The sequence below is a fragment of the Notamacropus eugenii genome, chromosome 6, assembly GCF_028372415.1.
Source record: "Notamacropus eugenii isolate mMacEug1 chromosome 6, mMacEug1.pri_v2, whole genome shotgun sequence".
NCBI lineage: Eukaryota > Metazoa > Chordata > Mammalia > Diprotodontia > Macropodidae > Notamacropus > Notamacropus eugenii.
In genome coordinates, this window is record NC_092877.1 from 182,522,520 (window position 1) to 182,666,698 (window position 144,179).

Sequence of the window (144,179 nt, forward strand, 5' to 3'; positions counted from 1 at the left end):
AAGGCCCAATTCAGAATCACTAAACACCACAGTCTCTCCACAAGGAAGACAGAACCAAAACATTTATTCAGACCTAAATTCATCACAGCAACAAAAATGTATACACAATAACAATGCAGAAGACCACATTATCTCCAGGCCTTCCCCCTGTTAGACTTCCCACAAACCAGATCTGTTGCTCTCATCATGAGCAGGGTTTCTTAAACAAAATCACAAAGAATCGCAAAATCACTCCTGTTACCCAGGAGCCTGCGTTCTTCCTAGCTCTGAACCCTCTCAAGACTAATTTCCTCTCAGCTCTGCTCTAGCTCTGCCTCTTCCTGTTCCATCCATTTAGCAAATTCCTCCAACCACAGGCTTCAAGTGACTTAATGGACCTATAAATGAACAGGAAAGATTTTACAATTCTAATTACCATTACAGACACCAGCTGTGTGAACCTATGAAAGTCACTTAACCCTGTTTGCCTCAGTTATCCATCCGTAAAATGAACTGGAGAAGTAAAGGGCAAACCACTACAATATCTTTGCCAAGAAAACCACAAATGAGGTCATAAAAGGTCAGTCACAACTGAAAAATTACTGAACAACAAACATTCTTGTCTCCAAGCCCAGTATTATATCAGTTATAATGTAATGTTTTTTATACAGACATACATGATTAAATCTGAGAAAGCTGCTAAGGAATATCATCTTACTTGGAGTTGTACTAGTCCTTGATGAAGAGGTTCCACTTTTGCTCAGCAGAATAATCTCTGAAAACACAAAAGATAAAACATTACAAAAACCAGCCCAGACACTCTAGATTCTTTTCTCTAATGCCTTTAGTCTACTTCAAAGTTGGGGAGAAGAACTGATAGAACCATTCACGGGTACTGTAACATCCTATTTGCACAGTTCAACTGCCCTGCCTTCATAAAAGTTTGTAATGAATCATTAAGTGTTGTCTTGTGACCATTTAGAAAGGAAAGTAACAATCATGAAAAGATAGAAAGCTTATTTTTTCCCCTCTCTGTCTATATCAAGAACATGCTAGATTAACTTCATTTTCTTTTTGGATAAGATTACTAGATTAATAAATTGTAATGCACCTAATTTTCATTAAAAGTTCAGCAATTTCATTTATCCTTGTGGAACCAATAAAGAGATGGGGAATAAGTCAGAGCACAATATGGTGTGTTTAAATCTTGTTGAGTAAATATCAGTAAGTTGATGCCAATTTGTAGTAATCTCTAGTAGGTACCCCAGAAATATGGACTTAGGTCAATGTTGTAAAAGTTTTTATCAGTGACTTAGACAAAGATAGAGATGAAAGTGGAAGCCATTGGAACGAACACAATCTCCAAGGTAGAAAGAACAGGAGAGGACAAAGAGCAGAACTTTGGGGTACACTAATATCAACAAGGAGAGATGATGAAGAAGAACCAGTGAGTATTGCATCAACCAGGAATGTCCCTGTCTCAACATCCTGCACCTCCTTCTCTGATAGTTTTGTGTCCAATGGAGGAAATTATTCCTCATTTCCTCCATCTATCTAGCACTACAACAATATTGCTTTTGTTTCTTTCATATTAATTTTCACCCAAATTCTACTTTACCCTTCAGGTCATCATCATCAGTAGTGAACTGTGTTTAAGGGGAAAATTTGACTTGAAATGCAGAGACACAGCAATATAAAGCATGAATAAAATAACTCAACTGATTGCAAGAATCTCAGAATTCATCCCAACACTGATAAATCTCTCTACATCCTAAATTGTGCTCAGTTAGTTGTTGAGTACTTCTAGTTTGCTCATTTCTCAGCACTTTTTACATGGACCATGTAAAGGAAAAAGTTTACAATTTGTAAAATTTATCAATTACTTTCCTCTCCACTCTCAATGTTAGCATTTTAGATTACAGTCATTCTTCAGGAAAAGGATAGTGACTTAGAACAAAGTGTCAACCAGTAAGTCAGTTTGATGAGCATTTATTAAGTGCCCACTATGTACCAGGCACTGTGCTAAGTGATAGAAATAGATTTCCATGACCACACATGTCTTCTTGGCATACAGTGCTATTCCATAAAATTTCCATAACAGAGCATGAGATTTGTTTCTTTTGAATATATCCTTCTAATATTATATTTCAGTCATGAGTCTTATCAAGCTAAGTTTTGGTGATTTTTATAAGCTTCCCTTAAAAAAAAGCCCTCAAATTTGCTTTATTATCAATACACTATACTGGAGTAAAGAGACATTTGAGGTGATTTTTTTTTATTCCCAATTCTACTGTTAATATTTACTTACAGTTTTCTTACAAAAGCCTTCCATCTTGATGCTTTCTAAAGTCAATTGATTCTTTACTATCAACTAATGAAAGACATAGGTTTTTAAATACTTCTTTCATAGAATTTTACTTTAATAAAATTATCCCTCAACCAACTTTCTTGAATTAATACTATTTTTTTCATGTTTCTCAAATTTTTCAGTCACTTTTTAGGTATATCCTTCTTTGAAGGAATCTTTCTTCTCTTGTTCCCATCTCTTCTCTAGTGAAGACATATGACAAAGTCTCTGTGGCATTTGTTGCTGATTAATTCAAAGAATGATTCTGGAGAAATGACTAAGAATATCTCCTCAAGCTGACTACTTTCTCCCAAGGAATAAGTTTAATTCACAACAAAAAAAAATGTGATAAATAAAGTTAATTCATTATATGTCATAAATTATAGTTAAACTAATTTCTTCATAGCTCCAATGGAAATTGGTTAGGATTGAGACAATATTTAAATGCTAATACTACTACTAATTTTATGTATTACAAATATGTAATGAAATATTAACAATAAAGAGACATATTCTGAATTAAACTAATACTTAAAATACCAACATTAAATATATACTGATTATTTAAATTTTATTCAGAGTTAGAAAAAACTGAATTTGTAAGATTTTAATGTATTACTTGTCTTCGGTTAAAGGAAATGGGAGCAGGAATAAAATTTAATAGATAATTTTGGAGGTCATCAATCTGCCACTCATATAAGCATGGAACAAATACACTATTCCCTTTCTTTGAGACTTAAAGAAAACACGTAGAAGCCCTACTATAATAATAAAATATAATTACAAAATAAAATTATATGGCGACATAGTTGAACTCCTGGGAGGTGTTAAATTTTGTATTACATTGATGATCATTTGCAAACTGAAATTCTTCAGACACATACAACACAATCCCACACAGATTCCTGAGAGGACATTCTTTCTTCTCCTATGTTTATTCAGTTTTTAAAGAGGGTTCCATCCTATAACAATGGCTGTGGTAGCAACAACAACCACACTTACAATAAAATATTCAAAGAGACAAACAATAAAAATAAAAACAAAACACAAACAATTTTGCCCATTGAATTCTTCAATCATCTTAACAGTTTCCTTGAGTTTGTTCTGAAATAAAAAAAAAAGTCAAAGGTGAAAAAAATTTAAAGTGTTAGTAAGTATTAAAGAAGCCTTTTTTTTGCACATTAAAAACAAAGTCTACTGTCACATTCTCTACCAATGATTGCAAAATGGATCATCTTAATAGTGGTGTGTTAGCTTTGCATGAGGAAGCATGGCCATTTAAATAACCTTAAAAAAAAGACGCTGAAAAAAATTTTTTTTCTAAAAGCAAGACTTTGGCATAAGTAAAAAATCATCTTGTTCTTAGTTTGAGAAACAATTGTTAATGCTTGTATTTAGGGCAGTAATTGGAGCCCTGGAAGTGAAGTTTAGGAGGACATAAATTGGAATTCTGTGTCTCACACTTCCTTGCTGTGTGGCCTTGGGCAATTCATTTAACCCCACAGTCTCAATTTCCTCAGCTTTAAAAATCAGGGTTGTCTTGAGAATCAAATGAGATAGCTTGTGTATATTACTTTGCAAATGTTGAATTGCCATATAAATGTTGTCTACTATTATTACTAGCAATAACATATTTAAATAACTTTATTTTAAAATAATTTTTAAATAGAAGAACTTTGCTTAGTGAGGACGACAAATATTGCCTTCTTGATAGGCAGATGGGAAAGGCTTAGAAGACAAGACTATTTGACCAGGCTTACAAAGCTTGTTTTAGATGTGGGAATTGAACACAGGTCTTCTGACCCTATTTGTTTTTTCTACTTAATTTTGTCACAATACTTCTCAGTACTCAATTAAAATAAAGTGAAATGAAACAATGTTCACCATTGGCCTGGTGAAGATTTAGCACAGAGCTCAAGTTCCATTTTTCTATAAATGGCAAGGTTCTCCAGATGTATTAAGCCTCAGAATATTGAAGATAATGAAATCCAATAATAAAATAAAATCCATAATCCTTTAAACATTTTGACTCAATTACCTACATTGGAAAAAATATAAATGGAGGAAGAATGTCTGTTGTACACACTATAATATGCTATTTGATGAACAAATTGTAGGATTCTATCTGTCTATCTATCTATCTATCTATCTATCTATCTATCTATCTATCATCTATCTATCTATCTCTTGAACAGACACTTTTAAATAGACAATAACATGGGTCAAGAACTGAAGAGAAGAAGAAAGAAAGCATTATTTTCCATTGCTTCCCTTTTGTGGCTTTATGCCTCATATGGCCAAAAAAAGTTCAGAAGACTATCCAACCACACTTCCTCTTTTTCAATTCAGGAAACCAAGGACTCATTGAAGTATTAAGTATGAAGTATTAAGAAGAAGATGTTAAGCACTTGTTCTCTGACTCCAAGGTCATCATTCTTTCTGAAATAAAAAGAAAATGCCCTGGGTGTGATGTGGATACCAAAGGTGCTCACAGAGTTAATATTAATAGTGGTTGCTTTTTCAGTACCTTGTGAGGCTCAACCTGAGTCTTACAGAATCCTAACTCTTATTTTGAATACTAGAAAACTTCCCCCTTACCCTGGACCAAAAAATACCTTGTCTCCCTCATCCTGGGTCATAAAATTTCCCCTGTCTTCCTTATCCTGTCCTTATAAAAAGGAGTCCTGTCCCTCTGTAAATTGCTAGTCCTTCTTCCAAGGCTGCTTTTGCATCAGTAATGCTAAGAGAAATGGCTAATGATAATAATGACTAAGAAAAAATCATCTCAGTGAATTCTTCCATACCTGAACGAGCTCTCCCAATTTTAAAACTCAACAGTTGTATAGGGACAATGAGAGATAATTGATGGAAAACCACTTACTCCATTTGTATCCTTTTCTCAGGCAAACTTCTAGTAGACAAATTATACTTATTGTCTCTCATAACTAACCTGTTAGCCTAGTTCAGGTCCTCATAACCTTTGGTCTGGTCATTGCAATCAAAGATCTCATAATTAGGTTACTGAAATAAAGTCTGTGCACTTGAATATATCCTATCCAATAGGTCAGTGAAGATCTATATCACTTCCTTACTCTGGAAACCTGTATTGAAGGGGCTTTCTTCCTTAATTAAATTTTAAAATCTTCTGTTTAATACACACACACACACACAAACACACACACACACACACACACATATTTCTCAGCCTTGGCTATTTTTCTAGATTGATTCCAAGTTACTGTTCCTCCTAAATTCTATAGTCCTGATAAATGAAATTTTCTTCATTCTTTATACATGGTATTTCATCTCTTTTCTCTACGCCTTTTCATTTGCTATTTCCCCTGCTGGAATCTATTCTGTCCTCACCTCCAAGATGCAGAATCCCTGAATTCCTTCAAGACTCAATTCAAGCACCAGCATCTACATTTTCTGATTCCCCTTGCAACTGTGATTGTCCTCCTTCCCTAATCAACTTGTACTTTATTTATTTTGCATACATTTATGTATATGCATATATACATGTTTTATACACAGACAGACATACACATACACATACACACATGTTATCTCTCCACATAGGATGTAAACTCTTTTAGAGCAGGCATTACTTTTTTTTTTGGTATCCCTAGCATCTAGGCCATTGACTAATACATATTTAGAGAATTACTAAAAGTTTGTAAATTAAGGATTGATCCTGTTCATATCAAAAAGACAATTAAAAGGTGCCCAAGATGTTAAGTGGTATTGTTATAGCAAACTTATTAGAGGATATGAGTGAAAATCACACAAAAGGAAGGTATATATAGTTTGCAATCTGCATTATTTTAGGGAATACCTATGATAATGACATCACAAATCGATAGAACATTAGACAAAGGAAAGAATATCCTTTTCTTTCTCTTTCCTTCATTCCCACTAGGTGATAAATTGCTGTGTTAAGACAACATCAGTGACAACAAAACAAACTTAGGTTTTAGTATAATTGAACTTGAAACATGAATGTACTAGGAAATAGCATTTGAAAACAGCCTATGTAGAATTCCGATAGTTTCCACTAATTTTAACAATATACCCAGAAACTCAGCTTAAGAAAGACACACATGTATTTGAATATATCTAGAGCTTGAAATAAGAACAGATGCTTTTATTGTGATGATTAGATATTCAAATAAATGAATGTAGTGAGTTTATTGAATGTCTGATTACATATTCAAACTGTATGAAAACACTTTTGAATATCATATCATATATTAAATATGTATACATTCATTTCAATAAACACAGGACAAAACCATAGATTCTTGTCTTGATGCTATATGCTTCTGATATTTGAATTGCCCCTTCAAAATTAGCAATGTTGGGTATTTCTATGTGTAACTGATTTCCCTTAGAAGTGAGAATATATTCTAATTTTTAGTAGTTCACTGAATCTTTTACTTTTTATTGCAATAGCTCCTGATAAAGATATAGGTGACATATTCACTCCAATAAGCAGGTTCACTCATGGAAGTAATGTTTTTCTTTATTTTAAGTGCAGGATAGAGTCATTGCTAGATTTTATCTTGAAATTTAAGAAAATAAAGAAAGTGCGTTCATCAATGTTATGCCCTATTTTTATGTTCTAGAATACCAAAGAGAGGGATTAAAATATGACTGTTTTTAAAAGAGAATCATGTTTACTATGCAAAAAGAAGTAATGCAAATTAATGAGATCAATTTAGCTTAGGGTACTTTTATGTGAAAGATGAACTGAGAAGAGAAAGAGTTATTTTACAAACCCTGGTGACAAATGATATAGCAATTAGAAGGAGCATGTGTATCAAGGAATATCCTCTCTCCAGATCATGCTAAAATCTGTACTGATTTAAGGAGGCCTGGTAAAATGACTGAAAGAATTAGAAGGGATTAATTTCAAGAGAAAAAAATAGCCAAGGAAGAATTGTGTGTATACGTGAGAGAAAGATTTATTTTTTAGTGGACATTTAAAAAGAAAGATTTTTTCTATTGTAGTCCTACTCTGATTCTTCATTATAGGATGCAGATACATGATTTTCCATAATAGTTTGAAGACTGTACAGAGGATGAATTTTGTCAAGTTCTACCAAATTGGAAATGTTTTAAATATTTGCAGGCTTGTGGATTGTAGGTGTATCATATGAGGATGATCCAAGTTAAAATCAGAATAGCTCATTGCTTGAGAGCTGGCTGCTAAGTAAAAAATGTGTTGGACTCAGCAAAACATTAAATCGCCTACCTTGGTTGGGAGGGGCTATAATCTTCATAACTCCGGTTAATCAATACTTACAGGGATTAAATTATAGATCTTTGAAATAAATACAAAAGAAAGAGAGGAAAGGGGAAAAAAAGAGAGAAAGAACAGGGAAGAACCAGTAAAGAAGAATTAGAAAGCACATCTAAATGGAACACGTGTTTTAATATTTGTTTCTAACATGTGTTTATCTCAGGTGTTCTGAGATTTAATGATATTAAGTTGTGATCATTTAGGATAGAATGTAACAAACTTTTTTACTGATGCTTTTCTACTTTATATTAACCTCCTGTATCCAAATGTGTCTTCTCTTTTTACAAAAGTTAAAACCAAAGTTAAACAAAATGAACAGTTTAGTATAACCAACTATATAAATTGTGCATTGACTGAATAAAACATTCCACGTCTGTAATCACTGACTTCTCTAATTAAAAAGAAAGAAGAGGTCCAGGGGTGTGAACATTGCATTAGATTTTAAAAAATATATTCACAATTTTTACTGAATTTTTGTATTTCTTCTTTTATTTAAAAATATTTTAATAATATGACTCTTTTGGTGGAAAACAAAGAAAATACAGAGAGAAACCTAGGAAATAATAAAAGCAAAATATATCAATAAAATATATTAAAAGCAAATGTGTTTATGTGTGTGTGTATTTTCTAGTAAGCAATGTCAATTCATTTACATTTACAAAGAAAGAATGACAAGTACAAAAATTCTAATTAGAAAACATATACTGATAAGCAGGGTGATACCAGTCATAGGTCAGATGATATGAATAAATCATATCATCTATAGATTAGAAACAACTGATAACATTTTACCAGAAGGCTCTAGATTATTCTTATATTAGCTGCCAACATTGAGCACCATTTAAGTTCATTGTATTGCTTTAATCATAATATTTTATTTTTCCAAAACATTTAATGCCCAATCATTTGTCTACTAGATATAATCCAGACTTCTTCTCCTAACACTCAAAACTCTCCATAGTATTCTCTAACTTAACTTTACTAGACTTAATTAGTAATGCTCCTTTTCATTTTATGTTACCTCATGACTCTTACTGTATAACTTCTGAATCATTAAGCACAGCTATATGTCTAGAATACACAACTTTTTGGCAAACCTTTTCAGTAAAACTTTGAGAAACCTTAATTACTGATTCTCAACATACAAGACTTTTAGCAAATTTCCTGTTTCTAAAATTTGCTTATCTTCTCATATGATTTTACTAGTTTAGAGTTTCACAAGAAAGCTTAACATAGCAAGCCATAAACAGCCTACTGTAAGTAAGCATCACATTAGTAACCCAGATTAGATTCTATTTTTCCACTTTCAATTCCTACCTAACTCAAAATTTTGTTTTTGTCCATTAGTTTGCATAGCATCATGTATTAACTTTCAAATCTTTTGCATTCCTGGATTCCTGCAGTTAGCCATCATAACTTGAGCATCAGAAATTCATTCACTATGGGCATTTGCTGCTGTGCTATACATTGCTTTGTTGTTCAAGTCCTTTCAGTTTTGTCTGGATCTTCATGACCCCATTTGGTGTTTGCTTGGTGAAGATACTGTTTTCTTCTCCAGCTCATTTTTGCAGGTGAGGAACTGAGATAAACAGGACTAAGTGACTTGCCCAAGATCACACAGCTAGTAAGTTTCTAAGACTGGATTTGAACCCAGGTACTAAGGTTTGCTCTCTATTCACTTTGTCACACAGTTGTCCCTTAAATTACTCCTGTTTTATAACCTGACTCAGATGAAATGGATTTCTTGGGTACTCACCAACCAAGTAACACATTTTCATTAGGAAGTATTGTATTGCATTACAAAACAATCATCATCAAAACAATCTTGTACTCACAAAAAAATAGAGGGTTGGATCACTGGAATTGATTAGGTACATAATAAGCAGTACTAAATGACCATAGAAATCAACAAATCCAAGGATTTAAGATTCTAAGAAAAGAAATCACTGACAAAAATTGCTGGGAAAACTGAAAAGCAGTTTCACAGAAACTAATGGTAGATCAACATCTTATAGCAAAATATGGTCAAAATGGGTACATGATTTAGACATAAAGAATGATATCATAAGCAAACTAGGGAAGCAAAGCAAATTTTACCTGTTAAATCTATGGATAAAGGAAGAATTTATGACAAAATAAGAGAGAGATAGCATTATAGGATGTAAAACGGATAATTTTGATTACATCAAATTAAAAGTTTTTGCACAAACAAAACCAATGCTATCAAGATTAGAAAGAAAGCAGGCAATTTGAAATACATTTTTACAGCAAGTCTCTCAGATAAAGGGCTCATTTTCTCAAATATATAGCAAACTGAGTCAAATTTACAAGAATACAAATCATTCTCCATTGATAAAAGGTCAAACATCAAAGTACAGTTTTCAGATGAAGAAACCAAAGCTAACTTCAGTTATATGAAAAAAATGCTCTAAGTAGCTGTTGATTAGAGAAATGCAGATTAAAACAACTCACAGGTAGCACTTCATACTCAAACTGTCTGCTGTTTTGGTCTTCCTTCACTTTTTAATGAGACACATCAATAGTCATGTGGCTAGGGCAATTTTGTTACTTTTATTACAAAAATCTGTGAAAACAATTCTTAACCTTTCTACATTTTCATAGAAATTATTAGTGTTGCAGCTTGTAAATCCTTTTTACCATGTGGCCTATATTCTGATGATGAGCCTGTCAGAATTTAGCTAAACTAACATATACCTATATACAATAAGACGTATGCTTTATTCTTCTCCAGGTTGCTCTCCGAACTTCCTCTACTGTGTCCTAACTCTTCATCTTCAGCTCCATTTCATTTCAGCTCTGGAATTCACACATTGAAAGTACCCTTTTACCCTACTCTCTCTCTCTCTCTCTCTCTCTCTCTCTCTCTCTCTCTCTCTCTCTCTCTCTCTCTCTCTCTCTCTCTCTCTCTTCTTTGATTAGTTGGCTCCTAGAACCTCCATTTAAAAAGGACATCCAGACCATACATATCTCACTGTTATGACTGCTCTCTGAATTTTCTTCTACCGTGTCCCCTGGGCTTGGTTTCCCTCTTTCCTCCCACCTTTAGCTTCCTTTTATGTATTTTCTTCCACCTTTAAGCTCCTTGACTCCAGGGATTATTTTTTATTTCTATTGGTATTCCCAAAATTCAGCACAGTGGCTGTTACAGAGTAAGCATTTAATAAGTTCTTGTTGACTGACTGTGTGAATTCCCATTTCGAGTGTCATATTTACAACATTTTCATCTTGTTGCTGTCAGGGCTTTTCAAAACTTTTGAAACTCAGCATTACCTTCACTATATGATGAAGTACTAGAATTGGACTTAGTCTCCTATTACAAGAATTTAAAATATTTAAGGAACTACAATTAAGTTTTAAAAACAAACAAATGAATAAACCTCTAGCTATCATTCAGCGTAACAAATAAATGAACAAATTCCTTTTTTGGAAAGAGGATAATAAGCCGTTGGCTTCACATTCATCCTAAAAATCCAACCTAAAGCAAAATAATATTAATAAAAACAACCCCTCATTTCCTCAGTGAATATTTTGGATCTATTTTCATTTTTGTCAATTGAAGGATCAGGAGCAAAAGTTTTGTACTTTCTACGTACCTTCTGCAAGATTCAACTTGTACCCTATAGTCATAATGCTTTATTACTTGGTAAGCAAGTTCATACTTATTGTATTTATAGACATTGTTATTTTATAGGAACTAATTATGTCACACTTTTCATTTGCTATTTCAGATTTGAGTTCTCTTTTTGTTTTCAGTTTTTCCTTACATGTTGTTCCTGTCATTCTACTTTGTACTGTGTTGTTTATCATTTGTTTTTGAAGAGGACCAGAGACATCACAGATGACATCTTGACTAGTGCATAAATTGGATTAAAGTGAGGCAGAAGTTCATAGTCATTAGCCTTACATTCACTTCCTGAGTAATGGAAGTTCAGTTGCAGGACAAAAGTGAAGAAGCTATCAATGGCTCAGGATGCAGTCAATAACCTTGGGGTCTTTCATGTCTGACTGACCTTTAAGAACTCCACAGCTCCTGCTTCAGTCACCTTTATGGAACAAATTGTTTTCCTCTGCGCATTCTGCCAGGGAAAGTCTTTACAAATTTGGGCTAGACATCTCTCTAACTTATGAATTGTTTGTGACCTGTCACTTACCCTGAACCTCCTTTAGATCATCTACTGAGACAGTTTACTGGGTTGTGGAGGCAAGGTAGGCTATTGCTTCTTCAAACCACAGGTGAGAGTTGTGTAAATCAGGTAGACACCAATAGTATATGAGCTGCCTTGAAAAGGGCTTGGCAAGCTCTCATGCCAGAAGTGCCAGTTCTCCCTGAATAGCCTGTGCCCTTTTTTGCAATGTTAGTTTCTCCTTAAAGAACTTTTCCAAGCACTACTTTATTTTGGTTATTTGGAGGGAGAGGTTAGGTGTTTTGATTTCATTCTTTTAATAAAATTCTTAAATTTTATTTGGCATTTTATTTTTCCCAGTTGCCTATAAAATAATTTTTAACATTTGTTTTCAAAACTGTGAGTTCGAAATTCTCTCCCTTCCTCTCGCCCCCATCACTGAGAAGGTAAGCAATTGGATATAGGATATAGATGTGTAATCATGCAAAGCATTTCCATATTAGTCATGTTGTGAAAAAACATAGACCAAAAAAAAGCCTCAAGAAAAATAAGTCGTTTAAAAATTATGCTTCTGTGTATATTCAGTCACACTCAATTCTTTCTCTGGGAATGGACAGCATTTTTCATCCTAAATTGTAAACAGCACATTTAACTTTGCATCAGCTCATGAAAGTTTTCCCAGGTTTTTCTGAGAACCTCCTGCTAATCATTTCTTATAGGACATAGTATTCCATCACAATTACAATGATCATGACTTTTAGATGACCCCAATTGATGGATACCCCATCATTTCCTAACTCCTTGCCATCAGAAAAGAGCTGCTATAATATAAGTACATAGAAGCCCTTTTTCTTTTTCATTTATATCTCTTCTCAGATATAGATGTAGTCGTGGTATTGCTAAGTTAAAGAGTATACATGATTTAAAACCCTTTGTGTATAATTCCAAATTTCTCTATAGAATGGTTGAATCAGGTCACAACTCTATCAACTATGCATTAATGTATCATTTTCTCACATCCCCTGCAACATTAATCATTTTCCTTTTCCATCCTATTAGCCAGTCTGATAGATATGAAGTAGTACCCCAGAACTGTTTTAATATGTATTTCTCCCATCAGTGAGTTAGAGCATTTTTTCATATGACTACAGATAACTTTGATAACTTCATCTGAAAATTGTTCCTATATTTTCTTCATTTATCAATTGAGGAATGGTTCTTACTTTTATAATTTTCTCAGTTCTCTATATGTTTGAGAAACAAGGATTTTGTCAGAGTAACTTGTTTCAATTTTTTTCACAGTTACTACTTCTATTTCCCTCCATACTTTCCCCATTAATTCTATTCTATCTTCTCCTTTCACTCTGTCCTTCCTGAAAGACTGACTATCCTCTCCCCTCAATCTGCCCTACCTTCTATCACCCTCTCCCTTCTCTTATCTCCTTCCCCTCCTATTTTGATTTAGGGTAAGTCAGATTTCTATACTAAATTGAATGTGTACGTTGTTCCTTCTTTGAGCCAATTCCAATGAGAGTAAGTTTTACTCACTCTCACTCACATCCCTTCTTTTCCTCTCCACTGTAAAAGTTTTTTGCTTGCCTCTTTCATGTGAGATAATCTACCCCATCCTATCTTTTCCTTTTTCTTTCTCTTAATGATTGAGATACCTTCATATTCGACCAACATTTGTGTCCTTTATCTATACATATTTCTTCTATCTGCCCCAATAATGAGAAAGTTCTTTGAGTTAGAAGGACCATCTTCCCATGTAGGGATGTAAACATTTTACCCTTATTTAGTAACTTAATAAGGCACTTCTCTTTCCTGTTTATCTTTTTATGCTTCTCTTGAGTCTTGTACTTGAAAGTCAAATTTTGTATTCAGCTCTGGTGTTTTAATCAAGAACGCTTGAAACTCCTCTATTTCACTGAATGTCCAGTTTTGCTGGGGGGGAGGGTAAGGGTGATTTTTGGTTGTAATCCTAACTACTTTGCCATCTAGAATATCACATTCCAAGCTCTCCTTTAATGTAGAAACTACTAAATTTTATGTTATCCTGAAGAGGTTCCATAATACTTGAATTGTTTCTGCTTACATTTTCTCCTTGATCTCGGAGCTCTGGCATTTTGCTATAATATTATTAGCTATCCTATTACTATTATTTTCATTGGGGGATCTCTTTCAGAGATTTTTCCCTCTGGTCCTGGAATATCAGGACAGTTTTCCTTGATAATTTCTTGAGAGGTGATGTCTAGGTTCTTTTTTGTTCATGGCTTTCAGGTAGTTCAACAATTTTTAAATGATCTCCCCTTGGATCTATTTTCTAGATCAATTGTTTTTCCAATGAGATATTTTACATTGTCCTTTTTCATACTTTTGGATTTTTTTTAATGTTTCATGATTTTTCATAAAGTCATTATCGTGTATTTGTTCACTTCTAATTTTTAAGACATTGTTTTCTTCAGTGAGATTTTCTGATTTGGTACCTCCTTTTCAATTTGGCCAATTCTACTTTTCAAGACTTTTTTTTTCTTCAGTGAATTTTTGTGCCTCTTTCCCCATTTGGTCAGTTCTACTTTTTAAAGTATTCTTCTACACATTGGCTTTTTATGCCTATTTTTATGATTTTTCCTGCTCTGGTTTTTAAGGTGTTATTTTCTTCAGTATTTTTTTGAATGTCTTCTTTACCAAAGTGCTGACTAATTTGCATCACTCTCATTTCTCTTCCCAATTTTTCCTCTATCTCTATTGCTCAATTTTCAAAATCCTTTTTGATCTCTTCCATAGCTCAAAACCTATTCACATTTTTCTTGGAGGCTATGGATGTAGGAGCATAGACTGTTATCTTCTTCTGCGTGTAGTATATCTTCTTTTTTAGCTTAGCAGCTCTATACTCAGTCTTTTTTCTCCTTGTTTTCTCATTTTTCCAGACTATTATTTGATTTTTAACTCTTTGTTAAAAGTAGGGCTCTGCTTGCAGGGAAAGGAGCACTGTGTTAAGCTTCAGGGATTTTATGTAGCTGTTTTCAGAGATTCTTCTGTGGACTGTAAGTTTTCAGTTGTTCCAAGGTATTGAGCTCCAGTGTAGGCTCCCAAAGTGGGTGATTCTCTCCCTTTGGAGGTGGTACTAGAACAATGAGGGGAGTTAGCATTTTTAAAATGAATCAAATTTCCAAAAAAGTTAAAGGTATAAAGGACCTAGATCTTCAGGGTGTGGTGGGTGCTGAATAAATTTTTAAAAGGTTTGGTAGGTCAAATAAGTTTGGAAAACTTTGAAATTCCAAGGAGAGACATTTACTACTCCCCTGACCTGTGCTTTGGTCTGTGAGTGATTGCAAACACTCTTTTCTGCCCTGGAACTGTGAAGAGGTTCCCTGCTCTAGTTCTTATGTGTTAATGCTCCTTTTTCCCTGGGACTGTCACCTAAGACTGTGGCTCAGATCTAGTTATGGGCAAAGCAACAGAGTCTTGCCTCAGTGCTAGCAAAGAGACCTCTGTCATCTCTTTCTGACAAGTTGTTCAACCACTTGGCATCTGTGAGCTGAGAGATCCATTAACATTCACTGGTACTGCTAGATTCAGTGACTCCCAAATCCTGCTCCTAGTTTCCTGGGACTGGGTCTTTGTTGGCATGACCTATGCTGGACTATGCTCCACTATTACTTAGGTGTTACAGACCTTTACTGCTGATTTTCTAAGTTGTCCTTGGCTGGAAAATTATTTCACTCTGTCCTTTTGTGACTTCTGCTGCTTTAGGAATTATGTTACACCATTATTTTTTAAAGGTATTTGGAATATTTGGGAGAAAAATTCAAGCAAGCTGCTGCCTTTTCTCCCCCATCTTGACTTCACCTCTTCAGCAGTATTCTAGCTTTTATGAGATTAAATTACAGGATTATTGCTCCTTGTCCAGATAACCAAAGCTTTCTATGAGAATAGATTCACATTTTCTGTGTTGTTTCTAATATCCATTTTGGTTATTCAGTTAGTATTCTCAAACCAATTAATATTTAAATGCTAATATATGAAAGTACTTCACTCTCTTCAGGCAACACAAAAACAAAACATATGATGCTCAAGATTTTTAGTTTAGTACATTGTTTTACCATTGTATCTTTCACACTACTATCAGAACAGCTTTTCTATTATACCACTGTGATCATATTGATCTTCAAAAAATTTATATAGCTGACCTAAACTCTTGATTCTTGGACTCAGAATCACTTTACAATAAGTTTCTACCCTTAGCTTGTGTAACTTTTGCTTCCTGTGCTATATATTCCAGCCAACTTGCACTATTCTTTATCCCCTGATCTTTTCCTGTCCTGTCTAATTTCTATTTTTTTCATAACATCTCTCATTCTCAAAATTAGCTTTCCATTTCTTTCAACCCTATTTCCATTTTTTGAAGATCTCCTCTTCCTTTAAGGATTCACAATGTCAATGAAGCTTTTTTTTGAACAAACTCTTTATGATCTCTTTCTTCAAAAGTCTCATGATACTTAACCTGGGCATCTACTTTCCACTTATCTCATTCTCATTTTGTCATATTATTTCATATCACTTTGGCTTCCTATGGTTTCCTCCTATTACACTGTAACTTGTCTAGCACAACATATTTTAGGAGTTGTTTAATAAATGTGTATTGAACAAGTGCTTGACTAGAAGGAAGATCATTTTTGGAATGTTCATTTCTTCACTTAACCTATGCCCTATTCTGCTTCCAATCTATGAGGGTATATTTGTATTCACATTTTTTCTTGTTTTCCATTAAATTTAGTAACAGTATATAAAGGAATTAATAGATACTAACTAAAGGAACCACTAAATACTGTGTAAGTAACCACTAAATACTAATATGCTTTAGCATTTAGTTAGGGTAAGAGCAAATATATGGGATAGGAGTCAGAGAAAAAAGTTTCCATATGCTGGTGTTGGTGCATAAACTATTTTAAAAGGGATTTAATGGAAATGAGATTTCACATGTGGAACTTTGATCTCCAAACCAATTAACTTCAAGGAATCACTTGCAGTGCACAGTTGTTTTTTAAAATATTATTTAATACAAACAGTCTAATCATGTAGTTACTTGATTTCAACATGAGAAAGGCAAAAATCTTAAGTTATGACGTGATGAACTCTTTATCTGAGGTCAAAGACAGTTAGGAGGGGCAGTGGATAGATCACTTGTGCTTAAGTCAGGATGATTTAAATTGAAATACTTCCATAATCACTCACTAGTTGTGTGATGCTGAGCAAGTTACTTAACCTCTATCAGCCTCAGTTTCCTTATCTACAAAAGAGGTATAATAATAGTGTCTAACCTAATTGAGTTTTTGTGAGGTTCAAATGTGAGAATGTATATAAAATACTTCACAAACTTTAAAGTGCTGTATTATTGTTATAAGATCTTCTGAGTTAAGTGAAAGTCAAGTATATATGAGGGGCTTTATGAGTTATAAGATAATTCAAGAATATTAAAAACCAAGAACAGAATATAATACATGATTACAAAAGATCTGAGAAATCATGGAGGTCAGTGTTTTCAAAGGTTGTCAGTTCTGTGGGCTTATTGAACTGGACAATAAGGGTTTAGTTTTGATTTTTGTGAAAATGTACAGACATAATCAGATTTCATATTGCTTCAATTGGAAAACTTTAAAAAATGAAGGAAGATTAGAAATGTGCTAGTAAATTGAAAGGTTTCCACAGGGGACTAAAAGCTGATGAAGGGGAAAGAGCCCACTTTAAAGCAAAAGGTGCAAATTTGGATTAAAAGAAAACTCCAACATTGCTCATTCTGCTAATATGAAACATAACTGATATATTAACATGCATGTGTAGATCCTCTATCAATATTTTATATGTCTATGGAAATTAAAGCATTGTAATGAATTACTTGTCAGATTGTTGTTAATTTATATTAGTGCTTCTTATGAGCTTCTCTGTATATTGTTTTCTTCATTAAAGTTAACCTTGCAAGGAATGGGTTTGTATAAATAATAGGGAGGAAAAAAGAAGTAGCAGCCTGCAGAATATTCCATAGAATTATCATAGTTCATTCAGAATGTTCATTAAACTCAATTGTTAGACAAAACTATGGGATGTCTATTAAGATAACTTAGAAGAGTTAGTCCACATTTTATAAATTCATTCTGCTAGAAGGTAAGCTCTTTTTTCATATAGATTTCATGAAAAAAAAAAGAGATTAAAATGGGTTTAATTAGACCAACCCACTTTCTTTAGAGTAACTCATGAATAAAAATGAACTTTTAAAAAATCTCCATGGCAACTTTCTCCCATAAGGTTTTTAAAAATGAATTTGCAACTCCAAAAGATGTATTAAGTAGGAATGCCCTATACCCATATATTCAGCACAATGAAGTCACTTTTCTTTTCTTTAGGGCCCATATTATTTCAATATCTGCATATTCTAAGGGTGATTTTTAACTTAAATTACAAATGACTAATTTTTTAAAAATTTGTTTTAAAATTGACCTTTAAATGAATTAAACCAAACAAAATAAAAATACATCAGACAAAAGAGGGCTAGGAAATGGATTGGCAAGTAATACAGTAGAATTTCAGTATAACATGATAGTTGTGTATATATAGGGAGGTTTTAAGAGATCAGTGTCTAATGGCAGAAACTTTTATCTGTTTATATGATCCCGTGTGAATTATGGAGCTGTAATCACACCTGAAAAATAGCATCTTCCCTTCATCTGGGCAAGGGTATAAGGGGAAACTACAGTATCACGGGATATAGAGGTGTGGGCAAGTCCAGTGAATTGTTGTGCCTTCCTCATCTCCAAGAAGGTATTCTATTCATGAAGGGATGTCCTGGATGGGTGAGGTCACCTGGTCCCGAAAGGGAAGTTGGTTCCCTTTTCTCATAATCTTATTCTGTATATTCCTACCTTGTACCTCCAGGCAAATTTATATGAAATTTAGGTTTTGAGTCAAATCTAGGATTTCCCCAAATGGGAGTGTAGGAAGGTATTCAATGTATAACTTAGATCTGGTATAGGATAGTAACTCATTTTCTCTACACAAAAGAAATGCTAAACAGAGAAGATTTCCAAGCCTACACTGACAGAAAACAATGAAGGAAACAGCAGCAATAGATTATAACTTATGTCATGTTCTACCGGGAGGGTAAATTTTAGAATATCAAGTCAATAATTTGTGGGGCTGATGAATAGTCATTTAAAACTCCACCTTGGCTCAGTACTGCCCAAATAATTATCTCCAGGTCCACATCTTCTGACAAGCTGAAACAGGACTTGGATTTATTTTTCTACCAGTGTCTATCTTTTTCAACGTCAAAACTTTTGAAGCTCTTACAGAAAGACCTATTATCTTCCAAATTTCTTGAATTGATAAGATTACCTCTACTGGTGGATACATCCATGTTATTTGGTCCCCTATGTTCAAGGAAGACATATGACAACAGAGAAAGCAGTCAAGTGGACCCAGACCCAGACTCAGCTCTCCTATCTGAGTCTCTGCCTTAGATGCCATGTGCTGTCAGATGTCACACTGTCATTATAATAAATAAAATAATTTTTCCCTTATTAGCAGGCTAGTGAGGAAGAATTTCTTATCACATGGGAGAGTTGAAAGAAGATCAAGAAACAAAAGTCATTCCTTTTTTTAAAGGTTCCTTGAGTGGACAACTCTTCTAGGCTTAGTGGTTAAATTTATTTAATCAAGTCTTCATTCCTGCTCCCTTCAGCTATCATAGGGTTTGTGATCAATAGTTCACCAACTTTGTGTCATGCCAAAACGACGGGTTCTTGAGAGATGAGCATGAATTTTCCTAGAAATGATTAGAATGATTCAGTGCATGTTCCATGGGGTTGTTCCTGATACAACTGCTAGATGGAGAATAATCTTAATCTTCAGAACTGTATCATGTTACATTGAGAGATGTTCAAAGACATGATATTAGCTTAGGAGTGATGCCAATTGCTAATGGCCAAGAAGATTCATGAGAGATGTGATGCACCAGAAATAGACAGGATAGTTTTAAAGAAGCAACTCCCCTTCACAGAGAAGGTGGACACTATGAGTGTGACATGTTGTACATATTTTCAGACAGTGCTCAAGATGTTGATTAATTTTATTGATTATATTTTTATCAATATTTTTAATGTTTGTCACAAGGCAAAACACCAAAGGTATAGGAGAGGAAGAGTTATGTTAAGAAATGAATATGATGCAAAAACAACAGACATATAATTATGTTACATGTAATATAATTTTGGGGAAAAAAAAGGGAGGTGAAGGAATGGAAGGTTTCCTATCCCAGTGAAGCATATAGTAAGAGAGGAGTGAAGCTCAAGTTTGTACAATTATTTAGACTGGGTAGACAGGAGTGGCAGCTAAGCAGAGAACAGAAGGTATAAAAAAAGGAAAGGAAAAAAAAGCAAAATCAGAGCAGAGTGTATCACTGATACATATTTTTGGTGGGTTCACTAGCAGAGCATCCTTTTATGTTGGCCATCGTGTCATGAGATGATAGATATGGAGCTCAAAGGGACCAAAGAGATCATCCAGTACAACTCCTTCATTTTACTGAGGAGAAAATGAAAGCCAAGAGAAGACAAGGTCACATAAAGTCACACTTTCCCAAGGTCACACAAGTCATAAGTAGATAGTAGTGCTTGACATACTTGCTTCTACTCCTTAAAAAGTAATGGTACAAATGCATTTTTGAGAGAAATAATTTGAATCCTGGCATACCCAAATTTATCATACTGGTGAAATCTTTATAAAATTTTTAAAATTTATTTTTAATATTTCTTTTAAAAAAACTGAGTTCCAATTTCCCACATAAACTTTGAAATCCTCTGGAAAAAAAATATGAATATATGTTTAAAATACATGATTTATATAAAACATATACATAAGTATCTCACAAATATTCTCATAATAACCTAAGTAGTTAGAGTTCATAGGAAATGTTTTTAAACATTTAGCCCATAACATCTTTCTCTGTCTTCTATTTTGTCTATCTTTACTGAGTTGGTACTAAAAATAAGACTAGAAAACAAACTCAGTGACAGTTAGTTTAGAGATTTTTTTTAATCTGGAAGTCCCCATCATGTTGACACTTTCATAAGCAAAGGTAGAGAAACTCTCCAATCTCCTCCCCTCCTCTCCAATGGAAAATAAGTCAATGGGTATTTATCTGGCTCTTGTCTATCCTACTTATGAGATCTGAGGGAAGGGAACATTCCGGAGATTGGGCAGTTTTTTGGAGGTGCTTAAGAAACAACCAGAACTGGAAATATGGGAAGAAAGTAAAGGAAGCAGGCATATTTAGCACACACTCAACAACCAGAAATAGCTTGGGCAGGGAAAGAAATGTAGAAGTGGAATGAATAATGAGTTTACTAATCACCTTGATTTGCTTGAGCTACCTTATTACTCAGAAGTGGCTGAAATAACCTGAGAATCAAAATCAGCTAATCAGGAAGCAGAATGAGTGCTGCTCAGTTTTGACAGTGATCCTTTGCAGTGTCCACTGAGTGAACCTGGAACATCTGTGCTGTGCCAGCAACCACAGGACCAGCTCAAATTGACTTACATATTGGCACAGAACTTGCACAAACATCCTATTTCTGAGTACTGTGGCTCCTCTCCTGAGTTTCTTTGTTGTAAAACCATATAAAACACTTTCTAAACATCCAATATGTGAAGCAGATTAAGTTCTGCTGTTCCCCCCCCCCCAAAACAAAAACACTTCTGGGTTTTGCACTTGAACTGTGCCTCTGTTTCCTCTATTCAGGTAGATGCAATACCACAGGTAATCAGAGATGTCACCAGAATGGGCTGTACTCATAGGGATAGTGGCTCGCAGAGATTTGGTCATTCAAAATAATTTAAGTGGGAGCTAAAACTGTGTTGAGATGGTCCCCTCTTACCCTAACCTTAACTAAGGTGGTTGAGCATGTTTATAGCCTGCTACCAATTAGCCTTACAGTGACAGGGTTATAAAAGCCTAGGTATTAGGTCCCACTATGCTAATTACCTGCCCTATGGTCTGTAAAAATCCTGATAGTTAAGGGTTTCAGTGGCTAGACAACTAGGTCTGCAGTCAGAAAAACAGGAGTTCAAATCTAGCCTTAAACAGTTACTAGCTATGTGATTCTGGGCAAGTCACTCAAATCTCTGTTTGCCTCAGTTTCCTCAGCAGTAAAACAAGGATGTTAATAGCACCTATCTCCAAGGGTTGTTGTAAGAATCAAGTGGGATAATAGTTACAAAACACTTAGCATAGTGCTGCCATACATTAAGTGATGTATAAATGTTAGCTATATTGTTATTATTATTGATACAAGGGAAGGAACTTTGTTTTAGCTAGCTTTATATATCCCTATTTATATGCAATTATCTAAAGATAGTTGGTAATTAAAAGCATTGGGTGTGACATGACCCTCTTCTTGGTTCTTTTTCAGAAGCACACAATTGATTACTTTTAGGAGAAACATGTTTCTTCATCTTCATTTCTCCTAATCCTTGAACTATGGCATCTATTGCCTGTGTTCTAGTCTAGGGAATACTATAATCCTTCCTAAGTGTGACTTTCTTGTAATGCTCTCAGGAGGAATTTGGAGCCAACTCAACTTCTTCTTTTGTTCAAAACCTCTACTCGATGAGGTTTCTACATTACTTCATGACTGTTTCTTGTTCCCAGTTTATTGGCAAATCTGAGATGGCATATAGTAAACCCAGCTACGTTGCACACTGTCACAACTTTCCCTGCTCTAGCTACCAGCCTCACTTAATTTTTCCTCTGGTTCTTAAGATGACAACAAGTTCTTAAGCATCCTTCCTTCTGGAAGAATGGCTTTCCATAACTCTCTGAAATTAAAATAAAATGCCTTACCATACTAAAAAATACCACTCATACAGTAATTAGTAACAGACAACCTCCCCTCCAGCTAGCACGAGCTTGATACTGGGAAATTATCTAGTTCTCATAATGTTTTCTTTCAAGAGATCATAGGTGTACTTAGCTTAAGAACTATAAGAGCTCTGAGAGTTAATTCAAGTAGCTGCTTGTAGTTGTGTAGAGATTTTATATTTTATTTTTAAGTGTATTGCAAGATCCTAATTCTGACTCCCTGGACAGTTTCTTTCATTATTTATGTTCTTTCCAAATAGTGGACACATTGGGGCTCCAGAAAATTGTTCTTCTTTAATTTTAATTGGATATGAGACTTGGAAAGTTTAAAAGTGTCTTTTTTTTTTATCATGTAATGTGGTAGGAGGAAGAGTGACAGTAGCATTAGCAGCAGAAGAAGTTGATATTTTTTGTCCTTTTTTTTTCTGAATGGAATTAGAGAATGAGATTAGCCAGCATCTGGCTGCTTGCAATATTTTCTCCTTCACCTGGGAACTCTGGAATTTGGCTCCCACATTCTTAGGGGTTTTCCTTTGGGGATTACTTTTAGGAAGTGATTGATGGATTCTTTCAATTTCTATTTTACCTTCTGGTTCTAGAATGTCAAGGCAGATTTCCTTTATAATTTCTTGAAAGATGATGTCCAGGGTCTTTTATTCATCATGGCTTTCAGGTAGTCTAATAATTTTTAAATCCTTCTTCCTGAATCTAATTTCCAGGTCACTTGTTTTTCCAATAAGATATTTCACATTGCCTTCTATTTTTCATTCTTTTGCTTTTGTTTTATAATTTCTTGATTTCTCATAAAGTTATCAACTTCCATTTGCTCCATTTTAATTTTTAAGGAATTGCATTCTTCACTGAGCTTTTGGACCTCCTTTTGCATTTGGCCAATTCTTCTTTTTAAGACATTCTTCTCCTTGTTTTTTGGACCTCTTTTGACATTTGGGTTAGACTATTTTTAAGATGTTATTCTTCAGAATTTTGGGGCATCTCTTAAAGCAAGCTGTTAATTTTCATGATTTTCTTGCATCACTCTCATTTCTCTTCCCAATTCTTCCTCTACTTATCCTACTTGATTTTCAAAATTTTTTTGAAGTTCTTCCATGGCCTATGATCAATTCATATTTTTTTTTTGGAGGCTTTGGATGTAGAAGCTTTGACTTTGTTTTATTTTTCTAATAGTATGTTATGATCTTTCCTGTCACCAAATTAAGATTCTATAGTCTGATTTTTTCCCAGTGTTTGCTCATTTTCTCAGTCAATTACTTTTTAGCTCTTTTCCAAAGTAAGATTCTACTTCCAGTGCGGGGTAGTGGGCTGTACTGTCCCAACTTAAGGGGTGAATCTGTTTTCAGAGATACTTCTAGGGACCTGTAAATTTGCAGCTTTTCCAAGGTGGTATGATCAAAGAAAAGGTGTTTACTACTTTCCTCACTTGTGCTGTGGTCTATGAGTGACCACAATAAGCACTCTTTTCTGCCTTGTAACAATGATGAGGATTCCCTCTCCACTGTTGCCACAAGTCCGCCACACACACCAGTTCTTCTCCTGACCCCAGGACCACCACCCAAGTCTGCAACTTTTAAGTGTAAGCAACATGGGATATTTTGTTTGTTTGTTTTTCTGGAGTTCAGTGTCCTAGGTTCATGCCAAATTGGAAATATCTGAAGGATAACCTTGATAATTCATAGCAATATTGAGTCTTGTGGGCTGTGATGCTTTCTAGCTCTGAGCCTATTAGTGGAAAACTATATATACAGGGAGATTGGTGTTTTGCACTGGGGGCTTGCTCTTGAGAAGGACCTTTTGATTTCCTGGATGGGACTCTGGGTAGCCATTTGTTAAGAGCCTTTCAACTACTCAGATGTTGGTGTTCTCCTGGTCTGGTGATATAAATGTTAAAAAGTGTGTGACAAGATTGTTAGGACAGTTGGAGCACTATCTACTGGATCTCTGTGCTAATTTCTCTGTTTCTCTGCTTGTATTTTTTCCATCTACTGTGTGCTGACTTTACTTAAAACAAGATTATTGACCTCTTTGAAACTGTTTCCTTTAGAAAAGAAGATCAAAGAACCTGTGCTAGGAGCCCACCCTGTGTGCTAGTGTTGTTGTTAAAACAGACCCAGATCAAAGCATGGGCAAACCAAGAGAATCCTGCCTCAGTGGGAGATCTGCAAAGAGATCCCTGCAATCATCCTCTTTTCAGCCACTTGATCCCCACCATCATCTTTGGGCTGAGAGCTCTGGAAGCAGCCATTGCTGCTGCTCCTGTCACTGCTCCAGGGTGAGACTGGACCATGCAACTCTCTCACCCAGGTCAGACAGACTTTTCCTACTGAGCTTCTAAGTTGTCTTTAGAGTTTTGGGGTTGAGAAATCTGGAAATTGCTGTAGCCACCAGTGATTCAGTCCCCTGAGGCATGCTCTAGCTCTGTTTGTCCTGCAGGGCCCACATGGGACTGTACTCCTCTCTCAGACTGGTCCAACAGATTTTCTTGTTGACTTTATAGGTTTCTTGGACTGGAAATTTATTTCACTCTTTCATTTTGTGGGTTCTGTTATTCTTGAATTTGTTTAGAGTCAATTTTTACAGGTTTGAGGGAGAGCTCGAGTCCCTGCTTTTACTCCACCATCTTGTCTCTGTCTGCCTTGTTCTTCTTTTTCAAAGACGACCAGTGAATTCATGGGACAATTTCCTGATCAGTAGGTGAATTGAATTTAAATGAGACAGGGTCGTAAAAAGTCATCAGCCTCACTTTTTTTTTCCTGGAGTCATCAAAGTCCAGTGGTAAGCCATAAGTCAAGATGACTTGAGATGGATGAGAATGCCATGTATGACATTGCTATCTTTAGTGTCTCACTGAGTTAAAATGCTCCAGAGCACCTGCTTCAGCTGCCTTCATTCAGGCTACTGGAACAACCTGATCTCACCAACCCTCCACCAATGGAAGTCTTCACTTGCATGGGGGAAATACCCCCTCCTAAACTCACTGATGGATTTATGAACTGTCTTTTAACCTCAACCTGATTTAACTTGTTTGCTGAGAGAATTTTACTAGGTTATTGCCACTGCATGTGTGAAAACTTTTTGGAGCCACAAGTGAGAATTGGGGAACAGGTGAAGGTAAAAGGTGGATGAGTAGCACTGAAAAGGACTCAACAATCTTTCACCTCAGAATTCTTTCTCAACACCCCATAATGCTTGGGAATAAAAATACAAGCAGAAAGAAAAACAGTCACTATTTTCAAGGGGTTTATATAGGAATGGGAGAAGCTGAAGGGTAAGGGAGATATATTGAATACACATACATGCATATATGTACATAAATGAGTACATAGATAGGTCTCTGATAGATGGATGAGAGATACATATATAGATAGGTTTATAGACAATGGCTGATAGGTAGATGATAGATGAGAGGGGGCAGAGAAGCTTAGGGAAGAAGATGCTAGCTCCAGAAGAAACAGGGAATAGTTCTCTTACAGAAGGTGATGCTTTGGCTGATTCTGTAAGCAACCCAGAAATTCCAAGAGATGGAGAAAAGTGGGGAGAAAATTCTAGGCTGAAGGACATCTAGTACAAAGACTGGAAATGCAGTGCCAGGTATAAGGAACAACAAATAATTCACTAGCAGTTTGGGATTGGGAAAAGGTCACTAGATTTGTGAATCAAGATATCATTGGCAACTTTGGAGGCAGAAGTTTCAGTTGAATTGCAAGTCAAACTGCTGAAGGTTTAGAACAACGTGAGGAAAGAAAATTGGGCCAATAGAGAGAGTTGTTTTAAAGTATCTAACTGAGTTATCTTATCTTTTTCTTCAAGATAGAGACCAATGTATCAAAAAGAGGTTCTATTTAAAACACTAAGGATAACTAATTTTGCAAATAGGCAAATCATATCAGTCATAGATGCATGGACATATTTAATATTTGAGAAGGAAAGAACTTTAGAGATCATTTACTCACTCTTATATTAGAGTAGTAAACTGAATCCTAGAAAAGTAAATGAATTTGCCTAGGATTACACAATGGAATGGTGGTCCAGAGTTTCACCATAAGATGTCTACAGTATCACTTACAAAATGCAGGTTAGGTTTAGTTCATGCAAAGGACTGCCTAGATATTCCTCAGCCTTGGGCTGTTTGATGCAGGTATTCTAAAAAGTCTCCTGTACTGTTTTCTTTTGGTCTGTGAAATTTTTTATAGTTCTCTCTCTGTGAGGATGGAGAAGCCGCGTCTCATGTATTTTTGTATCTTTTATAGTGCCTACCTCTATGCCTTGCATATAATCAATGTTTAACAAGTGAATGTAAGGCTAGTCACCAGTCCTCCAAGAATGAACAGTGTATTCTTTTCTCTGCCTCCAGGAATGTATAATTTAGGACTCCACTTCAGAGCATGTGCAGCTATTTTGTGACTCTCTTGTTGATTATGTGCTAAATAAAATCGTTTAATTGTCTGCTGAGATAGAATAGAAAGCACAAAGAAAAGGTATGAACAGAGAAAATTGTCTTGGCTCTCTCAGGCAGCTTTTGAGTGAGAGAAGAAATATAGCCTCCAGGTATGGGTGCCTCTTCACCATATGATTGCCTTACAGCCTAAAATAGATGACACTCATTTCTTTTTGCTTCTGCTATGTTTATTTCTTCCTTATCCTGGATAAATGAGTGTCAGAAATGAAATTACCTTTTGAGAACCAAAAAGTTGGAAAAGTCACAAGAGTTCCAGTAACTAGTAAAGACTGTCACAGCAGAGTACAATGAGTGAGGGCAGGTCTGAGGAGTCACCTGCTTGACTTAGCCAGAAGGAAGTGATTTACTCATTTCCGAGGTTGCAAGCAACTGTTTTATTTCTTCAGTGAGTTCCTGTAATCATAAGAACAGAGATTTCAAGTCGAAAGGAATCTTGAGGTTATTTGGTTCATCTCCTGTATTTTACAGATGAAAATAACACTCAATGTTACAAAGATAATAAGTGACAGAGCTAGAATTTGAACTCACATCCTTTGACTCTGAATTGGGCACATATTCTCTTGTATCAGATTGACAAGTACTGTAGTATTTTCATTTAGTGTTGTAAATTGTGTGATTTAGTAAAACAACTATAACGAGAAAGAAAATACAATCAAATTTACATCACTGGGGAAACAAAGTATCATACAGAACCAAAATGGGCAGGTGGGATGGGTTATTAAATAAGACTGCCTGACTGTGCTTTTATAAGAAAAGGTCAAGCACAGTAATGATGTAATAAAGCTGTACTGAATTAGGCCTTTCAGTTTTGATCAAATACCTTTAACATTTCTGGATGAGGTGATTGCTCTGCAATGACTTAAGTACACGTAGCATTGATGGAGAATAGTTCTCAGTTAGAGAAACAGTCTATTTACCGTACTTTTCATGGCAGACACACCCATTTTTCTTCCTTCTCCCCTAAGCACAGCTGCAGTGTTTAAGTAGTCAGACAAACCATAATCAGCCACTTAAAGTTGTTGCTGATTCACAGTTGTGCCCAATTTGCTAGTTTAACTTCATTTCTTGCTTGAATGACCTCAGTCTCACCCCCCCCAAAATATTCATGAAATACCATATCTTTCTATTATGCCTCCCAAAAGTGTACATATAAATACACAAACACACACCCTTAAGCACACACACAATCATCCACACTCTGCATCAAAAGAATGATAAAAGTTTCCTAAATTTTAGTGTATTTCAATTGACCAATTGGTAGTTTCAAAGTTAACTTTAGCTTTTTTATATAATTATTAGTATTATTATAACCAGTCACTTTGAATTTAAGTTCTCAATATTAAATTTTTAAAATACAGTTTACTCCTTGATGGTTTTTAAAAAATAAAATCAAAATATTCCTAGCAGGCAATTTATTTTATTTAACTTGTAAGATTTCAAAGTCTTGTAACCCTCCTCTTTTGAAAAGAAAAAAAAAATTCTTCACTACTGGAGTTGTAACTACTTTTTGGGCAGCTGGCAGACATAGACAGATCACTGTTAGTATAAATAGTACCTCTAATCCATTTTCACCTCTCTTCTAATACTTCCAAAGGTGAAAAATGTCCAGTAAATTAACTTAACAATATGTCAGAGCTAAGAAAGGAAAAGAAAAAGAGGACCATGAGAAATATACATACAATGAAACTTCACTGCATTTGTAAAGGATCATGTTTTAATATTACAGATGGGTAGATAACAAATGATAGACAAGAGAGGAAGGGGTCACCACAGATATTTACCATACTGGTCATATGTTTATATTTTTCAAGCAGTGCCACTTTCTTTTCTTTTAATAAAGAAACTATTTCTCCCATCTGGAAAATGTAGCACATTTTTTGATGATATGAGAATGGGATTATATACTAGCTTGCAATATGAACTGATAATACTCAGCTCTAAAACAGTCTGATATTGCAGCTGTATGTAAGGTGAATTTTAGTGTAAGTACGGTGGATTTTAACATGCGTAAAGTGATTTTTTGTTATTATTTCTCAGAGTTAAGTTTCCCAGGATCCATCGCTATAACAATCTTCAGTTCCCAGGTCCTAGACATGACTTCCCACAGTTGTGGTTCAAAACATCACCATGCCTGTGCATAGTTGTATAATGGTAAATAACATAAACATCCACTGAAGCTGCATAGTGAGATACAAGGAAGGGGCAATGTAAACTTGTGAGGCTATTGCTGGCAACATGTCTTCTTTGTTGGCCTATAAAACAGGTGATCACTAGATAGTGAATGGGGAACCCATAGGGTTGAATGCACAAATGTTGTGTGTGCCTCAACTGGCCCCCATTGAGCACTGGGTGGGGGAACCTTAGGGTTGAGTGCATACTCTGGAATGCTCTGCCTGACTTGATTGGCCCCCATCAAGATTTGGGAGGGGGGAAATCTGTGTTTGCCTCAACTGGCCCCCATTGAGGACTGAGGAGATTTAGGGGAAGCACAAGTTGTGCCTGTCTTAACTGACCCCATTGAGACTGGGGTAGTTCCCCCCACTCTCCCCCACCCATCACCGGCCCCTGTGAAAAGGGTGATTAGGGAATGCTACAAGTTTGTGCTCTCACTATCAGCAACCTCTTCTGACAAAACTACACTAGAATGAAGTAAGATTATTAACTCCTTTTTAGTGTCTTTCCTGTCTGACCAAATCAAGAGTGAAGTCCTCAAGTATGCTGTGTTTTATCTGCCTTACAACTGCCCTTTTGGTCATGTGGATATCTTTCATTTCCTGCAGTTGTTGTATGACTTTCCAGTACTTGTGTTCTATTAATATTCCTTAAGTAGACAGAAAATGTATGAGAGATTTTGACAATTTTTAGTAGATATCCAAAAAAATCTGCTTTTTGGGTAAGTCTTGATTTGAATGCTCAAGCCCCAAAAAGACAGTCATATTTTTGAGCACCTAGCATTTCCAGAACACTACAGCAATGTCACTAGCAATTATATCCATTGTCTGGCTCTAGGTACTTAGCTGAATAAAGTGGAAGGATGGTTAGCACTATCCCTTAAAGGATCTTTTAAGCAAGGACTTTGAATGAGGCTAACTGCCACTGAGAATCACTTTATATTGTTTTTCCCACAGTTTTTCCCTTACTTTTCTCCCACTGAATATCCCCTGGCTTTGAACTTTGCCTCCAGCCTTCACTGGGGGCTCTTGCCTAGTCCTCTAGATTCACCTATCTGGTAAACTCTTTGATTTGACCTCCACTTGTGTTCTCTTTATGATATTGACTTGCACAGCAAATTGTCTAAATCATATGTTAGCTTCCTCCCCTCAGGGTTGGTGACTCAATATCTATAAAAAACTACAATAGAGATACAGTGAGTTTTATTTATAATTCCCATTTACCCATCATTGATTTATTTCAGACTCTTTGTCTGTGGATCTCCATTTAACTGTTCTAAGCCTCTTAGTTCTGTAGGTAAAATAGATTGTGGCCAAAATGTATTTTGGAATCATACTTACTTCTTACAATATTTACACACAATGTCCACATTAACCATGAATGCCAGATTCCAGAATTCCAGCTGTTGATAATGCTCTTAATTTAAAATTAATTTCAAAGTCTAAAGAAAGTCATAGAACCAAGTATGTATTCTGATGCTCTGCTGTGTCATTCCTCAACTGAAGGGTAATCCTAATGTATTGCACTATTCAGCATTTCCCCCAGTATTATAAATAGCATTTCTGGTACCCTGGAAAAGAATAAGACATTCCTGGGGCAAGTAACTATAAAATGTATCTGGGCCAAAAGGGATGAACGGATTCCTTGGGGTGGTGAGTAAAACAATAGACCTTTATATATATGGCCTTAGGAAAGGAGACCTCAGGACACTGGATATGTTTAAGGGGCATATGGGAAGGCTATATCTGAGTCAAAGATCAGTGCAACTGGGTGTAGCCACTGTGGGGAGGAACTTATTAATTTCTTATTTAAATTTATTATTGTCATTAACTAAGTTTTAAACTCAGATTGTTTCCCCCTCCTAATTTTTGCAGTCAGCATTCCCTTAATTTCAAGCAAAGAATCTAATTGTAACAGATTTGGAGTGCCAGTTTCATCCTAAGACTCACGTCATGGCAAAGAGAAGCCACATTTGATGTATTTACAAAATATTATGTATTGTTTGGACATTAAGTTTCCTCATAAATTCATGCTAAGGTAAGAAAACAATGGGATAAAGAAGAACGTAATTGGAAAAATACTTAAGGACTATTAGTTGGTACTGTCAAAAGACAGTATACTGAATTTCTCTGCTTTCAAACTTAATACAGAGTTGGGAGATTAAAACTTAAATATGCAGGGAGTTAAATTAAAACTTTAACTCCTGAAAATAATACAAAAGATTTTAATAAATGATTTTGGGTGGTATTGACCAGGAATCTCAAGCTGATCTCACATTTGGGTTCTTTACAGCTCTTTATCCTCAAATCATTTCATGTAGCTCTTTGCTCTTTTGTTTAGATAATTATATAGCCAGATGAAAATGTCTTTGTGAAGACAAATAAATATTTAGTAGGATGGCCAATCTATTAGTGATAGAAACTTAAGCATGTAATTTTTTTATTTGGGATCAGTGGTATAGAAAATAAAAGTTATATGTTTAGGGAATGGAGAGATCATAGGGATATAGAATGGTTTAAGAAGTTTTTTTAAAAGGTAGACCTTGAGCTGGATCTTGAAAAAAAAAATGCATAACCCAGAATTGGGGGCAGAAAGAGTTGCATAAAGAGATAATTATCATAATGGATTGGAAATCATTGGTCCAGGATTCAAACCATAACACAGCCATATATTAACTCTGTAAGTTCAGGTAAACTAGAACCTTTCTTCTGGGTCTTTATTTACTCACCAGTTGCATGGGAGGGTTAGAATAGATAATCTTTAAGGCTCCTTCCTCCTTGCAACCCTATGACCCTGTGGACTTAAGAAATTTTTAGGGACATTCTGCAGCCAGTTTGAACTGGTTTATGAGATCCCATTATTAAGTTTTTGATGTGAGCATTTGTACATCAGATTACAGAAAATGCTACAGATCAGAGCTTCATTTACTGTTTTGTCAAGTGTCCAGATGTTGATAATCCAAGTTAAACTTTTAAGTATTATGTAAACAATTTTCTGCCCAGGGAACCAGTCAAACATTTACCAATCCACTTCTGATTATGAACTTCCCTTTCTAGTACTAGGGTCTTAGTAACAAAAAGTAAGGAACAGAAAGAAATTAGTCCAAGGAGATTTAAGGGAGAATGCATTCATAACTGGGTACATAGTTCAGAATTTGGAAACATTTCCTGTATCAAATGAAAGAACTAAGAACCCAAGGTACGAAGGGACTACTATTAGGCTACTTTCTACCTTGGTTGGGTACCTAGAGATTTTTCCCTTCCTGATAAATTTTTTAAATGCCTTTTTTAAAGTATTTTACTTTTCCACAATTACATGTGAAGCCAATTTTAACATTCATGTTTAAAATTTTGAGTTGCAAATTCTTTCTCTTCCTTCTCTCAACACCCCTCATTGAAAAGGCAAGCAATTTGATATTGATTATACATGTATAGTAATGCAAAGCTTTTTTCCATATTAGTCATGTTGTGAAGTAAAACATAGACAAAAAAAAAACACCTCAAGAAAAATAGAGTAAAAAATGTATGCTTCAATCCATATTCAGACACCATCAGTTCTTTCTCTGGAGATGGATATTATTGTTCATCGTAAGTCCTTCAGTGTTGTCTTGAATCATTGTATTGCTGAGAATAGCTGAGTCATTTACAGGTGATAATTATTTAATATTACTATTACTTTATATGCAGCACATGTCACTTTGTATCAGCCTCTGTAAGTCTTTCCAGGTTTCTCTGAAATCATCATCCTCATCATTTCTTATAGCACAATAGAATTGCATCAAAATCACATACCACAATTTGTTCAGTCATTCCCCAGTTGATGGGCATTATCTCAATTTCCAGTCTTTGCTCCTGGAAAAGAGCTGATATAAATATTTTTGCATATTTAAGTCCTTTTCCTTTTTTAAATATGTCTTTGGAATATAAATCTAGTAGTCAGTCATGTTGCTAGGTCAAAGGGTATGCATAGTATTGTAGGCTTTTGGGCATAGCTGAATTGCTCTATAGAATGGTTGAATCAGTCCATAACTCCACTAATAGGGCACTGATGTCTCATTTTCCCCACATCTCATCCAACATTTGTCATTTGCATTTTCTGTCCTATTAACCAATCTAATAGGTATGAGGTAGTAACTCAGGATTGTTTAAACTTGCATTTTTCCAATTGATAGTGAGTTAGAACATTTTTTCATATAACTTTATATAGCTTTGATTCCTTCTGAAAAAAATTCTTATCTTTTGATCATTTATCAGTTGAGGAATGGCTCTTATTAGGTATAAATTTGACTCAGTTCTCTATATGTTTGAGAAACAAGACCTATTTTAGAGAAACTTGTTTCAAAAAGTTTACGTAGTCACTATTGCTATTTCCCCTCTCTGTTTATTCTATTCTCTCTCTCCTTTCACCCTGTCCCTCCTTAAGTATTTTGTTTCTGACTACCCTCTCTGACTATACATACATACATACATACATATATGTGTGTGTATATATATACTCCTTCTAATTGCCCTAATAATGAAGTTCTTATCGGTTACAAGTATTACCTTCCCATGTTGGAATATAAACAGTTTAAAGTTATTAAGTCTCTTAAGATTTCCCCTTCCTTTTTACCTTTTCATGCTCTGGTCTTTGAATCAAGAATACTTGAAAGTTCTCTATTTCATTGCATGTCATTTTCTTCCCCGGAAATTTATACTCAGTTTTGCTGGATAGGTGATTATTGGTTGTAATTCTAGTTCCTCTAATCCCTGAATATCATATACTGAGCTCTCCAGTTCTTTAAGGTAGGAGCTGCTAAATCTTGTGTTATCTTGACTGTGGCTTTATGATACTTGGATTGTTTTTTTCTGGAGGCTTGCAGCATTTTCTCCATGACCTGAGAGTTCTGGGGAGTTTCATTTGGGGATTTCTTTTAGGAGATGATGGGTATATTCTTTCACTATTTTATTCTCTGTTTCCATAATATTAGGAGAGTTTTTTTTGACAATTTCTTGAAAAATGATGTCTAGGCATTTTTTGCTTGTTTGTTTGTTCATGGCTTTTGGGTAGCATAATAATTTTTCAATGATCTCTCCTAGATCTATTTTCCAGGTCAATTGTTTTTCCAGTGAGATAATTCCTATTGTCTTCTATTTTTCATTCTTTTGGTTTTATTTTATTGGTTTTTTTTGATTTCTCATAAAGTCATTAAACTTTCATTTGCTCAATTCTAATTTTGAAGAAATTATTTTCTTCAGTGAGGTTGTGTACCTCTTTTAAACCAATTGCCTAGTATGTTTTATAAGATGTGACTGTCTTCATTACTTTTTTTTGTTCCCTCACCAATATGCTGACTCATTATTCATGGTTTTCTTGCATCACTCTCATTTCTCTTCCCAATTTTCCTCGACCTCTGTTACTTTATTTTCAAAATCCTTTTTGAGTCCTTCCATGGCCTGCTACCAATTCATATTTTTCTTGGAGGCTTTGGGTATAGGAGTTTTGACTTTTTATCTTTTTATGAGATTCTGTTTGGATCTTCCTTGTCACTACTGTAACTTTCTATGGTCAGAAATGTTTTCTATTGTTTCTTCATTTTCCTAGTCAATTTCTTGACTTTAAGTCTTTAGTAAAGTGTTACTAAACTTCCAGGGTGGAGGGAGCACTGTCTCAAGATTCTGGGGTTTTGTGCAGCTATTTCCAGGGATACTTTCAGGGACCTGCAAGTTTTCAGTTCTTCCAAGGTAGTATAGAGAAGTGTTTACTACTTACCTGGTCTATACTCTGATCTGTGAGGAACCACAAACCTGCATTTTCTGCCGGGGATTTGTGAGGAGGATTCCCATTCCACTGTGTCTGCAAGCTCTGGTATGCTCTCTTTCAGTAGCCACAGTTGCTCCTCCTAACCCTGGGACTGCTATCCAGGACAGTAACCCATATCTTAGCATGGACAAAGCTCCTGCCCCCAATGCCAGCTATGAGACCCCTGTAATCTCCTTCTGAACAGTTGTTTGACACTCTTGTCATCTGTAAATTGAGAATTCTGGAAATAGCCACTTTCATTGCATATTCAGTGGCTCCCTAAGGTACCTCTTGGTCTAGGTCTGGGGCTGTGTTGGTGTGACTCTGCTCCACTGTCACCAGATATTTCCTACTGACTTTCTAAATTGTCTTTGGTTGGAAAATTATTTTGCCCCATGCTTTTCTGGGTTCTGCTGCTCCAGAAATTTTTTATGGCAATATTTAAAGGTATTCAGAGGGATTTGGGGGAGAGCTCAAGTGAGTTGCTACCTTTTCACTCCCATCTTGGCTCTGCCTCTTGAAAATGTTTAAATTCTAAAAAAAACTCACCAGCTCCTTATTCCCTACATTTATTTCTTTTAAATTATGTTTATGTGTGTCATTTTTACATATAAAATTTATAGTTTGACTCCTTCCTGTGAGTGTTCTCACAGGAACAATTAAGCAAAATTAACAATCTAGTGACCTTATGTGAAAGTGCATGCAATATTCCACCTTTATAGTACCCCTACTTCTTTAACAACAATAACAACTAGAAGTTAATTTTTGTTTCCTACTACTTTTGATACTAATAGAAAAAAAAAACAAAAGAAAAACAAGTTGTAGATTTAGGGTATAGAATAGGACTACATCTATTTATAACTATATATCTACATATCTATATCTATCTATATACAATATATATACACACATATATACACTGTATTTGCACATACACAAATCTGTGTTTGTGTGTATATATGTATACACACATACATATGGCACATACACAGGGTGCAGAATAAGACACAAATGTATTTTTGTGTATAATGTGCATGAACATGTATGCTTGTTATACACACACATTAATTTTATTCTGTATCCTAAAGTCGTCATCTCTCTATGAGGATATCAGTTAGTCAGCAAACAATTAACACACACCTGCTTTGTGCCAGACACCGTGCTAAATGCTATGGCTATAAAGAAAGGCAAAAGGTTTGCCAGAAGTTCGTAGTCTAAGAGGAGAAACAACAAGTAAACGATTATGTACGAACAAACTATATACAAGATATAGTGAAAATAGCTAATAGAGGAGAGGTACTAGAATTAAGAGGTATGACAAAAGGTTTCCTTAAAAGGTGAGATTTTTAAGAGGCACTTGAAGAAAGCCAGAGAATTCAGGAGGCAGATATGAGAAGGGAGAGAATTTCAGTTATGGGTGACAGGCAGAGAACATGCTGGAAATCAGATAAAAAGGGAAAATGAAAATTTTGGAAGATATTTTGGAAAATGAAATATTCAATGCACTGTTGATGGAACTGTGAATTCATCTAGCTATTCTGGAGAACAATTTGGAGCTAGGCTCCAGAGGTGATTAAAGTGTACATACCCTTTGATGAGGAATACTGCTACTAGTTCTGTACCCCCAAGACATCAAAGATAAAGGAAAAAGACTCATATGTACAAAAATATTTATTGTACCTCTTCTTGTGGAACCACAAAGTAAAAATTGAGGGAATGGCCATCAATAAGGAAAAGGTCAAACATGATTTATGCATGTGATAGAATATTACTGTACTGTAAGAAATGAAGAAAGTGATGGTTTCAGATCTGGGAAGACATATGAGTTGATACAAAGTGAAATGGTCATAACTAGTAGAAAAATTTACATACTAACATCAATATTACAAAAATACTCACTGTGAAGGACTTAGTAATGCTAATTAACACTATGACAATTTCAAAGCACTCAAAATGAAAACTGCTGTCTTCCTCTGATAGAATAAGACTACAGATTCTAGATGTTTTGGTATTTATTCTTTTCTTTTTCCTGTTATTATTAGACCATGACTAATACAGAAATTGCTTTGAATGACTCCATATTTGTAACTGGTTTTGTGTTTCTTGCGCTCTCAATCAGTGTGGTAGGAATAAGAAAAAATCTGGAACTAAAAATAAAATTATTAAAATGAAAATACCAGTTTAGGGCAAAAGTAATCTATTTCCTCATTTTTTATATCACATAATATTCCATCACAATCAGATATCATATCTTATTCAGTCATTTTCAATCGATGAGCATTTCCTTAGTTTTCAGATTTTTCTTTTGTCTCCCACAAAAACAAAACAAAACAACTGCTACACATATTTTGTACATAGAAGATTTTTTCCAGTTTCTTTGACATTGTCCCTTTTCAATTTTTACCTATCTTTTCATAATAATGTATTAAATGATAATTTCCTGTACATTATTTGAGAAATATTACAAAAAGAAAAAGAATGGCAAAATTTCAAATCTTCATTATTTGGATTGACTAATTCACCATAATAGTGGCATTTTTTCTTTTCTCTTGAAGCATGATAATACTTGAATACTGAAGGCATTTCCCACATCATTCACTTCATTTATAAAATGAAGTGAAATTACACTCGCTACTAAAGATATACTTTTAAAGAAAAAAAAAATACTTCTTTTTGGCATTAACCTATCTGATCTGTTGCTTTTACATGGTCAGAAGTTGCTTAAGCTTACTGAATTCTCTGACTTGTATTTTGCTGATATGGTGAATCAGTCTAGTTCCTGAAGCAACAAGTCTGTAAATCCAGGCTAACAGGTTGGAAAGATCAAACGTAAAGTGTAAATTCTGAGTGAACAGATATTACAAAAGATTAGGTTAAAGAAAAGTTCATAAATAAATAGGTAGATAACTCAAAGATGACCCTATTTAAGACTAAATAGAATGACTATGGGAATAGTTTAATGTTTATATTTTGAAGATGGCATATTGCACATTACTAAATGGAACTCAGACCTTTATTATAAGCAAAATTAAAATTGAATCTAGTGAATTGGACTGATAATAAAAAAAAATCATCATTTATATAAAAGATGAAGATAGAATGTCTCTCTTACCATCAGCCTTTCCACTGTTGTATATTCCCAACTGGACTTGAAAAAACCATGACCTGGAAGAATCTGGAAGTTGCCTCTGCTGTATAACTGTTGATAGCCTACTTTCATCCAGACACACACTCCATCAGTCTTTGTCCCTTAGGCATTAATCCTCTAAATTAGCTTTCTACTTCTTGCTTTGGAAGCAGTGAACAAATCAAAGGATTTGGTGAGAAGTTGCCAATTGACTTACCTATTGCTCCCTGAGGAATTCCTATGACTTTAACATACCAAAATACAATTTCCTGACCACTACTTTTTTCTAACCAGAATGAGATTAGGTCAATTAAAAATGGCAAGAAACTTATATTTTGTCTACCATTAAACAATATTTCAATCAAGCAGGTTCCCATCTTCAGAGTGTGTTTAGGCAACCAATTATTTTATTATTTCTGAAGAGACTGCTCTTCCTACCCATCTTGTTTTGTTCCCTATTTCCCAGGTTATGGTTCCCTAGCCTAGGAAGGCTTTTGTATCCTCAAGTATTTTATAGTTTGAATGATGAACTAAATGCTCTGTAAGAGGACTTCTTCATATGAGAAGCCCTAAGTAGACCCCGTTGTCCCATTACATGTTACCATTACATAATAAAATTAATGACATATGATATGACATGACATGATGACATAACATAATATAATGTAACATATAATAAATATGGTATAATATAATATAATGCAATATAATGTAGTATAAAATGTAATATAACATAATATAATGGAATATAACAGAATATAACATAATATAATGTAATATATACCATAATATAATATAATGTAGTATAACATAATGTAACATAATATAACATAATGTAATGTGACATAATATGCCATATCATAACATAACATAATATCATATCATATTATTATGTGTATTACTATATTATATTACTGTTATATATATTACATCACATCACATCATATCATATCATATTACATCACATTATATTATAATATGTTATGACTTTATATAGTTTTATATGAAGAAAATTGTGAATTCTCCTAACCCACAAGAATGTTACACATGGCATTGAAATGATGTCAAGGAACACAAGTCTTTTCAATTCTCCTAGGAAGTCAGCTGTGTTGCCTATTATGAGGTATGGGTGGTGAAAGGAATGTCATAAAAGGATCAACAACAAAAGAATATTAAGGCTCTAAGAAGTACCTTGAGGCACAGGGAAGGAATACTTACAGTCTGCTGTTAGTATCCAGTAACTCAGAGCCTGCTGATCAGCTGGCCCAGTCACTAGGAGGAGCAGAGAGCACTTGGGACAGAGGGAGAAACAGGATAGACACAAGAGAGAGCCAGACTGGAGAGACAGGAGAGAGCCATTGGAAAGAGATTAGAACAGCACCCCAGATTATAGTCCACTCTCCAAAATTTTACCCACTCCTTCATTTTAATGAAGAGATGAGTGGAAATGTGGAGTGATATAGATATTAGTGGACCAGCTTGCGTTTATCATTTTTATGATAACTTTTAGATAAAATACAAAGTTGAATGAGAAGTAGTAGAAAAGTTTGCTTTAGAGCAAAAACATCTGGAAAAGTTGAAATTATGATGAGATACTTCAAATGACAGGATGGTCTGAAAAAATTACATAGATCCAAGTCATCAACGTAACACAACTGCAAAAAAAAAAAAATAAGAGTAATAAGCATTTTATCAAACAATTAGTATACTAGAAATTAGGAAAGTTAAACATGCTACACTATTTCATATTGAGTTTCTAATGTTCTTAATTCTTAGTGATTAAGGTGGAATCACCAATAAAATTCACTGAACACTAGACTAATTGGTAAAGTGGACCTAGTAGCTCCTTTTAATAGTTGGAGCCATTTAAAACTCATTTGAATTCTTAGTTTGTCCTAGATCCTGGGATCAATAGTTAGAAAACACAAGAATTAGGTCCACAACTTAGTGACAATACACACTCACTAGTTCATATGAAGCTATGAATCCCAGTATTGATGGAATCCTAATAAAGTTACCCCCGGATCCATTCCTCATATTTCGCACAAAAACAATAGGTGTGTCCATACATTCAGCAACAACCACATCTATCTAGTCTCAGACAAGATCACAATACTCAGCCAATCAGAAAACAGTACCACCCATGAGTTTTTCTATATTCATTGTGGATAATCACATTTACAGTTTCACTGTGACTGGGACCCCTCCCCTATTTCCTAATCTTTTAACAAACCCCTCCTGCCTTTTTAATATTCCTCATATCTGTTATGTAATTGCATCTTTACCCTATAAAAATCCATCTTGCTTTCTTTGAAGTTGTTGGTTCCTCTTGCAACTAAGCTTGATCCATGAGAGGTGTCAGTCTCAATAAATGTCTATATTTGGATTAGATAGAGGTAGTCTGACTGAATTCTTTGAGCCAGTTTCACCACAACATATCAAGAAACCACAACAGTATGATGTAGTGGGCAGAATACTAGACTTGGCAATTGGAGCATTTGGGTTCAGATACTACCCCTTACACTTACTGGCTATGTGATTATGGGCAAAGAACAACTTGCCTGAACAGCAGTTTCTATCATGCTTGTTCTTAAGCTTTAGAGTGGTTTTCACCTTTTCTTTTGTTGTTTTTTTTTTTTTGGTATTATGGACCCATTCTGCAGTATAGTACACAAAAAATGTACTTAAATACACAAGATATAGTACATAGGATTAAAAAGGAAACCAATTATATTGAAATTGTTGTCATAATACATACACACATATGCAGATATGTGTATATGTATATATATGTGTGTGTATACACATGCATGTGTGTATATACACATAAATGTATGTGTATAAATGTGTATGTATGTCTGTGTGTACATGTATAAATGTGTGTAGGTGTGTGTGTACTTTTAAGTTTGTCCCTTGCTCTGGGCAGGTAAATGGGTAAATGATGTTCTGTAGTCAACCGGTTCTCAACAAGAAAGATACTACCTTCTTGACATTTTTCAGTTGTTTCACTGTGAAGATGCAATCTATTCCAGGGCATTATTAATGTGACTTTTTCCATTATTTTGCCATTAAAAAAAGAAAATCAATACCTGTTCACAAAGCATTCTCATAGTTGATAGAAATGATAAAGTAGGCATTTAAGTCTATCTTTAATGATGACTTTTCTATCATTTTTGTTTAATCTACTGATTTACTAAAAGTAGAATGACATTGAACCAATCTTAAATTCTAATACTGAAAATAGCTTAATTTACATAAATACTTAAATTATATGGCCTTTTGTACTTACAAAATGCGTTAGACATTTAACTTGAACCTCACAATGATCTTTTGAGATAGTGTGAGTAGCGTTATTATCTTTATTTTATAGATGAAGAAACGGAGAGGCCAAAATTTTTGATAAATATATTATAACATGAAATTGCACATAGATTCTTTCTGCATATTTTTTAACCAGTAGTGTCAACAACTACTCTTCGATTATAGCCTTCAAGAGAGAAATACCTAGGTGTACTATAAAATTAAGTAGCTTTCCCACATCACGTCTGCCTCAGGTGGGATTCAAACTTTAGTTGTACTGGTTCTGATATCAGCTCTGTCCGTTCATCCTAACAAAAGAATCACATCATAGTTGCACATGTCAATGACTCTTCAACATTCTTAAATTGAAAAATTATGTGAGATCATACAACATGAAAAATAGAGAATATAGAGCTACTGGCAGTCTGTGTCCATAAACCATTATTATTATTTTGGATTATTTCAAGAGGCCATGATAAAATGTGGAAGTGCTTCATTTAACTAGATTGTATTTTTTTAAAAGGCTCTATTAAGTAGTTTCAAATATGGTAGTAGCTGAGTTCCATTAGGTTCTGAAGCTATTTAGAAATTCAAATTATTTTTAAAAATTATGTTTCAGCATACTGAGTAATTAGCAAATGCTAGGTTGCAGTTTCAAATTCATACTTAGTAGTGGAGTTGAGTAGACATGTTGGGTGTTACTGAAGTATGAATAAGTAACTAAAAAACACGTCTGAAATCAATTATCCTTTGGTGTCGAAAACAGGAAGTGGGCTGATGTTTTCATACTCATACTTGTTATAAAGTCATTAAAGTAATTATTCTCTAAAAAACCAAAAAACCATCATAGGTAGTTTTCCATACACACACACACACACACACACACATACACACACACGTAAAAACTTAATCATTCTTTTAATACAAAATATCCCTACTGAAAAACAAAATCACAAAATGTAAACAGGATTTCTGACTTGAACTCTTGCAAAGTCATTTCATGTTAATGGGACTTGTTTTGTTGTGAGAAAAAAAGATACTCCAATTTTCCCAGATCCATTATGGTGAACAGAGCAAGACTGGGAATTTAGGATTTATTAATGCTCCTTTTATTCTTTCAGTAGCATTTAGAGGTCTCTCAATAATTTGAAAATAACAGTTCCCATATATTTTTCAAATGCAATTAAACTTAGCTGTAGAGTATCATATCCAAAGGAAAGCTGGGTCATTGTACGGTTTGATTATTTTGTATGTTTTTCAATACCTATTTCTCTTTTTTCTGATGTTTTTGTGCCTAAGAGGTTGACCTGAGTTCCCTAATATCATGATTATGTCCTCAAGATAAGATAGTGCTAACAGAATTTGGGTTTAAGAGTTAGTGTGAGGGATGGAGAAGTTAGGTCACCAATTGCCTTGGTCAGGGATAACCACCTACAGTCCTCATTTATGAAGTCTTCCTGCTTCTACTTGTTTGTGCTTCATTTTCAAAGAAGGTCAAATGGTATCACCAGGTGATGTCTTGACTTGCTCATGAATTGGATTTAAGTGAGGCAGAATTTGCAACACTCTCTCTTCTTGAGTCACCAAAGTCCAGAGTTAAGACAAAAGTCAGAATGATGGACTAGGATGCCATGGATGGTTTTGCTATCTTTGATGTTTGATCAAGCTCTTAAGTGCTCCACAGCACCTGCTTCATGGCCATTGGAAAAAACTCCTCATCCACCCATTTCACTAGGGAAAATCTTCACAAGCTTGGAGCAGACATCTCCCTAATTCACTCATGGATTTGAGGACTATCTCTTTCTTTCAAACTGGTTTAGATCATCTACTGGGATGATTTTACTGGGGTGTGGCCACTGGGCATGCCACACTTTCTTGGAGCCATAGGTGAGCGTTGGGTGAAAGGTACACACTAAAGATGGATGAGCAGCTATGAAAAGGTCTCAGCAAGCCCTGACACCAGAGGTGCTAGTCTTCTCTGAACACCCATATACTCCACTTTTTTCCTGTTTGCCTTGAGGAAGAAGTATGGTGTGCTGTATTTGGAGTTAATGGATCTGATTTTTAGCTCTGCCACTTCTTAGAGAATATGGACAAGTCATTTAATCTCTTTGGGTTTCCTCATCTGTAAAATCACAGCATGGAATTATCTTACCCCTGTCACTATTTGCAACTCACCCCAGGTCAGTTTTCCAGATACCTGAAGTTGTAGAGTTAGTGTCCTCAATCAGTGAGGTCGGCATTCATGAAGCACTTAGTATGTCCCCAGTTCTGTGCTAGTGCTAGGGATACAGAGAAAGGCATAAACATGATTCTCCTATTAAAGGATTCACATTGTAGTAGGGGAACCAAATACTCAAATAATTATTACAAATATGTGTGTATATGGTATAAATTTATGTATATTACATATACACATATATAAATGTATATGTGCATATAATGCATGTTCTAGAGTACATATATAGTAAGTAGAAGATAATCTCAGATGAAGGCCTGAATCAATACATTGCATAATATCAGCATCAGTTCTGAAACTCTATCATCAACCCTTAGAAACATGACTTTAGGTCCAAATGATTTGGCTTTCTGACTTAGTGATTGCCACAGGTGAAGCATATATGAAATATATGAAGCTTGTCTTCAGGTTATGCTGGCATTTATGTGGACATTTATGGGGACATGCACAGGAAAACTAGAAGGAAAAAAAGAAATGGGCACATCTTCGTTCTGCCCAGAGAAACAAAGTTGAAAACATAACTGATTTTCTGAACTCAGGGACTAAATAATTTTATGCTAGTGTAAACAACACTAATAAAGGCTGAGTAGATTTCCTTTGAAGTCATGGTTTGCACTTTATTTAAGTCTGAGGCTTATGTCAAGAAAACAAAACAAAACACTTTTAGACAATTTGAGTGACCCTGGAATGGAGGGGATTGTCTTGAGAGGTAGTGGGTTTCTCCTTCAAATCAGGGCCTGTGTGGATATTTATCAGTTATGTAGCATTGGGAATTCCTCTCAGGTATTGTTGGATATAGATGGAAGCCACAGTAGTTTTCATCTCTGTTTCTGTGGTTATGTCATTCTGTGATCGTTCTTCCCTTTGGTTGAAGGGGCTTGATCTCCCTAGCCTGCAGCAGCAGCATTTTACTCATATTATTTCATTTAACTCTGACAACAATTCTCTAAGGTAGGTGGTGCTATTAGTATCCTCAATGTACAGATAAAAAACCTGAGGTTGAGTGAGATTAAGTGATTTACAAAATGTCACATAGTTAACATTTGAGGCGATGTTTGAAATCTATTTAAGTTCAGTGCATTAACTAAGCAACCTGGCAGCCCAACATTATTTTGAAATCACTTTCCACAATCAACTGCCTATGTTATGTAGGCCCAAGTCTCTGGAAGCAATTTTTTTTTTTTATTTTGGTGTTATATTAGCTTATTCTTCCTTTAAATTACAAACAATATTATCCATTCATAATTTTGTGCTCTGAGCAGCTCTTCAAGAAACAATGATTCTTGCAGATAAATTTTCTTAATATCAACAATGGCTTTTTCATTTGAAATTAAAAAAAAAGATACTTGTGTAAGTGCAAAAAAATAACATTTTCAGTATACTACTCAAACCACAAAATAGTCATTTCTCTTATAATCATATGAAAATTATATCCTCTATGGTATTTAATTTTCTGCACTGCATTTTTGTCATCCTGTATTATTGTCATTCTCCTTTAAACATACCAATATGCCCTCATCTCATCTATTTCCTAATGTTTTAAAATTATGATTCTTATGTCTTCTCTAAGTTAAAAAAGTGTGCAATTGGGTTGTCTCTGTGAAATGAATCTTGTGTTTTCTTGAAGACAATTTTTTATTCTCATACTTTTCATTAATATTTTATATTCCAAACAATTAAGCTAAGGACAGGTAAAAAAATCTGCCTATTTGGTGGATGTCAAAAGTAACAATTTGAGCATTAGTTATTATTTGAAGTTCAGATAATGCTTATGGTGTGTTTCAGTAAAAAAGTATGAATGAAGCAAAGACGAGATGAATACCTCTGTTTTAATTAAGTCAAACAATTTTCTATGAAGTAAAAATAAATGGGAGAGGGATTCCTATAACAAATAACACTTAAAAATAATTAAATGGTTGAGTGACTTGTGTTGGGAAGACTGGTGCATCATTGGAAATTTTTTTTAAAAAGATCTCTTTCTCCTTTTGAAACAACAACCCTAAGGGTTCTGAGGACTCTCCCAGCTTTATGTATTTTTTTTCTTTTCTATTTAAAGGGACCATTCCCTGACTACTTCTTTTTTTTTTAAATTTTATTTTATTATTATTATTTTTTAATGTTTTACCATCACTGCCATAAAATTAAGATTTTATCCCCCCCACACCTACCCCCCACTACCTCCCTCCCTCCCCACGACTGCATACAATTCTGTATAGGTTCTACATATACTTTCCTATTGAGTACATTTTCACTATAGTCATGCTATGTAGTCGAACTAAAATAAATAGAAGAAATCATATAATAATCATATAACAAATCAAAACATGATACACAAAAACACACACACACATAAACATGATCTGCTACAATCTGCGAATGACTTCCATATTTCTTTCTCTGAGTGTGGAAGGCATTTTGCCTTAGAAAACCACCATTGGGATTTTTTTTTAATAAGTTCTTGCGTTATTACGAAATTCCAAGTGTACCAGAAAAAACTCTCGCACACTGTGGTCGTTGCTGTGCACAAAGTTCTCCTGGTTCGGCTCCTTTCACTCAGCATCAGATCATATAAGTCCTTCCAGGCCTCTCTGAAGTCTTCTTGTTCATCATTTCTTATGGCACAATAGTACTCCATTACATTCATATACCATAATTTATTCAGCCATTCCCCAATTGATGGACATCCCCTTGACTTCCAGTGTTTGGCAACTACAAAGAGTGCTGCTGTAAATATTTTTGTACATGTGGGACCCTTTCCCATTTTTATGATCTCTTGGGGATACAGTCCTAGTAGCGCTATTGCTGGGTCAAAGGGTGTGCACATTTTTGTAGCCCTTTTGGCATAGTTCCAAATTGCTCTCCAGAATGGTTGGATGAGCTCGCAGCTCCACCAACAATGAATTAGTGTTCCAACTCTCCCACATCCTTTCCAGCATTTATCATTTTCGTGTTTTGTCATGTTTGCCAATCTTATAGGTGTGATGTGGTACCTCAGAGTTGTTTTGATTTGCATCTCTCTAATCAAAAGTGATTTAGAGCATTTTTTCATATGATTATAGATATCTTTAATTTCTTCTTCTGAAAATTGCCTGTTCATATCCTTTGACCATTTATCAATTGGGGAATGACTTGTATGATTATACATTTGAGTCAGTTCTCTATATGTCCTAGAAATGAGGCCTTTATCCCTGAGTTTAGTCCGTAAAAATTCTTTCCCAATTTACTACATCCCTCCGGATTTTGGTTGCATTGGGTTTGGTTGTGCAAAAACTACTCAGTTTAATGTAATCAAAATTATCCATTCTGCATTTCATAATGCTATCTCCGGATAAGAACTCACTGTTTGACAAAAATTGCTCGGAAAACTGGATAACAGTGTGGCAGAAATTAGGCATAGACCCATGCCTGACACCATACACAAGAATAAAGTCCAAATGGGTACATGATTTAGGCATAAAGATTGATACCATGAATAAACGGGAGAAGCAAGGAATAGTGTATTTATCAGATTTATGGAGAAGGGAAGATTTTTTTCCCCCTGTCTGCTTCTTAAAGAGGTCTCTTCACTGAAAGGGCATTACCTCACTTTAAGTGAAAAGGCTTTTAGCCTAACAGATTAAGGTCTCCCATGGCATTCTGGGTCATCTACAGTCATCCGTATGAATATCTGATTACTGGATACAGGAGGAGAAAGTGAGACTGGTACCCTTGCAGAGCCCTCCCTCACTCAAAACAAAGTCAAGTGCATGTCATGTCATCATTTCTCTGGTGTCATGGTCCTCTTAAAAAATGAAGGATGAACACAACAACTGACTGATTATGTATTTATTAAGTCTTCATAAAGAAGCTGTTCAGGGAAATGGATAGAATGCTCTATTAGGAGTCAGGAACACCTAGATTCAAGTCTCATATAAGATGCTCAGAAGCTGTGCATTCAATTACTATGTGATTCAAACAACTTTTTAAGATTTATCTACTTAATCCTATATAGGATTGTATCTGCAAGTAGAGATACTCTTTTCACAGTTTCCCCACCTCTCTAGGAGTTACATACATACACGTAGGCAAAGTCACAGAAGTTTTCATAATATTATGTTGCTAGAAATTCCTTTTCATTTTATAATTATTTTTCATTCTATAATGTGTGAACCTACTATAGGCACAAAATCATTGGAGGTCCCCAGGGATTTACAGTCAGGAGAATATTCCTTTTAAGAACTGACACAGGTTATTGAGAAGTCATAAGATCTCAATCGGAGAAGAGGTTGAACAATGGACTGCAACAATTGGTTTTCAGACACAGCTATCTCAGTAATTTTTGCTCCAGTTCTATGTAAGTGGAAAAAATAAACCTTAGGAAAAAATACAATAGCTTGAAATCAGTAAAGTAGAACTAGTGTCAGTAAAAAAAGAAAAAAAAAGAAAAAAAACTTAAAGACATGGTGCCCCATAAACTGATACAATACTGGTGAACTCAATCCCTCAACACAGAGATGGGGAAGAAAATTTGTGGAAGTTCAGTGTTGAAGATTAAAATAAACTCTGAAAGACTGAGTCCCATTGAGGCAAGAGAGAAAATGTCAAAACAGTTGGCCAAATCTCACAGTGAAAAAGCAAAACACAGTTCAAAAGCCAACCTCAAAAAAGCAAGGAAATGAAAGGCAATTGAAATGTACTTCTTTGTTAAATAATGTAATGTTTATTAAAATGATATCTGTGTCCCTTCTCCCTCCTCCCCACTCACAAAAACCTTCTTCACCTATGCTTCCACCACATATTCTTTTTTTCTACTATTAGGGGGCACTTTAGAATATAAATCTAATTCTTATTTTTGAACAGAACAAAAACTTGTGAGGCAATGTCAACAAAGATAGCAACAATAATCTCATCTTTTGTGTTCAAAGATAAAACTCCAAACAATATCTTTGGACACAAACTCAAGTTGCTTTTTCTAAATATTAGCTATTCACATGCTCTTACCTAGTCCCCTTTGCTAGCCAATGCAACATGTGTCAGAAATGGCTGGCAAGGTTTGAGACACAGTTCATGGCCAGAAGATAAAGCATCAACTTTCAGAGGGACCAGACCCACAGTCCTGAGCTAACCAACTGAACTAACTAACCAAAAGCAGACAGAAAAATGCTAGATGAAACTATTTTCAGTGATATGCTTCCAGCTGCAGGCTATTATGTTTACTTTGAAAAGAAGGAGGAATTATATATTTCCTATCCTTTTTAAAATGTCCTTACAATTTGCTTCAGTAAGCTGAACTGAACCTAATAAGTGACATTTTCATTCTTTATATGACAGAAATGCAGTGAAACTAGCTTGGCTGCATTTACTGTAAGAAAGGCTGTCTGAAAGCATTTCGGGGTGCCTTGTTTCAATTCAGTTAAAAAGACATTCATGGAGCATCCATTATGCACATGGAAAGCTGTTAGATGATGGGGGATGCAAATATAAACAAGACGTAGTCCTGCCTTCAGTATCTTATATTCTACTTAGGGGGAGGGGCAAGGACAGATAGATACAGCAGGTACATAGATCAGTCATTTGATACAAGACACACAACTAATGGAAAGTAATTTTGCAAGGACTGCTGACAATTGGGGAGGGAGTGCAGGAATCAGGAAATCTTCTAGGAGATGGTCTAGGTTGGCCTTTGAAGCAACATATAAGTCGTAAGAGGTGACAGTGAGGAAATAAGATATGGCTGCCATAGGGGACAAAAAATTGTATGCTGGCTTCGTAGAACAATCAGTAGATCAGTTTGGCTGAAATGTAGTATGAATAATGGGTAGTAACGTATGATTAACTTGGAAGAAGAAAGTCTGTAGCAAGACTGGGAAGGACTTTAAATACCAAACAAATGTGTTTGTATTTTATCCTGAAGATAACAGGGAAACAAGGAAACCACTTGAAAAGGGAAATGTCATGCTCATAGATGTGATTTTGTGATATCACTTTGGCAGCAATGTGAGGGATTGATTGGAGATGGGAAAGAGACTTGATACAGAAAGATCAATTATGAGACAATTACCACAATTCAAGAAGTAACTGATGAAGGTCTTGAATAAGGGTGGTATCTGTATGAGCAAAGAAAAATTTAGGAATATTTAGGGAGAATGGTAAGTTTATTTTTGGACATAAGTTAATAGTTTGTAAGATGATAAATTTAGAACAAGCATCATTTAAAGTCTCTTCACCCTGGAACATCCAACCAGCTATATGACCTTATTAACATAGAATATTTGATCACTATAAGGCCCATACCCCTTTCCCACTGACAAGTTCTTCCTGTAGCCTCCCTCCATTTTGTCGAGTAACCCAAGCCATTATCAATATCTCCTTAGCATTATTCTTGGCTTATGGATTTCAAAATCAAGCCTTTTCATGAAGTACTCTCCTGACTTTTAAGCTCTAGTATGTATGTTTTATTCCCCCATTAGAATGTAAGCTCATTAAGGACATAGATAGTCTTTCTTTGTACTTCAAGTTTAGCACAGCTCCTATCACATAAGACTTTAACAAAAGCTTGTTTCCATCTTTTTCTTCCTTCATTTTGCTTCCTGCATCTCCAACCATTTTTCAGTATCATCCCTGGAAATAATAACTGACATTTAGATAACTCTTTGAGATTTGCAAAGCACTTTACACACAGTATCTTATTTTGTGTCACTATATTCGGTAAGGTGGGTATTACCATCTTCATTTTATAGAAAAGGGAAATGATATTCACAGTGATTGTGACATGCCCACAATCACATATATATTTAATGTCAAAGGGAACATATGAACCTGAATTTTTCTTATTGTAAGACCAGAATACCTCTATTATATTATGTGGTTTCCTTTCTTACCTTCCTCATGAGAAATATTATGCTAATTCTGTATGGTATTCAAATAAAATTTTCCACTTTCAAATTTTTCTTCTCAGCCTAGTCTTATATAACAATCCGCCTACCTGATTCCTTAAAAAGTCCATGTAGGAGAATGGAATGATTGTTCTTCCTTCATGTACATATGAAGGAAAATATACATATATATGTATATATACATATGTGTGTATGTACACACACATATATATACATACAAACATACATATATAGAGATATACACACACATACACACACACTTATGCAAATATATACAGATTTCCCTTTCACATTGCAATTTTCCCTAGCACAGTTTCATTATATTGTGCATCAGCAGAAGAAATTAGATGGGAATTCTGAGGGACTTTTGCAGAAGCCGCGGATGACACATGAAGGTCAATAGACAACAGAGAAAAGTTTAGAAACTCAGAAATGCATAAAACATGTGCATATTATTAAATATAAACCTTTCATCTTCTAATACCACACATACACACATAATTTCTTATTAAAATTTGAAACTAGTAAAAATCTAAAGACTTTGGAAAGAATGTGAAAACCAACAGATGACACACAAAGGCTAGAATTTTACTAAACATTGACTACATATAACTTATGACTAAATGCTTAAATTTTACAATAAAGTAATGTAAACATGTACAACAGAGTAATGAAAAAGAAAAAAATCAGACTTATTTTCTCTTATGAAGAGAGAACTAAAAAATTTTGCTTAAATTTTGCAGATAATTGGGGCACTGCACCCTTAACCCCATTGTATTGAAGTGATAACTTCATGCATATGCATAAGTGTGTGTGTTTTCATAATGTTACCAACAGTACTACTCTCATGTATCTCCTAAATAAGTAAAGATTTTGAGGAAGTATCTTGTTCTTCTCCTCATCAGCATTAGAGATAGGTTCTTTTATCCTGTTAGTTTCTTTTTGTTGATCTTGACAACTCGTTAGGAAATTCGGTTTAATTAATGTGGATTGACAAGTGTTCTGCAATGAATTGATCTGCCTCGTATTTAATACTGATTTTTATTTTACATAAATATATATTATATTTCAACCCTACTGGTAACTAAGCTAAGAAGATGACCATCACAAAGACATCAATGGGAAATTGCATGGTTGGCATGAGCGGGCTGCAACATCACCAACAAAGAACTTCAAAAGAGAATAAGAGGAAAGAGATGTAAATCCTTAAGTCTTTAAAACAAAGTTTCTAATGTCAAGATTTTGTAAGGCATCAAAGACTTGTAAGAAGGAAAGACATGACACATAGCAAAAGTAAGAGATGGCAGGTGGGCAGCCAGAGTGTTCAGTGGTACCCATGCAGTATTAGAGGAAAATTTAGAAAGCTACTAGCAGGTTGAGCAAATCCCCTGGGGCAAATTTTTGGAAAAGCATTAGTGAGAATCATAATAGATAGGTGGGCATGGATGGATTTCAACATGTATCTTTGGAGATAACTCCTGAATCAATGTGGTCATAGATCGTTTTGAGTATTTGAGCATATTATATCTACCCATTCTTCCACATTTCCTTGTCAAAGCAGCAAAACAAATACATATAAGGTAGAAATTTCTATCTTTATAAGTTTAAGATGTTGATTTGGTATCTTGAGGTTAATTATATCTTCCTGTTTCACATCTTCCAAAGGAACACTAAGCTTTGGAAAAAGTATTGTTTTAGATAGTAAATAAAACTGACATAGTAGCATTTATCTTTCATTCTACACAAAACCATAATTCATTACATACTAATTTGCAAATCTTTTCTATAGTGTTACAGCGTGAATTACTTAGGACAATGATTTTTTTTTAATGTTTCAATTTTATGACAGAAATGAGCACGTATGATGATATGTCATTTTCTCTGATACTAGGAGGACTCAGAACACAGGATATTCTCACAAATAAAGTGAGAATAACAGATAAAGTTGAATTTCCCCACTGTAAACTGTATGCTATTATTTTATGCCATACATAAATATTTTATTGCTTTAATTTGTTCTATTTTTAATCTTGTGGTTTTTAAAGAATGGTCATTTTGAAGAACTATAGCTGTTAAAGATCATACTTCAGTGAGTATTAGAGATATTTCAGAGGCTTGTGGAGTGGAATTTTAAAGTTTTTCAAGGATCATTCTAGTCTTTAATGAAACATGATCATTTGCACTGAAGTGCTAGGGCTCATGCAGTAATAAACATAAAATATAAAATAAACATAAACATAAATAAACAAAAATAAACATGAACATAAAATAATAATAATAGTAATGATATTAATGCAAAGTATTGCAAGACTGTTGTAAAATAACTTAATTAATCCTCAGAAAAGAAAGATGTTCAGTGTCTGGGAAATGTGGAACGTTCTTGGAGATGTGTAACAACACATTCTTCTAGAGAATGCCATAGAATTCTTAAAGTTGAAAGAACTGGAAGAACATCTTTTTAAGGCTGCTAACTGTTGCTATTAGAAAACAAAACAAAATGTGTGAAAGTTGAGATAGTACAAAAATTAGAATGCTGGAGATAGGAATAAAAATAATTTTTACTATTGAAATTCACTTTTTCCAAAAAGCTGTAGCAAAAAACATATTAAATATTTTGGGGGTTTTACTTTCAGTACACTTGAACTTGTTCTCTCCATTGAAGGAGAATTGAAGTGTGATTAACAGATTGATATACTGAGAGGCTGAATTGTTCTGGAATTACAGCAATTATCAAATGGAAATGGAATATTACAGTACAACTTCACACTATGCCATGTCAGGAGAAGCTAAGAAATTTTTGCAAGAGATGGAGACAAATATATTTTAGTTGCCTTTAAACTCATGTGATGTAATCCACATTGAAAATCTATGAACTGATTGTAATCATGGCCAGACTCAGGGAAAAAAAAAAGACTCTTTGTCCGAAATATGCTTATTACAAGTACAACCTTATTGCAAGTACAATTTGCTTTTATCCAGTGATTGAACTAGAGTAGAAACTAGAGATACAATTGGATTTGACTGTGGCCTGTGCTTCCCTCTCGACTGCTGTGATACTTTCTTTGTGGGTGAGTCCAGTCCTGAGAAGAGTAAAAACATTTGAAGCCTGATTTGTCTTCTGCAGTGTTTATGACTATTCCAAAGATTACTAGAGTGAGTGAAGTTGTGACTCACTCAATTTCAAAACAGCATTGAAAATAGACTATTCAAACATCTGAAGATCTAAAATAGATGACATGGTTAGACTTAATCATGCTTAAGAATAAGTTATAATCACCTTCCTCTCTAAGGACAAGATACTTAGAAGAGAACATAAAAATCTGCTTCAATTCAATAAGATGATATGATCTTTCACAAAGGAAATCAAATTTTAGTTTCTTAGCAGCAAACCAGGGAGCCATACTAGGCTGCCCCTGACTCTGTGAAACAAACTCAGGCAACCCTCTAAAAGCAGGGTCTTTGTACTCTCCACTGGACAATAGAGTCAGCAATATCAGAAATGAGACCAAAGCCTGTTTTCTTATTTGGTGCCCCCCCCCTTCTTGTAGAAGCGTTGGGACCTATGTATAATCACTCAATTTAACCTTTCTTTTTTTTTCCAAGTAGGTTAGAATTCTGACATCATTTTAAGATGAAAATTTCTAATGTTTCCAGGATCCCAGTATTTTAATAGATACGCATTTATTTGTTGAAATTTGTACCAATCTTGTAGTTTTAAAGATATTATGCAGTTAATCATATTTTCACATTCCTTAGAACTTCTGGACTGCTAAAAGTCTGTAACTAATGGAGGAGAAATGAGGGTTTTTTTAAACCAAGGAAAATTTCTTTGTAAACTTTTAAAATGACTTTAAAATAAAGATGGCATGTAAACCTCTTATATCTCACGATTGGATTAACGTCAAAGAATGCCCAGTAAGAAAAAATCATTTAGTCGTCTTAACTTAATTCATTATGTTTAAGTATACAGAATGAATGAATAACTTTGATCAGACAACTTTGTCTTATAGGTACCACAATGTATTGTTAATTTCTGAATGCAATACCTATTGTAGACAGTAATGGAGAACGTTATGCTTCATCCATCATTAGCTTCATTATATTTTCCATACATACAGCATGAGGTTATATTTCCCCCACTACTCTTCTGTCAATACAGAGACAAATTACTCCCCCACATAAGTTATTGTGGCTAACTCAAAGCTTATCTCGTGATGATAAGAGCTGAAGATCTGTGTGTAATAGCATTATTTGCTTTTTAAAAAATATTCCTATTTTGACAGATTTTTTTCCTTTTATTCCTAAAATATATTGTCCCATCTGTGGTTCAAATAATCTCTTCTAATGTCTTCCTTTTATGTTTTAAGTTGTATAGATCATTCTGGCTTCTTGTAGGCTATGCCAGAAAAGTATTGGTACACATTTAGAGGTTGTAGCTACACAGCTACAAGGCTTTGAGTTTAAGCTCCAGAAATGACTATTAATTGTTCTGAAGATCAGTCTCATTAAATTCAGAGAGAATTCAAACTGATGATTTTTTTAGCTATCATAACTTTTCACTAAGTCATCAGAAAGTTGGCATCTGTGTTGGCGGAAGGAGGACCTAAATTGATGAAATCACCAATTGTTGAAGGATTGAAGTAGGAAGGACAGAAATCCCCACCTGTATTTAACTGGGGAATAAAGAACTCAGAACAATGAAAAAAAGAAGCAGCTATTTTTAAATGTAATTTTCAGGCACTGCTGAATGAGGCAGCATTAATCTCTCAAAGAATAAAGATAAGGCAATCAGATAGATTTTGAATGTCAAGGAGACTTTCAGGCAGAGTTAGAAAACTGACAGACACTTTTATGGTTCCAAAGTAAATTTCTAAAACTTGTCATTCTTTAATACACATCTAAATGGTTTATAATCCCAAAGGGGGAAAGGAAAACTATTTAAAAAATATACTTTGAAGTGTAATAATGAAAGAGAAGTTGCTTCCCAGGGCTTACAAGACTGTTTGTAAACTGAATCAGAGTGAATAAAAATGTGAAATGTAAGGAATCCTATATTCTAATAAGAACTACAGAAGACATTAGATATCAGCTAGTTTGCTCCTATTCTTGTTAATAAATGAGAAAACAGATCAAAAGAGATTAAGGGACTTTTCTAAGGTTACACAGTTGGAGGTAGGAGTAGAACTAGACCTGAGGTTTGCCTTTGGGCACTTTTAGTGTAGAACTGTTGCTTTAAAATCTGAAAGCAAAAATTATGATGGAAGATTTTCAAACATGGAAAGCAAAACAAAACAGGGAGTCCATGTAGAAAATTCTAAGAAAAAGGACAACAAAAGTCACTGAGTAGTGACAATACAATCCTTTATCTGTACAAGATTGAATTTGTCTCCCTATTTGTTAATTGTTGGAGCAATTGTTACACAATATTTTTCACTTCATAGATTTTTACTCTTGACTGATTCCTACCGGACTTTTCATCAAAGGTTAAAGTAACAGGTGTAGAATTTTGTTACCAGAAGAAACATTAGAAATGATCTTCTCAAACATGCTTACTTTATAAGAAAATGAGACCTGTTGCTTTCTTTGCTGTCTTCGTTGAACTCTTAGATTCCTGCAAAGATATTTTTTGATGAATGAATCCAACAGGAGAGATCAGAGTTTCTCATACATTGAAGATATTCTAAAAAATCTCAAGGCTTTCAAGGCTCACCATAACTATTCCTGAAAAAATATGGGAATCAGGGTCTAGGATGATATTACCTTTACAGAACACAAAGGATACAAAGGATTCCTAAAAGAAAGAGATCATCTGGAATAGGTCAGAGAAAGAAGGGAGAAGTTACTGTGGTTGGTGACTCTGCTAAAGGGTACTAAAATAGCTTCATGTCAGTCTCACTGGTACGATAGATTTATGAATTTTTTATAGGAAACATTTTCTTCTACCACAACAAACAATAGATTCTAACATCATAATCTTAGATGGGCTACTAGAGAAGATAGAAATGACCTAGAGAGAGCAAGGATAGGACAAGAATCTAGAATAGACTAAGTACAAAAAAAAGATATATCTTGGAAGCAAGGGTTTGAGGTATTTGAAGGAGAAGAAGATGCCAACAGAATGGGAGGAAAAACGTCAGACATTATTCATACTGAAAATATCGAACATGAACAACTCCCTATCTATATGCCTACATTCTTATTTACATAAAATGGTAATGTTAATTATTTACACATTTATCTAGGTGATTCTCCGTGAAGTTGTTTGTAAAGAACAAGTAGAATTTTGCAAGCAATATTCCACAGTAGACTAAACACAGGCATATTCTATAGGGCCCATCACACAACTGGTCCAAAGATTTAGAAAATACATCATTCCTTTATGCTTATTGTTTATTGATTACAAACAAAAGCCGTTTGATTTAGTACAGCCAATACTTAAATAAAGGATTATTTCTAATAAGTTATCTTCTACTGAAAAAAATTACTCAAGAATCTTTGAAAGACATAACAATATAGATAATTTTCTTTACTGACTCCTTGTCACAAATATCAGGTCAAGCATCAGATGTGAGTATTCCTACTCATACACATTTGTAAATATCTCAATCAATCAAGCATTTATTAAGGGCCTACTATTTACCAAGCATTGTGCTAGTTGCTGGGGATGCAAGTACAAAGAATTAAACCATCCTTTCTCATACTAGGTGAACATTTTAATAGGAAGGACAAAAAGTATATATAAATATATACACTGATGAATAAGCTGTATAGATTGTTCATATAATTTAATTTGATGCAATAGTCTGGATAAATAGGTATTCATCACACACTTAATTTTCCCTGTATGAGTGTTTAAGTTGTACTCTTTTGATTATAAATCAATTTTAGGAGGAGTAATAGTGTTCGATGACTTTATGCAACCAGCACGATGATGTCCTTAAAAAGGTGCATTTGGAGGATCTCAACATCCATAGCAAATACTTCTTCAACTTGGAATCTGCCCTAGATCTTTTCTATTGTGGTAACACACATCTTGTGCCGCTACATATTACTGGAGCAACTAGTTAGCTAAGTGGATAAATTTCCCCTAAAAACCTAGAAGTGTATAAAAAAAGAGTATGCCAGAAATGTCATCACAGGGAAGAAGACAGAATGTTCTTGGTGAGAACAGAGACTGAACAGAGACAGATGAAGCCTGCAATACTCTTTATCCAGAGGAAGAGGTGACAGCTCCCTTGAAGAAAACCTAAAGTAGTTGGAAATTCATGATGGAGACTGCAGAAACAACTGAGAGCAGGGGTGACTAATACAGTTTCAATAACATTCAGGAATACCCCCTGGAAAAGGGCCTTGAAGTTGCAACATTTATTTATTTCTGGGGCACCATAGAGAGCTCTAGAAATCCAGGTCTCTGAAATTCAAATGTGCGAGTGTGTGTGTGTGTGTGTGTGTGTGTGTGTGTGTGTGTGTGTGTGTGTGTGTGTGTGTGTGTTGGCGGGGAGAGGGAAGTCAGGTGAGGGATGTTAAGTATATAATGTTCCCAGACAAAAAGCTCCAACTGAGAAACTGAGGCTGGAGAGGTGAGAAAACTGAAGACAAAAAAATGGAGATCTGAGGATGTCCTCAAAATCTAACCAAGAAGCAGAGTTAAAGTCCTTGACAAAAGCTAGCAGAGACCTAAAGGAGGAAAAAAAAATCCAAAAGCACTATTTAGGATACCAAATACCTAGAATGGAATTTCTCAACTTGTTTGTGTTTGTCATGAACCCCTTTAGAAGTTTGGTGAAATCTACAGGCTCTTTCTCAGAATAATGTTTTTAAGTAATTGAAGTAAATTCCTAAATTTTATTTAAAGGTTGATGAGTTTAAAGATTTACTTTTTTTTCACATAAGTTGACAGACACCCTGAAGTTTACCCATGATCTCCATGGAGTCTTTGTACAAGAACCTTTAAGCTAGAAGAAATGAAGCAAAAGAGGGAATTAAAACTAAAGAAGAATGAATTAACAGGAAAACTAATAACTTTGAAAAGAAAGTGGTAAACTTTAGCCAAGTTAAAAATGTTCAGAAAATAGAATGGACCAAATATAAATCATGAGACAATAAAAATATGAGAGCTTAATCAAAAATTTTAAAAGGTAAAAAGTTTAAGATAATTGATATAAAAAATACAACTGTCTTAGAAAACAGGATTTAATTTTTTGAAAAATATTCTTAAAAATCTGGATACTACATAGTAAGCTCAAGATTCATAAATAAGAACAGGCAGTTTTCAGAGGAAGGAATTAAAGTTAATTATAGTCTTATGAAAAAATGCTCACTGTTGATTAGAGAGCTACAGTACCACATCTCACCTATTAGATTTGCTAACATGACAAAACAGGAAAATGATAAATGCTGGAGAAGATGTGGGAGAGTTGGAACACTAATTCATTGTTGGTGAAGCTGTGAGTCTATCCATTTATTCTGGAGAGCAATTTGGGACTGTGCCTAAAGGGCTACAAAAATGCGCATTCCCTTTGACCCAGCGACATTGCTTCTAGGACTGTATCCCAGGGAGATCATAAGAATGGGAAAAGTACACATGTACAAAAATATTTATAACAACTCTCTTTGTGGAGATCAAGAACTGGAAATTGAGGGGATGCCCATCAATTGGGAAATGGCTGAACAAGTTATGGTATACAAATATAATGGAATATTATTGTGCTATAATAAATGATTCATAAGAGGACTTCAGAGAGGCCTGGAAGGACTTACATGAACTGATGCTGAGTGAAAGGAGCAGAACCAGGAGACATTGTACACAGCAACTGCCACATTGTGGAATGACTGATCTTGATAGACTTAACCCATCTCAGCAATTCAAGGACCTAAAACAATTCCAGGGGACTCATGATGGAAAATGCCATCCACATCCAGAGAAAGAGTTGGAATGCAGAGTGAAGCAGGCTTTTTTTTTCTTTTTTGTTTTGTTTTTTCTTTCTCATGGTTTCTCCCATTCATTATAATTCTTCTGTGCAACATGACTAATGTGAAAATATGTTCAATGGGAATGTATGTGTAGAGCCTATATTAGATGGCATGCCATCTTGGGGAGAGAGGAGAGAGAGAGTGAGAAAATTTAACTTATTACAGTGAATGTTGAAAACTAAAAATAAATAAACTAATAAAAAGATTCATAAATGAAACATACTTAACACAGTTTCTCACTTCTCATAGTGACTGGCATATAGTAAGTGCTTACTGTATACTTATTGAATCTACTTAGAAACTCTCCACTCATATTAGAATCAAAAAGCAAAGCAAAACTACAAAATGAACTGACCACCTCCAAAAAAGGGGAAAGGGGAGAAATACCAGAAATGTCATAGCTTAAATCCAGTGCTCTCACCTGAAAGACAGAATATTACAAATATCTACAAGGAAGCAGAGTACCCATGAACTGTAGTCAAAATCAAACAAAAACTGGTAGCTTCTACTAAAAAGGGAGAAATCTTAGTATTCAATATAACAAAATACAAAGATTATAGGGTTACAACAAAGAATAATTGCCCTGGAAAGCTGAGTATAATTCTACAAGGAAAACTAAAATGAACCTTCAATAGAATAGAATTCTTTAATGGACTTTCAGTGTTTCCTTTTGACAGTAACAGAACTGGGTAACAGAACTTTGAAGTGCAAACGAGAGTCAAAAAGAAGCTAGGGAAATAGATGCATTTAAATAATTGGAAGGGGATGTATGATAACGTGGAGCAAACATTGGAATGAGAGGAGAAATCAATGTATTCTTTCAGAACCTTAATATCTTTTAAGAGATTTGAAGAAGTGAAGTAAGAAAAACAGATGAGGTGGTATTGAAATGGTTCTGTTCTGAGGGGTTTAAGAAGGGAAAAAGAAGAGTGTAAAAGGAATACTGTAGGATAGAAATGAAAAAGAAAGTGGGTGGAACTTTTTATTTCTTATAATTAAGGTGCTTGAGAAAAATATAAAAATAAGCAAGAGGCAATGGAGGAAGAAAATATCAGATGAATCTACCTCTTATATGAATGAAGCAAAGAAGAATTTGGTGAGTGCACACACACACACACACACACACACCTTTATATATAAAATATATTAAAAACCTCAACAGAAGAAGTTCAGAGAGGAAGAGGAAAAGAAGGAAGATGAGAATTAACACATAAAAAATAATACCAGAGAGGGAATTGTTTCAAACAAAACAAATTTCATGATCCTGAAGAGGGTATTAAAAGGATAAGAAAAGAAGGGGACAGGGAAAGGAAAAAATTATATAGTACCTATTATATGCTAGAATCTGTGATAAGAACTTCAGAAATAGACTCATTTGATCAACACAACTCTGTGAAGTAAATGCTGTTATTAAATCCATTTTAAATTAATGCAACTGAAGCATACAGAGTTTAAGGAACTTGACCATGGTCATACATCTACTAAATGTCGAAGGCCACATTTGAACATAGGTCTTTGTGACCTCAGGGCCAGCACTGAAGTGGAGACTAAAGAGGTGCTTATCAGTTGGGGTGTGGTAGATAAATTGTAGTATATAAACATAAAGGTATTATTATTGCATCCTCAAAAAACTATGATGGAGACAATTTCAGAGAAGCCTGGGAAATACAAATTTACACAGAGTGAGGGGAGCAGAATGGAAACAGTAATTTATAAAAGGACAATGATATTGTACAAAAAAAAATCCTAGAAAAGCTCAATATTGCTGACCAAAGGAATGACCAGTAACATCTCCAGGGAACCTATAATAATGCATGATACACATCTCCTGGCAGAAAAATTTATTTTTTTACAAGACTACTGTACAGATTTTCTTTGTTTAGCTGTGCTCATTTGTCACCACACTTTCCTTCCCTTTGTTTTAATTGCTCAGAGCCTTGTAGGATGGTTAGCAATAGTTATAGCAAAAAATAAAAAGGAACAATTCAAATATTTTAAAAAATTTTTAAATAGACAAAAGCGCATAGAAAAAAGTTCAGAAGGAAGGCAGACAAGTAGGATAGTTTTAGAGGTAATGGATACAATTTAACTTATATTTCTAAAAAGCTATGTGAAATGGAGATTCATGATTTGTATACATATCCTCTTGTTATGTGCTCTGTTGCTAACATTAGAAAGCTATTTTTAAAAAGTGTTTAAGTTTATAGAATAAATAGAAACTCACTTTATGTTGGGTTAACAAATATTGACCTCATTTACTTCAATAAGAAACACAATTGATACAACATATAAATATAACAGTGGCTTGAACATACTTTTTTAGTGAGAAACTAATAGTGTTGAAAGAATGGACAGAAAATTTATAAGCAATTACCATGTGCTAGGCACTGTGCTGAAAACACAAATTAAAGCAAAAAAAATAAATAGACCCCTATTCTTAAATACCTTACATTCTACTGAGAGAAGACAATATGTAAAAGGGAACTGGAAAGTAGCAAGAGATATGAATGGGGTTATCCATGTTGGGGTAAGGTGGAGAAGTGCAAACAGTAAGGAGTGAATCTGAGAGAGAAATTAGCATGAATGACTACGTCTCAAACAAGAACTCACCAATCAGATGTGGAGCTATAGAGGTGGAGGAATTTTCAGCATGAGAAGTCTGTTGAACCAGAGACAGAGGAGCAGAGCAGGGAACAAGAATGACTCTGGCACTTAAATTGTGCTCCTGGGCAGAAATTCACAAGGGAATAGTTTAATGGAAACTTTTAAAAGGAATAAATCACTCTCATAAGGAAAATTGTTTTAAGACCTTTGTAAAGGGCACATTTTAAAAAACATTTGAACTCTTTTTATATTCTATTGCTCTTTTCCAACTTCTTATTAATTATTCCCTGAAGAATGCAAGTATATGTGCTTTATATATAAATATTAGGTGATATTTATATATTGTTTTAAAGATTACAGAACTACTTATATTATTTCAGTTAATCGTCATGACAAGCCTGTGAGCTAGATGTTATCATTATTCCTTTCTGATCAGACTGCAACACTTGACACTGTGCACTACCTTTCCCAGATGCTGTCTACTACTATTACCTTAACCACCACTCCATCTCTCATCCAAGTGGATATATCCTAAGTTACTGAACCTAAGACCTGTGGATAAAACAATAACATCATGCAAATGCCCTTACTTTTATTCCTGAGATTGGATTGATCATTCTGAGGAGTAAATGTTTGTATAAGAGACTTGCTAGCCCCTTCATTGCCAATATCACTGACTAGCTGGCACTCATGATAAGGTAACACCAAGACCTTCTTTTTTCCATTAGATATTTCTAACTTATATATGTAGTTTTTAAGAGATAATGGCATGTCCATTAATTCTTTTTCTTGCCAAATTTGTTTTCTAATATCAATGTCTCACTTTTAATATATGAAAAGAAAACTACTGTATTATCTCAATAATACATATATTTTAAACAATTCTTCCAATAAGAGCACTGGGATGTAATTAAATCATTCCTGTAATCTCACCCTTTTATTTGTTATCAATATCATGTATGAAAAACAAGACTGGTCAGGTTTAAAAGAAGAGAAAAAAAATTCAGAAGTAGCGACATCGCTAAGAAAGATCCAAAATTGACCCTCATAATTTACTATTATTTTCCAAAATTAAATAGTATATGGAGTCATTTTATACAAGACTCATTAAGATCTTTTTAGATCTAGTGTTATAATAATTAAATTTCCAATGGGTTAGTTTGAATTAAATAAAATAATACCAACTAGTTATAATAATAAAAATAATACCAACTAGTTGCAATAATAAAATAATGCCCAAAACTAGTTAGCTAGAACTAAATAAAATAATATCAACATCCATTTGGATGGAACAAATGGTCTAAAATGATAATAGTATTTTGAGGCCTCAGAATATATTGTGAAAGAGTAATTAATTAAATTTGGCACTGGTTGACAAAAATAAATTGGTGGAAGAGACTCAATAAATAAAAGTCAGGAAAATTTAAATGAAAATCCTGTTTGATGAAAAAGAGTGATATAAGCAATCAGAGTAAACACATTTTTGACAAAATTCTTGCCAAAATTTTCAGGTCATAAAGTTGAAAAGCATTTTGGGAAACACACACACACACACACACACACACACACACTTAAACCAACACCTTATACTATGTACTACAGAAGATCCTAAATGTGTATAGTACTCAGGCTTAATCTAAAGTCACATTATTTTTTTAAATGGATGAAAGTAGAAACTCCTACCTTTATCAACCATTTGGTCCTTTAAACTGCTAAAATGATCTTCCTAAAACATTAGGTTGAATCTATCATTTCCTTGCTCAAAAACTTCCAGTCATTCCCTATTACCTAAAGACTAAGATTTAAACTAACCTGGCATTTAAAATTTAAACTAGGCTGGCATATACCTACCAACACTAATTCATATTCTCCTCTCCTGCCAAAATGGACCACTAGCTATGCCCTAAATCTGTCACTCTATTTCCAAACTATATTGCAGTCCCTCCAAATCTCTTCCTTACAAAATCTATTGTCTTCCTTCAAGAGTCCTAATACCTGCTATGAAGCCTTTCTGACCTCCCATTTGTAAGTATCCATTTTTTCAAGTGTACTTTCGAATTTTTTCACTATATTTTGTGTGTGGTGGGAGCGTTTTCATTCATGTAACAAAGGTTTTTGTTAAATTTATAGTAGTATTTTCCCCAACTAACAACTTTTAACTTTCGTTTTTAAAACGTTGAATCCCAAATTCTCTTCCTTCCTCCCTGACTGCCCCCACCCCTCCTTGAGAGACAAGCAATTTAATATAGGTTATACATGTGTGGGCATACAAAACATTTCTATAATAGTCATGAAAGAAAACAGAGGACAATTTTTAAAAATCCTCAAGAAAAATAAAAAGCAAAAAAAATATGCTTCCATCTTTAGATACTGTCAGTTTCTGTGGGGATAAACAGCAATTTTCATCCTAAGTCCTTTAGAGCTGTCCTGAATCATTCTTGTGTTCATCTTCCATTGCTAAAGAAGACCATGCAATTGGAGAAATGATGACATGACTTGCACTTGACTTTGTTTTGAATGAAGGAGGGCTGTGGAAGGTCACCAGCCTCACTTCTCCTCCAGAGCCATCTGAATCCAGCGAAAAGATATTCATCAGGATGACTGAAGATGACCCTGGATGCACTGGGAAACCTTGGCCCCTGTAGGGCAAGTTCTATGTAGGTACTCACTTAAGGTGAGGTACTGCCCATTCATTGAATATACCTTTTTAAGTAGAAGGCAGGGCATGGTTTTTTATAGTTTTTTTTTTCATTTTTAACACAGTTCATATCACATAAAACAATTCCAACTTTTGGTCAAGTGATACTTCTTTTAAAGTATTTACAATATAGACCATAAACGAATTTTATTTTTTTAAATATTAATCAACTGAGACACAAATAATAACTATATATGCTAACTTCATAAGCCCTTCACCCAATTGTCTCCATATTATTACTAAGAATTAAAGCACCCTAAGTTATTGTTGTTGCTTTAAAGTCCTAAGCCCAATAGCTTAATTTTAGACTTAACCTTGGTTGTTCTCATACCAACAATCTATAATTTAATAGACCTGGTATTAAGCTTACAAACCTTTTGGCTATAGGAAATTGTCACCAAGAGAAAGGATATTGCAGGGGAACAATATCTCCCCAATTCCATGTCAATTCTAGGAAGGAGTAGATTGTCAACTTGCATTTAGTCAGGCTTAAAGTCTTCCAGGTGTCAGTGGGGAAATTGAGACAGGAGAATCCTACCTCAGACCAGGTTGAACAGCCACTCTCCCACCCTTCCCATGAGATCACCTTTTGCAGTTCATATCAGCATCTCACAGGCTTACTGGCATCATGAATTGGAGGCTCAGACTGCCTTTCTTGCTATCCGTACCTGGAGTTAGACTCAGAGCAGTCACTTAATAGTCCCATAGCATCTAAAAATGGCAAGTTCCAATAACTAGATTTCAGATATTACTGTAATTTCACATTGGCTAAGGAACATCTTCTGAGGCAAGTCTTAAGGGCTTACATGCCTTTCTATACATGTTCTAGTTCCTGATTAAATAATAGTAATAAAGTCAGATTTACCATTAAAACCTTCACTTTTCCATGAATGTGAAATTTTATCCGAAGTTACCTGCCTCTAGGAAACTTAGACTAAAATTCTTTTCCCCAAAATAAAGATGCCTCTAATTTACTCTCAGTAATTAATTCAGTCAATTGTTTTAATACTAATTGCTTTTACATCACTTTGTAACATGTCCTTTTTTCTCCCCATCTCTCCCCTCCCCCACCCCTTAATACCTTGCATTCTGATTACTCTTAACCTTTCCTTCTGTCACAGCCCACCCTTCCTTTATCCCCATCTTCTCTCTTTTCTTGTAGGGCAAGATAAATTTCTATACCCCATTACCTGTGTTTCTTATTTCTTGGTTATATGCAATAATAATTCTCAACATTCATTTCTAATACTTTGAATTCCAACTTCTCTCCCTCCCTCCCCCTACCTACCCATCCCCACTGAGAAGGCAAGCAATACAATACCGACTAAATATGTGTTGTTTTGCAAAAGACTTCCATAATAATCATGCTGTGTAATCCTAACTATATTACCCTCTATCCTAGTCTATCCCCCTTTATTTTTTATTCCCTCATTTGACCTTGTCCCTTCCCAAAAGTGTTTATTTCTAGTTACTTCCTTCTCCCATTTGCCCTCCCTTCTATCATTCCTCTCACCCAAGTTGTCACCTCCTCCCCTACTTTCCTGTCGTGTAAGATGGATTTTCACACCAAATTTAGTGAGCATGTTATTCCCTCCTTAAGCCATATGTGGAGAGAGTTGCTTCACTTTTCCCCTCTCCCCTTCTCCCTTTTCTCCTCCATTGAACAAGATTTTTCTTTATCTCTTTTATGAGTTGGAACCTGCCCCATTCCATTTCTCCCTTTCTCCTCCCAGTATTTTCCTCCCTTACCCCTTAATTTTTATTTTATTTTTATTGTGGATATCATCTCTTCTGATTCAACACAGCCTGTACACTCTATGTGTTAATGTGTATGTGTGTGTGTGTGTATGTGTGTGTACAATCCCTCCACCTACCCAAATAGTGAAAAAAGTCTCAAAAGTTATAAATATTTTCTTTCCAGGTAGGAATATAAACAATTCAGCTTTAGAAAGTCTTCTATGGTTTCTCTTTTCCATTTGCCTTTTGATATTTCTCTTGATTCTTGTGTTTGAAAGTAAAATTTTCTCTTCAGTTCTGGTCTTTTCATCATGAATGGTTGAAAGTCCTCTATATCATTGAATGATCATTTATTCCCTTGAAGTATTACACCAGTTTTGCTGGATAGGTGATTCTCGGTTTTAATCCTAGTTCCTTTGACTTCTAGAATATCCTATTCCAAACCCTTCAATCCCTTAATGTTCAAGCTGCCAGATCCTGTGTTATTCTGATTGTATTTCCACAGTACTTGAATTGTTTCTTTCTAGCTGCTTGCAGTATTTTCTCCTTGCCCTTGGAACTCTGAAATTTGGCCACAATATTCTTAGGAGTTTCTCTGTTCGGGTCTCTTTCAGGAGGTGTTTGGTCAATTCTTTCACTATTTATTTTGCCCTCTGGTTCTAGAATATCAGGACAGTTTTCCTTGATAATTTCATGGAAGATAATGTCTAGGTTCTTTTTTTGATAAAGGCTTTCAGGTAGTCGCATAATTTTTAAATTGTCTCTCCTGGATTTATTTTCCAGGTCAGTTGTTTTTTCAATGAGATGTTTCACATTATCTTCTATTTTTTCAAACTTTTGGTTTTGTTTTTTAACTACTTATAGTCATTCATTTCCCTGAACTCAATTCTCTCTTTTGCAGAACTATTTTGTTCAGTGAGCTTTTGAACCTTCTCCTCCATTTGGTTAATTCTGCTTTTTAATGCCTCCTTCTCCTCATTGGCTTTTTGGATCTCTTTTTCCAATTGAGTTAGCCTCTTTTTAAAGGTGTTATTTTCCTTAGCATTTTTGGTTCTCCTTTAGCAAGCTGCTAACTTGCATTTCAAGATCTTCTATTGCTTGAGCCCAGTTTAAGTTCACTTTGGAGGCCCTGGAGGCAGGGGTCTTAACTTCCTGCGACAGTAAGCCTTGTTCTTCCTCATCTGAAAGTATAGGAGTAGACATCTGCTCACCAAGAAAGTAACCTTCTATGGTCTTATTTTTGTTTTCCTTTTTTGGTCATTTTCCAAGCCAGTTACTTGACTTCTGAATCCTTTGTCAAGAGATTCAACTCATCTGCTTGGTTCCCCTGGGCTTGGGGTGGGGATGGGGCTGTCATTCAGGGCTGAGGTTTAGATCAGCTGCTCCCTACCACCAGAGGCTTTAAGCTGAGCCACCTGGACGATGGACCCAGGTTTCTTCCCAGCCACCTGCAGTCTGCTGAGGTGGTCTCTGCTGTTGCCTGGGCCTATTGCTAGAAGAACCCCTTCCCCTCTCCTTCACCTGGGAAAGCCCTTCCACACTGACCTTTAGATCTTTCTTTGTTACTTGTGGGTTGAGATATCTGGGACCCTTCCTGTTGTGGATTCTGCCCTGGAGGCCTGTTCCAGACCTCTTCCTCCCTGTGCCATGTGTGGCTAGGCTCTGCTCCACAAAGTGTCCCATGAGATAGAACTTTCCTGTCAGATTTCCAGGTAACCTTTGTCTGGAAAACTGTTTCTCTCTGTTGTTCTATGACTTCTGTTGCTCTAGAATTTGCTGAGAGTCATTTTTACAGGTATTTTGTGGGCTGTGGGGGAAGTGCTTGAGTATATGTGTCTTTCTACTCTGCCATCTTGGCTCTGCTCCTCCCACATGGTCTCTTTAACGAGACAATAAAAGAAAGCCCTCTCTCACTTTGGATCATTATATCACTGAGAATAGCTAAGTCATTCAAAACTGATCATCTTACATTATTTCTGTTACTTTGTATACAGTACATTTCAGTTTGCATTGGCTCATACAAGTCTGTCCAGGCTTTCCCAAGAATATCCTGCTAATCATTTCCCATAGCACAGTAGTATTCCATTCCATTCACATACTACAATTTGTTCAGCCATTCCTCAATTGATGGACATCCCCTTCATTTCCAATTGTTTGCCACCAGAAAAGAGCTTTTATAAATATTGTTGTACATATAGACCTAGTACTGATATTGCTAAGCCAAAGACTATGTATGGTTTTATAGCCCTTTGGCATAGTTTAAAATTGCTCTGCAGAATTTTTGAATCAGTTCACAACTCTGCCAACTTGCCCTGGTGCACCATTTTCATCGTATCCCTCCACCATTTGTCATTTTCCTTAGGTATGAGGTAGTACCTCAGAAGTGTTTTTATTTGTGTTTCTCCAATCAATAATGAGTTAGAGCACTTTTTCTATAATATCAGGATAGTTTTCCTTGACAATTTCTTGAAAGATTATGCCTAAACACTCTCATCCTTTTTTTTTTTTTGTGATCATGGCTTTCAGGTAGTCCAATAATTTTAAATCATCTCATTTGGATCTACCTTTCAGCTTAGCTATTTTCCAAATGAGGTATTTCACTTTGATATTTTTTCTTCTTGATTTCTCATAGAGTCATTAGCTTCCATTTACTCCATTCTAATTTTAAAGAAATTATTTTCTTCAGTGAACTCCTTTTCCATTGGGTCAGTTTTGCTTTTAAAGGCATTCTTCTCCTCAATGGCTCTTTTACCATTTGGTCTAGTCTGTTTTTTAAGGTGTGATTTTCTTTAGTATTTTTTGTGTCTCCTTTACCAAATCATTGACTTTTTTTCATTGATTTCTTACATCATTCTCATTTCTTTTCCTAAATTTTCCTCTACCTCTCTTGATTTTCATAATCCTTTATGAACTCTTCCGTGACGTGACTAATTCATATTTATCTTGGAGGCTTTGGATCTAGGAGCTTTGACTTTGTTGTCTTCCTCTGAATATGTGTTTTCATCTTCCATGTCACGATAATAACTTTCTGTGATCAAAATTTTTCTGCTATTTGGTCATTTCCGGTCTATTTCTAGGCTTTGATCTCTATGTTAAACTAGGGCTCTGCTTGCAGAATGGAGGGTGCACTGTCCCAAGTTTCAGGGGGTTTGTGCAGTTATTTTCAGAGATACTTCTAGGGACCTGTAATTTTTCAGTTCCCTCAGGGTGGCATGATCTAAGGAGAGGTGTTTAAGCCTTCTGGCTTGTTCTCGTGTCTGTGTGTCATCACAAGCACTTTTTTTCTGAACAGGAACTGATATACTATGTCTGTAAGTTCTTCTGTGCTCCTCCTTTCCCTGGGACTGCCATCCAGAACTGTAACTTGAATCTGAGTATGGACAAAGCAACAAAGTCCTAACTCAGTGCTAGCAAAAGACCCCTGTAGTCTTTTGACAAGCTGTTCAACCCCCTTAGAGTCTGTGAACTGAGAGCTCCAGAATCAGCTGCTTCTACATTTATTCATTGGCTCCTAAGGCTTGCTTTTAGTTTGCTGGGAAAGAGGTTGTCCTGGTGCAGCCCGCACTGCACTGCGCTCCACTCTCACAAATCTTTATTGCCTATCTTCTAAGATTTCTAGGACTGGAAAATTGTTTCACTCTCTTTTTTTGTAGGTTCTGCCTCTCCAAAGTTTATTTAGAGTCATTATTTAAAGGTATTTGATGGGGTTTGGGTGAGAGCTCAGGTGAAGCCCTACATTTACTCTGCTGTCTTTCTCTGTGTGACTCTTAAGCTCAATTTCCTCATTTGTAAAATGGGAACAATAGTAGTCAAAGCACTTGTCTCACATTTCTGTTATAAGGAAGAAATTTTATTTATATAAAATAGTTGACAAGCTCTCTATAAATATCAGCTGTGGTTGTTACTAAAGTCTTTCTTTTTTTGTTATGAGGTGATATATATATATCCAGGTCATTTGGACAAGTGAGTAGAACCTTAGGTATAGATGGGAGGTAAAGAATTATGTATTTTATTTTTCTGCATTTTTCTTCTTCTATGTAACTGTATAATATTCATAGCTGCAATGTTGGAACTTTTTTCTGAAAGCATGAGAAGAGTTTGTTTTTCATACATACAATTGCTGTCTATATAATAAAATGCTTCATTCTTTCTACATATGTATTATATAACAAAATATCTTAAGAGAATACAGTGGTACCAGCAGAAAGTGACTCAAATGGGCACATGCAGTGCTACAAGCCAAACACTTTTCTCTTTAATTTAAAATTGTTTTCTCATAGAATAGGTAATATTTTACCCTTGAAGGGTTTTCTTTCTTTCATTTGTGGAAAGATCAGATGGGTCTCACCCGTCATTCACAGTTATGAAAGAAACAAAAAAAAAGTCCCTTTTCAGAGGTGAGATATTCTTTATTCTTCACCAGAAAACAAATTATTTGCTTGGATGGAAACCTTTTTTATTCTGGTGTAATTGCTGATATCTGTGGGGTGTCCTGGAAAATGAGATGCTCTGTCTCAAGGAGTTATAACTTATCCCTGTGCATAAAATCTAAATAAATAAATGGGAGCAGACCTCAGAGTATCATGCTGAGAAACGATACACAGAATGCAGCTGAGAAATCAGGGGAACAACTTCAAGTGATAAAAAGTGGACAAAATAAAATTATTTACCAGTAGGTTTAGGCTGATCTTCTTCCCCCATCCACACCCCCTACCTTGTGTATTTTGTTTTAAAGGTTTCTCCCATGGCAATGATTTTTTTTTTTGTAACAAATTTCACTCTTGCCTTGTTCTGGAAATAATTTCTGCTGTATATGGAAAGCTGATAGAATTGGTCCTTTCAAATGTTATACATAACTCAATCCTCTAAATTTAATTAAGGAAATAGTTTAAGTAACCCAACAAAATAATAGCACAATGTCTGAATAACATAAGTTGTAGGATCTATGTCAAATCTATGTCATATAAAAGGGATATGATTTCAGAAAATTTCTTGGAGAATTACAAGCTTTAAATGTGAGGCGAAAGGCAAATTAAGGGTACAGTGGACAGAGTGCAGTTTCTATGGTCATCTTCCTGAGTTCAAATCTGTCCTCAGACAGTTACCACTATGTGACCCTGGGCAAGTAATTTAATCCTTTTTTTCTTAGTTTCTTTGAATGTAAAATGAGGAGGAAAAAGAAATGACCAATTACTCTAGCATATTTGTCAAGAAAATTTCAAATGATGTCACAAAGAGTCATAAAAAACTGGAACAATTGAACAACCAGAGCAAATGGGAGATAAAAATTTTATTGTCTCAAAGTATTCAAAAATTCTATTCCCTGACTAATTCGTTTATCAAACTACTTATTTCTAGTTGAATGTAAAACTAAATGTGTCATTGATACTAGATTAGTTGGTTCTTATCAAGCATGCACAATTATGACTGACTGAAGTTATTAAAACATTTTGGGCTAGGAAGAATATTTAGAATTCATGTAGCTTAATTTTTTAATCAATGACTGAATTCATTTTATAGCATCCCAGACAAATATGGGTAGGAGTGATGAACCTGGAGTTAGGTAGATCTGAGTTTGAATTCTACTTCACACACTAGCTGTGGGCTTCTTGGCAAGTTAATTAATCTGTTTTAGCTTCAGTTTTCTTATCTGCAAAATGAAGGTAAAGATAGCAGTTACCTTTTGATGATTAAATGAGATAACCTAAGGTATGGTGCTTTGCAAACCTTAAATGTTATATAAAAATTATCTACTATCAATCTCTACTCAAATACTGCCAGTGGTCATGCATACACTATCACTATATTTTAGTGGACACAATCATGAAAATAACAGAATGTTAACTTGTCTTTTTAACACTTTAAAATTAATTCAAAAATAGTTTATACCTGCAGATTCTTACCTTTGATTATTGTGAAGGTTGGAAGTTCAATTCCGTGTGGACGGTCTCGGGCGGGTAAAGGTGGGAGCTTCTAAACCTTAGAGTTCTTACGAGGCCCCCCAGGAAAACAGCAGGGAATCGAGAAGGTCAGACCCAGCTAGCTCGGCTAGCTCGGGTATTTCCACCTCTTCCCAGGAGATACGTGATGGGTGGAACCTCCCTGCTCTTGAGGCTGTCCCGGATTGGACACACCTGTTGTCTCCTAACAGGTTAGATATTGATATGTAAACTACGCGACAGAGGGCTTAAGTAGGTCCAGGAAAGCCCTAAAAAGCCTCTTGGGCGGAGGGCCACGTGTGAGCTTACTAAGCTCCCCATTTTCCTCTCTCCTCTCTCCCCTCCCCCTCTCTCCCCCCTTGTACTTCTACTTCCAATCTCTTATTGTAAGATCTTTGCCTCCTTGGGAGATTCTTCTATCCCTCCTAAGGAAGAATTCCCTGCACTTGTAACTAGACCCTGAAATAAAGCTCAACCCTTGTTTGACTCTGGAACGTCCTTTCTCTCATACGAGCATCCGGTTTGGCCAACTGAAGACCTCGGGAGGTGAGGTAAGAAGACTCGGGTAGCCCACAGGCCTCTAGGCCTGGCAGATTATCTCAATGTGTTATGCAAATAAGGCATTGAAAAATTTCTAATCTATCAAATTATTATCACAATTTCTCTAGGATAGCAATAGGATAGATAAACTGTGCACACACATACACATACACACATACATAAATTACTTAAATTATTACTCACCTTAGGCCTAAACATTTCAAGATTCTTTCAGATGGTGTTAATGTACAATAAACTTCTAGAGGAAAGGGCCTCTGACTTATATTCCTTTTATCTTGTACAGCCTCTAGCACAGTGCTTTACATATGGCAGTAGCACAATGAGTATTCATATACAAATATCCCAATTCATGAGATAGTATTTTAATCTAAATACATTTGAAGTACATTAATAATTAACAGCTTCATTCACTTATTCATTCAAGAGGTATTTATGAAACACCTACTGAGTACCAGGGACCATGCTGCACAGAGGTAGCAGCTAGGTAGCACTGTAGATCAGGTACTGGGCCTGGAGTTGGTAAGACCCGAGTTAAAATGTGACCTGAAGCCCTTCTCATCTATGTGGCCCTGGGCAAGTCACTTAACCTCTGTTTTCCTCAATTTTCTTAACTATAAAAATTGTGACAATAAGAGGACCTACCTCATAGAAATTATTGTGAGGATTGATTATTGAAATAGTATTTATAAAGTGTTTAGCACATTGTCCAGCATGTTCTAGGTTTCATATAAATACATGTTCCCTTCTCCTTCTATCCACCTGGTTCTCCATCCCCCATCCCCACATCAAAGTAGAGTTCCTGCCCACAATGAGCTAAAATTCATCAGAGGGAAACAATATGTATATAACAAGTGAATACAAAATGCATACAAAGTGCATATAAATCTTTTCTGTCAGGAATTTCAGGGGGAAGACAATTGTTACCATAGAAATTTGGTAAAAGCTCTCATATAGGAAATAGCACTTGACTTAAGCCTTGAAAGTAGCTAGGGAACCTTTGAGGTGCAAGCGTGTGGAATTATGGGCATAAGAAGTAGAATGTTATAGAAAGGGAAGAAGTAGGTCTATTTGGCTGGAACAGAGTTTATGAAAAGTGATGTATGCAATAAGCCTGGAAAAATAAGATGAAGACAAACTATGAAGAGCTTTAATGACTGAACAGAAGAGCTAGTATTTTATTCTAGATGCAAGAGGGAGCTATTGAAGCTTCCTGAGAGGCATGACGTTTTTGGTCAGGCATGTTTTAGGAATTTCAAAGCAAGGAGAGCAATTAAAAGACTATAATTATAGTTGTGGCAAAATGTGATGAGGACTTGCGTGAGAGTGGTAATTTTTTAGGTAAGGAGAAAAAAGTCAAGGATTCAAGAAGTGTTGTGGAGGTAGAATAAAGGTATAAACTTGGAAACTTATTGGATAGAACTGATGGGAGAGAGGGATGAGTCAAGAATGACTGAGATTTTAGACATGAAAGACTAGAAGGTTAATTGTACCCTTAACAGAAGGAAGGAAATTAGGAGCAGAAAAAGGTTTTGAGGGTGAGATTATGTGCTTTATTATGATTATGTTGACTTTGAGATACTAATAGGATTTCTAGTCAGAAAGGACCAGTAGACAGTTGGTAATGTTGGATTGTTGCTCAAAATAAGGACTAGGGCTAGATATCTGAGAGTCATCTGAGTATACATACATACATATACATACACACCATATATACACACACATATGTGCATGTGTATGACAATTGAATGCATGGGAACTTTTAAAGTCATCAAACATAGTGGGGGCAGTATTCTAACCTTTATCTTGGATGGAAGTTAGGCTTGTTTGCCCTTAAAAGATATTGAAAATATTCTTGGTACTTGGTTGACCTAGAGGACTGAATGGTGGTCAGCCTCTTGATATCACTTTGTGATTATTTGAACACTAAATAATCACATGGGACTCCAGTGTCTTCTGATGTGTGGTTGGTAGAAAATTGTGGTAGCTTTATATGGATGAGTAAATTTGAGATGTTCACAGTGGTCATTCCTGTTGAATATTCTTTTGCTATACCTAAGTAAAATTCATTTTATTGACTGTTGGATAATTTATTTGTGTCTTATATTGTTTCAAAAATTAAATCTAAATTACCATGGGAAAGCCTAAGTCTGTACTGGTGTACTACTCTAAGTAAGAGAAGACAGTCCAGGACAGGTACCTTGCATACAGCCATATTTAGGAGAAGGAGTCAGGATGAGTATCCAATAAAGCAGACTGAAGAAAAACAGCCAGATAAGTGGTACTATCTGATGGTAGTGGTGTACAAAACAAGAATATTATATGGTCCCTCTCCTAGGATCTTATAACCTACAACAATAAAACAAAATCCATCCTTACTACTGGAACTATGGATGGGATAGTTCTATAGCACTGTAGTTGTAATTTTGTGAAATCTTGGAATCAATCAATAAACAAATATTTATTGAACACTTACTATGTACCAGGCACTCTGTTAGGCACTGAAGATATATATTATATTCTCTACTTAAAAGGGTATTCTAATGGAGGATATTCCATTTTAATGGAAGAGACATGTATTTATATGCAAACAGATGTGTATGTACATAGATATATAGTATGCATATAAAATTAATAAATACAAATACATCCCAAGTAGTTAAATGCAAGTTTTGGAGGTAGAATGCCAGCAGTTGGGGGAGATCAGGAAAGGCTGCAGAGAAGATGCTGCTTTAGCTGTGTCCTAAGAAAAGAGAAAGAACCTATGAGGCAAAGGTGAGGAGGAAGTGTAGTTCCAGGAATAAGGACACCTAGTTGGGGGATGCAGGGTCATCTATGAAAAAGAGACAGAAAAGTAGTTTTCCTGGATTGTAGAATGTTAAAGTGCCATAGTGACCACTGAGGTTAGAACGATGTCTCACCTGACCTTCTGTTGGCTATGCTGCTCCCAAATTAGATATGACACAATATTTCTAAGTTGCTTGGAGAGAAATATTAGGAGATTTTGGTTAAAATGCTCCTTCTAATATACCATCTTGGTTCTACCTCCCTAATGAGGTTGGAAAAGCAGTCTGAGGGCAAGTTACATATGACTTCATATTCTAAATAGAAGACTTTACATTTGATGCTGGAGACAAGAGGAAGACACTGGAGTTGATTGAATAGGGAATTAAAATGATTATATACATATTTAAGGAAAAGTACTTTGGCAGCTGTGTGCAGCATAGAATGAAGGGATTGAGAGACCTGAGGCAGAGGGAACAGTTAAGAGACTGTCACAACAATTAGGTGAGAGGTGATAAGGACTTGACCTAGGTCAGTAGCTACTTGAGTGGAATGTACTCTGATATGAGAGATGTTGTGAAGGTAGGAACTGCAAGATTTGACAACTAATTAGAAATATGGTATAAAATAATCTAATTAGATATGTAGGGTAAAAGAGAGTGAGAAGTCAAAGATAATGTTGAGATTACAAACCTTGGAAACTGAAAGGAAGATGGTGCAGAAATAAGGAAGTTAATTTTTCAAAAAAAAAGAGAAGAGTTTTCATGGGAGAGGGAGGTGGAGAGAAATGTATTTATTTCTCTCTCTTCCTGTCTGCTTGTTTACCTATTTCTATTTCTCTCTGTGTGTCTGTCTTGTATATGTTTTCCCGTCCTTCCTCCCTCTACATCTATCTGCTGTATAAAATGATAAAATTTTATAGTGGCAAAGAAACTTCAAAATTGTTTAGCTTTGTTTCTCAAAACTAGCCTGGGGGTCTAGGGAAGTTAAAGTACATTAAATCTTGGACAATTCAAAATTCAAACATAATATAATTAGTTAAAAGGAGCATATAGCATAGAAGACAGCTGAATCTTATAAAATGTGAATTAATTCCCATTGACCTAACTTTTTAACTTTTAACTACTATTCCTTTTTATCATCTTACTTACAAAACAGCCAGGATATCCTGATGTGAAAGTTATAATTATTGTGGTTTTCTCAGTCAATACACATCCTGGAGGTATCCTTATGTACAGCTTAGTGGCTTTTGTTTCTATATTAGTTTAATACCATTGCTCTAGATGAACATTTTAATATTCCCCTTCTCAAAATAGGGGAAACTGCTATGACTTTTAGCATTTGTAATGATCTATTGTTCTGATTTATTTATTTTAAAGAAATGATTTATTATAACATAGTACGGCTATCCCTTCCACATTGAAGGAGTCAAGGGTGTCATGCCTACACGATCTGGAAAATCCATGAAAAAATTTTAGCCCTCCCTTCATACTCGAGAAGAAACCAAATTTTTTTCTTTTTCTTTTATGGGGTGTTTACCATACTAATACACACACACATGCATATATACATACACACACATACACACACATATATAAAATGCGTTTTGAAACTTTTTCTGTGTATCAGCAACTTCTGCAAAATTGCCCCTCAAATTCCCATTTAATTTCTTATACTAATCTGTGATATTTTGAAATTGAGATGGGGAAAGATGCATTGTGGAAGGTACAACTGTAGCAAACAACACTGTAACTTAAATCTGCTTCATAAATATTTACATTTCAATGAGTTTCATCACAAAAATGGTATAACTTTTTAGTCACTTTCTTTATGTTCTCTGATAAGGGAGTTGTTCACTTAAACTTATTCATTTAGTCTTTTTATTGTATACTGCCACTATCTTCTGGTATTGTACATTTCCATTTTCCTTTATTCCATAATGTTGACATAGCTCTTCTTCAAGCCATGCTAGAAAGACTACTAAAAATGCTTTCTTGTTTCTTAATGTTCTTTATATTTTTCACCTTTATTTTTAGAAGGTAATATGACTTAGGAGATAGAGGACTCCACTCAGAGACAAAAAGTCATGGGTTTTAGTCTTCCCTAAGACACTAATCATTCACTTAATCTCTCAGAATTTTGAAATATATCATTATGTGTAGAGTCAGGAAGACTCAGTTCAATTCTTGCCTTTTACATAACATTTTGAGCTCCAGATTTTCTCCCCATCTCTTCCCTCTCCCCACCCCAAGACACCATATATTATCCCTTACCCCAATCTGGCCTCCCTTCTATCCCACCCCACCCCTCCCATCCCTTATCCCCATCTTCTCTCTATTCTTGTAGGGCAAGATAGATTTCTATATCCCATTATCTATATTTCTTATTTCCCAGGTGCATGCAAATAAAAATTCTTAGCATTCCTTCCTAAAACTTTGAGTTCCATCTTCTCTCCCTTTCTTCCTCCTCACCCATTTCCACTGAGAAGACAAGCAATTCAATATAAGCTATGCATGTGTAATTCTGCAAAAGATTTCCAAAATATTCATCTTGTGAAACACTATGTTTCCCTCCATCCAATACTGCCACCTGTTTATTCTGTTCTCTCTTTTGAGAGAAAACTGTTCACTTCTAATTACACCCTCCTCCCATTTGTCCTTCCTTCAATCATTCCCTACCCCTCTGATCCCGTTCTCCCCTACTTTCCTGTAGTGTAAGATAGATTTTCATACCAAATTGAATGTGCATGTTATTCCCTCCTTAACCTAAGTTTGATGAGAGTAAGACTCACTTTTTCCTCCCCGCTTTCTCCCTCGACTGAAAATGCTTTTTCTCACCTCTCATATGAGAAATAATTTGCCCCTTTCCATTTCTCTCTTTCTCCTCCCAATATAGTCCTCTCTTACCCCTTAATTTTATTTTTTAGACATCATCATTTCCTATCCAATATGTAATCAACTTCCTATTCAACTCATTTCAAATCCCCAAATGCTGAGAAAAGTTTCGAGTTGCAAATATCTTTCCATGTAGGAATGTAAAGAGTACAACTTTAGTAAGTCCCTTAGGATTTCTCTTTTCCTGTTTACCTTTTCATGCTTCTCTTGATTCTTTTTTCTGAAAGTCAAATTTTCTATTCAGCTCTGGTCTTTTGATCAAGAATACTTGAAAGTCCTCTATATCATTGAATAACCACTTTTTTTCCCTGAAGTATTATACTCAGTTTTGCTGAGTAAATGATCCTCGGTTTTAACAGTAGTTCCTTTGACTTCTGAAATATCATATTCCAAGCCCTTCAATCCCTTAATGGAGAAGCTGCTAATTCTTGTGTTATCTGATTGTGTTACCACCATACTCGAATTATTCCTTTTTGGCTGCTTGCAATATTTTCTCCTTCAACTGGAATTTAGCTACAATATTCCTAGAAGTTTTTCTTTTTAGATCTCTTTCAGGAGATGATCAGTGGATTCTTTCTTTTTTTTTTAAATCAAATTTACCAAAAGAATATCAATTTTATAGGGTTTTTTTCATAAAACCAACTTTTAGTTTTATTAATTAGTTCACTAGTTTTCTGGATTTCAATCCAATTTAGTATTTACTTGGAGGTTTTGGATTTGCTCTTTTTCTAGCGTTTTCAGCTTCATGCCCAATTCATTGATCTCCTCTTTCTCTATGTCATTCATGTAGGCATCCAAAGACATAAAACTTCCCTTATGACCTGATTTTGCAGTATCCCGTAAGATTTGGTAAGTTGTCCCATTATTGTCATTCTTTTGAAGGAAGCTGTTGATTGTTTGTATAATTTGTTATTTAACTCACTCATTCTTTAGGATTAGATTGTTTAGTTTCCAGTTAATTGTTGGTTTATATTTCCATGGGCTTTGATCACATATAATTTTATTGCATTATGATCTGAGAAGGATGCATGAACTATCTTTGCCATTCTGCACTGGATTGTGAGGTTTTTATGCCCTAGTACATGGTCAATTTTTGTATATGTGCCATATACTACTGAGAAAAAAGGCATATTTCTATGTATTCCCATTCAATTTTCTCCAGGGAGCTATCATATCTACTTTATCCAGATTTTTATTCACCTCCTTAACTTCTTTCTTGTTTATTTTGAGGTTAGACTTATGAAGTTCAGAGAGGGGGAGGTTGAAGTCCCCCACTATTATGGTTTTGATGTCTATTTCTTCCTGTAACTCCCTTAACTTCTTCTCTAAGAATATGGATGTTATACCACTTGAAGCATATATGTTTAGTAATGAAATTTCTTTATTGTCCATGGCACTTTTTAGCACGATATGGATTCCTTCCTTATCTCTTTTGATTAGATCTATTTCTGCTTTTGCTTTGTCTGAAATTAGGATTGTTACCCCTGCTTTGTTTCTATGAGCTGAAGTACAATATATTCTGTTCCAATCTTTTACTTTTACCCTGTGTATATGCCCCTATTTCAAACATGTTTCTTGTAAACAAAATATTGTTTGATTAAGTTTTTTGATCCATTCAGCTATCCATCTCTCTGTTTTATAGGAGAGTTCATTCCATTCATATTCACAGTGATGATTAATATCTGTGTATTTCCCTCCATACTCTTTCGCCCCATTTATGCTTTAGTTCTCCCTTCCCCTCCAAACAGAGTTTTAATTTTTGACCACTGCCTCCCTCCCTTCTTTAAGTCTCCCTTCCCTTTAATCCCCCTTTCCCTTGCTTCTTCTCTAACTTTTAGCCTTCCCTCTCTTTTCTTTTCCCCTTCCCCTCCAACTGCCCATAGAGCTAGGTGTATCTCGACTTAACTGAGTTTGTTGTACCCTCCTTGAACCCAATCAGATGAGAGTAACTCTCAAACAATGCTCATCTTCCTCCCCTCTTTCCCTGTACTGTAATATACTTTTGTGCCTCTCTTCCTGTGATGTCATTTACCTTTCTCTGACTCCTCCTTTTCACATATCTCATTACAATCCCTTCGAACCCTTAAATCACATTTTTATCATAACATCATTTCCTTTATATTGCTACCTCTATCTATGTATGTCCCTTTTATATATCATAATAAATTTGTAATTCTCAAGATTAAGAAGTATCATCTTCCCTTGTAGGGATGTAAACACATTTCCTGTGTTGGATAACAAGTTGTTCCCCTCTATTTACCTTTCTATGCCTCTCCTGAGACAGGTCTCAAGAGAGGCATTTGAACATCATTTGAATTGTTTTTTTTTTTTTTCTGGCTGCCTACAGTATTTTCTCCTTCACTTGATAGTTCTAGAATTTGGCAACTATATTCCTTGGTGTTTTCAGTTTGGGATACCTTTCAGAAGGTAAATGGTGGATTATTTGATGACTATTTTGCCCCCTGGATCTAGGACTTCTGGGTAATTTTCCTTGATGATTTCTTGGAAGATATTGTCCAGGTTCTTTTTTCATCATGGCTTTCTGGTAGATCAGTAATCCTTAGATTTTCTCTCCTGAATCTATTTTCCACATCAATTGTTTTTCCAATTAGATATTTTATATTTTCTTCTATCTTTTCATTCTTCAGATTTTGTTTGACTAATTCTTGATGTCTCATAGGATCATTAGGTTCTTCTTGTCCGATTCTAATTTTTATCAAATTATTTTCTTCAGTTAACTTTTGCATATCCTTTTCCATCCCTCCAATTTTTCATTTTAAGGAGTAATTTTCTCCATTTAGGTTTTGTACTTCCTTTTCTATTTGTCCTATTTTCCTTTTAAATTCTTCTGTGATTCCTTTTTGCATATTTTTAAAATCATTGGTCAGTTTTTCTTCTATTTATCTAATTTGACTTTTTAAATCATTCGTGAGCTCACAGAGAAGGCTCTTTGTGCTTCGGATCAGTTCATATTCCATTCTGAAGTTTCAGATGGGAATACAGTCTCAATGCCAACCTTTCTGATATTCATGTTTTGGTCCTTGTCCCCATAGAAAGATTATATGATCTCTTTTTAATCCTTTGCTTCTTACTCATGATGATCACCATTTTCCTGACTTTTAAAGCAGATTTCTGCATCTGGGGCACAGGGGGCTCTGTCCCACAGTTCTTTTGCCTAAACATAGAGTATTTGTGTCTTGTTGCCTCTCCTTCTTTCAGCTAGAAGACAAAATGCTGCAGCTTACCTGTTGCTGAACTGCTTGGTGTTGGAAAGCAGAGGTCAGGTGAATTCTTTTTGGGTTTCCCCAGAGTTACGCTGGAGCTAGCTCCCTTGAATGTAGCGGAGGAGTTGTCTGGTCACAGGAGGTCTCTTCTGCTGAGCTAGAGCATGGGCAAGGTCAGCTGTTGGTTATCCTGTCTGTGCTAGTGTCTTCCTGATTTTGGTTTTAGAGTATCAGGGCAGCTTTTCCTTGAAAATTTCATGAAGGATGATGTCTAGCCTATTTTTTTTGCTCATGGCTTTCAGGCAGTCCCATAATCTTTAAATTATTTCTCCTGGATCTATTTTCCAATCAGCTGTTCTTCTAATGCGATATTTCACATTGTCTTCTATTTTTTCATTCTTTTTGTTTTGTTTGGTAATTTCTTGGTTTCTCATAAAGTCATTGACTTCCATATGTTCCATTCTAATTTTTAAACAACTCTTCTCCTCAGTAAGCTTTTGAACCTACTTTTCCATTTGCCTAATTCTGCTTTTTAAGTCGTTTTTTTCTTCACTGATTTTTTGGACTCTTTTGCCATTTGGATTAGTCTATTTTTGAAGGTGTTATTTTCCTCAGCATTTTTTTGGGTTTCCTTTAGTAATCTGTTGACTCACTTTTCATGATTTTATTGCATTGCTCTCATTTATCTTTCCAACTTTTCCTCCACCTCTCTTACTTGATTTTCAAAATCCTTTTTGAGCTCTTCCAAGTCCTGAGAGCATTGCATATTTATTTTGGAGGTTTTGGATGCAGCAGCCTTAACTTTTCTGTCTTCCTCTGATTGTATGCATTGTTCTTCCTCATCCGAAAGGGTAGAAGAATATACCTGTTTACCAAGAAAGCAATCTTCTATAATCTTATTTTTCCCCTTTGTGGGGCATTTTCTCAGTTAGTTACTTGACTTTTACATCTTTTGTGAAGTGTAAGGTATACTCTAGGAACCTTTAAGGTCTCAGTTACTCCAAGGTGGCACAAACAGGGGAGGGGGGTTTTGTCCTCTCTTAGCCTACACTGTTGTCAATGAGCAACCACAAGCTTTTCTGCTCAGAATCTGTGAGAAGGGTTTCCTCTCCAGAGTCTCCACCAGCTCCACCACACCAGTACTCCTCCTCGCTCCAGGGCCACCATGCAGAACTGAGACCCATACCAGCTGCTAGATTCCCCCAGGGTCTTTATGTGGAGGGCTCCAAAAATGGATGCTGTACAGCAATGATTTCTACCACCCTGGGCCTGGGGCTAGGGCCAGACCCTGATCCCTTCTCACTCAGGTGAAAATACTTTCTCGCTGACCTTTGAAGCTGTTTTTGGCATTTATGGGTTTAGGAATCTGGGAACCACAGCTTCTAACCTTGACTCCATACCTTGCATCCTGCTCCAGACCTGTATATGCAGTGCCCCACAGCCAAGGTTGGGCTGTACTCTCTGGGCTGCACTGTGCTCCACGTCTGGTGTGATAGACCTTTCCTGTCAGCCTTCCAAGCTGCCTTGGGCTGGAAATCTCTTTCACTCTGTAGTTTTGTAGCTTCTGCTGCTTTTGGATTTGTTTAGAGTAATTTTTACAGGTATTTTATGGACTGTGGGTGGAGAGCTACTACAGGTTTGTCCTTCTACTCCACCATCTTGGCTCGTCCCCCCACCCCGCAAACTCTTAAGATGATAAGTTATAGCCTGTCTACCAAGGGATAGCAAGGAGGTCCTGGGCCCCACCTCTTCCATTAAACAAGTTCCATTTTGTTAAAATATCAAAATGCATTTATGACTCTCTTTTGGGGGGCATTTGGTAACCTCTATTTTTTTATGTAATTACTAATAAAAATCATTTGGCTGGTTTATTTTTTAATTTTGGTTTTATTTTTGGTATTCCATACACAATGTTCTGAGGTCATTTTTCCAACAATGGGAGTATTGGGTGTTCTAACTAATTTCATACACTGATAATGTTAGTGGTATGCTAATATTTTATGTGTACTTCTAAAGCCCACAATATTTTTATTCCAGTTTTGAAATTGCAATGATATGAAGCACTTACTAATCACTGAACATTAAAAAAGGGAGGTTTACTTTCTCCCAACATATGAAGAATATACTCCAAGGAGAAAGTGGTATTTAGTTTCTCTGGATGTGACCTCTCCATCTGGAAATTATATTCTATCTGTAAGTCAGTGGGGTTTGTTGACTTACCAAGTCCTCAGAGACCCCAGTGACCCAAAACTAGATTAGGAAAATGCATCAGGGAAGCTCGGGACTATCAGATTTTAAGGTGAGGGAGAGAGAAGAGTAATTTGTGATAAGAAAGTCAGGGAAGTTGTCCCAGGAAAACACTGGGGCTATCCCAGTTAGGAAAAATAAAATTACGTAGCAATACCTAGCAAATATGCAAGTTAAAATGACTTTTGACTGTATGCATGCCCAGATCTCCTGTGAAACTTCATTAAATGCATTTCAATCTCAAAGTCATCAAGGACATTTTGCTTGTAAAGTATGATACTTTTAAGAGTTCTGTGGTTTGCTAGCTATCTGTAACAAGCTTCAACAACTTAAAAAGGAGACTGCTACTGAAAAAGAGGAGAAATACGGATTCAGTATTTTTTTCAAATAATAACCCATAAATGAAAGAAGAAACTAAAAATTCAACCAAGAAAAAAACCATGATTGTTCTCCTGTTAGCCTATCACCTACATGAAACAGCTACTATAGCACAGACACAACAAATGCTGCTACCAACACTATTACTAATAGAATTCAGAAATTCTTTTATTTTCATTAATTTAAAAAATATGCCAGCATCTTATATCAATTTACTGAAACTGCCCATTTCAATTATATTCACCATCAAGATATCCCTAGTGCAACAGTTGTTATAACCATAATCATTCATATTTTTTTATACATATTGGATAGTAAGATGGCATATTCTATGAGTAGAAAAAATGTATAACCTTGAAAATATAAATGAAACTATTCTAGCAGAGACAAAAACCCATTTCTCTACTTCCTATAAATTTTAATCCATAAGTGAAAATAAAGAAATCAAGTCTGAGAATAAATGCATCTTTTTTTAATACCTCATAAGCGCTCGGATCTGTATGCACTTACTTAAGGGTGAAACAACAAAATTCTGCAAAGGGAAATCTTTCAAGTAAACTGAACTTAAAGGACCATGGAGTGCTTTAAGAAAAAATTTAATGAGTGGAGCCAAGATGACAGGGTGAATGCAGGGACCCCCTGGGCTCTTCTAGAAATTCCTTCAGATACCTTTAAAAATAGAATGTGAACAACATTTTGAGCGACAGAGTCCACTAGGAGACAGACTGTGACAGATTTCCAGGCCAGGTCAGCCTAAAAGGTCAATGGGAAGGATCTATTACACTAGATTGGGGGAGCACAGAGCACAAGGGCTGTAATACCACAAATTAGGCCACAGCAGAGAGCAAACAGGCCTGGGTGGTCTGAGTCAAGAGCTGCAATTCCCAAATCTCTCAGCACAGGGCTAGAGTCAGGCAGATCTTGGTGAGAAAGAAGCAGGAAGCTGAGGTAATAATGGAGGCTGCTCCTGGGCTAACAACCCAAAGAGTGAATGTTTAAAAGTCACCCACTTGATTTTCTAGGAGCCAACATGGTGGAATAAACTGTAAGTGCTCTCACACTCCCTAGCTAACCTTATAAAACCCGGTGAATATTGCCCCAGGAAAGTCAGGGAATAGATGGATCAGCAGAAGGGGTTCTACAGTCTTTTAGCTCAGGAGGCTCGTGAGATCAAATGTAAGGTTCCCTCTTGCTGTGGCTAAAGGGGAGCAGTGCAGGACCAGAGGCATTCAGCAAACACCACCTCAGTGGACCATTAGGACATCCTCAGTCCTCCATAGCCCAGGTTATGGAGCTGTTAAGCACCAACACCAGGACTTTAGGCATGCCTTCACACATCCAAGTGAATTGGGCAAGCATCAGCACAAATAGGTTCACTAGCTGCTGTGCCTGTCCATGGGGAGGAGGAGAGCTCCAGTTGCCAGACTGCCCTTCACCTATGCCTCATGCTCTGAGCTTCAGTGTAACCCTGGGGAAACTCAAACTTCATCCGGCCTTGGCCTTGCACACACCAGCCAGTTGCAGCATTATATGACTTTTACATGAAAGAAGCAAGGGCCACAACACACAAGGCCAGTAGCCAGGCCCCTAGCTCCCAATATAAGAAATGTAGGATAGACACCTCTGCCCCCCCCCCCCAGCAGAAACAGAGATCCACTTTAAAAGCCAGGAGAAAGGCAATCACCATGAACAAGAAGCAATTGAGAAAAGCAAAAATTACAGAATCTTATTATAGGGATAAGGAATATCAAAATAAAAATTCAGAAGAGGACAGCATTGACACTATACCTACATCTGAATCCTCAAAAAGAAATATGAACTGGTCTGAATCCCCAAAAGCATTACTGGAAGAGCTCAAGAAGGACTTTAAAAACCAAATTAGAAAGGTAGAAGAAAAATTGACCAATGATTTAAAAATGCAATTGACAAAATGAAAAAATAAAGAAATCACTGAAAAGAAGAGCTCCTTAAAAAGTAAAATTGACCAAATGAATGAGGAAGTACAAAACCTAATTGGATCAAATATCTCCTTAAAAGGAACAGCTAGACAAATGAAAAAGGACGTACAAGAGTTAACTGAAGAAAACAGTGCATTAAAAATTAGAATTGGGCAAGCAGAAGCTGATGACTCTATGAGGCATCAAGAATCAGTCAAACAGAAGCTAAAGAATGAAAAAATAGAAAAAAATGAAAAACATCTCATTGGAAAAGCAACTGATCTAGAAAATAGATACAGGAGAGACAACCTAAGAATTTTTGGTCTACCAGAAGTAATGATGAAAAAAAGAACCTTCTAAGTACCTTCTAAGAAATTATCAAGGAGAACTGCCCTGAGGTCCTAGAAACAAGGGCAAAATAGTCATTGGAAAAAATCAAATGATTACCTCTTGAAAGAGATCTTAAATTAAAAACACCAAGGGATATTGCTGTCAAATTCCATAATTACCTGGCAAGGAGAAAATATTACAAGCTACTAGAAAGAAACAATTCAAATATACAGGAACTATAGTCAGGATCACACAGGACCTTGAACTTCAACATTATAAGATCAGAGGGATTGGAGCAGCAACAACAAAACACTTTGTAATTTTATATGGGCAAACTGTTTCCATCCCTATTAATTTTCATTTTTTTCCATTGATCAAGCATTTATTTCTCCTGGGGTGATTCCAAACTGAAAGTCGAGCAAATGTTAAGAGATTTAACTGAGAGTTCCATTCATGCAAAAATGGGAGAATGTACGATCACAGTATGAGAACACAGATAGAGTCACTCAATAGCTAAGAAATGATTGTGGTCACAGATATGTATGTTGACCCTTATTTTTCTTCAACAGAGGTTGATAGATAAAGCAATGGGTTAATGAGGGTTCCACTCCTTTCATCCAACCTCTTCTTGAGTATACTCGTGTAGTGTGACTCACATACTATCTGTCCTCAATTATGCCCCTTCCTAGAACAACCATAGGCAATAATAGAGTGTCAAAATGAAGGCGTTCTAATGAGCATTTGAATATCTGCTTGTTTTCATGTTGAAGTCTGGAACTTGTTGTTTGAGACTACCTTATAATTGATGTATTCTAGTGGTTCAAAATCATTGGCCATAAAATTTCAAATCCATCTTACCTTCCAAGCATATGACAGTCAGCTGTATACAGCTGTACCACCGTATCTTCTGGAATATGCCTATGAGTAATATTGTACAAATGTTTATGATTTTCTATGAAATCATCACTCTTATCTTTTCTTAAAAATAGTTATCTAAAAAAAGGTTTACTAATTGTCTTGTATGAGGGACTGGTACTTAAAATTATATACAGGACAGGTAAATAGGATAGATTTATATAATTACCTAAAATAGACTAATACACTAATGATAGATGTTATTACTATTCAATGTTTAATTTAGTGAAAAATCTAATAAAGCATTGATTTTAATAAAAATGATTTAAAACAATATGATTAGTAGGAAATTAAATTCAATAGTTATTTACTGTGCCAACTTTTAATTAGGAAAGCTATTAAAATGTTTCTCAAGCAAAACACAAAATTCACTAGTGAAGTTATGTTGTATGGGGAGAGTAATTTTCTTTGTTCTGCAAGTATGTTTTCCTTTAACCATATTTTCATTTGGAAGGGAATTTTGACCATGATACCTAAGAGTATAGAACAATGACTTTTCTTTTCACTTTCCTTCATTTTCTTTTCTTTATTCAAATTTTCTTGTACAAAATGATTGATATGGAAATGTTTTGCACAATTGCATGTGTATAACCTTTATTTTATTGCTTACCATCTCAGAGGGGAAGGAAGGGTAGAGTTTGGAACTCATAATTTTAAATGAAAGCGTTTAAAAATGGACAAAAAGAATATCCATTGGGGAAATTGGTCTATAATTTTCTTTCCCTGTTTTGACTCTTCTTGTTTTAGATATCAGCACCATATTGGCACGATTTTTTTTGTACAAAATTTTAAATATTTTATTTTCTCCCAATTTCATGCGAAGACAATTCTCTTTCTTTATTAAATTATTTAACTTTTAACATGCATTTTCACAAAATTGTGTGTTGCAAATTTTCTCCCCATTTGTCCCCTCCCCCCACCCCAAAACACCAAGCATTCTAATTTCACCTATCACCAATCTGCCCTCTCTTCTATCATCCCTCCCTCCCCTTGTCCCCATCTCCTCTTTTGTCCTGTAGGGCCAGATAACTTTCTATACACCTTTACCTGTATTTCTTATTTCCCAGTAGCAAAAACAGTATTCGACAGCTGTTCCTAAAACTTTGAGTTTCAACTTCTCTTCGTCCCTCCCTCCCTCCCCACCCCTTCCCTTTGGAAGGCAAGCAATTCAATATAGGCCATATCTGTGTACTTTTGCAAATGACTTCCATAATAGTTGTGTTGTGTAAGAAATAACTATATTTCCCTCCCTCGTCTCTTGCCCCCCATTGCTTCTATTCTCTCTTTTGATCCTGTCCCTCCCCAAGAGTGTTGACTTCAAATTGCTCCCTCCTCCCATTGCCCTCCCTTCCATCATCCCCCACCCTGCTTATCCCCTTATCCCCCACTTTCCTGTATTGTAAGGTAGGTTTTCATACCAAAATGGGTGTGCATTTTATTTCTTCCTATAGTGGAACGTGATGAGAGTAAACTTCATATTTTTTTCTCACTTCCCTTCTTTTCCCCTCCACTAAAAAGTCTGTTGCTTGCCTCTTTTATGAGAGACAATTTTCCCCATTCCGTTTCTCCTTTTCTCCTCCCAATATATTTCTCTCTCACTGCTTAATTTCATTTTTTTAAGATATGATCCCATCCTATTCAATTCACTCTGTGCTTTCTCTCTCTCTCTCTCTCTCTCTCTCTCTCTCTCTCTCTCTCTCTCTCTCTTCTCTCTCTCTCTCTCTCTCTCTCTCTCTCTCTCTCTCTGTATGTGTGTGTGTGTTTGTGTGTGTAATCCCACCCACTACCCAGATACTGAAAAGTTTCAAGAGTTACAAGTATTTTCTTTCCATGTAGGAATGTAAACAGTTCAATAAGTCCCTTACAACTTCTCTTTGCTGTTTCCCTTTTCATGCTTCTCTTCATTCTTGTGTTTGAAAATCAAATTTTCTTTTCAGCTCTGGTCTTTTCATCAACAGTGCTTGAAAGTCCCCAATTTCATTGAAAGACCATTTTTTCCCCTGAAGTAATATACTCAGTTTTGCTGGGTAGGTGATTCTTGGTTTTAGTCCTAGTTCCTTTGACTTCTGGAATATCACATTCCATGCTCTTCAATCCCTTAATGTAGAAGCTGCTAGATCTTGGGTTATCCTGATTGTATTTCCACAATACTTGAATTGTTTCTTTCTAGCTGCTTGCAATATTTTCTCCTTGACCAGAGAACTCTGGAATTTGGCCACAATGTTCCTAGGAGTTTCTCTTTTTGGATCTCTTTCAGGAGGTGATCTGTGGATTCCTTGAATACTTATTTTGCCCTCTGGTTCTAGAATCTCAGGGCAGTTTTCCTTGATAATTTCATGAAAGATGATGTCTAGGCCCTTTTTTTGATAAAGGCTTTCAGGTAGTCCCATAATTTTTAAATTGTCTCTCCTGGATCTATTTTCCAGGTCAGTTGTTTTTCCAATGAGATATTTCACATTATCTTCCATTTTTTCATTCTTTTGGTTTTGTTTTGTGATTTCTTGGTTTCTCACCAAGTCATTAGCCTCCATCTGTTGCATTCTAATTTTGAAAGAACTATTTGCTTCAGTGAGCTTTTGAACCTCCTTTTCCATTTGGCTAATTCTGCTTTTGAAAGCATTCTTCTCCTCATTGGCTTTTGGAACCTCTTTTGCCAATTGAGTTAGCCTGTTTTTCAAGGTGTTATTTTCTTCAGCAGTTTTTGGAGTCTCCTTTAGCAAGGTGTTGACCTGCTTTTCATGCTTTTCTTTCATCTCTCTCACTTCTCTTCTCAGTTTTCCCCCTACCTCTCTTACTTGATTTTCAAAATCCTTTTTGAGCTCTTCCATGACCTGAGCCCATGGTATATTTATTTTGGGTGTGTGGGATACAGAAGCCTTGACTTCTGTGTCTTTCCCTGATGGTAAGCATTGTTCTTTGTCATCAGAAAGGAAGGGAGGAAATATCTGTTTACCAAGAATGTAACCTTCTATAGTCTTATTTTTTCCCCTTTTCTGGGCATTTTCCCAGCCAGTAACTTGACTTCTGAGTTTTCTTTCCACCTCCACCTTGCCTCCAGATCCAGCCAGCCAGCCCTTGGGGTTTGAGATTCAAATGCTGCTTCCCAGCCTCGTGGTTTTGGGCAGGGGCAGGGCTGCTATTCAGTGTGAGATCACGTTCAGGTGCTCAGGTCGGGGCAGGGCTGCCACAGGGGACTCAGTTCCCTCAGGGGGTTTATGTGGAGACCTTCAACAAAGGATCGGAGCTCCTGCCTGCTTTGGGAGCCCCTGTCGGCTGCCGCCCCCCTGCTGCCTCCCATGGGGGCCTGAGTTATGGGGACACCCCATTCCCCTCTTGACCAGCCAAAGAGACCCTCTCGTCGACCTTTTTCACCTGATGGTGGAGGGACCTGCAAGGCTGCTCGAGATTCTGTCCCTGAAGCCTGCTGGGATCTCCTCCTCTTGGTGCTGCATGGCCAAGGCAGGGCTGGGCTCTGCTCTGGGTCCAGAGAGCAACAGACCTTTTGCATCAGGTTTTCAGGTCTCTCTGGAACAGAAATCTAATCTGCTCCGTTGTTCTTTGGCTTTTGCTGCTCCAGAATTTGGTGGGAGTTCTTCTTTACAGATATTTTGTGGGCTGTGGGTTCGGAGCTAGCATATGTGTTTCTTTCTACTCTGCCATCTTGGCTCCTCCCTCCAAAGACAATTCTCTTAACATTCTTTTTTTTTTTTTAGGTGACACTTCTTTTTTAAAGCATTGTATTATGTTATATTATTATATTATATGGACCACAAAAGAATTTTTTTTAAACATTAGTCAACTGGGACACAAATAATATTTATGTTGCTAACTTCCCAAGCTCTTGACCTACTTGTCTCCACAGTATTATCAAGAATTAAAGGACCATGACTTATTGTTGTTGGTCTAAATTCCTATGCCTAATAACTTAATTTTCGACTTAACCTCAGATGTTCCCCTACCAATAATCTACAATTTAATAGATATGGAATTAAGTTTACAAACCTTTTGACTACAGGAAATTGCCACCAAGAGTAGGGACATTGCAGGGGAACAATATCTCCCCAATTTCATGTCAGTTCCAGGCAGGATTAGATTGTCCACTTGCATTCAGTCAGGCTTAAAGTCTGCCAGGTGTCAGTGGGGAAATTGAGTCAGGAGAATCCTACCACAGCCCAGGCTGAACAGCTGCTCTCTCACCCTTCCCATGGGATCACTTTTGGCAGTTCATTCCAGCATCTCACTAGATTAATGGCATTATGGATTGGAGACTCAGATCGCCTTTCTTGTTACCCATACCTGGAGTTAGACTCAGAATAACAGTCACTTAATAGTCTGATAGCATCTAAAAATGGCAAGTTCCAATAACCAAGTTTCAAATATGATTATAGTTTCACTTTGTCTAAGCAACTCTTTTGAGGCAAGTCTCAAGTGGCTTACATGTCTTTCTACACATGTTCTAGTTCCTGATTAAATAGCAATCATAAAATCCAGTTTACCATTATAACATTAATTTTTCCATCAATGCCAAAATTTACCCGAGGTTATCTTCCTCTAGGAAATTTAGACTAAAATTCTTTTCCCCAAACTAAAGATGTCATTGATTTATTCTCAGTAATTAATTCAGTCAATTGTTTTAATACTAATTGATTTTTACCTCACTTTGTAGCAAGTCCAATTTTTCTCCCCATCACTCCCTTCCTCTCCACTTCCTTATACCTTGCATTCTGATTACTCCTTCCCTCAATGTACCCTCCCTTCTATCACACCCCACCCTTCCCTTATACCCATTTTCTCTCTTTTCTTGTAGGGCAAGATAAATTTCTATACCCCATTCCCTGTATTTCTTATTTCCCAATTATATGCAATAAAAATTGTCAACATTCGTTGCTAATACTTTGAATTCCAACTTCACTACCTTCCCCCATCCCTCCCCAACCCCACTGAGAGGCAAACAATTTAGTACTGACTAAATACGTGTCGTTTTGTAAAAGACTTCCATAATAATCATGTTTTATAATACTAATTTTATTGCCCTCTCTCCTACTCTATTTCCCCTTATTTTTTCCCCCACAGTTGACCTTGTCCCTTCTCAAAAGTATTTTTTTCTAGTAACTCCTTTCTCTCATTTGCCTTCCCATCTATCATTCCCCTCACCCCACTTGTCGCCTCCTCCCCTACTTTCCTGTGGTGTGATATAAATTTTCATGTCAAATTTAGTGAATATGTTATTCCCTCCTTCAGCCATATGTGGCGAGAGTGACTTCATTTTTCCTCTCTCCCCTTCTCCCTTTTCTCCTCCACTGAAGAAGATTTGTCTTATCTCTTTTATGGGTTGTGGTCTGCCCTTTCCATTTCTCCCTTTCTATTCCTGGTATTTTCCTCCCTCACCCTTTAATTTTTATTTTATTTTATTTTTGTGTAGATATCATCTCTTCTGATACAACACACCCTGCACTCTCTATATATGTGTATGTGTGTGTGTGTATGTACAATCTCTCCATATACTCAAATACTGAGAAAAGATTCAAAAGTTATAAATATTTTCTTTCCATGTAGTGATGTAAACAGTTCAGCTTTAGAGTGTCTTTCATGATTTTTCTTTCCTGTTTATCTTTTTATGCTTCTCTTGATTCTTGTCTTGGGAAGTCAAATTTTCTATACAGATCTGGTATTTTCTTCAATATGAATGATTGAAAGTCTTCTATATCACTGAATGACCATTTATTCCCTTGAAGTATTATAATCAGATTTTCTGGGTTTCAATTCTTGGTTTCAATCCCAGTTCTTTTGACTTCTGAAATATTCCATTCCAAGCCCTTCAATCCCTTAGTGTTGAAGCTGCCAGATCCTATGTTATCCTCATTGCATTTCCACAATACTCAAATTGTTTCTTTCTAGCTGCTTGCAGTATTTTCTGCTTTATCTGGGAACTCTGAAATTTGGCTAAAATATTCCTAGGAATTTGTCTGTTCGGGTCTCTTTCAGGAAGTGATCGTTCAATTCTTTCAATATTTATTTTGCCCTCTGGTTCTAGAATATCAGGGCAATTTTCCTTGATCATTTCATGGAACATAATGTCTAGACTCTTTTTTTGATCATGGCTTTCAGGTAGTGACATAATTTTTAAATTGTTTCTCCTGCATTTATTCCTCAGGTCAGTTGTTTTTCCAGTGAGATGTTTCAAATTATCTTCTATTTTTTCAAACTTTTGGTTTTGTTTAGTAACTACTTGGTTTAATTCATAGTCATTCATTGCCCTGAACTCAATTCTCTCTTTCAACAAATTGTTTGTTCAGTGAGCTTTTCAAACTTCTCCTTCATTTGCCTAATTCTGCTTTTTAAAACCTCCTTCTCCTCATTGACTTTTTGGACCTTTTTTTCCAATTGAGTTAGCATCTTTTTATAGGTGTTATTTTCCTCAACATTTTTTTCGTTCTCCTTTAGTAAGCTGCTAACTTGCTTTTTAAGCTCTTCTATTGCCTGAGCCCAGTTTTAGTACCCTTTAGAGGCCATGGAGGCAGAAACTCTGACTTCCTCTGACAGTATGCCTTGTTCTTCCTCATCTGAAAGGGTAGGGGGAGACACCTGATCCCCAAGAAAGTAACCTTTTATTGTCTTATTTTTTTTCCCTTTTTTGGGCATTTTCCCAGCCAGTTACTTGACCTCTGAGTTTCCTCTCCACCACCACCTGACCTCCACTTCCCACATGACAGCACTGGAGGCTGAGATTCAGATGAGTTGCTTATCTCAAACCTCAGAGGTTTTAGGCGGGGGAGGACCACTATTCAGTGTGAGATTAAGATCAGTTGCTCAGCTTGGGGCAGGGCTGCCACACAGGGCTCAGTTCTCTCAGGGGGTTTACCATGAGACCTTCAACAGTGGATGAGGGCTACTGCTTGCTTTGGGAGCCTTGTCTGCTGCTGCCTCCACTGCTGCCACCTGAGGAGGCCTGAGTTAGGAGGACACCCTGCTCCCTTCTCCACCAGCCAAAAAGACCCTCTCACTTACCTTTGACTCCTCTGGGTTGAAGGATCTTCGCTGTGGCTGGAGATTCTGTCCCTGAAGCCTGCTTGGATCTACTCCTCTCAGTGCCATGTGGCCAAGGCTGCACTGGGCCCTGCTCCAGGTCTGGGGGAACAGACCTTTCCCATCAGTCTTTCAGGTCACTCTGGGCTAGAAGTCTCCTCCACTCCATTGTTCAGTGGTTTCTGCTGCTCTAGAATTTGTTGAGAGTTCTTTTTTACAAGTATTTTGTGGGCTGTGGATTAAGAGCTAGTGTATGTGTGTCTTTCTACTCCACCATCTTGGCTCTGCCAATACATATTAATTTTGAGAATTGTATAATTATTACAAAGTTTAAAGGAGATGTACAAAGAGGGTACAGATGTAAATTAACTGATGTCATCATAAAAAATAAACCTAATTAAGGGGTGTGAAGGGAGAACAGTAAAGGATAAATCAGAAAAGGATAAATTATATCCTATGAAGGAGCTCAAAAACATATGATAGTAGAAGGAAAGAAGGGAAGGAGATGAGCATTGTTTTAACTTTACTCTCATTGGATTTGATTCAAGGAGAGAATAATATACTCAGTTAAATATAGAAATCTAACTTCGCTTAGTGTCAGTAGGACGGGAAAGGGGAAAGAAAAGAGAGGAGTGCTGCAAGAAGGGAGGGAAGAGTGAGGGAAGTGGTGATAAAAAGTAAACTCTACTGAGGAGGGGAAGGGAGGAGAAATAAAAGCACAAAAGGGGGGGTAGGATAGAGAGAAAAATGGGGATAGTAATCATAACTGTGAATGTGAATTAGATGAACTCTCACATAAAATGGAGAAAGATAGCAGAATGAGCTAAAAACCAAAATTCTACAATACGTTGTCTAAAAAAACCACATTTGAAACAGAAGGATAGACACAGAGTAAAGGTAAAAGGCTAAGGTAGAATACATTACACTTCAACTGAAGTGAAAAGAAGCAGGGGTAGCAATTCTAATGTCAGACAAAACAAATATAAAAATTGATCTAATCAAAAGGGATGAGGAAGAAAACTATATCCTACTGAAAGACAAGATAGACAACGAAGTAATATCCTTACTAAATATACAAATTCCTAGAGGAAAAATTAAGGGAGTTACAAGAAAAAAAAACAATAAAACTACTCTATTGGGAGAATTCAACCTCCTCCTCTCTGGACTTCATAAATCAAATTTCAAAATTAACAAGAAAGATGTTAAGGTGGTGAATATCATTCTGGAAAAGGCAGATATGACAGACCTCTGGAGAAAACTGAATGGGGACAGAATGGATTGTAACTTTTTCTGAGTTGTACATGGCACATACACAAAAAATTGGTCATGTACTAAGGCATTAAAACCTCACAAACCAGAAAGGTAGAAAGGCAGAAATAGTTGTGATGGATCCTTTTCAGATCATGGTGCAATAAAATTATATATAATAGAATCAAGAAAAGAGAGAACAAAAATTACTTGGAAAGTAAATATTCTAACGGTAAAGAATGAGTGGGTCAAACAACTATTAAAAATTATCAGAACAATCAATAATTTCATTCAAGAGAATGACAATAATGAGACAACCTGACAAACCTTAAGCGATGCAAGGAAAGCAGTTCTTAGGGGAAGTTTTATATGCTTTTATAAATAAAACAGAGAAAGAGGAGATCAAAAATTGGCCATGCAACTGAAAAAGCTAGAAAAAGAAAAAAATGAAAATCATTAATTAAATACCAAATTATAAATATTGAAAACCAAGGAGAGAATAATAAAATTGAAATAAAAAAAAAACAACTATTGAGCTAATAAGAAACTAAGGGCTGGTTTTAATAAAAAAATAATAAAATTGATCAACATTTAGCCAAGTTGATCAAAAAAAGAAAGAAGAAAATCTAATTACCATTATCTAAACTGAAAAGGGTGAATTCACCTCCAATGAAGAGGAAATTAAGATAATAGCTAGACATTTTTTGCCCAATTTTATCCCCATAAATTTGACAATCTTAGTAAAATGCATGAATATTTTTAAAATGTAGATTGCCAAGATTAACAGTAGAGGAAGTAAAATACTTAAGTAACCCCATCTCAGAAAAGAAAAGAATTTGAACAAGGCTTCAATGAACTCCCTAGGAAGAAGATCTCCAGGCCTAGAGGGTTTTAAAAGTTAAATATATCAAGTATTTAAAGAATTTGGTAAAATCAGTGAAGGAGACCTACTAAATACTTTTTTATGGAACAAATACGGTTTTGAAACCTAAATTGGAAGGACCAAAACAGAGAAAGAAAATTACAGATCAATTTCCCTAAAGAACATAAATGTAAACATTTCATTTATTTATTTTCCTAATTTTTATTTTTTATTTATTTTTTATTTTTTTAATTTATTATTATTGTTATTATTTTTTAATGTTTAACAATCACTGCCATACAATTGAGATTTTTAGCCTCCCCACACCTACCCACTACTACACCCCTCCCTCCCCATGACTGCATACAGTTCTGTATAGGTTCTACATATACTCTCCTATTGAGTACATTTTCACTATAGTCATGCTATGTAGTCGAACTAAAATAAATGGAAGAAATCATATAACAAATCAAAACATGATACACAAAAACACACACACACACACACACAAACATGATCTGCTACATTCTGCGAATGACTTCCATATTTCTTTCTCTGAGTGTGGAAGGCATTTTGCTTTAGATAACCACCACTGGGATTTTTTTTTTTTTAAAGAAGTTCTTGCATTATTACGAAATTCCAAGTCTACCAGAAAAAACTCTCGCACACTGTGGTCGTTGCTGTGCACAAAGTTCTCCTGGTTCTGCTCCTTTCATTCAGCATCAGGTCATATAAGTCCTTCCAGGCCTCTCTGAAGTCTTCTTGTTCATCATTTCTTGTGGCACAATAGTACTCCATTACATTCATATACCATAATTTATTCAGCCATTCCCCAATTGATGGACATCCCCTTGACTTCCAGTGGCAACTACAAAGAGTGCTGCTATAAATATTTTTGTACATGTGGGACCCTTTCCCATTTTTATGGTCTCTTGGGGATACAGTCCTAGTAGCGCTATTGCTGGGTCAAAGGGTATGCACATTTTTGTAGCCCTTTGGGCATAGTTCCAAATTGCTCTCCAGAATGGCTGGATGCACTCTCAGCTCCACCAACAATGAATTAGTGTTCCAACTCTCCCACATCCTCTCCAGCATTTATCATTTTCTTGTTCTGTCATGTTTGCCAATCTTATAGGTGTGATGTGGTACCTCAGAGTTGTTTTGATTTGCATCTCTCGAATCAAAAGTGATTTAGAGCATTTTTTCATATGATTATACATATCTTTAATTTCTTCTTCTGAAAATTGCCTGTTCATATCCTTTCACCGTTTATCAATTTGGGGAATGGCTTTTATGATTATACATATGAGTCAGTTCTCTATATATTCTAGAAATGAGGCCTTTATCCCCGAGCTTAGCTGTAAAAATTATTTCCCAATTTACTACGTCCCTCCAGATTTTGGTTACATTGGGTCTGGTTGTGCAAAAACTTCTCAGTTTAACGTAATCAAAAATTATCCATTTTGCATTTCATAATGCTTTCTATCTCTTCTTTAGTAAAAAATTCTTCCCTTCTCCATAAATCTGATAAATACACTATTCCTTGCTTCTCCAGTTTATTCATGGTATCAGTCTTTATACCTAAATCATGTACCCATTTGGACTTTATTCTTGTGTGCGGTGTCAGGTATGGGCCTATGCCTAATTTCAGCCACACTGTTGTCCAGTTTTTCCAGGAATTTTTGTCAAACAGTGAGTTCTTATCCCAGAAGCTGGGGTGCTTGGGTTTATCAAACAGGAGGTTGCTACATTCCTTGCCTACTGCGTCTTGAGTGCCAAGTCTATTCCACTTGTCTACCTCTCTGTTTCTTAGCCAATACTAAGTGGTTTTGATAATTGCTGTTTATAGTCCAATTTGAGGTCTGGTAGCGCTAGGCCACCTTCCCAAGAATTTCTTTTCATTAGTCCCTTTGATATTCTGGCCCTTTTGTTCTTCCAAATGAATTTTGATATTATTTTATCCAGCTCTAGAAAATAATTGTCTGATAGTTTAATTGGTATGGCACTAAATAAGTAAATTAATTTAGGTAGAATTGTCATTTTTATTATATTAGCACGGCCTACCCATGAGCAAATACTGTTTTTCAACTTACTTAAATCTGACTTTATTTGAGCAAAAAGTGTCTTGTAATTGTGTTCATATAATCCTTGGGTTTGTTTTGGCAGGTAAACTCCTAAGTATTTTGTAGTGTCTACCCTAGCTTTAAATGGGATTTCTCTTCCTATCTCTTGCTGTTGGACTTTGTTGCTAATATATAGGAATGCAGAAGATTTGTGTGGGTTTATTTTGTAACCTGCAACTTTGACAAAGTTGTTTATTATTTCAAGTAGTTTTTTACTTGCATCTCTGGGATTCTCTAAGTAAATCATCATATCATCTGCAAAGAGCGATAACTTAGTTTCTTCTTTGGCTATTTTTATTCCTTCAATATCTTTATCTTGTCTAATTGCTACAGCTAACATTTCTGGTACCACATTGAATAATAGTGGTGATAACGGACATCCTTGTTTCACCCCTGATCTTATTGGGAATGCATCTAGCTTATTCCCATTGCAATAATGCTTGGTGAAGGTTTTAGATAGATATTGCTTATTATTTTATGAAAAGTTCCCTTTATTCCTACGTTCTCCAGTGTTTTTAATAGGAATGAGTGTTGTATTTTGTCAAAAGCTTTTTCTGCATCTATTGAGATAATCATGTGGTTTTTGTTAGCTTTGTTGTTGATATGATTGATAATGCTAATAGTTTTCCTAATATTGAACCAGCCCTGCAATCCTGGTATGAATCCTACCTGATCCTAATGTACTAATCTAGTGATAAGATGCTGTATTCATTTTGCTAAGATCTTATTTAAAATTTTTGCATCTATATTCATTAGGGAAATTGGTCTATAATTTTCTTTCTCTGTTTTTTCTCTTCCTGGTTTGGGTATCAAAACCATGTTTGTATCATAGAAAGAATTTGGGAGGACTCCTTCTTCCCCAATTTTCAAAAATAGCCTATATACCATTGGAATTAACTGTTCTTTAAAAGTTTGATAGAATTCACTTGTGAATCCATCTGTCCCTGGAGATTATTTCCTAGGGAGTTCATTGATGGCTTGTTCAATTTCGTTTTCTGAGACGGGGTTGTGTAAGTATTCAACTTCCTCTTCTGTTAATCTGGGCAATTTGTATTTTTTGAAAATATTCATCCATCTGGTTTAAATTATCGAATTTGTGGGCATAAAGTTGGGCAAAGTAGTTTCTAATTATTGTCTTAATTTCCTCCTCATTGGAGGTGAGTTCACCCCTTTCATTTTTAATATTAGTAATTTGATTTTCTTCTTTCTTTTTTTTAATCAGATTGACCAAAGGTTTATCAATTTTATTAGTTTTTTCATAAAACCAACTATTGGTTTTATTTATTAATTCAATAGTTTTCTTAATTTCAATTTTACTAATCTCTCCTTTGGTTTTCAGTATTTCTAATTTGGTATTTACTTGAGGATTATCAATTTGTTCTTTTTCTAGCTTTTTCAACTGCAAGCCCAAGTCATTGATCTCCTCTTTCTCTATTTTATTTATGTAAGCATTTAAAGATATAAAACTTCCCCTAATAACTGCTTTTGCAGTATCCCATAAGATTTGGTATGTTGTCTCACTATTGTCATTCACTTGAATGAAATTGTTGATTGTTTCTATGATTTCTTCTTTAACCCAACCCTTCTTTAGGATTAGACTATTTAGTTTCCAACTGATTTCTGGTTTATCTTTCCATGGCCTTTTATTACATGTAATTTTTAATGCATTATGATCTCAGAAGGATGCATTGATTATCTCTACCTTTATGCACTGTATTGTGAGATTTTTATGTCCTAGTACATGGTCAATTTTTGCAAATGTTCCTTGTACCGCTGAGAAAAAGGTATATTCCTTTCTATTCCCATTTAATTTTCTCCAAAGATCTATCACATCTACCTTATCCAGAGTTTTATTTACCTCCTTAACCTCTTTCTTGTTTATTTTGAGGTTAGATTTATCGAGTTCAGAGAGGGGGAGGTTGAGGTCCCCCACTAGTATAGTTTTGCTGTCAATTTCTTCCTTCAACTCCCCCAACCTCTCCTCTAAGAATCTGGATGCTATACCACTTGGAGCATACATGTTTAGTAATGATATTGCTTCATTGTCTATGGTGCCTTTTAGCAGGATATAGTTTCCATCCTTATCCCTTTTGATTAGATCTATTTCTGCTTTTGCTTTGTCTGAGATTAGGATTGCTACTCCTGCCTTTCTTACATGAGCTGAAGCACAATATATTCTTCTCCGTCCTTTTACCTTTATCCTATGTGTATCCCCCCATTTCAAATGTGTTTCTTGTAAGCAGCCTATTGTTGGATTATGGCTTTTAATCCATTCTGCTATCCGTCTCCGTTTTATGGGACAATTCATTCCATTCACATTCACAGTTATGATTACAATCTGTGTATTTCCCTCCATCCTCTTTCCCACCATTTGTGCTTTTAGCTCTCCCGTCTCCCTTCCCCTCCTCAATAGTATTCACTTTTCACCCCCTCCTCCTGCAGCCTTCCACTCCTTCTTTTAGCCAACCTCCCTTTTACTCCCCTCTGCTCTTATTGCTTCTTCCCTCCCTTTTAGTGTCCCTCCCTTTTCTTCCCCCTTCACCTCCTACTACCTATAGAACTAGTTAGGATTATCTACTTAATATAATTGTTCCCTCCTTTAAACAAATCAGATGAGAGCACCTCTCAAACAATGCTAATCTACTTCCCCTCCTTCCCTCTGCTATAGTTTTGTACTTCTTCCTGTGATGTAATTTGCCATTTTCTGCTTCCTCCTTTTCACACCTCCTATTACAATCCCTTCTCATACTTAAATCATACTTTTGACATGACATCATTTACTTTTTACCTGTTCCCTCTATGTATATCACTTTAATCATAATAGCTGCACAGTTCTCAAGATTAACAGGTATCATCTTCCCTTATAGGGAGGTAAACAGTTTGCCCTAATTGAGTAACAAGTTTTTGTTTTTGTTTTTTCCTCCTTGTTTACCTTTTTATGATTCTCTTGAGACCTGCATTTGAAGATCAAATTGTGTATTGAGTTCTGGCGTTTTGGTCAGGACGCTCTGGAAATCCCTTATTTCGTTGAATGACTTTCTCCTTGCCTGAAATGTTGTGCTGAACTTTCCTGGGGAGTTGATCCTTGGTTGAAGTCCCAACTCCTTTGTCTTTATGGAATATTGGGTTCCAATTCTTTTGATCTTTTAATGTAGAAGCTGCAAGGTCCTGTGTGATCCTGACTGTATGTCCTTGATATTTGAATTGTTTCTTTCTGGCTGCTTGTAGTATTTTCTCCTTCACTTGATAGCTCTGGAATTTGGCAACGATATTTCTTGGGGTTTTGAGTTTGGGAATCCCTTTTGGGAGGGGAACGGTGGGTTCTTTCGATGACTATCTTGCCCTCTTAGTCTAGTACTTCTGGGCAGTTTTCCTTGATGATTTCCTGGAAGATATCGTCCAGACTCTTTTCTTCATCATGGGTTTCTGGCAGGCCAATAATTCTTAAATTTTCTCTCTTGAATCTATATTCCAGGTCAGTTGTTTTTCCAATTAAATATTTTACATTTTCTTCTATCTTTTCATTCTTTAGATTTTGTATGACTGATTCTTGCTGCCTCATTGAGTCTTTAGTTTCTACTTGCCCAATTCTAATCTTCATCGTATTGTTTTCTTAAGTTAACTTTTGCATCTCCTTTTCCATCTGACCAATTTTTCCCTTTAAGGAGCTATTTTCTCCAGTTAATTTTTGTACTTCCTTTTCCATTTGACCAGTTTTCCCAGTTAGGTTTTGTGTTTCCTTTTCCATTTGATCAATTTTCCCAATTAGGTTTTGGGTTTCCTTTTCCGTTTGATTAACTCTTTCTTTTAGGGAATTATTTTCTCCAGTTAACTTTTGAACTTCCTTTTCCATTTGTTCAATTTTCCTTTTCAAAGTGATGTTCTCATTAGTGAATTCTTTTTTTATAATTTTAAAATCATTGGCCAGTTTTTCTTCTATTTCCTTCTTCAGCTGTTCCAGGAGAGCTGGTTGTGCTTGCAAGAATTTCATAGTCCCTTCTGAAGTTTCAGATGGAAGTACAGTCTCAGCTCTGACCTCTTTGGTGTTTGTGTTTTCGTCCTTATCCCCATAGAAAGATTCTATGTTTTTTTTCTCTTTTCGTCTGCCTTTTCCTGTTCATGTTGTTGACTGAGTGTTATAGATTCTGGTTCTTTCAGTCAGAAGGTATAGAACTTTGTGTTGAGCTGATGTGTGAAAAAGCTAAAAGCAGGTTTTTGGTTTTTGTTTCCCAGATCAACCCTGGGGTAGCTTGTTAAGTGTGTGGGAGGAGTAGTCTGGTCACAGGAGATCCCCTCAGCTGAACTGAGGCAAAGGCTAGCTCAAGGGATGGTGATCCCAGCTTCCCTATTGTCTTCCCTTTTCCCCTGGAGGGCTGAGGCACACCTAGATGCTAATGCGTGTTCCCACCCCTCCTGGGGCTCCTCTCCTGGCGCTGAGGCTTGCCTGGGTCTCAGTGCAAATTTTCTCTGCCCTGGATCCTCTGTCCTTCTGGATCACCTCCGCCACAGTAGGAGTAATCCCCCTTTGCTATTTTCCTAGCCTCTGGTGTTATGAGACTATTTGCCCCCTTCTGCTGTTCCCGCTCATCCAGGATTTTTCTGGGGAAATATTTTATGGTTCTTTCACCTTCATCAGGCGGGGAGGAGAGAGCATTTACTGATCACTCCAACATCCTGGGAAGTTCAAGTAGGTGATTTACCAAAGTTTAATCTTCAGACTGAAGGTCTCAGGAGCTGCTGCGCTGATATCTGGTGCTCAGCGGCTCTCACCAGCTTGGTTTGGCTTGTCTGCTGCTCCGCTGGTTCCGCCCACTGCTCTCAGGCTTCTCAGGTCCCTTCCGCCCCGCTGTGCTGACCACGCTGCGCTGTGCACTAGGGACTCACCCCCGCATAACAGATCCTTCCTGTGGACCTTCCAGTCTAACCTGGGCTCCGAATCCGTCAAAGTCTGTCACCCACTGGATTCCGCACCTCCAAAGTTTGGTCAGATTCTCCTTTCAGAGATATCCAAAGGAGTTTGTCCAGGAGCTTAGGTGAGTTGTTGCTTTCAATCTGCCATCTTGGCTCCACCCCCCCCCCCCCCCAAAAAAAATTTCAGATAAGATATTAGCAAAAAGATACAGCAACTTATCATAAGAATGCTACATTGTGAACAGGCCAGATGTGTACCAGGAATGCAGGAGTCATTCAATATTAGAAAAACTATCAGCATAATTGATCATATCAATAGCAAAACTAATAAAAACCATATGTTTATTTCAATATTTGCAGAAAAAGCTTTTGACAAAATACAACACTCATTCCTATTGAAAACACTAGAGAGCATTGGAATAAATGAAGCCTTCCTTTAAATAATAAGTAATATCTACCTAAAGCCATGAGCAAGCATTATATGTAATGGCGATAACCTAGACGAATTTCCAATAATATCGGGGGTGAAACAAGAATGTCCATTATCGCCATTGTTATTCAGTACTAGAAATGTTAGCTTTAGTAATAAGAGAAGAAAAAGGAATAGAAGGATTAGAATAGGCAAAGAAGAAACTAAGTTATCACTCTTTGCAAACAATATGGTAATATACTTAGAAATTCCAAAGAGTCAAGTAAAAAGTATTTGAAATAATAAACAAGTTTTGAAAAATTGCAGGATACAAAAAAACCCCACATTAATCATTTGCATTTCTATGTATTACTAACAAAGCCCAACAGTAAAAGATAGAAAGAAAAATCCCATTTAAAGTTACTGTAAACACTATGAAATATTTAAGAGTCCATCTGCCAAAATAAACCCAAGGACTAAATAAACACAATTACAAAACACTTTTTGCACAAATAAAGTCAAATCTAGATAATTAAAAATAACATCAGTTGCTCATGGGTAAGCTGAGCTAACATAATAAAAAGGACAAGTAGACCTAAATTAATCCCCTTATTCTGTTCCATACCAATCAAACTACCAAAAAATTGTTTCATAGAGCTAGAAAAAAATATCAAAATCCAACTGAAGATTAAAGTTCCCGAATTTAAAGGGAATTAATTAAAAGAAATGCTAGGGAAGGTGGCTTAACCATACCCGAGGTAAATTGCATTAAAAAGCACAAATCATCAAAATCACTTCATACTAGCTAACACATAGAGAGGTAGCTCAGTAGAAGAGGTTAGGTATACAAGACACAGTAGTCAATGATTATAGCAATATACTGTTTGACAAACACGGGGACCTCAGCTGCTGGGGAAAAAAAAACCTTACCGTTTGACAAAACCTCCTGGGAAAACTGGAAAACAGTGCAGTGGAAACTGGGTATAGACCAATGCCTGACATCATGTACCAGAACAAAGCCCAAATGGGTAAATAATCTAGCCATAAAGGCTAATACTATAAACAAACTCAGGGAGAAAAGAATAGCTTATTTGTCATATTTATGGAGAACTGAAGAATTTTTGACAAATCAAGAAGTAGAGGACACTTTGCACAAACAAAACCAATGCAACCAAGATTTGGAGGGAAGCTAACATTTGAGAAAGAATTTTTACAACTTATGTCTATGATAAAGGTCTCATTTCTAAAGAACTGAGTCAAATTTCAAAAATACAAGTCATTCCTCAATTAACAGTCCAAGGATATAAATATGCAATTTTCAGAGAAAGAAATTAAAGCTATTTTTAGTCCTATAAAAAAATGCTCAGGGGCAAAGCCAAGAAAGCAAAGTAGAAAGACACATACTCTAGCTCTTCCCCCACAGTCCATAAAATAACTGTAAAGAATGACTCTAAAAAATTTGTAGAGCAGCAGAAGCTACAAAAAGACAGAGTGAAAGAGATTTCCAGCCCAAGGTAGCCTGTAAGGCTGACAGGAAAGGTCTATGGCATGGGGCGTGGAGCCAAGCAAAACACAGTCCAGCGTGAGACATACAATGCAGGATGGCAGGGACAGGACCTGGAGTAGGCCTTGGAGGCAGAATCCCCAGCAGCAGCAGTGGTTCTGAGATCCCTCAACCCACAATCAACAAAGATAGCTTCAAAGGTCAGTGAGAAAGCTTTTTCAACTAGGTGACAAGGGAGCAAGGTCCTCTCCCAACCTTGGCCCCAGGTAGCTGCAGCAACAAGAGAAGGAGGAGGCAGTGCCAGCAGCAGTGGCAAGAGCAGCAGGAGCAGCGTCCACCTTTGGAGTCCTCTGCCTAAAGACAGTGGGGCAATTGAGCAGCTGATCTGAATCTCAACCCTTAGTGGAGATGGTGGAGGCTCTGGAAAGGGAATTCTACTGGGCAGGAAAGCATTGGTAGCTTCCAAACCAGTGTGTAGGCCAGGAGAGAAGTAAGCCTTGATAGTGTCACTTCCTTGATAGTGTCACTTCCTTGATAGTGTCACTTCCTTGATAGTGTCACTGTAGGGGAACTGAGAACTTACAGGTCCTCAGAGTATACCCTCCCCTTGACAGAGGACTCAAAGTTCAAGTAATTGCCTGGTAAAATGCCTAAAAAGGGAAAGAAAATAAGACTATAGAAGGTTACTTTCTTGTTGAAGAAGTATATTTTCCATCCTTTCAGTGAGGAAGAACAATGCTTATCATGAGAGGCCTCCAAAATAAATATGTAATGGTATCAGGCCACAAAAGAGTTCAGAAAGGATTTTGAAAATCAAGTAAAAGAGATGGAGGAAAAATTCGGAAGAGAAATGAGAGCGATGCAAGAAAATCATGAAAAGCAAGTCAACAGCTTGCTAAAGGAGACCCAAAAAATGCTGAAGAAAATAATCCCTTTAAAAATAGGTTAATTCAATAGGCAAAAGAAGTTCAAAAAGTCAATGAGGAGAAGAATGCTTTAAAAAGGAGAATTAGCCAAATGGAAAAGGAGGTTCAAAAGTTAACTGAAGAAAATAGTTCTTTAAAAATGAGAATGGAGCAGATAGAAGCTAATGACTTTATAAGAAACCAAGAAATTACAAAAGAAAACCAAAAGAAGGAAAAAAAATAGAAGATAATGTGAAATTTCTCATTGAAAAACAACTGACATGGAAAATGAATCCAGAAGTTTCAGGAGCAAATATTGAGAACTGATTTTGCCTACAACTGGGAAATAAGAAATACTGGTAATGGGGCATAGAAATCAATCTTGCCCTACAGTACAAGAGAGAATATGGGGGAAAGGAGGGGTGTGATAGAAGAGAAGGCATATTGAGGGAAGGGGTAATCATAGTGCAAGGCATTATGGGGTAGGGAGAAAATTTGGAACTCAAAATTTTGTGGAAATGAATGTTGAAAATTAAATACACATAAATAAACATTAAAAAGACTGTACCAAGAAAAATAAGTGCTCTAAGCCCCTATTGATTAGAGCAATGTAAACAACAACAGCTCTGAGGTACCACATCATACCTTTCAGATTGGTTAACATGACAAAACAGGAAAATGATAAACTCAATTCTGGAGAAAAAATTGGAACTATGCCTAAAGTGTTATAAAAGTATGCATACCCATTTACCCAGAGCTGTCTCCTAAAGAGATCATTAAAATGGAAAAAAGGACTCAGAGGTACAAAGAAATATTTATAGCAACTCTTTTCGTGGTGGCGAAGAACTGGAAATCAAGGGGATGCCCATCAAGGGTAATGGTTGAACAAGTTGTGGTGTATGAAGGTAATGGAATATTGTTGTCCTATAAAACAATGATAGACAGGTGGACTTCAGAAAACCCTAGAAAGACTTATATGAATTGATGTTGAGTGAAGTTAGCTGAGCCAGAAGAACATTATACATAGTAACAGTCACAGTAGTACGACTGTTTTTGACAGCCTTAGCCCTTCACAGCAATGCAAGGACATAAAATATTTTCAAAGAACTCACTATGCAAAATGCCATGCACATTCAGATAAAGATCTATGGAGAACAAAGCCTACTATTCTCTCCTTTGTTATGTTTTGTTTTTCTCATAGTTTTTGCTACTCAACTTAATTCTTCTATTCAACATGACTAAAGTGAAAATACGTTTATTAAGATTATATATGTAGAACTCAAGTAGGATTGCATATCATCTCTTCGAGGGAGGGGCTAAGTGAGAGGGAGAAAATTTGGAATTTATGGAAGTGATTGTTGAAAACTGAAAATAAATAAAATAATAAATTTGCGGGGGGGGGGAGAGTTTAGTGAATGGGAAGAAAAGGTTTCAATTCCTCACTTTGAAATCATGAACAGGATGAAAAAACAGCAAATGATGAGAAGGAAATTCCTTTTTCCCAGCAATCATATTGAGTTTAGTCTAATAACCATCTAAAGGAGAGAGAAAGCAGTAAAAGGAAAAGGACAAGACGAGCAGAAATAAAGACATGGGGGATGTGGCTAGAGAAGCAATGAATAGGAGAAGGAAAATAGGTATAATCAGAAGAATGGGAAGATGGAAATGGAGAAGTTGTTGTTTGTCCTTTGTTCCTGAAGGGAGCTATTGTATTAAGGAGGAATACATAACAGAAGGGAGAAGAGAGATAAAAATGAAAGTTTTAGTAGGTTGTAAGGTGAGAGTATTATTTTATGTTCAATGCTCTGGTTGCACCCTGATGCTCACTTGAGTAACCCATCTTAATCTTTCTCCCAGGGTCACATAACTAGTGTCTGAGACCAGATTTGAACTCAAGTTTTCCTAACTCCAGGCCAGGTACTCTAACCACACCTAGCTGTCCTAGTTCTATGTTTAATTGTCCCCAATTCTCAGACCAACAGGAAGAAATGACATTCTCCTTGCTCCCTACTGCTCTTCCTAAATTACTTTAATAGTTGATAGTGCCATGTATTCATCTTTCTGTCCTTATGGTCCACTTCTAAGATAGCCCCCACTCTAGACATTTTTCCATGCTACCTTATATACTCTGGCATCAGTTTGGTGACCTCAGCATCCTGTCCTGTTACCTGCTTTCTGGAGCAGAGTTTTTGTCCAATATAGCATGTTTTAATGTCATTTGGCATTCAAAATAGGTCAGTATGGGATTATGTATAGGAGACTAGACATGTCATAAGGACATAGGTACAAATTTCATTTTGTCATTAATTGTATGAGAATAGATAAGTAATTTAGCATCTCTTTGCCTTAGCTTCCTCATGTGAAAAGTGAAGTGGTTGGATGTGGCCTCTAAGGTTTGCTCCAGTTCTAAATCTAACATCCTAAGAAATAATGTGTCATTGGCCACTACAGTTTGGAATTAAATATTTTACAAATAAATAGTTTTATTGCAGCATAAATGCAGTCATTCATTTAACAAATAGTTTTATTACGGTATAGATACAATCATTCATTTTTTTAGTCTGCAGCTTAATTAATATTCTATTTCAGAAATTGTGGAAAGATAATGGTTTGAGGCACAGAACAGTACAGATGCCCTAGGAGAGCTCAAAAAATTCACTAAAAAGAACAATGATAAGAGAAATAAAACAGTTATAAGGCCCTCCATTGAGTCCATAACCACATAAAAGATCTTCCAGAATCAAGTGGAAGCTCTGAACAGAGAAATGACAGGGTAGTTGGGAAGTAAACATGATAAATCCTACAACAATGGCAGACATCCACAAAGTTCGGCACCTAAGCAGTCCAACTCAAGTCATAACAGAAGATGGGGCAAAGAAAGATCTTTGCCAGCAGGCCATTGAAGGAGCAGGTATCCTTATTGTTCAAGCCCCAATAAAGGGAATTTACAAACAGATTACTCCTGAGTCACATCAGAAAGGATTGAGGGACCTAGGAAGCAAAACACTTGATTTCCCAAAAAGCTTACTAATTATTCAATTTACATTATCTTTGTGGAACTTGTTAAGCTCATAGCAAGGAAAGGAATAAGAGACAGGTTTAAAAATGTTCAAGAAGGAAGAAGGAAAAGCCAAAGTCAAAAGTTAATTTGAGTCAACAGGGGACATAGCTCAAACCAAATATTTTTGTTTGTTTGTTTTTTTCTGCAGATGGAAGGACTTAGCATTAACCTCTACATCCAGAACTAAGCAAGGCCTACTCACACCATCCATGTGTATTGTAGAGCATAGACTCTGGCTCAAGTACAAAGCCTTGATCCAGACACAGGCTGGGCATATGAATAAACATAAGAAAATATCAGAATAAAATGAAGAAGTACTGTAAATTGAGAGAAACCCAAGTGATAAACAGGAAAAAATAATTCTCCAAGTCAAAGTAGTGCCTCAGGGGAAAAATTAATGTCCTAGATAAAAGAAATGCAAAAGTACCTAGAAAAAATGAAATAAGAAATCAAAATGTAATGTTAAAGGAAATGCTAGAGAGGGGGAGAAGGAATGACATAGAGGAGTAATAACCTGGAACAGGTTGTAGTAAAGCTTTCATAAGAAACACAATCCTTGAAAAGTAAAATGGGCCAAACTGAAAACAATGACTCCATGTGACAAGTTATATTGAAATAAAATCAAAAGATTGTAAAAACCAAAAAAAAGACATCTTTAGTGTTTTATGATATTGTCCTTTAAGTTTGCATTTTGGAAGCTGTATCATTATTTTCATAGAGAGTTTAGATACCATTTTATGTTCTCCTTCCCCCTTCCTCTTTTAGTTTCCAGAGATGATAAAAATACTGTCTTTCATGACTCGTGATGAGGTTATCTCAGCCCAGATAGTTGTTTTTTTCTTACCAACTGAAGTTTTAGTCCTATTGCCTTTTCGAAGGAAGTTTGAAGGTAATTAAAGCCTTGCTTTTCAATTATAGGAATGCATTCACAACCTATTTACATTGAGTTCTTTTCCCTAATATACCTATTTATCCTCTAAAATGTTATGTAATTTCTTTCCAAAGAAAGAATAAATGTAACAGTAGTACGTATTTTGGTGTAGAATATATTTAAATGTTGGAATTTTGGTGTCTTTCTTAATGAATAACTTTGGATGCATACTACATACATACATACATATATATATATATATACACATATATACTTACATATGTAGATATACATATATTGTGATAATACATATGTATGTATTGTGATAATAAGGACAGAAGTGTATTATTTACATATGGTAAACAAGTGTTTTGGGATAAACAGTACTTAATACAGATAAGAATATTAACTAACAATAAGAATCACTACTCTCTTTTAAAAATATCTCATCAAAATATTTTTCTTTCTTAATTAGAAGAGTTTTCCAGATAGTCATATGACTGTTATCTATAAAGCTTGCCTATCCAGTAAAATCTCTGTTTGGTCTTGTCTTTATTTCAGTTCCTCCTCCATTTAGTCCATGCTTTGATTCAAATTATATAGTGAAATTTAGGAATTGCCTCATGTGGCAATGATAAGGAATAGAGAAATCTCCTTGTTTAAGCAAAGAACTTATTTTCAAAAGATTAAAACATGGAAAATGCCACTGAATGGAACCTATACTAGAATATTAAACTACGTCTATAAAGGAATAGCAAAATTTTATACGAAAAAATCAGCAAAGTCAAAGGAAAAATGAGATGTAATTACATAGGACATAAAGGGAATTGAAAAATATTCCTTTCACATATCAAGACTGAAAGAAAGATAAAATAAAATGTTATTCTTGTATTAGATGGCTAGCAAAAGCTAATAACATATGGCACCCAAAAGTCAGAGGCTTCTAATGTTGTTTTTTTTTTTTTTAACCTCAGGCTTCATAAAATTGAAAAAGAAACTTTTGGAATGAAAGGACAAGAGACCAAGATAGATGAAGGAAGGGGAAACAATAGGGAAAGATCATAATCTTTTGGTGATACTTGGTATTTAACTGAGCATGCCTGTAGGACTTGCATCCTGAGACATGGCTTAAGTCACAGTAGAACTACTACCTAATATTTTGTAGAATTCATTGAAAAAAGATGATATGCATGAAGAATAGAAAAGAGTCCACTTACAGGCTATCATAAACAATGAAAAATGGATGATGAATAATCTTGATTTAGTTTATATAGCAAGACTGCAATTTTACAACAACTGAGTGAAAATGAGGCATTAGGACTTGAACAAAAGAAATTCTGATTAGAGCAAGTGATAGTCCTTGAAAATAAGAGAAAAATCAGAGATGTAACCAATCTTTAAAATTTTAACAATTTTTTATCTTCTTCCATGGCATTCCTATCATTAAATTGGCAAAATGTGAGTAAGCTATTCAGTAGGATATGTTAAAAAACAGAACAAAACAAAACTAATTGAATGAGTGGGCAGGTGTCACATCTAGAATTATAAACAATACTTCAGTGTTACCTTGGGAGATATAATAAGTGATGCACCACAAGGGGTATCCTTGGTCTAATTGTATTTAACATTTTTATCAGTTACCTAGATAATAACAAAGAATATGCACTCTTTAACTAAGGGTAAAGTTAGTATTCAGAATTACTGCAAATCATTGGACAAATGACAGGAAAAATAAAAAGAACAAACTTAATAAAGTACTAGTCAATATAGTTGGAAAGAAAGAAAAAAAAGACTGGGTTACAAAATAAGATGTGAGATGACTGTTTCTGTGCAAATATAGTAGTAAAAGAACTAGGTATCATGGTAGATGACATGTTGAATATTAAATCATCACTGTGGTATTACTTATGAAAACCGATAGTGTGTGATACTAGAGTACAGAAATATTAGGGACCTTGAGATAATCCTCCCACTGTATTCAACTCCAGTCAAACTCTTCCAGTATCTAATACTAGGTCCTACTCATTTAAAAGGATGCAGAAGACTTAAGCAAGGTTTATAAAAGGGCAACCAAAATGACAAAAGAAAGGGAAAAATATAAATTATGCGAAAAGCTGAAAGTATTAAAGGGATTATTTAGGGGATATTGGGGAGTGAATTAAAGCTGTCAAGAAAATGAAGAATTATTAGAAAGAGAGTGCTGATTAGCTATTTCCTATTTCCACCAAAGACAGCAGTAGATGAAATAGGTTTAAATGAAAGCAAAATGAATTTCAGTTAGATAAGGAAGGACTCTTTGATAGTGATAGTGAATTTAATGACAGTGGAAATAGGGATTTGCAGATTCTTCAGAGCCAGATATTTTTAAAGAATCGGTCATTAGTTAAACTTTATTTAAAGGCAGTGAGCTGGACTAGACAGAATCAGCATTCGTTTTGGCCCTTGATTACTCTGCTGGGACAGAATCATTTCATAATGCAGCCAGCTGAGCTAAAAACAGGCAAACAAAAACCTTTATGAATCATACAATCACTGTGGGCCTATAGAATATTGCTTGCGAACACTGTTCTTGCTAAAATGAAACATATAGAAGTACTTTTTCCAGGACAGGAAGCATCACAGTAAGCCAGCACCAAGCTTCACCTCAGCAAACCAGTGGAAGATCCTAGCCCTGTGGTGGAACAGGTAAATACCAACACCAGGACACCCCACATCATTTAGCATAGCCAGGGGAAAAACAGACTCCATATCTCAGAATGACCATATGCTTCAGTGTATCACTGGGCTCGTAGGTGTCCTCCAGTTGCTAGACCTCCACATGCTTCAGTGCAGTCCAGGGTAAACAGGCATCCTGCAGGGGGAAAGCTTCCATGTGCTTCAGCGTAGCCCCAGAGAAACCCAGAAAAACCTTTCCTGGCCTCAGGAAAAGCCAGACACCACCCCCTTAAGATTCCAGCTCAGCACCAGGTAAACTGCCAGACCCCTACAGCCTCCACTGGCACCAAGCAAGTCCCACTCAATACAACATCAGACATGATGGGCTTCAACACAGCAACAGGTATTTCAGGGCCTGCAGTCACTGGCATAAGCATTCTGAGACAGAGCTCCTTCCACCTTGGTAGCAGAAATCAAATTTAAAGGAAAGAAAAGGTGTGGAGTAAGTTGGCATAGTAACAGCATGGACTTTCTAGAGCATTTCCACCAAGCCCAGCCAAATATCTGTAAAAAAAGGCTCTAAACAAATTCTGGAACTGCAGATCCCACAGAATGAAAGAGTGAAACAAATCTCCAGCCCAACACAGCTTAGAAGGTAACCAGGAAGTGTCTGTCACACCACATAGGGAGCAGAGCTTAGTCCAGTGTAGGTCTTGAGTGCACAGAGAGAACCTGAGAAGGCCTTGGGAAGACTGAAGCTCTCACACCTGTGGTGGTTTCCAGACTTCATGACCCCAAAATGCTGAGGATAATTGTAAAGTCGAGTAGGAAAAGTCTGTGGGACCAGTGCAGGAGAGTGGAGTCTGGTCCCAGCCCCAGAGTGGAGGAGCAGGAAGGGGGTGAAGGAACACACGACAGCCACAGCAGCAGCAGGGGCAACTGTAGCCACTGTTTCTGGAGCTCTAGGCCCACAGACTGTGGGAGATCAAGCAGCTGACAATACATTCCCCACTCCCACTGGAAGCAGATTTAGAGTAAGCTCTTGATAAAGAGCTAAAACGTCAAGTAAATGGCTGGGGAAATGAACAAAACCCAGAAAAAGAATCAGACTATGGAATCTTACTTTGGAGACAAGGAAATCAAAGCGTGCAAACATAAGAAAACAAAATCAAAGCTCCTCCATCGAAAGTCTCCAAGAAAAATATGAATTGGTCTCAGGTCATGGAAAAACTCAAAAAGGATTGTGAAAATCAAGTAAGAGAAGTAAAGCAAAACTTGGGAAGAGAAATGAGAGTGATCCAAGAAAATCATAAAAGAAAGAAGAAAGGCAAACAAAGAAACAAAAACATTCTGATCATAGAAAGTTATAGTGAGGGGAAAGACCAAGACGCAAACTCAGAAGAGGGCAATGTCAAAACACCTATGGGTAAAATCCCAAAGAAAAACTGACAGTTGTCTCAAGCCTAGAAAGGATTCATGGAAGGGCTCAAAAAGGAGGTAAAAAACAGATAAAAGAGGTAGAAGAAAAATTAGGAAAATAAATGAGAATGTTACAAGAAAATTATGGGAAAACAGTCAGAAACTTGGAAAACTGTTTAAAAAAGCAGAATTGGTTAAATGTAAAAAAGGAATACAAAAATCCACTGAAGGAAACAACTCCTTAAAGAGTACAATTGGTCAAATGGAAAATGAAGTACATAAGTTAATTTAGGAAAACAACATCTTAAAGGTTAGAATTGGGCAAGTGGAAACAAATGGTTCTAGGAGATATCATGAATCAATCAAACAGATTCAAAGGCATGAAAAAATCCAAGAAAACATAAAATACCTCATGGGAAAAACAACTGACCTGAAAAATAGATCCACGAGAGGCAGTTTCAGAACCATTGAACTACATGAAAGCCATAATCAAAACCAGAACCTAGACAGCATCTTTCAAGAAATTATCAAGGAAAACTACTCTGATGCCCTGGAATCAGAGGGCAAGATCTGCAGTGAAAGAATCCACCAGTCACCTCAAGAAAGAGGTCCCAAAACAAAAACTCCAAGGAACATTACAGACAAATTTTAGAAGTATTAGATGAAGGGAAAAAATACTACAAATGGCCATAAAGAAACAATTCAAATATCAGGGAGTCACAATCAGGATCATGGAGCACTTGGCAGCTGCAATTTTTTAAATTAATTAATTTTATTTATTTTCAATGTTCTACAATCAATACCATATAACTTAGATTATTATTTTTTCCCTCCCTACCTCCTCCATCCTCTTTCCCTCCCCAATAAGGCATATGATTCTGTGTAGGTTCTACAGAATACATTTTCACTGTAGTCATGCTGTGCTGAAGAATTAAAACGAGTGGGAGAAACCATTTAACAAATCTAAATGCAATACACAAATACACACACACACGTACACACATACACAAATGGTCTGCTACCTTCTGGGAGTGAATTTCCTAGTTCTTTCTCTGCATGAGGAAGGCATTTTGCCTTAGAAGATCACTGGGGAATTTTTTCAAGTCTTTGCATTGCTATGAAGATCCAAGTCTACCAGAAAAAACTCTCGCACACTGTGGTCATTGATGTGCATAAAACTGGTTCTGCTACTTTCGCTCAGTATCAGATCACATGTCTTTCCAGGCCTCCCTGAAGCCTTCCTGTTCATCATTTCTTGTAGCACAATAGTATTCCATTACATTCATTTACCATAATTTATTCAGCAATTCCCCAATTGATAGGCATTCCCTTAATTTCCAGTTTTTGGCCACCACCAAGAGTGCTGCTATAAATACTTTTGCACATGTGGGACCTGTTCCCATTTTTATGATCTCTTGGGGATGCAGTTCTAGAAGCGTTATTGCTAAGTCAAAGGGTATGCACATTTTTGCAGCCCTTTGGCCACAGTTCCAAATTTCTCTCCAGAACAGTTGGATAAGCTCACAGCTCCACCAACAATGCATTAGTGTTCCAACTCTCCCACATCCTCGCTAACATTTTTCATCTTCCTGTTCTGTCATGTTAGTCAATCTGATAGGTGTGATATGGTAGCTCAGAGCTGTTTTGATTTGCATCTCTCTAATCAAAAGTGATTTAGAGAATTTTTTCATATGACTATAGATATCTTTAATTTCTTCCTCTGCAAATTGTCTGTTCATATCCTTTGACCATTTATCAATTGGGGAATGACTTGTATTATAATTTGACTCAGTTCTCTATATATTCTAGAAATGAGGCCTTTATCACGGATATTACCTGTAAAAATTCTTTCCCAGATTTCTACATCCCTCCAAATTTTGGTTGCTTTGGGTTTGGTTGTGCAAAAACTTTTCAGTTTAACATAATCAAAATTATCCATCTTGCACTTCATAATTCTTTCTATCTCTTCTTTAGTATCTGATAAATACACTCTTCTTTGCTCCACCAATTTTTCCATAGTATCAATAATTATACCTTGATTATGTACCCATTTAGATTTTATTCTTGTATATGGCGTCAGGCATTTTTCTATGCCTATTTTCCACCACACTTTTATCCAGTTTTCCCAGCAATTTTTGTCGAAAAGTGAGTTCTTATCCCAGCACCTGGGGTCCTTGGAGTAATCAAGCAGTAGATTGCTGTATTCATTGTCTTCTGTTTCTTGAGTACCTGACATATTTCACTTGTCTACGCTTCTTTTTCTTAGTCAGTATTAAGTGGTTTTGATGATTGCTGCTTTACAGTACAATTTGAGATCTAGTAGCGCTAGGCCATCTTCCCTAGCATTTTTTTTCATTAGACCCTTTGATATTCTGGATCTTTTGTTCTTCCAAGTGAATTCTGATATTATTTTATCCAGCTCTAGAAAATAATTATCTGATAATTTAATTGTTATGGCACTAAATAAGTAAATTAATTTAGGTAGAATTGTCATTTTTATTATGTTTTCATAATTTATAATATTTTTATTATGTTAGCTCGGCCTACCCATGAGCAACTGATGTTTATCCACTTACTTAGATCTGACTTTATTTGTGAAAAAGTGTCTCGCAATTGTGTTCATACAGTCCCTGGGTTTGTTTTGGTAGGTAAACTCCCAAGTATTTTGTAGTATCTACCCTAGCTTTAAATGGGATTTGTCTTTCTGTCTCTTGCTGTTGGACTTTGTTGCTAATATATAGGAATGCAGAAGATTTGTGCAGGTTTATTTTGTAACCTGCAACTTTGCCAAATTTGTTTGTTATTTCAAATAGTTTTTTACTTGAATCCCTGGGATTCTCTAAGTATCTCATCATATCATCTGCAAAGAGTGATAACTTAGTTTCTTTGCCTATTCTTATTCCTTCAATTTCTTTATCTTGTCTAATTGCTACTGCTAACATTTCTAGTACCATATTGAATAATAATGGTCATAATGGACATCCTTGTTTCATCCCTGATCTTATTGGAAATGCATGTAGCTTATCTCTATTGCATAAAATGCTTGCTGAAGGTTTTAGGTAGATACTGCTTATTATTTTATGGAAACTTCACTTTATTCCTATGTTCTCCAGTATTTTTAATAGGAAGGGGTCTTGTATTTTGTTGAAATCTTTTTCTGCATCTATTGAGATAATCATGTAGCTTTTGTTAGTTTTGTTGTTGATATGATGAATAATGCTAATAGTTTTCCTAATATTGAACTAGCCCTGCATTCCTGGTATGAATCCTACCTGATCATAATATATTATTCTCATGATAAAACATTTTATTCTTTTTGCTAAAATCTTATTTAAATGTTTTGCATCTGTATTCGTTAGAGAAATTGGTCTATAATTTTCTTTCTCTGTTTTGTCTCTTCCTGGTTTAAGTATCAGAACCATATTTGTATCATAGAAAGAATTTGGGAAGACTCCTTCCCCAATTTTCAAAAATAGTCTGTATAATATTGGAATTAACTGTTCTTTAAATGTTTGATAGAATTCTCTTGTAAATCGATCTGGCCCTGGAGATTTTTTCCTAGGGAGTTCATTGATGGCTTGTTCAATTTCTTTTTCTGAGATAGGGTTATTTAAATATTCAACTTCCTTTTCTGTTAATCTGGGCAATTTGTATTTTTTAAAATACTCATCTATTTCATTTAGATTATTGAATGTGTGGACATAAATTTGGGCAAAGTAATTTCTAATTATTGTTTTAATTTCCCCCTCACTGGAGGTGAGTTCACCCCTTTCATTTTTGATATTAGTAACTTGATTTTCTTCTTTCTTTCTTTTAATCAAATTGACCAAAGGTTTATCAATTTTATTAGTTTTTCATAAAACCAACTATTGCTTTTATTTATTAATTCAATAGTTTTCTTAATTTCAATTTTATTAATCTCTCTTTTGGTTTTCAGTATTTCTAATTTGGTATTTACTTGGGGATTTTCAATTTGTTCTTTTTCTAGCTTTTTCAACTGCAAGCCTAAGTCATTGATCTCCTCTTTCTCTATTTTACTTATGTAAGCATTCAAAGATATAAAACTTCCCCTAAGAACTGCTTTTGCAGCATCCCGTAAGATTTGGTAGGTTGTTTCATTATTGTCATTCCCTTGGATGGAATTGTTGATTGTTTCTATGATTTGTTGTTTAACGCACTCCTTCTTTATGATTGTATTATTTAGTTTCTAAATAATTTTTGGTTTTTCTTTCCATGGTCTTTTATTATATATAATTTTATTGCATTATGATCTGAAAAGGATGCATTGACTATCTCTGCCTTTCTACACTCAATTGTGAGGCTTTGTGCCCTGGAACATGGCCAGTTTTTGTATATGTACTATGTACCACTGAGAAAAAGGTGTATTCCTTTCTATTACCATTCAGTTTTCTCCAGAGAGCTATTATATCTAACTTATCCAGAGGTTTTTTTTTTTTTACCTCCTTAACCTCTTTCTTGTTTATTTTGAGGTTAGATTTATCAGGTTCAGAGAGGGGGAGGTTGAGGTCCCCCAGTAGTACAGTTTTGCTGTCTATTTCTTACTTGAACACCCCCAGCCTATCCTCTAAGAATTTGGATGCTATACCACTTGGAGCACACATGTTTAGTAATGATATTGCTTATTTGTCTGTTGTGCCTTTTAGCAGTATATAGTTTCCTTCCTTATCTCTTTTGATTAGATCTGTTTCTGCTTTTGCTTTGTCTGAGATTAGGATTGCTACTCCTGCCTTTCTTACATCAGCTGAGGCACAATATATTCTGCTCCAACCTTTGACCTTTACTCTGTGTGTATTCCCCCGTCTCAAATATGTTTCTTGTAACCAACATATTGTTAGATTATGCCTTTTAATCTATTCTGCTATCCATCTTTGTTTTATGGGAGAGTTTATTCCATTCACATTCACAGTTATGATTGCAATCTATGTCTTTCCCTTCATCTTCTTTCACACTGTTTATGCTTTAATTCTCCCATCTCCCTTCCCTTCATCAATAGAGTTTACTTTTTACCACCACCTCCCGCAGTCTTCTCTTTCTTCTTTCAGGCCCCCTCCCTTTTGCTCCCCTTTACCCTTACTACTTTTACCTGCCATTTTAGTTTCCCCTCCCTTTTCTTCTCCCTTCCCCTCCTTTTGCCTATAGAGCTAGTTAAATTTATATAGTTGATTAAGATTACTGTTCCCTCCTTGAACCAAATTAGGTGAGAGTACTTCTCAAACAATGGTCATCTGTCCCCCCTCTTTCTCTCTACTTCTTCCTTTGGCATAATTTACCATTTTCTGCTTCCTCCTTTTCACATCTCCTGTTACAATCCCTTCACATGCTTAAATCATATTTTTATCATCAAATCATTTACTTTATACTTGTTCCCTTTATGTATATCCCTTTTGTATTTCATAATACATATACAATTCTCAAGATTAACAAGTATCATCTTCACTTATAGGGAGATAAACAATTTGCCCAAATTATGTAACAAATTTTTCTTTTCTCCTGTTTACCTTTTTATGCCCCTCTTGAGACCTGCATTTTACGACCAAATTTTCTATTGAGTTCTGGCCTTTTTGTCAGGAAGGTCTGGCATTCCTAATTTCATTGAATATCCATCTCTTTGCCTGATATATTATGCTGAACTTTGCTAGGTAATTGATCCTTGGTTGTAGTCCCATTTCCTTTGCTTTATGGAATATCGTATTCCAGTTCCTTCAGTCTTTTAATGTAGAAGCTGCAAGATTCTTTGTGATCCTGAATGTTGCTCCTCGATATTTGAATGGTTTCTTTCTGGCTGCCTGTACTATTTTCTCCTTCACTTGATAGTTCTGGAATTTTTCAATAATATTTCTTGAGGATTATAGTTTGGGATTCCTTTCAGGAGGTGAACAGTGGATTCTTTCAATGACGATTTTGCCCCCTGGATCTAGAGTTTCTGGACAGTTTTCTTTGATGATTTCTTGGAATATATTGTTCAGGCTATATGTTTTTGTCATGACTTTCTGGTAGGCCAATAATTCTTAAATTTTCTCTCTTAGATCTATTTTCCAAGTCAGTTGTTTTTCCAATTGGATATTTTACATTTTCATCTATCTTTTCATTCTCTAGATTTTGTTTGACTGATTCTTGATATCTCATAGACTCATTAGTTTCTACTTGCCCAGTTCTAATTTCTATCAAATTGTTTTCCTCAGTTAACTTTTGCATCTCCTTTCCCATCTGTCCAATTTTTCCTTTTGTTAAGGAATTATTTTCTCAGGTTATTTTTTGTACCTCCTTTTTCACTTGTCCAATTTTTCCACTTAGGTTTTCTGTTTCCTTTTCCATTTGTCCAATTTCCCCAGTTAGGTTTTGTTTTTCCTTGTCCATTTGTTCAATTTTCCTTTTCAAAGAGATGTTCTCCTCATGGAATTATTTTTTCATACTTTTAAAATCATTGGACAGTTTTTCTTCTATTTCCTTCTTCAGCTGTTCCAGGAGAGCTGTTTATGCATGAAAGCAGTGCATAGTCCCTTCTGAAGTTTCAGATGGGAGTACAATCTCACTGTTGACCTCTCTGGTATTCTTCTTTTGGTCCTTGTCCAAATGGAAACATTCTATGTTTTTTTTTTTTCACCTTTACTTTGCTTTTTCTTGTTCATGATGGTGATTTTTGTTTTGGCTTCTGGTTCTTTCAGTTAGAAGCTGCAGAACTTTGTGTTCAGTTGACAGGTGTGAAAAAGCTAAGGGCAGGTGCCTTTTTATCTTTTCATTTTGTGTTTTCCCGATCAGTCCTAGGGCTAGCTTGTTAAGTGTGGGGATGAGGTGATCTGGTCACAGGAGATTTCCTCAGCTGAGTTGAGGGAAAGGCAAGCTCAGGGGTTGGTGATCCTAGCAGCCCTATTGTGTTCTCATTTCCCTTGGAGTGCTGAGGCACTCTTGAGTTCTACTGAGAGTTTCCACCTCCCCTGGAGCTCCAGTCCTAGTGCTGAGGCATGCCTGGGTCCTAGTGTGAGTTTCTACAACCCTGGGGCCCCTCTACTTCTGGTTAACCTCTTCCAAGGTAAGAGGAAAACCCTTTAGCTATTTTCCTAGCCTCAGATATTATCCTATTGGATTCTGCACCTCAAAAATTTGGTGAGATTCTCTTTTTAGAGGTATTTGAAGGAGTTTGTCTAAGAGCTCAGGTGAGTCGTTGTTCTCACTCCACCATCTTCCCATTGACAGCTGCAGTATTACAGGATTGCAGGTCATGAAACATATTATTCTGGAGGACAAAGGAGCTATGGCAAAATCACCAAGAATCACTTACTCAGAAAAAATGAAGCATAATAGATCATGCAAAAAATGATCATTTAGTGAAATAGGATTTCAAACTTTCAGAAGGAGAAGACTAGAACTAAACCAAAAATTTACCTTTCAATATCGACCCAAGAGAAGTATGACTAGGTAAAAAGAGAAAGAAAATAAAGGATTCAATAGAACTAAACTGTTTACATTCCTACACAGGAAGATCATGTCTACAACGCTTAAAATTTTCTCTCTATCAGTACAGGTAGAAGAAAAGCATAGATACACAGAGACAGAGAGAGGGTATATGTCTAAGGTGAATTTGACAATACAAAAAAAATTAAGGGATGAGAAAGAGGAATACAACGGGGGCAGAATAAGAAAGAAGGCACAAAATGGAATAAATTATCTCACATAAAAGCACAAGAAAGACCGATTACACCGGAGGGAAGATAGGGCAGTAGTTCTGTTGTCATTGTTTGAAACTTACTCTTGTCAGTTTTGGCTCGAAAAGGGAAATATATGTATAGTTAGATGAATATAGAAATTCAGCCTGACAAAGAAATAAGAGGGGGAAGAAACTAAGTAAAGGTGGAAGGAGTTGGGAAAGACAGAACAAAGAGAATTCCAGAGGAGGTTGTAGAAGAAGCAAAATACTTGTGAGATGGGAAAGGGTGAAGGGAGAAAGAGAATAAATGGAGAAAGAATAGGATGGAGGGAAATACACAGTCAGCATTCAGAACTGTAATGTGAATGGAATGAACTCTCCTATCAAATGAAAGTGAATAGCAGAAGGGATCAAAACTCGAAATCTAACACTATCTTGCTTACAAGAAACACACAGAGTAGAAGTAATGGGCTGGAGCAGAATCTATTATGCTTCAGCTGAAGTAAAAAGTAAAATGTAGCAATCCTGATCTTATACGAAGATCTTAGACAAAGTAAAAGGAAACATAGACTTATTGAAAGAGATAAAGATCGGAAATCACATCTTGCTGAAAGGTACCACAGAAAAAGAAGCAATCAAATTGAAAGACCAAGGAATCGTCTACCTGTCAGATCAATGGGGAGGAGAATTCATGATGAAACAAGAGATAGCAGTATGAAATGTAGATTAGAAAATTTTGATCACATTAAATTTAAAAAGGTTTTGTACAAACAAAATCAATACAACCAAGTTTAGAAGGAAACCAGAAAGTAGGGAAACAATCTTTGCAGCAAGTGTCTCTGATGAAAGCCTCACTTCTCAAATATATAGAGTAATGAGTAAAATTTATGAGAAATGGTCAAAGGATATAAAGAGGCAGTTTCCAAAGGAAGAAATCAAAGATCTCTACAGGCATATAAAGAAGTGCTCTATATTAATTTTGATTAGAGAAATGAAAATCAAAACAACTCTGAAATACCACCTCACACCAATCATATTGGCTATAATGACAGAAAAGGAAAATAATAAATGTTGAGGAGAATATGGGCTAATTTGGATACTAATGCACTATTGGAAGAGTTGAGAACTGCCACAAACATTCCGGAGAGCAATTTGGAACTATGTCCAAAGGGAAATGAAACTTTGCATACCCTTTGATCCACATATAGCAATACTAGGTGTGTATCCTAAAGAGCTCATAAAAAGGGTGAAATGATGTATATGTGCAAAAATGTTTTTAGCAGCCCTATTCATGGTGACAAAACATTAGAAATTGAGAGCATGGCCATAAATTGGGGAATGGCTGAACAAGCTGTGGTATATGAATGTAATGGGATATCATTGTGCAATAAGAAATGATGAATAGGGACATTTCAGAAAAAGAAAACTAGAAAGAACTGTACAAACTGATGTGAAGTAGAATGAGCAGAACCAGGAAAACACTGTTATACAACATCAGCAACATTATGTGATGACCAAGTTTGAATGACTCAACTTTTCTCAGCAACACAATGATCCAAGAGAGGTACAAAGGATTCAAGAAGGAAAATGGTATCCATATCCAGATAAAGAATTAATGGCACTCTGCACTGCAGTTAAAAGCATATTTTTCTGCTTCATTCTTTCTCATGGCTGTTTTCCCCTTTAGATCTGTTTCTTATTCCACAACTGTGACGAATACGGGAGAAAAATTACATGATAACATATGTATAAACTATATTAAACTTCCTACCATTTTCAGGAAGGAGAGGAAGGGAGGGAGAAAAATTTGGTACTTAAAATCTTATAAAACTGAATGCTAAAAATTTTCTTGATATGCAATTGTAGAAAAAATAAAATACTATTTAAAGCAAAAACAATAAAATGATACATGTACATTTGCTCTACAGCAAGACAAAAACACATCTCAGTAAAGCTTCTGTTGGTGCACACACAAATTAAGGTAAACAATACTGGCAAAAAAAAAAAAACAACATATCTAGGAAATTCAGTGTATTTTGTTTTTAATATCCTCAGTCTCCACTCTGTTTCATTTTCTCTCTTTAGTTGTTAATTTCTACCCTTCTTTTTCTAGTTTCCATGAAAGCCAAAACAGATCTAAGGTCATTCATTGATATCATGCTTATTGAATCAATCTATAATGCCACAAACAAGAATTTGTATTTTGCCCTCCTCTTCTCTTCTCCTTTTGTTTGAAGAATTAAAAAAAAATAAATCTTTTAACCACAAAATCTCCAGAGCTATTGTTCATATACAAATAAGTACTGACCTGAGAGTCTGATCATGGATAGAACTCCAGACACTCATGTAACTTGGAGGGTAGCCATGTAGCAAGAGAGGGAAAGAAGTTCTCACATTGTTGCAGCTCATCACATGGTGGAAGTCAACTGTGTTGGTGCATGAATGCATGTAATGTTAATTATCAGAGTTAAAGATCTTCCCTGCCAATTAATGGACCTGTCCATTAGGGGAAGTTTAATTAGAGGAGATTTGTCTTGTTGGAAGGCCCAAGCCTTTTGTTAAATTCTAATGAGGCATTGATTCTTCAGGATTGTGATGCCCTCTGCCTCTGAAAAGTATATATATACACTGACATGAGGTTTTTCTTTGGGGCTTACACATTGGAAGTGTTTAGCCAGATGAGACACTGGGTAGCTCTTAAGGAGCCCTTTGACCTTGAAAACCCAGATGCTGGTTCTTCTCTTTCTAGTAATTATATATTTATTGTCACACAGTTGATCTATCTGTTGATCTGTGATGTATGGTCAGACAGTTGGAAGACTTGTCTGTTGTTCTTTCTGCTTGTAACTTCTGTTTGTATTTTCCCTGGAGTTCAGGGTGCTCATTTCCCCCCCCTGAACTAAGTGAATGATATATCTGCATAAGGTAGATTGTTGACTCCTTAAATGTTTCTTTCCTTTAAGAAAAGAAGACCTAAGAACATGTGCAACAGACCCTCTTGTGTATGCTAGGGTTCTTGTGGTTACACTGAACTCACATTGTCCCTGTTCAATGCCAGTGATAACCAAAAACACAACAGAAAAGACGTGTCTCTCACTCCTCTCATAATAGAGACAGATTGATAATAGCTGGTTGCCATGGGTCATGTGAGAAGCAGAGGAGAGTGCTCAGTGAAACGTCTGCCAAAGTGCCAAGTTACATGACAGGCACAATAGTGACTAGCGCAAGGTGGGTTAAGCTGGGCTAAAAAATCACAGGTTACATCTTTACTTTAACATCCTCTACATTTTTCAGAGGCCACCTGAAATTCTTTTGCTGAATGTGAATGGCCAGTGGGCCATATGTTGTGCAGGCCTGATCAAAGTGTTCTTTGTTTCTTTTGTAGGCTTCTCATCTTTTAACTAATTCTTGTGAATGGATGTGCCATAAAGTTTCATTCATAGTCCTCTTATCTTTCCTTTATCCAGTTCTTTGTCACTCTCCAAACCACAGCTCCAAACCACTCTCCAAACTAACACTTCTACGTGACTCCTAAATCTCCATTTCTGATGTTTTTTGAACTTTGAGGTTACATCTCCACCTACCTACAGAACATCTCTTAGATACCCTACACGTCCAAAACAGAGTTCCTTATGATTTCTTTTTCTGAAATGACCCTTTTTTCTGCCTTCAATTTAATTAAATTCATTTAAAAAAACACACATTCATAAGTGGCTAATAAGTTAATGTGCCAGTTATGGTGCCTGGTACTGGGGATGCAAAAAAAATAATAGTCCTTGTCTTCCAGGTACTTATTATGTATTGGTGGCAGGAAGGCACTCTATACATATTTATATGTATATTTTTGTTTATATAAATATATACTCATATATATTTATATATCTGTATGGATAGAAATAGGGTACATAGACAGATATAGCTTATATTCTAAGTCAATACTCAGAGACTTTGCAAAATATGAGTGCAGAAGCCTGGGAAGAATGACATGTTCAGTCATTTTCAGTCAGTCACTTTGTGACCCCATTTGGTGTTTTCTTGGCAAAGATACTGGAGTGGTTTGCCATTTCCTTCTTTAGCTCATTTTACAGATGAGGAAACTGAGGCAAACACGGTTAAATGACTTGCCCAGCTTCACACAGTTTTAAGTGTCTGAGATAAGATTTGAACTTGGGAAAATGAATCTTCTTGACTTGAGGCCTGGAACTTTATTCACTGTGTCATCTAGCTGCCCTCTTCCCTAGTGGTCCCCCCTCTCCTTGGCATGTATAGGAGTCAACATTTGAACTGTATTGAATCAGTTGAGAGTATTCCAAGCATACAGGTTAGGCAGTACAAAGACATAGAGAGAAAAGATAGGATGTTATGACAGAGGAATCGTAAGCATTATGGTTTGGTTAGAACATAGAGGAACAAACACAGAGGAGAGAAATCTTGGCACCTTGTTCACTGTTTGCCATACTCATAAACTTCAGATTCTGTTTGGCTTTTCATATTTTCTAACTCCCTTCCTGGAGAGAAATAGAAATAATAAGGAAAAGTTACAAAGAATAAAATGTGGCTCAAAGTCAGGAAAAAGCTTCCTGACCTGAGAATTATAACAATCAAAAAGCAGAATTAGTTGCCTTGGGTGATGGGTCCTCCTTTCTAGAAGTCTTCAGGAAATGGCTGGATGACAACTTTCTGATCATATTATTGAAAAGTTACTTTTTTTTAAATTTAGGTACAGGTTGAATTCTAGATAGCAAAGTAGATAGAGATGTTTTGGAGTCAAGATATCAATAGGTATCTTCTTCCGGCACTTATGAGCTGCATGACTTTGAGGAACTCACATATAATAATAGGATTTACCAGAAAAGATTAAGATGATGATAAAATGAGTTAATATTTGTAAAGTACTATGAAATGCTAGCTATTATTGTTATTATTATTCTAATGCATGACATCTGAAGTCCCCTCCAACTCTGAGATTCTGTGGTTTTTCCATGCCCAAAGAATTGCTATTTATTTTGCCCCTGCAACAATTCTCATACATTTCTCCTCCTTACTGGCACTGCCTTATCGAGGTCCTTGTTAACCAAGGACAGAGACTACTGCACTAACCTCCTAAAAATTTAAGTATTAGTCTTTTCTCTCTCTAACCATCCTACATATTGCTATTTTAGGACTCATTAAACTGTAATTGTTGTGAGGCTTTTCATAGTCTCTCGTTTGTGGTTATGACTCTTCTTAATATATGTGTAAAATATGCTTGTTTCTTAGAGCCTTGTAATTTCATGTGTCATACTTACCCACTCTGAGGAATGCAAATAAAATGATAATTTACTAGAACTCATAGCTTACTAGAAAATGAACACATTGATGTGTATATCAAAAATGAACTATATTAAAAACTGAAAGTCTTTCTCTTGTTGTTAGAAACTTTGCATATGGGAAGACCATTGCTCCTCTCCCATAGTTGATGAGCTAGCATTCATATATTAAATACTAAGGCGAAAAGGTATAGATGTCTGGAAACAACTAAAACCACCTCCTTTTCTGGCATTTGATCCTTACTTTGAGAGAACAAACCAAAGCCATGATCCTCTCATTATTCAGGCAATTTGAAGAGAGAACTACCTGGGAAGACTCACATTCACATTAATTCATTAATTAATTGATAATACCTAGCATTTATATATCTTTAAGTTTGCAAGAGCTTTATATCTATATGGATTTATCATTTCACTTAATACTCAAAAAATCCTCTTGTGATGGGTGCTAGTACCATCCCATTTTACGTATGAGGAAGCTGAAGTAATCAGAAATTATATTAGACCAGGGTCTCATAGCTGGTAAGTATCTAAGGTAGAATTTGAACTCAGGTCTTCCTGACTCCAAGTCCAACATTCCATCCACTTAATTATCTATTAGCTTGCATATTTATGTCAGTTAGCAAGCATTTATTAAGTACTTGGCATGTTCCAGGTACTGTGGTAAGTGCTAGAAAGACCAAAAAAATTATCTCAAGGAGTTCACAATCTAATGTAGTTTTAACTGCTTCTTCATTTCTTCTGCTTTCAATTCTGAATATTGCCAAGAAATTCAACCGATTTCCCCAGTAAAAACTTAATATTACAAACAGGATCATGCAGGAAGAGAAAGCTAGAGATACCCCATTTAAAATGATTCTAGACAGTATACAATGCCTAGGAATTCAATTATCCAAACAAATCTAGAATCTATATGAACAAAACCATATAAAAAACTTTGGAGGAAGAAAGAAAGAAGGAAGGGGAAAATGGTCATTGAAACCTTTTTAGAGGAGGGAGGAGCTAAGATGACAGTATGAGAGCAAGTACTCATGTAAGCTCTACAACAAATTCCTTCAGATACCTCTAAAAAGAGAATATAAACAAATTTTAGAGTGGCAGAATCCACTAGGAGGCAGAGTATGGAAGATTTCCAGCCCAGGAAAGCCCAGAAGGTTGATGGGAAGGATCTGTTACACACGGCTAGGGGAAGACAGAGTACACAGACTGTACCAGTGGAAACCATGACCACTGGGGCAGACTGAAACAGAAGCAGCAGTGCAGATTTTCAGTAATAGCTGAAGCCACTCCTGAGATTATAAGTTTGCAGAGTAAATGTTTGTAAGTCACCTGCTTGAACTTCTGGGAGCCAAGATGGTGGAGTGATCTGTAAGTGCTCTCCCCATCCCCTTGTTGACCTTGAAAAACCCAAAGAATATTTCCCTGAGGAAAAATCCTGGAATAGTGGAATCAGGTGAACGGGTAAACAGTATCATAGCTCAAGAAACTTGGATTCAGCTGGATATGGCTAAGGATGCAGTGGATAACCTTGGATTCTTTGGTGACTATCCAAGCTCTAAGTGCTCCACATAACCTGCTTCATTTGCCTCCATGCCCATTGGAACAAATTGTTCTTATCTGCCCATTCCACCAGAGGAAGTCTTCACATGCTTGGGATAGACACACCCTCAACTCACAAATGGGTTTGAGAACCCTTCATTGCCCTCAAACTGGTTTGGTCCATTTGCCAAAATGGTTTACCGGGGTGTGGCTGCTGTGTATACTGCAGCTTCTTGGAGTCACAGATGAGAGTTAGGTGGAACAGGTGGACCCCAGAGGTGGAAAGAGCCTGAAAAGGGCTTGGCAGCTATCACACCAAAGATGCTGGTCCTCGATGAACGCACGCTACAGTCCAGTGGAATGGATGATGTCAATTCTCTGCTGTCTGTACTAATTTTGCCCTAATAATTAACACCAAGAAAACACATTTGCTCCATCAGCCACCACCACAACACTCATATGTGGAACCATTGGTGACAACAAATGGAGAAGTTTTGAATGTTGTGGATAATTTCATTTACCTTGGTAGTGTCCTTTCCAGGGATGTACACATTGCCAGAACTAGTGTTTGGGAGGCTGCAAAGAAAAGGTTCAGAAAGAAGAGATATTAGACTGACTATTAAACTGAAGGTCTGTAGAGCCATTGTGCTGATGTCATTGTTACATGCTTGTAAAACATGGACAGTCTACCAGCACCATGCCAAAAAACTGAATTGTTTCCATTTGAACTGTCTTATGAAGATTCTGAGGATCACCTGGCAGGATAAAGTACCCAACACTGAAGTCCTTGCTGGAGCTGAACTGCCAAGTGTTCAAACTATGCTTCAAAGAGGGCTACTCTGATTGGCTGGCCACGTTGTTCAAATGCAAAATATATGCTTGTCCAAAAGACTATTTTATGGAGAACTCGCATGGGGCAGACGATCACATAGTGGCCAGAACAAATGATACAAGGACACTCTCAAGTTCTATCTCAAGAACTTTGGATTTGACTGTGCAACACGGGAGACACTGGCACAGGACTGCTCAGCATGGCGTGCCCACATCAGAAAGGGTTCTGTGCTCTTTGCCAAGTGTTCAAACTATGCTTCAAAGTGTGCTGTTTTGAAGTATGACAACATGATTTTAAACCACATTTTCAGTCAGGCTCTCATAGTTTATTTCTCAGCAGACTGCTTGCTTCCATGTTGGTTATTGAGTTATTTCTTCCTGGTTACATTCTAGGTTTCCTATTCCTTCTTGGAAACCAAGTTCATCCTTCCTCATGTTTCTAATTCAAAACTAGATAACTCTTGCTATTTTACTGTCCCTCATAAATCCAGTGGTTTGAAATACTTGGGCTGAAATTCTTGGTGAGAATGTTAAGTTGTATTTCTGTACTTCTTGAAGCCAGTCAAATTCTCAGTTCTTTATCTCAATGAAATTTTCTGAAATGCTCATAGTGACTCATGACAGATTATCTCTATGGTTGTATATTTTAAAAGCCTTATTTTTATACATATATGTATGTATATATATGCATGTATACATATGGATACCTATACAAATATATACACATTCAAAGGTTATATATGTATGCTTTCAAATTTACATATTACACCTATGTATATGTATGTATATTTGTAATATATATGCATATAGAAAACATACATATGTATAACTTTTAAACCAAAGTAAGCAAAATGCTTTCTTTTTAAAATATTGAAATAAAGAATGCTGATTAACTATTTTTTCCTCAATACTTTTTTTTGGAGTCTATGTTATATGACTTGATGTTACTTTTTTCTTCCATAAAAATATATAATTCTCATTATAAGAACAGATCATTACAGCAGAAATAGATATGCACATTTTCTGACAAACATACATCAATCAGATCCCTTCATTCCAAATGTAGATTGCATGAAGGAGTATGAAAAGTTATCTATGGAGTTCTGAGGAGAAAATCCACTCTCACATAAGCCATAAGTGCATGTATTTATAATCTGGGGAAAGGGAGCTGTGCTTTCAAGGGGAATCTCTGTATGGAGTATGAACTATGCAGGTTGAGAGGTGGTTTGTTTCAGTTATACTCGTTTGCTCTGATATATTTCTCTTCAATTACATCATTTTGCAGTTCTGATTGCTTTATTTTAGAACTTTGGTTGCTATGATACTGGAGCATATGGCAGTACATCTTTTAACCTATATTTAGTTCCAACAATTTCATAAAGGAAACTAGCTACTTCTGGGCACCGAAGCTCATAGTAAGGAGTAATTTAGAAGCAAGGGAATATGCTGTTATTCAACAAGGAGCAAATGACATTTCAGACAAATATATTTTGCCTGAAGACACCTTATCCCCAGGGCCAAATGCAGGAGACAAGCTATTCTCTGCCAGAATATTCACTAGAAATGAGACAAAGGAAATTCTTGCATCTGGTTCTTTTACTGGTCAGTCAACATCTCACTCTTTAAGAGTGAACCTATAGGGAGGAAGTATTTTTGAGGCCTCTGAACTTGTACTTCTAATATTTGGAAGACAAAGATGAAGACTCTATTTCTTTTCAACTTCTTAAAAATTAAGGCTACAGTGTTTTATAGGCATTCACAGGCTGACAGCATTTTAGTACAAGAATGATTTTTAGGAGCAAAGGAGAGAAGAAAATTGCCTTAATGTAACACAGTGAGTTTAAAAGAACATCCTTGCTTAGTTTCACAACATAATTAACGTTTTAGAAAGAAAAATAAAAACAACTTCATCAAAACACATGAGCTGTGCATCAGAGTGTTTCCTTGCATAGAAAAGGTAGTCATTTTAGAAGCCAAGTCATCATTTTAAGGAATAACAATTGTGTGGTTGTCAATACCACAACATATATTATAAATAAATTATCCAACAAAGACAAAAATACAATAAAATGAAAATGTTATGATACTTGAATTTAGATTTGGTATGGAGTACATTTTTTTTAATTGTTGGTTTTCTTTTGCTTTTCGACAGGATTTGTGATTTCATCATTGTAGGGAACTCCCAGTAAAGAACTTCCTCTACCAATGAAGGCATTTGGTAACTTCTCTTTTACTTATGGTTTTAGAGATCTGCCTGGAGGCACTGAGAAGTTAAGCGAACTTGCTGAGTCCCTTTGAGAGTACTTGAACCTTGGTCTTCTTAAACCTGTGCCTTGTACTTTATTCACTACTCTGTGCTGTCATTCAATTTGTAATTAATGTCCTCAATCACAAGTGAGAGAACATTCTGTCATTTTCCAGCTTACATGCTAATATTTATAATCAAATATGTGCCAAAGAAGGAATATACACAGTGCAGTATTTGTAGAGAACTAGAAGTATTCCCAATGTTTATTTTAGTATTAACTAAAATGAAATGGTGATATTCATTTTATTTTTCAAATGTCAGTTTCAAGCTGTGGTGAAAACAGCATGTATTTAAATATAATACAGTACATACATTTTACTTGGGTATGTCTCATGTTAAAATATCAGAAATAACATTTACTAAAAATACTTCCAAATAAAACACATTAAAAATATTTTTCAGTATCAAGAACTATTTTGCATAAATAAAACTCACCATACAAAAATGTAATCTGTACTAAGAAAGAAAAATCAGATACTTAATTGTAGAATGGCTAACAGGATATTTTCAACATTATATATTATATTTGAGGAAACAATTTACCCAAGTGATTTATGTAGGTCGTCTGGAATTTATGGTGGTGTTTATTATTCATCTGGTAAATATAAAGTATTTTTTCTACAGAATCTGAAGACACTGAAAGTTTTTTTCCATGTCTTCTTAAAATATGATAAATGAATAATTTTACCCTCAGAGAAAGAGCAGTCATATATTGTTTGCTTCTGTAAAAAAGTAAATACAAAAGCTTCCAAACATGATTGTTGAAGAAATTTCTTCTATTTTATACAAATGTGGTTTTCCAAGTAGCCCAAAATAAAAACTGAATGCTTTAGTTTGAAGTATACAAATTGACAAACTTTGCCTTCATAACTAAATATCAATATTTTCATTATTTCATGTTAAAAATATACATTACACTTATAGTTGATAGTATATTTTTGAAATATATTAAAAAAGGGTTATAGCCAGCACTTCATAGTTGGAAGAGAGAAAACTTTGGGATTAAGAGGTTGCTGTTGCTCAGTTGTTTCAGTGCTGTCCAACTTTTTCCAATCTCATTTGAGCTTTCTTGGGAAAGATAGCAGAGTGGTCTGCTGTTTCCTTCACTAATTCATTTGGAATTATTCATTTGAAGAAACTAAGGCAAACAGGGTTAGGTGACCTTTCCAGGGTCATGCACCTAGTAAGTGTCTGAAGCCAGTTAAATTCAGGAAGACTCATCTTTCTGCCTTCAAGCCTGTCACTCTATCTTCTGTGCCACTTGGATTCAATTCTTGTTTCTAACTCATACTTGCTGTATAACCAAGAACAAAGTTACTTAATCTTTCATTGCCTAGGGAATACAGAAATCTTTGATAGTATTGAAATCAGAGCTTCATAACAACTGCAGCAAAAGAAACAAACAAAGAAAAAACAACAACCACAAATGCCATGTTTTTTTTTCCTTTGCCACCTTGTCATTTGCATATAATTTTAGTGTTTTCTTGCCCTGACTCTCTTCTACCCATTTTCTTCCTCAAATGCTTGATCATGTAATATCTAGTGTTAGCCCACATAAGTGACTCATTGCAAATTCAGGAAACTTTGCTGTGATTCTGTTATTACACATTAGTTATAGGTACATCATAAAAGACAGTGTTAAGGTAAGATTAGATCACATTTGAGTAACCTCACTGACTACTTTTACAACCCATGCTTATGCACTGTAACACAAGGCTGACTCAACTATTATCTGTCATTAATGATCTGCCCTAGCAAAGCACTTTGTTCTGTACTTCTAATGAACATATCACAATCACATTCTGTATAAAAGCAATTTATTTATGCTATTGCCAGTAAACTATAAACTCAAGGAGGGAAGGGATTTTGCCTTGTCTAGACTTTTGAGATGTGTTTCCCAACACCTACCACAGTGCTAGGCCTTTAATAAATGAATATTGAATGGACATAAAAGTATTGCATTTATCTTTTCATATATTGACTTGAATTTAATGATTCTTAACCTAGATTAATATTTACCAGATATGTGAATGTAAAACTCTTCTAACATTCACACTCTGCTTGTTTGACAAGTTATCATTTTGTGCACTGGGTGTAAATGTTTCTCATCTTTCTCACAATCTGGAAGATTTCTAGTGTTGCAATATTGGAGAGGTGGGTTCATGTTCTTGATGTAGAGGAAAGAAATAAAGCTCCATTTTACATTTATCTTCATGATGATAAACCAAATCTCTGAGTAAAGGTGTAGACTGTGATGTTCTAAGAAAACCCATAGTGCTAAACTAATAGTGACCTCTTACTGGACTATTATTGCCTTGGAGTGCAAATGAGTCTTAACGTGAGAGACTACATGTTCTTTAAGAAAAAGAGCTTGAAAAACTGGGAAAAGAATAATATGACATCCTAGAATACACACTTTTTATTTTCATTCCTCTCAGTAACTTTTTTCTTTATTTTTAACATTGCATCCTTTTATCATCTCATCTGAAGTTTTAATATCTTACAAGTTTTATATAAATAAATTCATCACCCTCATTCTTATGTGTTTAATTTGGATATTCTAGCAAAAATTTCATTTTCTGTAACACAAAATTACTGGGGCAATTATTTCAGGTCGTAACACAAAAGTATATGCAGTTTATTTTAATGTTATTTTAACACACAAATAACTGGAAGGGGGAAAAATCTTCAGTTAACACTTTAGTGTAGGTGGAACGTACCTAAAATTAAACTGTGATTCATGCCTATGAGGCATTTCAGGTAATGTTTTTGCTGCCTGCTTGTCTAACTGAGCAATTATTATTTATCATAGAATTTGGGGACTAGAATGCGACTCACAGACCATCTAGTCCAGTGCTTACATGAATAAAAATTCCCTCTGCCATATCTCTAAGAAAGAGTAATCTAGTCTCAGCTGGAAGATATTTAATAATGTGGGACTCATGACATTCACAGGTAGCTAATTTTCCTTCTGGACAGCTCAGGTTTGTTAGAAAGTTTTCTTTTACATTATAACAGAATCTGCTTCCAAGTTGATAGATGCGTCATTCTATCCCAATGCACCCTTCTGTCCAGATGCATTTTGGGATGGAGATGAAGATGAGGGTGTGTGGGTCTACTTGAACAGATGCTGTATCCCTTCTGAGTATTTTTTCTATGCTATTGTTATTAAACTTCTTTGTAAAGTGTTAGGTGTCTACAAGTTACTCATTTAGTCACAATCCCAAATCAAAACAACTAGCAAGCTTGAGTCAAGCCTGGCCCAGAATATTGAAGAAGCATAAGAAATAGTCAGGCAGTCAGAAAACATTTATTGACTACTTACTATGTTCCAGGCATAATGCTAAGTACTGGGAATAAGTATACAAACAAAGAGGAAAATAATCATGCTTTCAAGGAGATTACATTCTAATGGAGTGGGGGAATAAAACATAAAAGGGGTTTGGGGAGAGTAGCACAAAGCCCTGTAAATGTGAGTAAATAATACAGCCTAGAAAATAATGAAAACATGGTTAGGTTGTCTTGTTTAAACTGGAAGTTCTGAGAGGAACTGTGTGTGTTTGTTCGTCCTTTGTTGCTGAAGAAGACCATGTCATCAGAGAAATAATGGCATGACTTGCACTCAACTTTGTTTTGAGTGAAAGGCTGTGAGAGGAACTGGCCAATCAGAGGGAGAAGCAACTGTAGGTAGAGGATACATTCAGTGGAAGAAGTAGTGCAGGAGTGCAGTGAGCTGCCAAAGTGAAGAGGTTTCTAAAACATACTAAAGGAAGTCCTGTAGTAATGAATCAGGAGTGCAATCTGATGAAGAATGAAAATACTTTGCCCTGGACCACCTTCTGGAACTAAAAGCTGTGGAAAGATTACTTAATCAGGAATAGTAAAAGCGGAGAGTCTATTATAGGGAATATTTCAATTTGAAAGTTCAAACGGAATAATGTGAGCTAATTCTGCAAAAAAACCCCCAAAGAAACACACATAAACTTGATTAAATATCAAGGAATTTTGAAAGAGATTTGTTATAACAAAGTCATTGCAGAAAAAAAAAAACTTTCTTCAAGGTTAAAAAGACAAAAGCAATACTCTTGCTTCAAATCAAAATGTGCTGGTCCACTTTCAGTTTTACATTAAGATTGCACAAGAGAAAGAACTCCTATGCATCTGTACCATTGTTGCTGTTTAAAATAAGAATACCTGAATATACTCACCAATACAATGAGAAGATGTAATAGATTAAGAATATTATTGACACAATGCTTGCCAAGTACAAAAAACAGAGATATTGTCTTCCTAAAATATACAGAGAATATTGATAGGTCTCATAGACACTTTAAAGAGATCATCTAATTAATTCCCTTCTTTCCAACTTGGACTTTATTTAAATCTCTTCATAACTGTATTTTAAAATTTCCAAAGAAGAAATAAAAATATTTTCTAAGAGTAAAACATTTACATTAAAATAATAAAAGTATTGCCATTGATTTCATATATATGTGTGTGTGTGTGTGTGTGTATATATATATATATATATATATATATATATATATATATACTTTTTATTTTCTTCAAAAAAAAAGAAAAAGAAATTGAGTTGGAAACAGATTTTTCTAAAGACATTTGAACAAAGAAGTGATAAGATCATTCTGATGATATAAAACATGTTTTGGGGAAGGGGAGACAAATAAGAGATGAAAAGTCATGTCATAAAACTTCAGGCTAGGAACTCTGGGGAGATGGCTGAGTAAATGCTTGAATTTAAGCCCAGTTCCCTTTCATTATCTCAAAAAAAACTGGAAGTGTTTGGAATAACTTAAAAAGAAGGCAAAAAAGAGGGTAAACATCACTTGAGAAAACAGAAGTGAAGGGTGAAAGTAACAAGCAAAAGGAATTCCTTATTCAAAGAAGAAGTATTATGAGTATAAAAGAATGTGAGAAGAAAATAATAATATATTTCCCAATTGATAAATGGTCGAGAAATGTGACCAGGCAGTGTTCAGAGAAAGAAATTAAAGCTACTTATAGTTATATAAAAAATGCTCTCAATCAGTATTGATTACAGAAATGTAAATCAGTCAACACTGAAGTACCACCTCACACCTATCAGACTGACACAAAAAGGGAAATGATAAATGTTGGAGAAAATGTGGGAAAATTGGAACACTAATGTATTGTTTGGGAACTTATGAATTTATCCAACTATTCTGAAGAGCAATTTGGAATTATGATCAAAGGGCTATAAATTTGTGCATACCTTTTTATCCATCAATACCAATATTAGGTCTGTATTCCAAAGAGATCATTAAAAAAGGGAAAATGATCCACGTGTACAGAAATTGTTAATAGGGACTTTTTTTGTGATCGAAAAGATTTGGAAATCGAGGGGATGTCCATCAATTGGGGAATGACTGAATAAAGTTTTGGTACATGAATGTAATGGAATACACTGGTGTATAGAAATGATGAGCAGACAAATTTCACAAAAAACTTGGAAAGACTTACATGAGATCATTGTACACAGCAACATTGTGCAATGACCAACTTTGATAGATTTAGCTCTTCTCAACCCAGTGACATAAGACAATTACAATGGACTTATGATAGAAAATGATGTCCACATATAGAGAAAGAACTATGAAGTTTTTATGCAGATTGAAGCATATTTTTCTATGTTTTCCCTTTTAATGTTTTTCTCATTTATTCAGATTCTTCTTTCATAATATTATTAATTTATAAATATGTTTAATATGATTGTGCATGTGTACTCTATATCAAATTGCATTCTATCTTGGGGAGGGGGGAGGAGAGAGAGGAAGAAAGCTTTGGAACTCAAAATCCTCTTCCGTACTCTCCTCTGCACTATTCTCTAAGGAACACAAAGAAAGGCAAATAAGGTCACTGCCTTCAAGTAGAATTATTAAGAAAATGTGAATTCCAATGGGGGAGAAAACACATAAACAATCAGACACATACAGCATATATTGGATAGAAAGGAAAAGTAATTTCACAGATTTGCTTTTTAAAAAGACAAAGTAGAGAATAGAAGTTTAGGAGGAACTTTGAAAAACTGATAACACAACAGGCAAAAAAAAAGGAATTGTGAAGATGAAGCACAGAAAATAAAGAGATAGAGCAAGAAATATTAGAGCGAATTTGGAAAGCAACAGAATTAATAGAACACATGGAATATTTTCAAATCAAAGCAACTGATGCTGCTATAAGTTGTTCGTGAAAAAAAGTAAGAATTACAAATTCCATGAAAAAATAGGTGGTATTAAAATATGGAATCCCAAGATTCAGGAGATTATTCAGAAGATGACCCAGAAATATTGAAATCAGAAATCCAATGCAGATTTAAAATTTTATCAAACAAATTGCTAAAGCAGTATTTGACGAAGTTAGAGAAAATAAGAGCATTCATACAGAAGGATTAAAAATAAATAATATCAGAGGAAATAATGAATAAAAAGAACTATAAGGGGACTTGGAGTGGCCAGATCATGCACATTATAAAGCAGCAATTAATGTATTTGTATCCAAATGTATACAAAGTGAGGCAATATAATTCATATCAAGTATTGTTTCCAAACTATGAAAGTTGAAACCCATATTCTTCCTTACTCTTAGCTATCAGTAAACTACAGAAGTGAGGTGATATTTTCTTTCAGTCAGAATCATGCAATTTTCAAATTTGGATTAACAATATTTCAAGAGTATACTTGGCTCAGGGGAAGAGGGGATGTTATCAGAGCATTTTTTAACAAGTGTCCATTATGTCATAGTAAAATGTTTCAATAGAAATTAAAAAGGAAAATGATAGGGAAATAGGAAAGAGTCTTTCTTGCTACCTGGTAAACTCCTTCAGGGCAAGGGTTACCCAATATTTTTTGTCTTTGTATATACAGTTTCTAGCATGGTGATTGTTATATACTGGACTTTTTTTAAAAAACACTTCATTAATTATTAAATGGAGAATTGAATAGAAATCTGTGGTTCTAAGTAAAAATGTGTTTGTCCTATAGAAAAAGATCAAAGTCCCATGTCTTTGATAAATACTAGGGACTACTTTTGTTATAAGACTTTTACAACTTCCTAAAGCTTTTTAATTTCCCACTATTTGTTATTTTTACTCCTTGTTTATCTTCCTATCATTGCTTATAGCAGACATGTCAAGCATGTACCCAACACTCAGAAGTGCAACTGAAGGAGATTAAAATGTAATTAGGAAATACTTGCTAAAATTAAAAAAAAGAACAACAGAGATAGCAATATATTTTAAAACTAAGCCAATACTTATCCTTCTTATGTACGTATCTTTCTTATGATTCTTTTCTATGTATTAGTAGCTCTATTTCTATTTGAGTTTGATACTCATGGCTTATAGTACACAACAATTATGGAGAATCTAAAGGGAATATGGTAATGAGGTACTAGAATGGTGGCAGTGGGAATACTTTCAAGAGATGTTGCAAAAATTAATCAACAGATTTTGGAATATATTTTGTAGGAAAGGCAAGGCAGAAAGGAAAGCTTTTAGTGAGATTTTAAAAGGGAAGAAACAATAAATTGTAGTGCCTTACATTAGAATAGAGAGAAGGAAAAAAAGGAGAAAACAAACAATAATGAGGTCAATTTTACTTGTCACAAGTTTTATGTAAGAAAGGTAACCCAGGGAGAGATGTCCTCAGAAGCTGAAGGTAAAGATTTGGAAGTTATGAGCGTTGAGACATCTCATTGATGCCATAGGATGTGAATGAGTTTGCAATGGGACAGATCGAAGAGAAAGAAGATGTGGTCAAGAATATCCTTGAGGAAAACTTACCTCATGGAGTCAGAAAGAGGACAAAGAATAAAGAATACATAGAATGAAAATTTAGAAAGTAGGAGAGAGAGACCTAGGAGAATGTGGTGTCTCTAGTATTAGTGGGTGGTAAACAGGGTCATTTCCTGTATTTATTTCCTCTTTTGTATTTCCATTATGACTACCTGAGTTCGAGTCCTTCATAACTCCCATATGGAGAAGTGAAATACTCTTCTCACCAGTCTCCCTGTTTTGAGTCTTATCCCAATATTTTTTTTTTTTTGAAAACAAAGGAAGAGGTTTTATTTTTTTTTTGCTTTTGTTTTTCTTCTCCTCTCTGAGCTTCTTCTTAGAGATCTTGGGGCTGCTGGCTTTGCTGTACAGGTAGTAACCAATGAGACCCAGGAGGGCTGGTACCAGACACATGCCCAGAAGAGGAAAGAGAGTTTTCACTACTTTTTGCCAGTAGCTGGCTCGTACCAAGGCGATCAATTCCACCTCAAACTGCAGCACTGCATCCCCTGGGATAGATGGGGGGAATCCACTTTTTCCATAGGCCAAGTAAGGGGGTATGACTGCCCTTCGCTTCTCTCCTACACACATGTCCAGCAGGCTCTGCTCCAGGCCTGGGATGACCTGCTTTTGGCCCAGCTCTATAACCAAGGGGTCCCTGGTCAGGGAGGTGTCAACTATTCGTCCATCTTCAAGGCTGCCCGTGTAGTGAATGTGCAGGGTGTCTCCGAAGGCAGCAGTCTCGCTGCAGGCCTCCAGGGGCTCTACCAGGGTCTCCAGCTGGAGGGTCCGGATGGAACTTTCAGTTTCACTGCCGGGCTCGGTGAGGCTCCCGGGGCTTCCCAGCAGCAGCAGCAGCAGCAGCAGCAGCAGCAGCAGCAGCAGCAGCAGCAGCAGCAGCAGCAGCAGCAGCAGCAGCAGCAGCAGCGGAGGCTGGAGCGGGAGGAGCGTGGGGACCATGGCAGGCCGTGGGGCGTGGGCATGCGTGGGCAGCGGGTCGCATGGCCGGGGGATCCCAATATATTTCTTAACCATTTTTTGTCAGATTTTTTTGTACTATGCCTGTGATTTCTTTGATATAGAGTACTCTTAGTGAGAAAATGCTCTCTACAAATATAAAGAGGCTTCTACTCTGCAACTCCTAAACTTAAGAGTATTACATAAGACATTGAAATTTTAGCTGGTTAACATAAGATTGCACAGCTAATACGTATCAAAGGCAGGAGCTAAATCCAGATCTTTGTGAGATAAAAGATTATTCTCTAAATCTCCATTCATTACAAAATGTTGTTTCTCATATCGTCTGATTGTTTCTGCAAGTAATGTAGATCTGACAAAATCATTCTCTTGCATAAAACACTGCAGTTCTCTGTATTATTTACAAAGTGAAGTTTGAATTTTTTTTTTCAGGATCCTTCACAGATTTGCTGTATGTAACCTTTCATGACTTCTCCTTCTTTATTTCTCCACAATTCTCTAGTGGAATATGTAAATGATTAAGAAAATATAATAAGCAAGGATTTCCAATATATAACTAAGGGTGTCATATATGTCAGATATGCTTATGCATATCTATAATTATGATGCCAACATATGGAATCATAAGTCAAACAATTTTAGTAATAAGCTTTAAGAGGATTCAGACTGTACTTTTCCATTTGAGCAGATTGCCAAGAGTCCTTCTATATTGAGAACTTGAATTGTAGAAAGACTACACTTTAGATATGTGTGTGTGTGGGGGGGGTTATCATTTATTAAATCATTTCTATCTAACTATGATTATATCTGAAGGAACTGGTCAATCACTTTATAATTTGGTCCAGTTAGATTGCAGATTTACTATGATTTAGCTTTGTGTCTTTTGGAAAGTCACTGAACTTTTATGGATCTCATTTTCCTAATCTGTGAAAAAGGGGATTAGAATAGATATTTGGTCAGGTTCCTTTTAGCTCAGAAATTCCTTGAATTATTGAAGGTCATCTAAATTTTTAAAAATGACTCAACAATTCAGAAATGTGATTTGATTACTAAGGTATCTGTCTGTATATGTTCAATCTGAGTTATCATACATACTTTTATTTATGAGTGTGCACATTTAAAATAACTCATGATGGGCAGGGCTAAGGTGGCCAAATAAGAGTGCAGACTCACCTAAGCTCTGCCACAAATTCCTTCAGAGACCTCTAAAAAGATAATCTGAACAAATTTGAGAGTAGCAGAATTCACTAGGAGATAGGCTATGATGTATTTCCAGTCCAGGACAGCCTGGAGGATCTATGGGAAGGATTTGTTATACTGTGAAGGGGAGCACAGCGCACACAGTTTGTACAAGCAGAGACTCTGCCATAGCAAAAGTGAGCAGGAACTGCTGGGGCAGACTGAATCAGAAGTAGTAGTGTGAATTCTCAAACATATCAGCATAGGACAGGAGTCCAGTGGAACTTAATGACAGAGAACCCCAGTACCATAGGTAAAAGCAGCAGTAGCGGCTGAGACTCTCAGCCCGCAGATTAACTGTTTGCAAGTCACCTACTTAAATTTCCAGGAGCCAAGATAGTGGAATGTTCTGTAAGTGCTCATAGCCTCCGCTTGTTGACCTTGAGAAACCGAGAGAATATTTCCCCAGGAAAAATCCTTGAATAGGGGGATCAACTGAAGGGGTAAACAATCTCTTAGCTCAAGAGGCTAGCAGAATTGTTAAGGAAAAGCCCTCTTGCTGTGACTGAAGGAGACCAGTGCAGGACTGGAGCTGTCCCAGACAGCCCCACCTCAGCCACCCAGGAGGAGATCCTCAGCCCCAAGGTAGTGGAGCCTGTAAGCAAAAATACAAGGACCCCAGGCATACCTTAGGACAGCCAGGGGAATCAGGAAGACATGAGGGCAGATGGGGTTTACCAACCACTGAGTCTGCCTATGCTCTAGCTCAGGAGACTAGACCTCCTGCAGCCAGACCACCCCTCCCCCACACTTAAAGCAGCTAGCTCCAGGGTAACTCCTGGGAAACTTAGAACGACATCATCTGGCCTCTGCTTTGGTGCACTAACCAGCTCAGCATCCAGTAAGCTACAGCATTCTAGCTTCTGGTAGAAAGAACCAGAGGGCACAACACACAAAGCCTCAAGTTCTTAGCACATAAACTGTGGGACAGAGCCCTCTGTGCCCTAGAAGCAGAGATCTACTTTAAAAGCCAGGGAAAAGGCAATCATAATGAGCAAGAAGCAAACCAGAAAAGATTATAGAATCTTACAATTGGGACAAAAATCAAAATACGAATAGAGAAGAGGTCACCACTGAGACTGTATTCCCATCTGAAACCTCAGGAGAGAATATGAACTGATCTCAAGCCCAAAGAGCATTCTTATAAGAGCTCATGAAGAATTTTAAAAACCAAATTGAAGAGGTAGAAGAAAAATAGGTCAATGATTTTAAAAACATGAAAGAAGAATTACAGAACAATTTAAAAGGAAATTTGAGAAAATGGATAAGGAGATAGAAAATCTAACGGGAACAATTGGACAAATGGAAAAGCAAACACAAAATCTAATTGCAAAATGAGGTGCAAATGTTAGCTGAAGAAAACAATGTATTAAAAATTAGTATGGAGAAAGTAGAAGCTAATAACCCTATGAGACATCAAGAATCAGTCAAACAGAATGTAAAGAATGAAAAAGCAGAAGAAAATGTAAAATATCTCATTTGAAAAACGTGTTGACCTGGGGAAAAATACTGTAGAAAAAATGTAAGAATTATTGGTCTACTTCAAAGCCATGATGAAATAAGAGAGACTGGGCAATATCTTCCAAGAAATCATCAAGAAAAACTGCCCAGAAGTCCTAGGGCAAAATAGT

At 35.8% G+C, this 144,179-nt stretch overlaps 1 pseudogene; it reads right to left on the reverse strand.

Annotated features, from left to right (window-relative positions):
* Positions 1 to 140,391: 140,391 nt before the first annotated feature.
* LOC140512199 (peptidyl-prolyl cis-trans isomerase FKBP11 pseudogene) lies at positions 140,392 to 141,307 on the reverse strand (annotated as a pseudogene).
* Positions 141,308 to 144,179: the final 2,872 nt, after the last annotated feature.